Source organism: Geotrypetes seraphini, chromosome 10, assembly GCF_902459505.1.
Source record: "Geotrypetes seraphini chromosome 10, aGeoSer1.1, whole genome shotgun sequence".
In the NCBI taxonomy this organism is placed as follows: domain Eukaryota; kingdom Metazoa; phylum Chordata; class Amphibia; order Gymnophiona; family Dermophiidae; genus Geotrypetes; species Geotrypetes seraphini.
The window spans coordinates 14,767,563-14,911,741 of NC_047093.1; the positions used below are offsets into that span (position 1 = coordinate 14,767,563).

The 144,179-nt window shown below is 45.2% G+C and overlaps 1 protein-coding gene across 2 annotated transcripts; it reads left to right on the forward strand.

The window, feature by feature from the left end:
• Positions 1-330: 330 nt before the first annotated feature.
• RGS9 (regulator of G protein signaling 9) lies at positions 331-85,925 on the forward strand. Of its 2 annotated transcripts, XM_033961202.1 has the most exons (22): positions 331-411; positions 6,457-6,553; positions 9,951-10,001; positions 12,997-13,103; positions 14,114-14,165; positions 15,911-15,969; positions 20,038-20,114; positions 23,065-23,146; positions 31,525-31,587; positions 39,246-39,275; positions 40,368-40,429; positions 42,952-43,065; positions 44,790-44,905; positions 53,015-53,102; positions 53,807-53,945; positions 58,272-58,354; positions 63,389-63,394; positions 67,785-67,899; positions 73,788-73,796; positions 77,180-77,186; positions 77,712-78,195; positions 85,778-85,925. In XM_033961202.1, the coding sequence occupies exons 1-22, from the start codon at positions 349-351 to the stop codon at positions 85,923-85,925; spliced, it is 2,052 nt and encodes a 683-aa protein (XP_033817093.1). In that variant the 5' UTR covers positions 331-348. The 2 variants fall into 2 exon arrangements, with proteins under 2 accessions (XP_033817093.1, XP_033817092.1); XM_033961201.1 differs by lacking the exons at positions 63,389-63,394; positions 73,788-73,796; positions 77,180-77,186 and having other exon boundaries at positions 31,525-31,596; positions 77,696-78,195.
• The last annotated feature ends 58,254 nt before the right edge of the window (positions 85,926-144,179 follow it).

A 144,179-nucleotide genomic window follows, 5' to 3' on the forward strand; every position in this document is an offset into this window, starting at 1 on the left:
CCCCCTCCCCCTCCCCTCCCGGTATGCCATCAAGCGACATTACCGATGTTGGGAGGGGATACGGGGCACGTGAGCACTACGGTGATCTCATATGCCTTCAGCCCTTTTGCAAGGAGGCTAATCCCAGCAAAGCAAAATGAATTCGTGGCACCCGCCTTGCATGCAAATCCCCTGAAGGATGAGTTGCAGGGGCGAATTTGCTGGCTGCAACGAAACCACAGCCCCTTCTGATTGGCCACTGAGGGCAGCCCAGGGTTCCCGTCTTCAGGCTGGGCACGGTTCCTCCGGAGAGCCTCTCCCGCTCGCGGCACCTCTTTCTCCCGGCTTGGCTCGTGGCAGGGGGCCGGGATGACGGTCAAGCAACTGGATCAGGGCCAGCGTTGCAGGCCCCGGATGGCTTTCCTGAAAAAGGTACTTTTCTGTGCTTCGCTTTCGCTGGGAGGCGATTAAACTCGTGCCTTCGCCCGTTTATGGAGCGCTAACAATCGTGCATCGCGCTAGTTGCTAAATCCTGCGAACGCGCAATCTTCATTTGCTCCGGGCAGGAGAATTTTTCAGCTGCTTCGTGCCTGCTTCTCTCCCCCCCCCCCCAATAGAATAATCAGCATTTATTCGTCAAATTCTGCCTTCCACTGTTACCTATCCTTCTGATACATTTTGATTTTCAGAGTGATGTTTTTTCTCCTATTCCCTAGGGTGGGATAAATGGTGTGTTTTTCCCTAATTTTACTGTGATTCGATAAGAAAGAGCTCCGATCTGTGTGTTTTAGTGCTAACAAATCTCTACAGGTGAAACACAGGGATTTAATGAGTATTTGAGGAATGCAGAGAAGAGCTTTGGTGGCTTCTTGAAGGCTGTTTTGTAATAGAGAGATATCCCCGGGGGAGATCAGCTGTATCTGAAGAGATTTATGAAGAAACGCCTAGGCAGTAATCCGGCTTATTTCCCCCCCCCCCCCCCATGCACAGTCTAGCTCTGTCTGGTTTGTGGCTGCTTTATTCGTTTCAATGGCTGAATTCTTGGTGACAAGAGCAGCTGCTTTTTGCAAGGACAGGTTGCCATTAATTACGCAGATGGGGGGGGGGGGGGGGGGGGGGGAGAAGCCTCTTCCACAGGGTCTTGTAAGACAGCAAGTGCCAATGTTAACTTTCTCAAAGCAGCAACTAGAAAACCTCCTGCTCATGGCACCCCTAGCCAGAAATTGGATATATTTAGTAAATTTAAGAACATAAGAATAGCCTTATTAGGTCAGACCAATGATCCATCAAGCCCAGTAGTCCGCTCTCACGGTGGCCAATCCAGGTCCCTAGTACCTGGCCAAAACCCAAGGAGTAGCAACATTGCATTCAGAATCCCAAAGAATAGCAAGATTCCGGAATCCCAGAGAGTAACAAGATTCTAGAATCCCAAAGAGTTGCAACATTCCATACAGAATCTCAAAGAATAGTAAGATTCCGGAATCCCAGAGAGTAACAAGATTCTAGAATCCCCAAGAGTAGCAATATTCCACACAGAATCTCAAAGAATAGCAAGATTCCGGAATCCCAGAGAGTAACAAGATTCTAGAATCCCAAAGAGTTGCAACATTCCATACAGAATCTCAAAGAATAGCAAGATTCGGAATCCCAGAGAGTAACAAGATTCTAGAATCCCAAAGAGTAGCAACATTCCATACAGAATCTCAAAGAATAGCAAGATTCGGAATCCCAGAGAGTGACAAGATTCTAGAATCCCAAAGAGTAGCAATATTCCATACAGAATCCTAAAGAATAGCAAGATTCCGGAATCCCAGAAAGAAAAAGATTCTAGAATCCCAAAGAGTAGCAACATTCCATACAGAATCTCAAACAATAGCAAGATTCCGGAATCCCAGAGTAACAAGATTCTGGAACCCAAAAGAGTAGCAACATTCCATACAGAATCTCAAAGAATAGCAAGATTCCAGAATCCCAAAAAGTAACAAGATTCTAGAATCCCAAAGAGTAGCAACATTCCATACAGAATCCTAAAGAATAGCAAGATTCCGGAATCCCAGAAAGAAAAAGATTCTAGAATCCCAAAGAGTAGCAACATTCCATACAGAATCTCAAACAATAGCAAGATTCCGGAATCCCAGAGTAACAAGATTCTGGAACCCCAAAGAGTAGCAACATTCCATACAGAATCTCAAAGAATAGCAAGATTCCGGAATCCCAGAGAGTAACAAGATTCTAGAACAGAGGTGTCCAACCTTTTGGCTTCCCTGGGCCGCATTGGCCGAAACATTTTTTTCCGGAGCCGCACAAACGTGTAAACGCTGCAGCAAGACAGAGGAGGGAGTCAGCAAGATGGTAAACATCCGTGGGCAGCAGAGGAAAACACTGCATCATCCTCAACCGGGGCCGCACAAAATACTTCACGGGGCCACATGTGGCCCTCGGGCCGCAGGTTGGACACCCCTGTTCTAGAATCCCAAAGAGTAGTAACATTCCATGCTACTGATCCAGGGCAAGCAGTGGTTTTCCCCCATGTTTTATATAAACTTATAGAATACATGCATAGAATACAAATAAAACCCAATAAAAATATGCAAATTGCTCATCCTGCAGCTACTGCTTCCTAATTAAGCAGTGTTCCTCATCTGTTTAAAAATGCTTCTTCCTCAAATACTGCAAAACACACAAAAAAGGGACAAGCGAGATGTCTGAAAACAACCGAATGAGACACGTTTATTAGTCCAACAAAAGAACCACTCTCATCTGTAGTGATCCCAACTAGGATCCCAGTTTCGGCACCAAGCCTTCCTCAGGGGACTAGTGAGATACTTGTTAATGAGTTGTACGCAAATAGCCTTGTCGGTGTGTTGTACTCTGGAACAAAAAAAACAAATACTGCGCAAGGATGAAGGTGGGCATAACATATCATTTTGTCACTGCTGTTCTTTTGAGCAAGCTGGCAAGGGATGGCTCAGTGATACCAGCACCCAGACAAAGCACCAGGGACAAAATGGATTCTTTCTGGATGTCATAGTTACTCAAGGTATGACTGTCTTCTAGCTGTTTGCCAGAAAAAAATTAAGCTCTGCTGATCAGAAGGAAAACCTTCTTTCTCTTGGATTTTGGCTTTTATGTTCTCGAAGGTGTCAATGGACTCAACCTCAAGGGTGATGATCTTCATGATCACGAAAATCTACTTTGTAACACCAGTGGGCTACCTAGCATAGTATCATGTGGTAGAATAAATCAAGCCCCACTCTAGCTTGAAGTTTCTCACAGCATTTGCTATTGAGTTGTTCTCACTATTCTGTAAGACAGGGGTCTCCAAACTTTTCTCCACGAGGGCCACATTGGGTACTTCAGCACTTTTAAGCAGGCCGTATTAAAAGAAAAAAAGAAAAATAACTCTAGATATATGAGTTTTATTGAAAGCAGAAAATTTTAGAAACTAATTACAGAGTATGTGAGATTAACTCCCTCTTTTATGAAACTGCAATCAAATGTAGGGAGCCGCGCTGCTCCCTACGCTCATAGGAACTCATTAGTCCATCCAGATTGCCCATCCATATAGCCCAGGGGTGCCCAATAGGTCGATCGCGATCGACCGGTAGATCGCCAAGGCAAAGTGAATCAATCGTGGAGCCCATCCCGGGCTCCGTGATAGACTCACTTTGCCTTGGCGATCTACCAGATCGATCAGCCTTCCTCTCCCCGATGTCAATTCTTCCGTCGGAGAGGAAGTTCGGGCCAACCAATCGCTGCCTGGCTGGGCCGAAACTTCCTCTCTGACGGCAGAATTGACGTTGGGGAGAGGAATGCTGGTCGGCCCGACGCAGGCAGGGAGAGCTTGGGGCAGCGGCGGCTTTGGAGCCTGTTACCCGATGGCAGCAGCTTGGGGGCCTGTTCCCCGATGGTGGTAGCAGTGGCTTGGTGGAGGGCAGGGAGAAATAAAGAAAGGGGGCAGGCAGGGAGACAGAAGAAAAGAAAGGAAACAAAAAAAGAAAGGGGGCAAGAAGAGAGAAAAAAAGAAAGGGAGGCAGGGAGAAAGAAAGGGCAGGGAGAGAGGAAGAAAAAGTTGTGGGAGGGAATGAGGTCTGGAGGAGAGGAAGCATAAAAGCTGAAAGAAGGGAAGAAAGATTGAATGCACAGTCAGAAGAAGAAAGTGCAACCAGACGCTCATGAAATCACCAGACAACAAAGGTAGGAAAAATGATTTTATTTTCAATTTAGTGATCAAAATGTGTCTGAATTTATATCTGCTGTCTATATTTTGCACTATGGCCCCCTTTTGCTAAACCGCAATAGCGGTTTTTAGCACAGGGAGCCTATGAGCATCGAGAGCAGCGCTGGGCATTCAGCGCAGCTCTCTGCACTAAAAACTGCTATTGTGGTTTAGTAAAAAGGGAGGAGGGTATATTTGTCTATTTTTGTATGGTTGTTACTGAAGTGACAGTGCATAAAGTCATCTGCCTTGACCTCTTTGAAAAAAAACCCAGAATAGGAATGATAATTAACATTTTCTCAGTGTACAGTGTGCTTTGTGTTTTTTTAAAATTTTATTGTTGGTAATCATTTTGACTTGGTCATTTTTTCAGTTCAATAAAGTTTTATTGGAATTTCAATACAGAAACAGGGAAATGAAAAGCAGTCTTTACATGGATACTCGCAAGCCCAAAGAGTGTGGGCATCCCTGATATAGCCCATCCAGATCTCTCCGTTCTGCAGCTCACAACAATTTCCTTAACATTCCATCCTTAAAATATATTAATACTTTAAGATCCAATAATTTTGCCGTGACAGCACCTTCCCTTTGGAATTCCATTCCCAACTATATAAGGGAAGAAACTTCCGTTGGCTCTTTCAAGATTAAGTTGAAGACTTTCCTATTAATAGACGCTTTTGAGACATAACTGCCCTCGTTAGGGCAACAATTTCTTCGTTATTTTTCAGGTCTACCTTTTCCTTATTTGTTCTTTTCTTTACTGATTGTAATTCTCCCCTTTTTCCTCTTGTTACTTTTGTTTGTCTGGTGTATGTACGTTTGTTTTTACTGACATGTTTTCACACTTCCCCCCTCCCCCCATCCGCGGATTCGGTTATTCGCGATTTTAAACCCAAAAACCCATTTTCATTTTTCAGACTATTTTAAGCCCTGTAATCCCCCCCCCCCCCCCGTGGTGGTCTAGCGGGTTTTTGGGGCAGGAGCGATCTTCCCACACTCTTGCCCCGTGCAGATCGCTCACAGGAAATGGCTCGAGAGACTACGGGAGCTCAAGGCAGCCATTTCCTGTGAGCGATCTGCACGGGGCAGGAGCGTGGGAAGATCGCTCCTGCCCTGAAAACACGCTAGACCACCAGGTAAGGCTTAAGGGGGTGCTCACAGGGCTTAAAATAGCCAGGGGGAAGAGGGGGTTAGGGGCAGAACCGGCCCAAATATTATTTGTGATTTTTAATATTCGCGGGCTGACTCTGCCCCTAACTCCCGTGGATACAAAGGGAGAAGTGTACTGACAAATCCCCCGTTATGATATGTTCTGTTTTTAATCAATTCTTTTTATGTTATTGTATGCTGACAATGAATTTTATTGTTTTTATGTTATTATATGCTGACAATGAATTTTATTGTTTTTATGTCATTGTATGCTGACAATGAATTTTATTGTACACCCACCGCTTTGAATTTCAGATTAAGCAGTTTAACCAATTTTTAATAAACCTTAAACCTTGTAAAAGGAGGCCCAAATGATCATTTACTAATGATGATGAACGCTTCCAGCAAATATTCATATTTTCACAACTTCTAATAAAACCATTAATGTGAATGATAATTTTATTCACCAGTGTGTCTGTTTTGTATTTTCATTTTAGAAAGTTACTGAAGACGGTGGGGCAGTGCTCCCCTCCCCCGCCGTGCACGTGCCCCCTTCCCTTTCCCCATACCTTTATAACTTCTCTGGCATGAGCAGCTTTGTGTTGGCTCGCACTTTGACATCACTTCCTACGAGCGGGTCCCGGAAGTGACATCAGAGAGAGCGCCAATGCCGATGCAGGCAGCAACCTCAGACTGGGGAAATAAAAAAGGTACGGGAACGGCAAGGGAGGCTCACGCTCACGGCAAGGAGAGGAGCAGGGGAGGGGCAGAGAGGAGAAGGTGTGCCACGCCTTTAGGAAGTCCATGCTAGGGGCATTCCACCCCCCTCTTACTACGCCACTGACTTAAGACTTATTTGTTTCAAAAATATCTTGGGAAGTAATGATTACTGGTTAATATGTTTTGTTATATTGATTACGATGTTGTAGTTCTCTGTGTTTGCGCAGTTTTTCGTATTTTGTTATACGCATAGAACTGGAAAGTTTTGCGGAATAAAAATTAAGTGTTTTGTCACATTATGTTAAAAATGATCCTAAGCAAATATACTTGATTTTCTGGGTTCGTCTCCACACTATTCACACCCAGTGACGCTTTTTCTCTTTGTACAGATTGAAGCGTTGTTGGTAGAGATGCAGGACCCGGACTCAGGGATCAAAACGCAGATACAGAGGCTAATGATCACCACCATTCCCCATGCTGTGACAGGTAAACCAGTACAATATGGGACTGCGTTTTTCTGACCCAGCAAATTAATCTTATTTGACACTTTTCTCTAGTGGCATTCTGAGATAAAGGGTTTGATAGGAAATTTGGAATATCACATTTAACTATGTGGAGTCGATATTCAAAGAGATTTACCCCTCCTTTCACAAAACCACAGTTTTTTTTTCCTATTTTCTGTACTAAGGGCTATGCACTAATCTTCACATTAGTGTGTGAGTCTCTGTCACCACCCATTATATAGGCAGTAAGGCCCTGGCCCTTGTAGTAGTAGCCAGGGCAGAATCGAGACTGGCAGAGCCTATAGCTACTAGGCAAGAGGGAAGGCCCCTGAGGCTTCTGGCTTCATTATTGCCAGCTGGTTTAGTGGGACTGGGTCTGAAGGCAGGGCTGATTGCAATCAGGATGCGTTGCTGACTCCTCACTCACCCCCCCCACCCCCCGCACCCCCGTTCCCGGCAGCCGGCAAACAGCATGGGAAGAATCAGCCTCAGATGTCGTAAAAAGAAAAATGTAGGTCCCTACAAAAGGCACCTGAATCACATCTACAGAGGCGCCTAGCAGAGCCTGAGGTCAAAGTAGGCGTGGTTTGGGCTGGAGGTCAAAGTGGGCGTGGTTTGGGCTGGCTATGACCTTAGATGCAGCTATACCTGATTCTCCATCAAACATAGGTGCTGGTAACACAGGCCTTCAAAACCTTGTGTTGATGGTAGCCCCGGTTCCATTAACAGCGGCTCTGCGTGACTGACATGCGGCTGGCGCTGTTTTTGTAGGCAGCTGCTGATGTGGGTGCCATTTCCAGAATCCAGCCCTTAGTGCACACAGTTTAGGCCCCTAACCTTTGAAACTTCCTGCCCCCCCCAGTGATTGCTAAATCACATTTGTTAGGTTGCAGTGAACATGTATGGTCTAGAAAGCTTTGTTTATGCCTTGATGCAATTTCTTTTCTTCATCTCATAAGAACATAAGAATAGCCTTACTGGGCCAGACCAATGGTCCATCAAGCCCAGTAGCCCGTTCTCACGGTGGCCAATCCAGGTCACTAGTACCTGGCCAAAACCCAAAAAGTAGCAACATTCCAGCATCTCAAAGAATAGCAAGACTCCGGAATCCTAGAGAGTAACACGATTCTAGAATCCGAAAGAGTAGCAACATTCCATACAGAATCTCAAAGAATAGCAAGATTCCGGTATCCCAGAGAGTAACAAGATTCTAGAATCCCAAACATTCCATGCTACCGATTCAGGACAAGCAGTGGCTTCCCCATGTCTTTCTCAATAACAGACTATGGACTTTTCCTCCAGGAACTTGTCTAAACCTTTCTTAAAACCAGCTAGGCTTGCAATTGATTTTCTTAGATATTTAATGTAACTTAGAATGTAAACCGCTGAGGTCTGTGTAATATGGTACATTTCGGTATAAGAAATGATATGAAACATAAACATTATCGGTACACTCTATATTTGAGCAACTTGCCAAAGTATTGTAAGGCAAAGCAGCCCTTTTTGGATCCTGTCACTGGGAACCATATGTCCAGCACTGTTTACAGAGAACCACACAATGATGCATCCAAAATTCCTGCTCGCGCTACTATTTTTTAACATACTCTAGTTTTGTTTCATATTTTAATGTGTTAGTGCTTAACGAAAAGTAATTCATTTATCCAAGCGAAAAAACCTCCAGCAGATGGCGAGGCCAGGGCAGAGTAACGTTTCTGTTTATATTTATGACTAAACTTTCCATACCACAGTTCAATACGTTGTCAAAGTGGTTTACATCACAAAATCAATAAAGAAGGTGTGACTGTAATAAAGCTAGGCAACATTGTAAATGACGGCAGATAAAGGCCCGAACGGTCCATCTAGTCTTCCCATTAGTTATATGTATTACAAATACATGATTACATTAAAGTGTCCTTTGATTTTATGGGTCATAGACTGTAAAGTCCACCTGGTATTGTCCTAGGTTCCAACTGCTGAAGTTGTCATCTAATCAAGCCATTGTGACATCACTGCTGAGATTGGCTCTTAGGCATTGGTGGAATGAGGCATTATGACATCACAATATCACATCTGGAATGTTGCTACTCTTTGGGTTTCTGCCAGGTAACATAGTACATGACGGCAGATAAAGACCTGAACGGTCCATCCAGTCTGCCCATTAGTTATATCCATTACAAATACATGATTAAATTAACTTGTCTCTTCTTTGATATTTCTGGGCCGTGGACTGTAAAGTCTGGTATTGTCCTAGGTTCCAAATGCTGAAGTTGCCGTCCAAGCTCACTCCAACCTATCCAACCATCCTGTTTGCAGGATATCTACCATAAAGTCTGGCCAGTAACATCCTCATGTTCCAAATTAGTGGAGTTCCCATTGATGCCCACCCCAGCCCATCCTACACCAAATCACCAAATATGGGACACAGACCGTGCAGGTCTTTCCAGTACTGGCCTTAGTTCTTTAATTTACATCCTTTGTTTTCTAATTAGAGATCCTCTATTTTTATCTCATGCTTTTTTTAATTCCATCACCTTTTTCCTCTCCACCACTTCCCTCGGGAGGGCATTCCAGGCATCTACCACCCTCTCCATGAAGAAGAATTTCCTAACATTGCTCCTAGGTAATTAGAAAAATACACGCCTTAGTCTTTGCTTATTGTGTTCCCCCAAACACTTGGCAAAAGAGGTAGGTTTTGAGTGCAGCTTTAAATTTTGATAAGGAGGCCTCAAGACGGAGATAGTCAGGCAAGGAATTCCACAGCAGTGGTTACATGAACGTAGAATTCAGACACTCCCGTGGAAGCCCATGACGCCTGAGAAGGCGGAGGAATTGCTAGTGGCTTGCCATGATAGGAGAACAGCTGCTTAGGGGAGGCAAGAGGAATAACTGCATCAAAAGAGAGGCTGCTAAAACAACCCACGTGGTTTTATAGGCCATAAACCAGGGGTGTCCAACCTGCGGCCCCATGAAGTATTTTGTGCAGCCCCGGTCGAGGGCGATGCATTGTTTTTCTCTGCTGTCCCCGGGTGTTTACCATCTTGACGGCTCCCTCCTCTGTCTTGCTGCAGTGTTTGCGCGGCCCCAGAAACATTTTTTTTGTCCAATGCGGCCCAGGGAAGCCAAAAGGTTGGACACCCCTGCCACAAACAGTCGTTTGAATTTGATTTTATGGCTTATCAGAAGCCAGTGTCACATTAGGATAAAAACTGGCATCCTGTTTGTCTGTTGTTTAGATTGTAAGCTCACTGAAGCAGGGACTGTCTCCTTCGTGACTCTGTACAGCGATCTGATAGAGCTCTAGAAATAATTAATAGCAGTAGTAGTAGTGGTAGCAGTTGATACTATTGCATTTAATTTAAACCAAAGCTGTCTTCTTGTAGGTCATGATATTCTGGAGTGGATTATTCAGCGGCTACAAATCACTGAAGAAGGTAAGAAAAGTACGAACTCTATGGCCTTGACTATTCTGGTCCTCACTTTATCATCTGCACACTGTCAGACAGTGCGGTTTCCAGGGCTCTTATGGAGTCTTTGATCAAGGGCATCCATAATTCTTCTCGTATCTGTATTTCCAATGCTAGATTGATTGTAACGGATGCCTCCAGTTGCACGGATGTAAAAAACAGTTCAATCAGGTCGCCGAGCAAAGAAAATCAAAATTGCATTGTTATTACACCCAGACAGCGCAGGGATGTCATCAGTCTGCAGTGTGGTTTACCTGGTATCTGATAGGCATTGGACAGAGAGAGGCCTCCACAAAACTGTTCACGTACAGGAACAGGAACAGGGTGATGTGCATTCAGTAATTCTATAATAATTCTGTAAGACTGTGCCTATATAAAAAATAAACACATACTACAAGGGCTGGTCACTGCTAAGACCCCCTGGTAATTTTCCCAGCGTAGTATTGAATGCAATTGACCCTCAGAAATGCCACCAGCCACTCAAATATGTTTCATAGTGGTTGGATTTATACATTATATCCTCACCGGGCCATTTTTGTTTTGTTTTTAAATTTGTGAATATCTTAGTTTTTCATAAAGTGCAATAGTGCCAAAGTAAAACTTATTGTAGATAAGAGCTAATACTTAGCTTAGCTATACTGGTCCATTCTAAGGGATACTGAGGGTCAATTGCATTCAATACTATGCTGGGAAAATTACCAGGGGGTCTTAGCAGTGACCAGCCCTTGTATTATGTGTTGATTTCTACTTTCCCATCTTTATAGACTTTTTCAACTATATAGTTTGCACTAATTATATATAAAAAATATACGCCATTAATTTTAGTGCAATTATTTACATCAGCCGTGGAGCTACTGAAAATGCTCCTATCTAGATGCATGTAAATGTGAGTCCCAGACAAGCTCCTCCCAGACTCCACCCATGTGTTTACCTACCTATTAAATACATTCTATGTAAGATAAGCACACATTTACAAAATAGCATTTAGGTAGACTTTCGCTTATATGTGCATCTCGGTACAAATGTGCACATAACCAGGATTCTAATCATGTATGCACTCAATTGAGCATATAAATGTTAGCACCCACTTTAAAGAATTTCCCCTTATGTGCATACATTACTCCAGTTTTCAAAGGGAAAGCGGGCACATTATTTCCATCCATTCCTATGCGTATCTCTGCCATTTAGGTGTGAGCATTTGTACCAGTGTTTCAGTGTGCCTTTAATATTTCCTCAAGATAAGACTCACTGAGAGTTGCTCTTCATCTGTGAAACCTGCATTCTATTATTGTTTTGATCATTGTCTGTTATGTGTTCGTTTTATGACTTAAGTTTGTTTTCATTTTTGTTGTACTCTGCCCAGAATTGTGGATGGAGTGGATTAGAAACCTTTTAAATAAATAAATAAATAATGCAATACTACACCCATATATCCCAGTTAAGCGAGTGTTCTACAAGGGAACGTGGCACTTGTCTCCCTTTAGGCCAGGGCTACTGGCTTAAATAAATGGGAACACATCACCCCCTTCTACCATAATCTGCACTGGCTACCATTTGAATCCAGAGTCCTATTCAAGTTCGCATGCCTCTGCTACAAAACAGTATTTGGTTTATCCCCGAGCTACCTCTACCCACATTTCAATCTAAATTACAACAATAAGAACCCCCGCAGAATTCATCTGTTCGCCTTCCCCTCCCTGAAACTATGTCATTTCAAAAGGTTCCTTGACAAAACTTTCTCCTTCCAGGCGGCTAAACTGAACCCATGGCTAGCCCAAATTGTGCTCGACGCCCCCACCTACCTCGACTTCAGAAAAAACCTCAAAACACAATTATTCCAGGGACAGAATCCCTAACACACCCTCTTCTTCTCCTTCAACTCCCCTCAATGCACGTGAACCTCCACCTACTCCTTCTTATTGTACTCTCCTAACCTGTTAACTTTAATGACCTGTATTTTTCCTGTAAATAAATATTACCTTCCTATTGTACACTCTATTCACCTACCTTCAGATAACCTTCCCCCAAATTACCCACCTTAACACCTTCCAATTAAACAAATACCATAAATAGATTGTAACCTACCCTCTCTAACTGCATTCCATATATATTTTTCATACAGTTCTTCACTGTCAGTTTAATTTCCATCCTATAAGTTCACATAGAATTTTTCTTTTTTCAACCATCTTTATTTTCTCTTCTTTATTAATTTCCAGGTACTTTAGTTAGATTGTGAGCCTTCGGGACAGTAAGGGAATTTTTTAAGTACCTTCTTACTTCTCATTTATAATCTTAATGTATATTTTTTTCAAAGCGCTTAGAACCTAACGAATGTAGCGATATATAAGAAATAAATTACATTACATTACATTACTCTTGTATATGCCTGTCAACTTCAATGACCTGTACATTTCTAAACTGTTAACTCCAATGACTTTATTGTTTGTACCTTAATTAATTGATGTGAACCGCCTAGAACTCCCTGGGTATGGCGGTATACAAAATAAAGTTATTATTATTATTATTATTATTAATACTCAATTCTGGTCCTCGAGGTCCACGAGCTGGCCAGGTTTTCAGGATATCACAATGAATATTGATGATAGAGATCCACATACAGTGAGGCAGTGCATGCAAATCTCTCTTATGCGTACTCATTGTAGATATCCTGAAAACTTGGCTGCTTGGGGACCTCGAGGACCAGAATTGGGTAACTGCTTTAGGGTAATAGGCTTCTTCGCCCTTTCATAGAATTACCTTGAATGTATGTGTGTGTCTGTCACAGGAGCTGTCCAGCCCATGGTGCTGAACTGCAGTGAAAATTCAGTCTCAGGTTTGTTGGTCATGCTTGATGATCATGAAAACAGGATTCTTCTCACAGAAGTTGAAAAGTCTTTGCTAGTTCTGCATCCTAATCTTCTTTTCAGTTTATTTCCCTCTTGTTTTTTTAATTTGTTTTTAGAGGCCCAGAACCTTGGCAACTTGATAGTCAAGTTTGGTTACATTTACCCACTGCAGGAACCAAAGAACCTTGTTCTCAAGGCAGACCACAGCCTGTACAGGTTTCAGGTGCATTTTTATACAAGTTCATTAAACAATTTTGGAAATATATTTAAATGCAAGCAGTCCCCAGATTAAGGACGTGTTAACGTTTTAAAGCTGCTCTTAGTCAGATTTGTTTGCAACTCAGAACTCGTAGATTTTAAGATTCTTGCTGCTTACCTCTGCTCCCAGCTGACAAAAGGGTCAACTGTCCCTACCAGTGTTCCCTCTAAGGTACAGCATGCACAACCACACTCTGTTCTTAATGTGGGCATGCATCATTGCTAAATCTGCTGCAGGAGAAGTGTAGGAGACTATGCCACTGGAAATACTGCTCAGTGAAATCAAATGAAACTGCAACCTCATTCTTAAGTAACTCAGGGACTGCCTATAGACTGTGTTTCCACTTATCACAAATAGCTGCTAGGTTCCTTCATTCTCTGTTAGCCAAAAGGACTCTGTGGAGTACCACAATAGTAGGTGTGAATAATAATGGATTTAATGAAAAGTGATACATTTTATTATTTGCACTCACATTGTGAATTGTTGCATCCATTTACCATCATATTTTTTTTTAAAAACCTGTGGTAAAATGGCTTGTTTTTACCAAATATTGGCAGCTTGACTTCTTAGCAGTATCATGAGACTACAGCTAGGGGGCTGAGATGGTCATTTTGAATCTTGGAACTGCAAGGGAAAGAGCACCCAGGCATTTATGCTGCCACCTACTAGCTAAAAGGGAGATCATTGGTAGGTGCCAAGAAATGTACAAAGAGGTGGGAGGATCAGAGTGTTACTTCGAAAAGGGAACTGGGGGGTTAAAGGTCTGGAGGAGTAATTTGGGATGGGATTGGAGGATCAGGGTTACTTTTGAAAGGGGATTGGGTGCTCGGGGAATTTAGTTTTGAAAGTACAGACTTCTTTAAGCTGCCCATCCCTTGTAACAATACCACATAAAATAAACCAGATACTGCAGTTTGTAACAGGAGAATATATATTTTTGTGACTGATAAACTGCTTGTTTCCTGTTTCCACAGACCCCATATTTCTGGCCTACCCAGCAGTGGCCAGCAGAAGATACAGACTATGGTAAGTAGATGAATACTCTTCATGACAGGGTGATACCAGGAATTTCCAGGTTATCTGGAACTTGATGATCCACCGCTGGGTTGCCCTTGTCATTTCTGTGCATTTGCAGGTCTGCTTTTCATGAGGAAATTCAAGCAAGTTTGTGCATGTTATTTGACTTGGATTAGAGAGATTGCCTAGTGGTTAATTCAACAAGCTAAGCACCTGGGAGGTTAGGGTTCAAATCCTGCTTCTCCATCTGATATTTCAGGTGGAAAAGTTAGATTGTAAGTTCTCTGGGGCAGGGAAATGCATGCAGATACAACAGAAAACTGAGCTTGGATTTGGAAACGCATGTAATTTAGAGGGAAAAGGATCATTCAGATGTATTATTTTACCATTAACGGATTCTATTGTAGCAATGGTCCCATTATATACTAATAAACAGAGTTAACAGCAAAATAACATCTCTTAATGATAATAACTTGCCCCCTAAATTAAGCTAAATATTCATGATCTATTTCTATTGACAGTAAACCCTGCCCAAAGTGTCTCAACACATAAAAATACATTTTCATAATTCACGCATAATTGCAAAAACACATAAACAGGCCCAGCAATAGCACAATTAAAAGACGATCGTGAATTTAAGCCACTCCAGCTACTTTGGACCCCAGAACAAAACAAAACTCCCAATTAGAAAACCAAAAAACATCATCAACATTAGTTCAACGGAGGCCACAAAGATCTGGAGCCTACGATGGAATTATAGGCCTTTTGGTGAACATTTAAAGGCCGCTCAATGATTTTTAATTTAATACATAAAATGCAAGTACAGAATTTATATTAATTTTCTTTTTTTTTTTTTAATTCTTTATTGATTTTCCAAGCTTCAACAATACAATACACAAATATATAACATATAATAAGTCAATAAAGCACTTTCAGCTCACAAATATACATAACCAACCATTTTCCCCCACTCACCCACCCACCCAATATTCAATAAAACACAGAAACATAAATTTTTCCAATAATCTTACCCTATTCAAATTAATAATATCCTCTCAATCTCCCACTCACCCCAAGTGTAAATACTCAAAGGTCAAAATTAGGACAGAAATAGCCCCCCTCCCTGGATGTGTACGAAAATAATTTATATTAATTTTCTATCTAAACCTGAATTGTGAGCAAATGCACATGAAAAGAAGTTAAAATACAAACTGAGTATTTTAACAAGCTGAATATAGGCTTGTTGGCTTAGGGGTCCTTTTACTAATCGATTTAGCGTGTGCTAAATGCTAAGACGTCCATTATATAAATTGGTTAACGCGCCGTAGTTAAAAGACCCCTTAATGATTTATTATGCATTGTTCGGTGATGACTGGTAACTAATGTCATTATTCCACAGTAAATACAAAATGCTTGTTATGTGTACACGCTCAATGGTAGTTCTACGTTCAGTCAGTATTCAAAGTGTGGCTGTGGATTGGTCCTACTGGGCCAAGCAACAAGGCATAGGAGGAGCTGCTTCTGCACCTCATTCTTTGTGAGACTTGACGTCTACTGCTACATTATGGCCATTGATCTTTCGGCGGAGTCATTTGCACACATAATACCTGCATCGCGTTCTAGGTTCATCTTAGAGGTCCATGCATCCTGATCATTCTAATTATCTGTACTTTTGCAATTCATTTGCATAGAGCTATGTTTCGTTTTTAGCATTTTCTGTGATAGGTTAAATATGAAATCCTTTCTTTCCTCAGCAATTTACCTAGCAAAGAAAAATATTCGCAAGAGAGGCATTTTGGAAGAATACGAAAAGGTTTGGAAATCCAGTTTTTTTTCTTCTTTTAGTTTGTTTTCATTGAGAAACGTGGGGGGTACTACATTCCTCACCAGGACTTCACACCTTGTTGTATGATATAGTTTCATTTGGTTACAGAAGTTGGCCCCTACACACCTGGTCCAGAGCATCTTGCCGCATGAGTTGGCTCGACTGCTTCGCTCAGTTGAGCATTACGATCCGTCTGTTCCATCTGTGCGGGACTTAAGGCTTTCCTCTTCCAGAAACAGTGTCTTTCCCTGCATCGGCCCCAGGGAGTGGAACAACCTTCCAGGATACATTCACCAACAGCAAAATTTACAGAGCTTTAGGAAAATGCTGAAAAGACACCTGTTCTGTAAGATGAAATATAGGGTCTGAGTTAGGCTGAGGGAGAAGGAGTGATGACTGTTGAGTGCTGAGGGCTGGTTATGGAGGTGTTCGATGGTCTGGTCTGTTTTATCTAGCATTGTGATGTCTGCCATTGGGGCATCTTGTATGCCTTATGTAATTTTATATTTTGATGCATGTTAGGGTTTCGCCAGTTTTTGCCTTAAATCAGTGCTTCCCAACCCTGTCTTAGAGGACCCCCAGGCCAATTAGGTTGCCCTAATGAATATGCATGAGATATATTTGCATAGAATGGAAGTAACAGGCATGCAAATCTGCCCCATGCATATTCATTAGGGCTATCCTGAAAGCCCGATTGACCTGGGGGTCCTCTAGGACAGGGTTGAGAACCACTGCCTTAAATGATATTCATCGTTGATTCGACGTGTATGTCATGCAATTTTATTTTATATGTAAGTGTGTAATTTTTTATAGTGTGCTTTTGTATTGATTTGTACGACAAAATGTTAATGTCTTATTTTGTATGTTCATATGTAACTCGCCCTGGATAAGGGCGGGTGAGAAATAAGCAAACCCTGTAGCAGGTGTCAAAGGACACCAAAACAACAGTGGTTTTGAGGATGGTATCAGGTACATTTCTCCCTCAATATTCATGGGGGTTAGGGGCAGAGCCAGCCCGCAAATATTAAAAAACCGTGAATAATATTCGGGCCGGTTCTGACCCACCCCTGCCTTTGCCCGGAATCCCGGACCTTACCTTAAGGTCTCTGAGACACCCCGGAACCATACCTGGTGGTCTAGTGGGCTTTTGAGGCAGGAGCGATCTTCCTACGCTCCTGCCCCGTGCAGACCACTCATAGGAAATGGCTGCCGTGAGCTCCCGTCATAGTTTGTGCTGGGTGGGAAGGCACTCGCGCATGCGCGGTGCGGCAGACTCAAAACTTCTGAGTTTCTACAAGCAAGTCTGCTTGCGAGGCTGTCTGCATCTGGGCTCCGTGGATGATGTCACCCATATGTGAGAATAGCTGCCTGCTGTCCCTGGATAACACCTGTTACGGTAAGTAACTGTGTTACTTTATTGTGTGTAATCGGGCAGTTAGCTAGAACACTATACTGTAGAAAGTATAAGGACCCCTTAGTGAATTGATTCCTTATAAAGAGCTCATATGGACAATACTTAAAACAAGAATCCTTCAATTATCTATAGTCTGTTATTGAGAAAGACATGGGGGAAGCCACTGCTTGCCCTGGTTCAGTAGCATGGAATGTTGCTACTCTTTGGGATTCTAGAATCTTGTTATTCTTTGAGATTCTGTATGGAATGTTGCTATTACTCTCTGGGATTCCGGAATCTTGCTATTCTTTGAGATTCTGTATGGAATGTTGCTACTCTTTGGGATTCTAGAATCTTGTTACTCTCTGGGATTCCGGAATCTTGCTATTCTTTGAGGTTCTGTTTGAAATGTTGCTACTCTTTGGGATTTGGCCAGGTACTAGGGACCTGGATTGGCCACCGTGGGAATGGGCTACTGGGCTTGATGGACCATTGGTCTGACCCAGTGAGGCTATTCTTATAGAAACATAAACATAGAAACATAGAAGATGACGGCAGAAAAGGGCCACGGCCCAACATGTCTGCCCACTCTAATGACCCACCCCCTAATTTCTTCCTTGAAGTGATCCCACATGCTTATCCCATTTTCTCTTGAAATCCAGCACGCTGCTGGCCTCAATTACCTGCAGTGGAAGACTATTCCAATGATCAATCACCCTTTCGGTGAAGAAATACTTCCTGGTGTCACTATGAAATCTCCCACCCCTGAGTTTCAACAGGTGTCCTCTTGTCGCCGTAGGTCCTTTAAGAAAAAAAGATATCCTCTTCTACCTCAATACGGCCCGTGACATATTTGAACGTCTCGACCGTGTCTCCCCAGTATGTGAGTGGGTACCCTCCCCCAATTTACCTAGTTTAAAACCCTAAGAAGCAGGCGGGCTAGTCAGTGTCCAAAGACGTTCTTACCCCTTCTAGTCAGGTGGAGCCCGTCTGGTCCCTGTAGTCCTAGTAGTGCATCTCCATGGTTCAGGAACCCGAAGTTCATCTCTTTGCACCATCCGCTTAGCCACTCGTTTGCCCTCTGGATACGATCTTCCCTGGCTCTCCCCTTACCTCTCACTGGAAGGATCGAGGAGAAGACCACCTGCATTCTTATAGTACAGGCAGTGGCAACAGGTACTTTTGACCAATACATTGCCCTCCCAAAATGCCCGATTCCTGATATGGGGAGAAAGGATTCAGGGGCCATTGAGTTTCCATTCTGAACCTTTGGCTTCTGCTGACCGCCAATAGGACTGAGAGAGCCTAGGTTTAGGTTCCTGATGTACATGCATTAGGAACATAGGCGCCCACAATCCTTTATAGAATGCTAGCGTAACCGATATGTACGCATCTAGCATTAGGTTCAATCATTTACGCCTGGATTCTCTAAACAGCGCCGTTGTTGGCAGCCATCTTAAAAGTGGCTGCTGATCGTGTGTCAATCAAACGACAGCATTGTTTAGAGAATTGCGCTTCCAGCTAAGGGAGGCACCGGAAATGTAGGGCAGGGTTTTCAAGGCCTACATTTCTGGGACCTATAGCACCTTTGGTGTGAAGCGCACCTCTGGAGACAGCTACCAGAACCCGATGCCACTTCCAGCATTAGCCACGCCCACAGTGGCATTAGTCCCTAGTAGCTGCCTCCGGAGGCACGATTCCAGCGCTCTTTGTTTAGATGCTGGTAAGCACTTTGAAATTTTATATAAGCACTATTTGAAACAGCGTTTCCCTAAATTAAGGCACCGTTTATAGAATTTCCCCTTTAATGTTTACAAAGTTTTTTATATACCACTTATCAAATACATATCAAGGCGGTTTACAAATTTTCAGGAGTACAAAAGGAACTACAAATCCTTAAAAGGACGGAAGAAGGGAAAAGAGGTAGAGAGGAAAATAGAGAGAGGACAGGAAAGGGGCACAAATGGTCAAGAGAGTGGCATAAATCATCAGCCTGCATACTCAGTTCTCACCCGCCAACACCAAGGCAAACAAATGGATTTTTAGGAGGATTCAGAATTTGGGGGTAAGAGAGCTCGGGATGACGTTTCATAGGGAGGAAGTTCCAAAGTGATGGGACAATGGCGAAACAAGCTGACCGACGTATGGCCCAAGTGTAGAAGCAACCCATTTAAAGTTACGCTCGTAAGTGAGAGCCCTGCCTATGACCCACCCATGCTCCTCCCCTTGCAAATACATTCTATGTCGGATAAGCCCGTACAGAATAGCGCTTAGGTGGCTATTCTAGCATTTGTATACGAATGTAGGTCTGCACTTGGGCGTGTGTGTAAATGCTGGTGTTCTCGTTTATAAAATGTAGCATCCAGTTATAGAACAACCCTGTAGGTGTCAGTTCTGGCTTTTAAAGTGTCATAAGATCACAAATTCATTCCATATGGCTCACTGAAGAGCTTCCTGAGAGAAATGATTCTGTCACTGCTTACCTGAACTGGATTTAAGTCTTTGACCTGGAAATAAAAAGGCTTCGTAGCCCTGTGACAAATCTAGTCACTAGAAACTCAGAATAATGGGGAATAATGGTGCAGAAATGGATACTTTCAATAGTCAGCAGATATAATATTATTATACCTATTTCAGTTTTCTGTTTCTTCTTTTTTTTCCAGGAAAGCTACAATTCTCTGAATAAAAAAATCAATCATAAATGGGACTTTGTCATCATGCAGGCCAAAGAGCAGTACAAGTGAGTAAAAAGAGTCTTATTCTTTCCTGACTTTTGAAGCCCTGACGACTTCTTCATTTCATTTTGTACAAGTGTGTGCTATTTCATTTAGGGGCGTAGTCTGTTATTGAGAAAAACATGGGGGAAGCCACCGCTTGCCCTGGATCGGTAGCATGGAATGTTGCTACTCTTTGTGATTCTAGAATTTTGTTACTCTGTAAGATTCTGGAATCTTGCTATTCTTTGAGATTCTCTATGGAATATTGCTACTCTTTGGGATTCTAGAATTTTGTTACTCTGTGGGATTCCGGAATCTTGCTATTCTTTTAGATTCTCTATGGAATATTGCTACTCTTTGGGATTCTAGAATCTTCTTACTCTCTGGGATTCCGGAATCTTGCTATTCTTTGAGATTCTGTATGGAATGTTGTTACTCTTTGGGATTCTAGAATCTTCTTACTCTCTGGGATTCCGGAATCTTGCTATTCTTTGAGATTCTGTATGGAATGTTGCTACTTCTTGGGTTTTGGCCAGGTACTAGGGACCTGGATTGGCCGCCGTGAGAACGAGCTACTGGGCTTGAGGGACTTTTGGTCTGACCCAATAAGGCTATTCTTATGTTCTTATCGACGTGGGCTACCATTAAGATGTGTTATTTTGTGCTATTATATCACAAGTCTTGTGCAATGAGACCTAACCCCTCTTTTACAAACGCATAACATGGGTTTTAGTGTCGGCAGCAGTGGTAACTTCTCCGACGCTCAGAATTCTATGAGCGTCAGAAAAGTTACTGCCGCTACTGACACTAAAACCTGCGCTATGTGTTTGTAAAAGATGGGGCTAGTTACTAATTACTGAGATTAACGGTAAAATAGCACATCTTAATTGCAGTCCACATTGATAAGTACGGCCATAAATAACATGTGCTATTTGGGGATAGTATGCAGTATTATACGAGGGTCATTTCATAAGTAATGCCCACTATTTTTTTAAATTTACATGTTTTTTTTTTTTTTTTCAAGTATTTCTTTACAATCCTTCAATATAGTCTCCCTGCTTTGCAATGACTGAGTCCCAGTGTCCGGGAAGCTTCATTATTCCGTTTTTGTTCAGTTGCCAAATGGCTCGGGTACTGGCGGAAGAAAGCTCTTCCAGAGATGCAAAATGATGTCCACGCATAGGTTGTTTCAACATGTCTGGACTATAGGGAGCATGAGGTAACAACTTCCCAGCCGTATTCGCGTAGTTTTTCAAGGGCGACATTCCCTATGTCTGGGTGAACATTGTTGTGAACAGTGAGTGGCCCAGCCAAGAGCAACTGAGGTCGGGTTTTGTGCATTTTTCTGCGCATTTTTTGCAAAAACTCACAATAATACACTGCTGTGACACTTCTTCCACATGGAACTTTGTCTTTGATGATGATGCTTTCATGATCATAAGCAATAACTCATCATTTGTTTGACTTTTGATTGAGCTCATCAAAATGTTTTTGGTCGTGGGGAAGATGGAGCTTGCCACTTGTTGGACTGTGATTTCAGCTCCAGCTCAAAGTCTCTGACCCATGTTTCATTAATAGTTTCAACAGTCCAGACATGAGTCCACCAGACTTCGACCTTTTTCCAAAGTTGAAGCAATGTGCAGCGGCGGCGAAAAGGGCAAACAGAATGCTAGGAATAATAAAGAAGGGGATCACGAACAGATTGGAGAAGGTTATCATGCTGCTGTACTGGGCCATGGTGCGCCCTCACCTGGAGTACTGCATACAGCACCGGTTGCCATACATGAAGAAAGACATGGTACTACTCGACAGGGTCCAGAGAAGAGCGACTAAGATGGTTAAGGGGTTGGAGGAGCTGCCGTACAGCGAAAGATTAGAGAAACTGGGCCTCTTCTCCCTTGAACAGAGGAAATTGAGAGGGGACATGATCGAAACATTCAAGGTACTGAAGGGAATAGACTTGGTAGATAAGGACAGGTTGTTCACCCTCTCCAAGGTAGGGAGAATGAGAGGGCACTCTCTAAAGTTAAAAGGGGACAGATTCCGTACAAACGTAAGGAAGTTCTTCTTCACCCAGAGAGTGGTGGAAAACTGGATTGCTCTCCCGGAGGCTGTCATAGGGGAAAACACCCTCCAGTGATTCAAGACCAAGTTAAACAAGTTCCTACTGAACAAGGACGTACGCTGGTAGGGCTAGACTCAGTTAGGGTGCTGGTCTTTGACCAAAAGGGCTGCCGCGTGAGCAGACTGCTGGGCATGATGGACCACTGGTCTGACCCAGCAGCGGCAACTCTTATGTTCTTAACCTATGCGTGGACATCGTTTTGCATCTCTGGAAGAGCTTTCTTCCGCCATTACCCAAGCCATTCGGCAACTGAACAAAAACAGTATCCTGGATGGAATAATGAAGCTTCCCAGACATTGGGACTCGGTCATTGCAAAGCAGGGAGACTATATTGAAGGACTGTAAAGAAATAGTTAAAAAAAAAAAAGAAACATGCAAATTAAAAAAATAGCGTGCATTATTTATGAAATGACCCTCATATAACAAAAGGGAATGATGCGAATTTTTTAAAAATCTAAATGAAATAAAACACATCCCTCCTTCTTGCCACCTTCTTGTCACAGTTGATTTGCTGCCAGAGATTTTTGATGGTCTTCCTGGTTCCTTATAAAGTCCTCAAAACTCTTTTGTCACTTTCCAGGCCTTTCCCATGGTTACTGTTCTAGTGTGAGCCTTATACTGAAGTTTCCCTCCTCGTACAATCTAGCATAATTGGTCATGGTCTGAAGAAGGGACCCACATAGTTCTGAAGGCTGATAAAGAATGTCTCCCTATAATTTCCTTATTGGTCCAGCAAATGCAATGTGCTTTCTCCAAGGTTAATACAGTACAATACTACCAATATAAAGCAAATCCTGCCTGGAAAACATAATAAAAGACTGAATTCTAGCTCTTCCTTGAGTTTGCAGGGCGGGTAAAGAGCAGAAGAAGGCTGACAAGATTGTTCTGGAATCTCAAGAAAAGGCTTATTGGCTGGTTCATCGACCACCTGTAAGTATCAAGACTCCCTATTAAATATTGAATATATTACATTACATTACATTAGTGTCTTCTATCCCGCCGATACCTTTCAGTTCTAGGCAGTTTACAACAAGAAATTAGCCTGGGCATTCCCAGGGAGATTACAAGGTTGATAGCTATAGTTTGCGTCGGGATCTGGGAAGGGTCGATACGGTTTGGTTAGATCATTTGACAAATTTCTTCAATAGTAGGGTTTTCAGTTCTTTCCTGAATGTTTTGTAGTTGGGCGTCGTGGTCAGCAGATTTGAGAGGTGGTGGTCTATTTTCGCTGCTCTGGTGGCTAGTAGACCACCATGTATTTTTTTTTTTTTGCTTTAGATGCCTTTGATTGGGGGGGGTGGGTAACGTGTGCTTGAGTTCTCCTTGGTCCCGATTAGGCGGTTGTCCAGATCGCTTGGTCCATTTTAAAATACATGTAGGAGCTGATATTGAAAGGCACTGCTAACCAGGTAAGTACTGGTGAAAGAGGATATTAGGTAGTGGTTTTAACGCACGCACTGGATTAGTGTGCGCTAGCCGGAAATCTACCGCCTGCTCCAAAGGAGGCGGTAGCGGCTAGCGCGAGTGGAAATTTAGCACGGGCTATTCCGTGCGTTAAGGCCCTGGTGCGGCTTTGTAAAAGGAGCCCATTGTCTTGGCACTATCTGCAAGGGCGGAGCTTAGGTGGAATTGGAAGTTTTCCAGTTAGCGGACTATCCGGACTGCTAATCAGAAAACAAACCAGATAAAATGACCCCCCCCACCCTCCCCCTCATTTTACTAAGCTGCGGTAGAACTTTCTATCGTGGCCCAGAGCGCTCAATGCTCCGACATTCATAGAATTCCTATGAGCACTGGAGCATTTAGCGCCCTGGGCTGTGGTAGAAACCCCGCCACGGCTCAATAAAAGAGGGTTTAAGATAGCAAAAAGGCTGGCTATATTTTTCCCGATAACTCCCTAAGTGGATAGTGCTTCCGGGATGATGCTGAAACCAGATATTGTACCAGCACCGAAAATCCAGCTTCATTTTAACCACAGAGGCACCATCAAATCTTATTTTGACTCTTCTTCCTTCAGATTATCGGTGCGGTCTTTGATCCTTAGTACTCTGGATTACTGGCGGGGATGGGTGGAGCTGGGTGGAACTGAGGGGCGGGTCTAGGGGGTCCAGATCACTCTTTTTGCTTGTTTCAGCCTGCGGCAGAGGGTCAGCAACCTTTTTGAAGCAAAGAGCCATTTTGTCCTAAATGTTTGACCCAAGATTTACAAAGAGCCACAATTAGGGTTACCCTGAGTATGTCCTCTTTTTGAGGACATATCCGGGGGTCCGGACGACTTTTCTAAACCCAGCACTGGGAATGCCCTTGTAGAAGGATCTCTGCATGCTTTTAAATGGTCCAAATCTTTAGTGAACTACTATAATAAGGGGAATAGCATATTACATATATTACTCCCCTGGTCTAAAGTTGGTACGTGTATAAAATAAAAAGAGAAAGAAAAAAATAAAAATTAAATTAAGCGAACGAGTAATTGCCATACAGCGGGGGCATTTTAAGAAGTTTAAGGATGTTTGGGAGCCATTAACAAAATATTGTACAGAATGAATATTGTTTGGGGTTTTTTCCCCTTTATTTATACACGTCCAGGGTGGGGGGATAGAAGGGGGGAGGGATATGTTATGTTTCTTGTCTGAAATTCAATTCATGGTACAAGGGGGGCAATATTTTATGTATATTATTTTTTGATGGAATATTAAGTGTTGTTAAAGTGTAAAGTGATTATATCTTAAGTTGCACTTATTGAAAGTTGTAAAAATGAATAAAAAATATAAAAATAAATTAAATTAAAAAGTTATTATGATCTAATGATGATAATGGCTGAAGCACTGAGCACATGAAAATCATTGAAAGCCAGCGGAGTCAGCTGATGATCGATGAGTTAAATAAAAGATAGGCCAGGGGGGGTAATATATGCTTTTATATGGTGTCATTGCAGCACCCTGGTGGTAGGGGGGGGGGGGGGAGATATGTGACCTGGTTCAAGGATTTCTGCATGCTTTTGTAAAAAACGATGTTTTAACCCTTTAATTATAACAAAAAAGTTCCAATAGTGCCACTGTTGAACCAGCTGTGGGGGGCGCAGAAAAGAAAGGTGTAATGAAATAATATTTAATGTGTGAGAAGACCTCAGTGTGGATTAAACAGTCAGGTGAACAAATTAACGTTTAACACACCACACCATCATCGAGTTTTCACGCGTGTAAAGTGAAAGAGTGAAAATATAGTGTAATCACACTTCATAATTAACAAAAAATATATTTATGTGCACTCACCAAGCTGCGCCCACACAGTCGGCAAAATAGGAGTACCGCACAAACATAAAGAAGAAAAAAAAATCACTTATCTCAATAGGAGCTCCATAAATATCAGGACTCTCAGAGATGCTAAAGGGCAAAAAAGCGAATGGAACAGAGGTAGCTCAAAGGTACCTGGTTCAACAGTGACACTATTGGAACTTTTTTGTTATACACTTCTCCCTCCGAATCCGTGGTTTCAATATCAGCGGATTCGGTTATTCGCAATTTTTTTTTTTTTTTTTTGGAAACAGGAAACGCTGCATTCTGGACCTCCCTGCCTCCCTCCCACCTTCCCCCCAGCGTCCCGGACCTTACCTGGCGGTCTAGCTGGCTTTCGGGGCAGGAGCGATCTTCCTACGCTCCTGCCCCGTGCAGATCACCGAGACAAAATGGCTGTGGGGAGTTCCCGTCATAGTCTCGAGAGACTATTTATCGTTTTCGTCGCCCTTCTCTGTACCTTTTCGAATTCTGCTACATCTTTTTTTGAGGTACGGTGGCCAGAACTGCGCACAGTATTTGAGGTGCAGCCGTACCATAGAGCGATACAAGGGCATTATAACATTTTCATCTTTGCGTTCCTTTCCTGATAATTCCTAACATTCTATTTGCTTTCTTAGCCGCCGCCGCACATTGAGCTGAGGGTTTCAACGTATCCTCAGCGATGACACCTAGATCCTTTTCCAGGGCGGTGACTCCAAACACAGAACCCAGCATCACGTAGCTATAGTTCGGGTTCCTCCTTCCCACATGCATCACTTTGCTCTTGCTCACATTAAATGTCATCCTCCATTTTGACATCCAGTCTCTCAAGGTCCTCTTGCAATTTTTCAGAATCCTCTTGCGATTTAACAACTTTGTGTCATCAGCAAATTTAATTATCTCACTAGTTATTCCCATCTCTAGATCATTGATAAATATGTTAAAAAGCAGCGACCCCTGAGGAACCCCACTATTTACCCTTCTCCATTGAGAATATTGACCATTTAAACCCACTCTCTGTTTTCTGTCTTTCAACCAGTTCTTAATCCAGAATAGGATATTACTTCCTATCCCATGACTTTCTAATTTCCTCAAAAGTCTTTCATAGAAAGAAAACAAACTGACATTTCCTTGTTTTGGGGGGTCTTTTTGGATGGGAAAGAATGCAACCTGAAACACATGTCATTGTGACTTTCTTCTCGTTTGAAAAGGCAGCACATGTCTTGCTGATAAAGCGTAACAACCTCGCACTGGGAGAAATGATAGGTTGTCTTGGCCCCTGCCCTCCTCTCAGATTTGATCGTGTGGTGCATCTGAAGCCTCAATCTTGCTGTCATAGGCAATCCTGCTCGTGTTACTTTGAGAGTTACCCTGATGCATACAGAATTTATTTTGGGACCGTTGGTTTTGGTGATAAGTTATATTCCTTGGGAACTCACGAAGAAGGCTCTGTTGATTTCTTATGCCAACAGTTCAGTCATATACGAGTTCAATGTCAGGAAAGAAAAGGGAGGAAGAGGCAGTGATAGAAGATGAAAACAGCTCCTGCTTCGTCAAAAATAACACAGGCCAACAACAACAATAAAATAACCAGTTGATTTGTTGGTCTAAGGCAGGGGTAGGGAACTCCAGTCCTCGAGAGCTGTATTCCAGTCGGGTTTTCAGGATTTCCCCAATGAATATGCATGAGATCTATTTGCATGCACTGCTTTCAATGCATATTCATTGTGGAAATCCAGAAAACCCGACTGGAATACGGCTCTCGAGGACCAGAGTTCCCTACCCCTTGAAGTAATGCCACTTATTTTACCTCATTGGAATGACTACAAGACAGCATTGTATGTTCCAAAAACAGACAATATTTGTTTATTGTTAGTATAAAAGATTACAAAATGGCAGTAGCAAAGGCATAGTAAATATATTGTCAGTTTAGGATATGCAATGGAGAGCAGAACTAACACTCATATGCTTAGCAGGGGGCTAGCAGTTCCCTGCAGCATAAGTAAGCAAATCTCTCTGGCTCTACATAGAATACACGTGTTTTTTTTATACAGAGCAATTCTTCCTTTGTTCCAAGAAAGTCCATCCCCGAATTCTGGTTATGTAATTCCCTATTGGTACATAACATAATGTATAGCTAACTCCTCCCCTCCATCCACGCCTCTCTCACCTCCACCCCCCCCTCCCCAGTAAAAGGGGGGCCTTGCAGAAACAGAGAACTCATGGTGAACTTTCTTCTTTCAGCATTGAGACATGTAGCTGCTAATTGGTGGTTTTACAATTCTGTGCATATTCGGGATGGTGTCCTTGTAAGATGAAAAGTTGGCAAAGGTGACCCTTCAACAATTCAGCTGTCTGGTTCCCATAGCTTGGTTCAGAGACAGAGAGCAAATATTTTGGTACCAAGTTCTTTCATCTCGTTACACCCACATGAGCAGGGCTCTTTGCTCATTATAAAGGTTTTATGGCTTTCTAGGGTGTCTGGCATATGAAGTCATACAGCACTGATAACAGTTCAACAGAACCTTGAAGGGATATCCTCCCAGCAGGGAATGGAAACAAGAACATCATTGTTAGCATTGCAAAGGCTGCAGATGTTCACAGACATCAAGGTACAGGCTGGCTATGGGAAAATATATGTCTGTAGTGTCCAGTTGAATCATCTGTATGTCCAGGTTATCCAATGTCACCCTGCATACTAATGATGGTAAAGAGCAACGAGTATGGTGTGAATGGTGTGATTGTTGTATGTAGCAATTTTGCTGTATTTGATAAGATTATGATTTGATAATGTTTGTTTTTGATATTATGCAAAACTTATGTTTATCCATTGTTTGTATTATATGTTTAGTGACTAAAGGGTGACCAGGATAATATATATGTAACCAATGTGTAAACCGCATAGTTTTACGTGGTATATAAATGGTTAAATAAATAAATATTGTATAATAAACACAGTAACTTTTATGAACTGAAAGGTTAGCTTTTTGTCTAATTAGTTGAATAATTTTCATTGGCCATATGCTAATGGCAACATTAGCACATGGTCATTAATTATGGAAAATTGGTCCTTTCCTGGATGCGACAAAAATAGCCTTAATACATGGGAAAAACCCATGTAAGGACATGCTGAAGCTTACTGAAAAGACCCCCTTAGATTGGCCAACTAGGGTCAAGAAAGTACCTGCACATAGAGGTCCATTTATTAAGGCGTGCTAACTGATTTAGTGCTTGCTAAATGCTAACATGCCCATACGATATAATGGATGCCTTAGCATTTAGTGCACTCTAATTTTTAGCATGCGCTAAATTGGTTAGCGCACCTTAACAAAAAGGACCCCACAATATATAGTTATATCACAGAAAGCAGCATATCAAACCCATGACCCCTTGCCCTTCCCCCTTTATATCAGTGGTCGCCAACTCCAACCCTTTGCAGGGCCCCATTTGGGATTTGTAGGTACTTGGAGGGCCTCAGAAAAAATAGTTAATAGCTTATTAAAGAAATGACAATTTTTTCCAGCAGCTGGGCTCAAGCTTGGGAAGTCCTCTGCCATCTCCACGTCTTCACTTCTGTGGGGTTGAGGAGGGAGACTTCTCTCCTCATCTGCCTGTTTGCACTGCTGCTGGTCGTGCCTTTGCCTTGGTTCCTCAGCTTTCCCTCAGTTCCTTCTTTCCCCCCCCTGTGATTCAGGGCTCTGCTGTTACGTGTGCCATAGCCCCACCCCTCTCTCCTAGGAGCAGGGAGGTTGGGCAGGAAATCCCTAGGGAAATAACTCTGGTTTCTCCTAGGCTGATAATGTGCATACCTTGCAGGACTAGGACTCCACTTCTCAGTAAAAGTCCTATCAGGCTTTCTGGTATACTTATTATGATATGGCACTCCCTGCTGGATATTCTTAGGCTCATACCTTTCCTGCTCTACCTCACTGTCAATTTCCATATCCTTATTTTTAACCTGGTCAGCTCTCCTGACCAGGGACCATGCTATGCTTTTATCCATTACAGGGACAAAGCTGGCTACGGGTTTGTCACAATATCCACAATGGATATGCATGGGATACATTTGTATGCACTACCTCCATTGTATGCAAATTTATACTATGCATATTCTTGGTGGATATCCTGAAAACTTAGGGTTACACACGGCCACGCCCCCAGTTCCGCCTCTTTCCGACTCCCAGCTCCGCCCCTGGCCAGCATCTGCGCATGCGTGGACACGGCACAATGACATCATGCGTGCGTGTGCGTGACATCACCAAGCTACAGCCGCACATGTGCGGATGCCCCTTCCCAGCAACTATGTCGAGAAGCTTTTCAAAACCCAAAGTGACGGGTTTTGAAAAGCCGTCCGGACCCTAAAAGGAGGATGTCTGGTAAACCTATGAAAACCTGACTGGCAGGCTGTGTCCTGAGGATTGGGTTGAGATCCCATGGGCTAGAGTGAAACGCTGGCTCCCAATACAAGCAAGAATACACTTCTCCCTCCGGATTCGTGGGGGATAGGGGCAGAGCCGGACCGCGAATGGCGAAAAACCACGAATATCCGGCTCTGACCCACCCCCAACTCCCTCCCACCTTCCCGGCCTTACCTGGTGGTCTAGCGGGCTTTCGGGGCAGGAGTGATCGTCCTACGCTCCTGCCCCGTGCAGATCGCCATTAGGAAGTGGCTGCTGTGAGTTCCCGTAGTCTCTCGAGACTACGACGGGAACTCCCTACAGCTGTTTCCTAATGGCAATCTGCACGGGGCAGGAGCGTAGGAAGATCGCTCCTGCCCCGAAAGCTCGCTAGATCACTAGGTAAGGCCGGGATGCTGGGGGGAAGACTTAACGATGGTTTTATTTTTTCCCCCTCCCCCTAAAATCACGAATATGTGAAATCACGATTGCCGAAACCACGAATGGAGAGGGGGAAGTGTACACTTCAAATTCCATTGCCTACTATTTAAAGCTATAGACGGAGACAGACCAACCTACTGGAACAACCGACTAACTCAATCCACCTCAACCAGACACAGGAGAACCCACTCACTATTCACACACCCGCCAACCAAAAACATCAAATGAAGAAAACTGTATGACAACCTACTGGCCACCAGAGCAGCGAAACTGGACAGACAACTCGCCAATCTGCTGTCTTCGACCACAGACTAGAGGTCTGCACGGGAACGGGGATCGCGGGAATCCCCCTAACCCACGAGACTCCCACGGGGACCCCCCTCTGGCCCACAGGACTCCCAAGGGGACCCCCCTCTAGCCCACGGGACTCCCACGGGGATGGAAGGCTTTGGAAGCAGGGTTCGTCCATATAATATAATGGACACGTCAGCCTTAGTAAAAGAGGGGGTTTATAAGTTAATTACCTGAACAGAAAACAAAAAAGGGTTCCACCAAAGAGATTCCACAAGGAAAACAGCAGCGCAAACACAAAAGAAACTGTGGAATTGATGATCCTGTCAGAAGTAATTGCTGCTTTTTATGGGGATGGGCGGAGATGGAGGTAATTCCTTGCGGGGATGGGTGGGGACGGAGAGGATCCTGGCGGGGACGGGTGGGGACGGAGAGGATCCTGGTGGGGACGGGCGGGGATGGGTGGGATTTCTGTTCCCGCGCAACTCTCTACCAGACTACAAAACCTTCGAAACAGAAACAAAAACCCTACTCTTCAAAAAATACATAAAACCTATATAACACAACCAGATTATCTCAGCAAAAAAAAAAAGTTCAATCTACTCCTTATGTATATCCAAATATCATGACAACTCATATGTTATCCGCTTTATTTATTTAGCAATATGACAATTCTTATGTAATCCGCCTTGAACCGCAAAGTAATGGCGGAATAGAAATCACTAATGTAATGTAATGTAATATTGTATGAATCAAAAAAGGGGTTGCCTTCAAGCCTATATTGCCTTTGTCATAAGAATTCTTAAAGTTTGCCCCATCTTTTAAGGCCGTTGAGACTTCTATTAGCTGAAGATCTTTCCATTTTTAAGAATTTCCCTAGACTAATATTTCTTTTGTGGAACAGCCTGGAGCTCTGGATGTAATGGCGTATGGACTGAATCGTGCAACGGATCCTAATGCACTTAAGGTAACACAGGTGAGTTTGCACGAATTTAAATTGAATATATATATTTTTTGTAATTATTTTTAATAGATGTTAAACAATAATAGCAAGATTGGCAAACTAGGATCAAAACTACACAGAAAGTGCAAACGATACGACAACCATACAGTCAAGTCTGTTGAGTAAAATCACAGGATTATAAAAAAAAAATATTTTATTACAGGCGATGCACTAATATTGTCATTAGCCAGCAATATCTGCACAGGGTCAATGTAGGTGCACTTACCACCTTCCATTGGAGCTTGGAGCTTTGCACGTTTTTAACTGGATTGTCCCATCTCTGCCCCACATCAGCTCTCTCCCAAACTGGAAGAAGCTACTAGAGCCTGTCATGGGCCTGGATATTTCCTTTTTTTAGAGGCTGTCTGGATGTCTGTATAACTTTATCCCTTGTCTGGGGAGAAAGTGTCTAGAGCCCTAACCTGTCTGCCCTGTCCCCCACCTACCTCTGGCTCTGCTGAAATTGAATCTTTGGGCCGTCAGCAGTGAGATTGTCCTGCCCTGGAAGCCTTCACTCTGGAGCAACCTCCTGTTCTTGCGTAGGCGGGATGCTCCAGAGATGTGGTTTCCAGGGCAGGTTGATGGCAGCAGCCTCACCTTGCTGCTGCTGCCGGTCGGCCCAAAGATTCATTTTCAGTGAGGAGCTAGGCGGCAGACAAAGGAGAGCCACAGGGAGAGAAAGAAGCACCGTCCAGGGGGGAGGTTGGAGAGAGGGAGAGAGAAATGGAGGGAGAGAAAAAGAGAGTGAGAGAAGCATCCATGGGAGTTGGAGGGAGAGAGAAAAAAAGCACTCGCAGGGGAAGGAGGGAGAAGTACCGATGGGAGAGGGGTTGGAGAGAGGGAGAGAAAGAGAGTAGCACTCACAGGGGGAAGGGAAAGAAAGAAGCACTAAAAAGGTACAGAAGATGGAAAGGAGGGGGGACTAAGGAAATGGGTGAAAGATGGGGTGGGCCGGGGCAGGGGAGAGACTAGTGGGAGGTGAGTCAGGAGAGGGGTTGGGGTGGGGTGGGGTGGGGCGTAGGCAGAGTCATGTGTCCTCTTTATTGACTTCACAACTCCATTCCTCAGACAAATTGCTTTTATCTGTACCTCCATTTACAATCCCAAACTTCGTTCATCTCGCCATCCCTCATGCCTGGAATAAACGATCTGAGTCCCTCCGCCCCACCCCCTTCCCTTCCTTTGTTCAAAAACAGGCTGAATACCCACCGTTCCGAGACAGCCTTCAACTCGTAACCCTACTCCCCACCGTCCTCTGCTCACCACCCCAGCCAGCAGTTTAACCCCTGGCATCCTGTTTGTCTGCCTTGAATGTTTAGATTGTAAGCTCACTCGAGCAGGAACTGTCTCCTTTGTGACTCGGCACACTGGTAGCACTCTAGAAATAATAATAGTAGTAGTCAGTGGTGTAGTGGGAGGGGGGAGGTGGCGTCCCTCCCCCGCCCTCTCCTCCGATCCCCAATTCCATCCGCTCCTTCCCTGCCCTCTTCCGCCGTGCGCGCCCCTTCCCTTTTTAATGTTCGTGGCGCAAGCATCAACTCCCTCCCCCCCACCTGCTGCTCACACCAGTCTCGGCTCGTCCTCTGCCGTCACTTCCTAGGCATGGGTCCAGGTTGGCGTTGCCACTCGCGCCGCGAAGGTTAAAAAGGTATGGGAGAAGGGGAGTGGTGCGCGGTAGTGGGGGGCAGGGAAGGGGGGGGCGGAGAGGAGGTCGGGTGCTGATGCCCCCATCATGAGGGCACCCGAGGTGGATTGCCCCCCCCCAATCCCCCTTACTAAGCCACTGGGAGACGCAGGCTGTCAGTTAACACATTCCGCCCTGCTCCCTTCTGCCCCTTGACCCCAGCCCCGCACAAACACCGTCTCTTGGGGCCGCATCTGCACGTGCGTGTGACATCATCTCATTGCATCTGCGCATGCACAGGTGCCCTCCAGACGCGGCCCCGAACTCAATGGCTGTCAAAATCCAGACAAAGTCTGTTCGGATGCCTGGACATGTCCTCTATAAAGAGGACATGTCTGGGTAAATCCGGAAGCCTGGTAACCCTATATTTAAAGGGCTGTGGGGATTGGAGGAATCCTAGACTAGGGACTGGAGAGAGAAGGTGAGAAATGTTGGACTGAAGGGGGGGGAGCTTAAGCTTTGAGGGCAGGGGGGCACCATAATCCTTTGAGCTAGCCCTGCATTTTGGATACTTTCAGTAAATGTTCAGTCTTCCGCCCCCCCCCCCTCACCCCCACTCAGTTAAATTTCAGGCCCTTAATCTGCACACCTAAGAAATCCTGTTTGATTGCAGCTGCTGTTTGCTGCCTCCCCCCCCCCCCTCCCTCTGAAACTGCTGCCCTAGACGACTCCCTAGTCTTGCCTTATGGTTGGACCAGCCCAGAGTATCAGCATTTTGAGTAATTCTTGCTCTGTGTTTTTGACTGCTTCGGTGATTAAAATTGGCCACCTGGGGGCCTTTATGCTGGTTTTTGGGTGGTGGAATAAAGACCTCACGGCTTCTCCTTGTTCATTTGGACAGTGGAGTTGGGTGGTTTTATTACCAGCCATACCGCATATGGTTTAAGCCCAGATTTTGTCCCGATCCCGAATTTATGAGCACGAAAAAGATACTGACTCAACCCGGTGCTCGTATGCTAATTAATCCCATTCTTCATCTCCATGAAAGATCCTTTGGATTTTTGCATGTGTCAGAAACATTACAGTGCTTCGGTCTGGCTGGTTTGGTTGCCCTGGAAACGGGAAGACGAGGAAGATGCTGGGAAGTAAAGCAATTTTTCATAGTTGGAGGCAGCCGCTGGAAAATAGGTAGCAGTGACGGCTACATCAATCCCAGCCTAAAATCCTGAGGCAAATCCAGTCCTGGGTGCGGTGTTTTTATGACACAAATTAAGAGTAGAATGATTTTAACGGTGTCGGGTCAAAAGCACGCCGGGACAAAGGCGCGCGCAGACCACTGAGCGCAACGTGGAGCCGGGCGCTGAAGAAAATGACTGTTTTAAAGGGCTCCGACGGGGGTGTGTGTGTGGGGAACCCCCCACTTTACTTTATACAGATTGCGCCGCATTGTGAGGGGTTTGGGGGGTTGTAACCCCCCACATTTTACTGAAAACTTCACTTTTTCCCTAAAAAACAGGGAAACAGTTAAGTTTCAAGTATAATGAGGGATTACAACCCCCAAACCCCCCACAACACTGGCGCGATCTGTATTAAGTAAAGTGGGGGGGGGGGTTCCCCAACAAAACCACCTGTCGGAGCCCCTAAAAACACTCTTTTTCTTCGGCGCATGCTTCCGTCTTGCGCTCAGTTGTCGGCGCGCACCTTTGGTCTTTGGCGGTTTTGTCTATGAACCGATTTTAACTTAGATCTTTTGAATTACGGTTTAGGAACCCCATTTACTCGGTGCTTTGCCCAATTATGTATATGGTGTAGAGAGCAATCGATAGGTACCATCGAGTCGCGTTCGAGTCCCAGCGACTTGATGAACATCGTCGAGTTTTTGTGGCAGAAGACAGAAGCAGATTGCCGGGCCTTTCTTCTGCGCGGTATAAATTCAATGTCGTCGCATCAAACGCGATCCTCCGCCCCCAACGCTGCCCGGATGGGGAGGGGGGTACATTGTTAGTCTGACATCTCTGCTGAAACCTGTCCGCCTTGGGAGGCCCTGCTGGGAGTAAAAGTACCGACGGCATAGCTTTCAGCTTCTCAGATGTGGGCAAACTGCAGTGGCGCGACAAGCCCATGTACCGTGACTGGAGAGAGCAAATATTTATTTATTTATTCAGTTTTCTATACTGTTCTCCCAAGGGAGCTCAAAATGGTTCAAATAAATTTATTCAGGTACTCAATCATTTTTCCCCTTGTGTCTATCTAATGTACCTGGGGGATTAAGTGACTTGCCCAAGGTCACAAGGAGCAGCGAGGGTTTGAACCCACAACCTCAGGGTGCCGAGGCTGTAGCTTTAACCACTGCACCACTCTAGAAATCAGAATGTAGCAAAAGTGATCCAAGTGTAGGGCAATCCAGCCATTGTGACATCACTGATGAGGTTGGCTCTTAGGCATTGGTGGAATGAATCATTATGACATCACAATCTCAAGCTCTGGTTATCAGAGGCTGAAACTTTTCACTATTTATTCTCCCAGGGGAGCTCAGAACGGTTTACATGAATTTATTCAGGTATTCAAGCATTTTTCCCTCTCACAATCTATCTAATGGACCTGGGGCAATGGGGGGATTAAGTGACTTGCCCAGGGTCACAAGGAGCAGCGTGGGTTTGAACCCACAACCTCAGGGTGCTGAGGCTGTAGCTTTAACCAGTGTGCCACACTCTCCCCCTAATAGTAAAAAAAATTCCTAGTTTACAGAGCAGAATTGTCGTTCTACTTTTTCAACCTTCTTTTAAGCCAGTGGTCTCAAATATGCGGCCCGGGGGCCACATGCGGCCCGCCAGGTACTATTTTGAGGCCCTCAGTATGTTTATCATAATCACAAAAGTAAAATAAAACAGTTTCTTGATCATATGTATAAATGACAATATTATTATTAAGACTTAGCCAAAAGGAAAGATTTATAAACTATGAAGAGTTTTACCTCATGCAAAATTGTAATTTCTTTAATAAGACATTAACCCTTTTTTTCTGAGGCTCTCCAAGTACCTACAAATCCAAAATGTGGCCCTGCAAAGGGTTTGAGTTGGAGACCACTGTTTTAAGCCTATGCCAATGTAATATAATTTAAAAATGAGAGACACCTCAGCCCCCTGACATTGTAAAGTTAAACAGGAGACTCAGAGTGACCCTGACCTCTTTACAGTCCACTGGTCTTTTTCCTTATGGGAAGGCATCGGAGTTTCTAGGTTTGTTTGATACGTCTTAAATGGTCATTAGCATACATTGCAAAGGGCCAGGCATCGCCCCCCTAATAATTATTGCATTTCAGGAGATTGCTTTAGTTCTGGGTGGAGCCTGTCAAATTTTTTGGGGTTTTCAAACTTGAGAAGTAGCTGGTGTAGGTATCTGAGTTCAGGGGTTTCTCACTGACCTGATACAAAACAACCAACCGAACAACAGGGAAATTAGTGTAAAACAAGATTAAAGGCTCCTTTTACTAAGGTGGACTAGCGGTTTCAGCGCACGCACAAGATTAGCGCACGCTAGCTTAAAAGGAGGCGGTAGCGGCTAACGCGCGTGGCAATTTAGCGAGCGCTATTCCGCGCATTAATTCCCAAACGCACCTTTGTAAAAGGAGCCCTAATATTCCAAGGTTATCAGATAAAAAAATTGGAGGAAAAAGGCCTTAGTACATGTGTTTATCCGCCCCCCCCCAACCCCGACCAAACCTCGTCTCTTCGGGGCACTTGCGCATGCACAGATGCGATGACCTCACGCGCATGCGAGTGACATCATCGCCTCGTACCCGCACGCGCCCTCCGGACGCAGCCCCGAGCTCAGCGGTTTTCCAAACCCAGACAAACTGCCCGGTTTTGGAAAACCCTTCCTGACTCCTGGACACGTCCTCTAAAAAGAGGGCGTGCCCAGGTAAATCCGGACGTCTGGTAACCCCACAATGACATTCTCTTTGGGAAAAGTAGGGGGGGGGAGGGAGAGAATCAGGGAGAGCTGGGCGGTGGATCAGAGGGTAACAGAGCGGTACGGTTTTATGGTTTGTAATGTGACTGGAAACCCAGATCTTTGTTAAGTCCTATCTGGCAGGCAGTGGCATAGTGAGGGGGACGGTGTCAGGTCAAAAGCGCGCCGGGACAAAGGCGCGCCCAGACAATTGAGCGCAGCGCGGAGGCGCGCGCCGCTCAAAATTAATGTTTTTAGGGCTCCGAAGGGGCGGCGTGGGGGGGAACCCCCCCACTTTACTTAATAGACATTGCGCCGCGTTGTGGGGGCATTGTGGGGGGGTGGGGGGGGTTGTAACCCCCCACATTTTACTGAAAACTTCACTTTTTCCCTGTTTTCCCGGCGTGATGCCTATTAAGTAAAGTGGGGGGGGGGTTCCCCAACAAACCTCCCCCGTCGGAGCCCCTAAAAACAGTAATTTTGAGCGGCGCGCACCTCTGCGCTGCGCTCAATTGTCTGGGCGCGCCTTTGTCTTTCGCGCCGTTGTCTATGAACCGAGGGGTACTGGTGCCCCTCCCCCGCACCCCCATACCTCGTTAATTTTCCCGGCGCAAGCAGGACCACGAACCCGCTGCCCGCCTTGTATCTGATCTCCCTCTAACGTCGCTTCTACGTTGCGGAACCTCTATGCGATGTCAGGGAGAGCCGGCACCGATGCGGCCAGCAAGTACGCCACGATGCTCGCGCTGGGTAAAGTGAATGAGGCACAAGGGAAGGAGCACGTGGCAGAGGGAGGTCTAGAAGGAACGGGGGAGGGGGGGCAGAGAGGAGGTTGGGTGCCAGCGCCTCCTCCCCTCGCCCCCTGCTGGTGGGTGTGAAAATATGGTCCTGAGTAAAGTAGAATGAGCGCCTTCATGTGGGCAGTAGGAAAAGTGGAGGGAACGAGTCAGGGGCATTAACAACCCAAGCTAAAGCAGCTTGTCTGAGAGACCCCAGTCCAAATTCCCGTCCTAATAGCTACTGTTCTTACCGCGTGGCATATTTTTTTTGTTTTCAATCCATTCACACTAATTCATTTTGTTCTTCTTTTCCCAGCTTTTCTGTCTCTTTTTCTCAAATCTCATCCGGTGTCTTGATTGACTGCTTTGCAAGACGCCTGTCCCTCATGCAGTGGAAGACCCCCCCGGAACCGTTCCTTCCACCCTCACGCAAACGAGTCACGTTTTCCCCTCTTCACTTCCCACCCTGTCTTGGTTTGATTTTGCTTTTTCATGGACGTCGTTGCAGTTGCTTCGTATAGGTGTGGTTTATAGACTAGTGTTAAGTGCATTTATTTTCCCCCAGGCTGATTTTGGAGAGAATTTAGGCCGAGATAGAGGTTTCTACTGCAGCCCAGGGTGCTCAATGCTCCGACGCTTCTCCGACGTTCACGAGAATTATACGTGCATTGGAGCAGCGTCGGAGCATTTAGCGCTCCGGGCCACGGTAGAAATCACTCTTAGGGTGGGGGTGGGGAATTAGAGAATTTACCCTGATCTGTCTAACAGAGTCCAATTGACTTTCCTTCACTGCTTCACGACCAGTGGTGTAGTAGGGGTGGGTGGGTGGTCCGCTCTGGGCACGATCTTCCTCAGGGCGCTCACACCCCTCCTGCTCTCTACCCTCCTGCCGCGCGCCCCTTCCCTCCCCGTACCCTTTTATCCAGGACCCGCACCTAGAGTGCCGAAGCTGATGCAAGCAGCTACATCGTGGCTACTTGTGCCAAAGGTAAGGGGGAGGGGGGAGATGGGAAAAGGGGGGAGTCGCGGCAGAGGGGGGCGGGGGAGAGGGGCGACACTGCCCCTGGCACCGCTCACCCCCCCCGCTACGCCACTTATCCTCTGCGCTTATTCCACCCTGTTGTCAATTCTCTTCCAGCGATGCAGCTTCTTAGAATTAGCCCGAGCCGTAATCTATGGCTGGGGAAATTCTCTTTCTTTTATGTGGTTTAAAGAAAACTTTATTTGTGCATCAACTCAGATTAACAAGTTATACCTTTGTCTTGCAGAAAAAAACATTCGACTTTTACAGAAGACAGGTAATTAATCTTACCAAAGATCACATAACACACCCTATACAGTGAGTAGTAAATATTTGAATTGAACCTATAGATCTATATTTATTCACGCTGTTTTAGAGTCACTCTCTTTGTGCGCACATTCTAGTTTCCTTAAGGGACTGGAGGAGTTGCCGTACGATGAGAGGCTAGAGAAACTGGACCTCTTCTCCCTTGAAAAGAGGAGACTGAGAGGGGACATGATCGAAACATTCAAGGTACTGAAGGGGATAGATTTAGTAGATAAGGACAGGTTGTCCACCCTCTCCAAGGTAGGGAGAACGAGAGGGCACTCTCTAAAGTTGAAAGGGGATAGATTGTACGAACGTAAGGAAGTTTTTCACCCAGAGAGTGGTGGAAAACTGGAATGCTCTTCCGGAGGCTTTTATAGGGGAAAACACCCTCCAGGGATTCAAATAGGGGGAAACACCCTTCAGGGATTCAAGACAAAGTTAGACAAGTTCCTGCTGAACCAGAACGTACGCAGGTAAGGCTAGACTCAGTTAGGGCGCCGGTCTTTGACCTACGGGCTGCCGCGGGAGTGGACTGCTGGGCACAATGGACCACGGGTCTGACCCAGCAGCGGCAATGTTTATGTTCTTATGTTTTAAACATAGGAAGACATTTATTCCTGAGGCTCGAACGATAAAAGATGCATTTTTTTAAAGCAGTATTGAGGAAGGAGAATTTTGGGAATTTCTACTTGGGTAAATTACTTGCTGGCCTGACTTAAATGCCTCAAAAAATGATCCATCTGCTAAAATGCCCTATTCGGTATCTCGATATTACATTACATTACATTAGTGACTTCTATTCCGCCTATACCTTGCAGTTCAAGGCGGATTACAAAAGAGCTAACTGGACATTTCCAGTGAAGTTTAAACAGTTTTGGAGTTTGTTATTTTTCTGGTTACAAGGGAGGAGAGGTACCTGGATTAATTCCGGAAGAACTTGCTAATCACCGCGGGAGAAGACCTAAAGCCTGTTTTCCAATTGCACGTCACAGATTTTCTGAGAAATGTTTAAGCGCATTGTGTCAGTAGCTAAACCGTGTATTTAATCTTTGCGTTCTAGATTATGTACCATCGGCAGGCCCTCATGAGATCCACAGTGAAGTCCTCAGTCTCACTGGGAGGGTGAGTGCTCCAGCAGAGGGGTCAATGTGTGGAGACGTGCAATGATGGGCTTCCGTCATTCAGGGAGTCAAATATGATTGTCTCTGCTATTGGACATTGTGTTATTTGGGCAAGTTCCTGGAGGAAAAGTTCATAAACCGCTTATTAGCTAGGTAGATGGGGAAAGCTACTTATCCCAAGCAACCAGCAACAAGGAATGTTTTTTGTGAGCTGGAATCGGGGCGCTGGGATCAATAGACCTCTAGTGTGATCCTGTGTGGCACATCTTATAAGCACCCCAAAGCTAGGATTACCAGATGTCCAGATGTCCTCTTTTTGAGGACTGTGTAGGGACTCAGTCTGGGCATGCTTTTCAATTTTACAACTTTTTTATCCAGGGAAACTTGTACATGTATCCGGAGTCTTCCCTCTCCCCTCCTCGTGGAATGTGGTGCTTGCTTACCTATCGCTGCTGTAACTTTCAGCCGTCAGCAGCGTCAGTGAAGCAAACACACTGCCTTCGGCAACCTGGAAGCTTTCTCTCTGTTTCTGCTTCCTGTTCCCACATAGGTGGGAAGCAGTAGCAGAGAGAAAAGCTTCTGGGCCACCAAAGACAGTGTGTTTCCTTCACTCACTCTGCTGATGGTCAAAGATTTACAGCAGCGCCGGGTGAGCAAGCACCAGATCCTGCATGGGGGGGGGGAAGAGGGGGAGAGATAGCATAGGGAGGGTAAGAAACATGCTGGTCCTTGGGGATGGGGAGAAAAGGGAAGGAAAGATGCCAGACTTCCAAGGGAAGAAAGGGAAGGGGCAGAAAGAGATTGCAGACCATGGGAAGAGGGGAAGGAGAGAGATATCAGATCACTGGATGGGGAAGAAGAGAAAGATGCCAGACCAGGGAAAGGAAGGTAGAGGGAGAGATTCCAGACTAAGGCAGGGAAGTGAAGGGAAATACAGAGAGATGCCAGACCACAAAGGGTGGAGGAGGGAAAGGAAGGAGGAGAGAGACCATAGGAGGAGGAAGGGAGAAGACGGATGTCAGACCATAGGAGAGGGAAAGAGAGGGGGGAGATGATATACAGGGATGGAGGGGAAGGAGAGAGAGAGGGAGGGAGGACATGGTACACAGGGATAGGAGGGGTAGGGAAGGGAAAAGAGGTGGAAGAAATACTGTTTATGGATAGATGGGAATAGGGAAGAAGAAAGAGGGAGGAGATGGCATACATGGATGGTAGGGAAGGGCAGAAAGAGGGAGGAGAGAGTGCATAGGGATAGATGGGAAGGGAAGACATGGAAAAGTAGATAGACCTGAGGAGGAAGCAGAAAAATGGAAGAAAGTTGAATGTTAAAAGCTAATGCCAAAGGTGGATGCAGACGAAGTCCAACATATGCAGGAAGAAGGTATATATATACCATTCATGCAAAAAGGGGGGAGTGAAAAAATTTTTGTATTATCCAATAACACTACCCTCAATTTGACTTAAATTGTTATTCAATGAATGCTCAGAGACATGGAGGGTTTTTTTTCTGGAAGGAAAACCCCCCTATACCACCTCACCACCCAATCTTTGCTAGATCTTCCATACTTTTAAGCATAAATTAGTGTCAAATCAATACCAAATCAGTGTAAATAATTCAAAAAAGTTCAACATTTCGTAACTTAAAGCTCTAGAAACCAAGCTGATTTGGTATTGATTTGGCACGAATTTATGCTTAAAAGTATGAAAGATCTAGCAAAGATTGGGTGGTGAGGTGTTATAGGGGGGTTTACCTTCCAGAAAAAAACCCTCCAGGTCTCTGAGCATTCATTGAATAACAATTTAAGTCAAATTGAGGGTAGTGTTATTGGATAGTACAAAGATGGAGTTAGGGCAGAAATTGAAGGAGAGAAAACCAGTAAATGCATAAGAAGGCCTTGGAAACAGAGTTAAGAGCACAGACTGGGAAAAGAGTAGAAAAATTAAATCACCAGACCACAAAGTGAGCTTATTTTCAGTATAGTGATTGAAATGTGTCATTTTTCAGAATTTACATCTGCTGTCTATATTTTGTTCTGTTCAGGAAGAAACACATTTCTTTCTATTTCTCTGGTGTTGTACTGCATGTAGGTTTACCAGATTTTCCGTTTGGAAATTCCGGACACCCTAGACCCGCCCCCCAGGCCCGCCCAATTCCAACCATCCCAGTCCCGCCCCCAATCTCTTCCTAGCCCCGCCACCCTCCCTCCCCCCCGGCTGCCTGCAGTAGTAAAATCTGGTAACCCAAATTCAGGGAAGTCCTATCTGGTGTTACAACTTTTTGGGAATATTCTTTGGAATATTACATTGGTTCAATGCAATATTCATCGGAATATTACATTGGTTCAATACAGGGTATCGTAGCCTGCAGAGAAGGTAGGTTTTCCTAGGTTAATACATTCAGTAGCGTGATGCCCAGCGCCCGGTCCACACTTTCAACCACAGCAGGCCATGTGACACCTCTGATGTAAATGCTAAAGAGAAGATGAATGGAATCTCTGTTTTTTGTTTTTGTTCCTTGTTCAGCATTTTGAAGTTCAGTGAATTGTACTTTTCCCATGACCCCATCATGTCAGGATGTCTTCCCAGCAACCCCTGGATTACTGATGATGCCATGTTCTGGGAATTCAATGCTAAACTGTAAGTCTGTGTCTCGTGCATTAAGCTGAATGTATGCCCTGAGACCAGTGGCGTGGTAAGGGGGGAGGGAGGGGGGTGGACCGCCCTTGGCGCCGTCTTGGTGGGGGCGCTGGCACCTCTCTGCCCACCCACACCACATTCGCGCCCTCCCTTCCTCGCCCCCGTCCCTCTTTAAAATCTTCACCAGCGTGAGCAACTTCTCCGGCCTATGACTCGCGCCGGCCAGGCTCCCTCTGAAATCCCTTCTGGGTCGCAGGGCCGGGAAGTGACGTCAGAGGGAAAGCCAGCGCGAACTTCAGGCCGGCGAAGCTGTTCGTGCTGGCGAAGATTTGAAGAGCTGTGGGTTGGGAAGGCAGGGCAGCGAGGAGGGTGTGGGGAGTTGGCGCTGAAGGAGCGGGGTTGGGGGCAGAGAGGAGGGCGCAGTGGGCACCACCGCCCCGGGCGCCTCGTACTCTCGCTGCGCCACTGCCTGAGACCCTGAGCCTCTTCCTCTTTCTCCTCAGTTCACTGTGGCCAGAGGAAGATCAGGAAATACTTCAAAAGTATGCATTATTTCTTTAATTTAATTTAAATTGATTTATTTTAAACATTTATATACCGTTTAAAACTAAGCGGTTTACATAATTTACACACACAATATAAAAATAAACACATGATAAAATAGACCTGTGATAAAATAAACATGCAAACAGTCCCCAGAAAGATATCATAATTTCAATACTAAAAATCGTGGATAGTTCATCAATTTTACTAGAGATAGCTAGAAAAAGGCATCTACAAATAGCCACGTCTTTTAATATTTTCTAAACCTGCCCTTTCCATAGCAATTTCGTATCTGACCCACCAAGGAATTCCATAACTTAACTCCTGCACAACAGAACGTCATTTTACCAGTCTCGACAAGTCTTGGCTTCACAGACGTCCTCAGGAAAGCTAAATTTTCAGAATGCAAAGATCTTTTTGATGTATAGCTAAATATATTATTTTTAAACGATGGCAAATCATCATAAGAACATAAGAAGTTGCCTCCACTGGGTCAGACCAGAGGTCCATCGCGCCCAGCGGTCCGCTCCCGCGGCGGCCCATCAGGTCTATGACCTGTGAAGTTGTTCCTGACCATTTCTATAACCTACCTCTGCTTCTGTCTGTACCCCTCAATCCCCTTATCCTTTAGGAACCTATCTAAACCTTCCTTGAACCCCTGTACTGTGCTCTGGCCTATCACAACCTCACTGCTTTTATACTGTACTCTGAAGGTGACTGTGAGCCAGTGCAATTTTTGGCAATGTGGTGAAATATGATCATATTTAGACAATCAAATCCAACACAAGCCCCCTTGAAAAACCAATAATAATATCAAAGTGTCGGCATGCCCTATAACGTCACTTCCTAGGCGCGGGTCTCGAAAGTGACGTCATATAGCGCCAAAAAAGGTACGGGGAAGGCAAGGGGCATGCACGGCAAGGAGAGGAGCGGGCGGGTGGGCGGACGGGCAAAGCGAGCGGATGGGGGTGGAGAGGAGGAGGAGTGCCGCCACGCCCTTAGGATGACCGCACCTCCCCCTTTCTACGCCACTGCCCTTGTTCCCAACAAGTACCTCTGCCGTGGACAGCATCTGAAACCGGCATGCAGGTCTGATCGGAGCTGTTAATTAGACAAAGGGCTTCCCTTGTTGGACGGGGGGGGGGGTCATCATTTCTTTTTCTTTCTTCTGCTTCTTTCAGGGTGGAAGTGCCCACCAAGCTTCGGGTGGAGCGGTGGGCTTTCAACTTCAGCGAACTGATCCGGGACCCCAAAGGGCGGCAGAGCTTCCAGCTTTTTCTAAAGAAAGAATTCAGTGGTATGTTTGTACGTTTTCAGAACAGAGGCCCACGGATTGGCTTTTCTGGATATTCACCGTGTTTACGCAGGAGGTGGATTTCCATCTAAAGGAAGCAGAGTCTTCAAATCTGTCTCACACATATTCATTTGTAGATATCCTGAAAACCTGACTGGCTGGGTGTCCCCCCAGGACTGCGTAGAGAATTCCTATTTTAAAAATGTTTGGCTAGGAAAGAGGAGCATGACAGTGGAAAAATGTAACGGGGAGCTTCTGCTCCTGATATTAAAGCCCATTACAGAATCAATCTCTCTACTAGGTGGTTCTCTAAACCACGAATACGACCGCTATTTATCATTTCTACAGCGCTGAAAGGCATACATAGCTCTGTACATTTAAGAGTCAATAAATGGACCGTGCTCAGAAGAGCTTACAATCTAATTTGGACAAACAGAAAGGACATCTCAGGGTTGGGGAGTTTCTGGCAGAAGGAATGATACGATGGGTATCTGACAGCGAGTGGGAGTTAAGAGTTGAAAGCGGCTTCAACAAAGTGGGCTTTTAGCTTGGATTTGAGACGGAGCAGGACGTGTTGACTCTGGCAGCCTGTTCAAAGCGTATGGCGTGGCAAGAAAGGAGGGACCGAGTCTGGAGTTGGCAGTGGAGGAGAAGAGTATAGATAAGAGGGACTTACCCGACGAATGGAGTTTGACGGGGGGGGGGGGGGGGGGGGGCATAGGGGAAGATAAGTGAGGAGAAATTTTGAGGGGCTACAGAGTGAATGCACTTGTAAGTCAGTAAGTGGGGTTTGAACTGTATTCGGAAACGGACGGGGAGCCAATGAGGTTCCTAAGTCGATGGTATACCCCTTAGCCAGTCGGGGTTTTAGGATAATAATAATAACAGTTTATATACCGCAGGACCGTGAAGTTCTATGCGGTTTACAATGATTAAAAGATGCTACAAATTGAGTGGAATTAACAAAGTTAAAAGCTAGTGATTAACAGCTCTAGGGATCAGTTATTGTGGAATAAGATTGTACGGGTCAGTTGCCTAAATACTTCAGGAACAGATATGTTTTTAGGCGTTTCCTAAATTCCCCATAAGTACTAGGCATAAGCAATTGTTCCAGGTCTTTACCCCATAATGCTGCCTGATGTGAGAAAAGATGTTGATGATGTCTTTAAAATTTACATCCTCTAACCCAGGGGTGTCAAAGTCCCTCCTCGAGGGCCGCAATCCAGTCGGGTTTTCAGGATTTCCCCAATGAATATGCATGAGATCTATTTGCATGCACTGCTTTCATTGTATGCTAATAGATCTCATGCATATTCATTGGGGAAATCCTGAAAACCCGACTGGATTGCGGCCCTCGAGGAGGGACTTTGACACCCCTGGACTAGCCAGTGGGGAAACAAAAATTCAAGTGTGAGCTTCTCTTATGTCTGTCGGTTGAGAAAGAGAGATATTCCTAATGATTATGGATGAGATAGATTTGCATGCAGTGAAGGTCCAACTTGCGAATTGCTGTTAACCCTTGAAAATGTCTTTCGTTTTCAGCACTGGGATGGACTGCAGGAAATTAGAGTGCACAGAATCTGTGGCTTATTATCACAAACTCTAGATCAGTGGTTCCCAAACCCTTTCCTGGGGGACCCCCCAGCCAGTCGGGTTTTCAAGATATCCCTAATGAATATGCATGAGAGAGATTTGCATATAATGGAAGTGACAGGTATGCAAATCTCTCTCATGCATATTCATTAGGGATATCTTGAAAACCCTACTAGCTGGGGGTCCCCCAGGACAGGGTTTGGGAACCACTGCTCTAGATCAAGGCTGCTCAAGTCCAGTCCTCGAGATCTACTGGCAGGCCAGGTTTTCAGGATATCCACAATGAATATGCATGAGAAAGATTTGCCTGCACTGCCTTCTTGGTATGCAGATCTCTCTCATGCATGTTCATTGTGACTATCCTGAAAACCTGGCCTGCCAGTAGATCTCGAGGACGGGACTTGGGCAGCCCTGCTCTAGATGTATTGTTTAGCAACCGTCCTGAAGAGTGACAATGCTGTTAATAGGTGGGCTGTGCTCATTTACAGTGAATGAAAAATGCATCTGATGACCAAATATGATAGATCTGAAAGAAATCTGTGAAACAAAACATTTCTTTCAAAACTCAGCTAAGCCTTGATGTTGGATATAGTCAGATATTCCATCTGTGTACACAAGATGGGGACATTGGACAGGGCCTGTTGACCAATGATATCACTTGGCTCAATGGAGCTTTTTTTTTTCTTCTAATCTGTTCTGAGAACTTGAACACAAATCCTTATTCAAGAAAGATTTTCGTAGTCACAGAATATGAAATGGTGCTATAGTCAAGGAATTTGGCGCCACCTAGTGACAAAAGACATGAAGTACAATGTATATGAATGATTACAAAGAACATAAGAGCTGCCATACTGGGATAGACCAAAGGTCCATCAAATCCAGTATCCTGTTTTCAGCAGTGGCCAACCCAGGTCCCAAGTACCTGGCAGAAAACCAAAGAGTAGCAACATTCCAGAGCTGAGCTTGTGATGTCATGATGCCTCATTCCACCAATGCCTAAGAGGCAACCTCATCAGTGATGTCACATTGGCTTGACTGTCCTATACTTGGTCACATAAAAATTGCCATACTGGAACTGATCAAAGAGGGGAGATATGATTGAAGTCTACAGAATCCTGAGTGGAGTAGAACGGGTACAAGTGGATCGATTTTTCACTCTGTCAAAAATTACAAAGACTAGGAGACACTCGATAAAACTGCAAGGAAATACTTTTAAAACCAATAGGAGGAAATATTTTTTTTCACTCAGAGAATAGTTAAGATCTGGAACGTGTTGCCAGAGGTTGTGGCCAAAAGCGGATAGTGTAGCTGGTTTTAAGAAAGGTTTGGAGGAAAAGTCCATAGTCTGTTATTGAGAAAGACATGGGGGAAGCCACTGCTTGCCCTGGATTGGTAGCATGGAATGTTGCTACTCTTTGGGATTCTAGAATCTTGTTATTCTCTGGGATTCTGGAATCTTGCTATTCTTTGAGATTCTGTATGGAATGTTGCTACTCTTTGGGATTCTAGAATCTTGTTATTCTCTGGGATTCTGGAATCTTGCTATTCTTTGAGATTCTGTATGGAATGTTGCTACTCTTTGGGATTCTAGAATCTTGTTACTCTCTGAGATTCCAGAATCTTGCTATTCTTTGAGATTCTGTATGGGATGTTGCTACTTTTTGGGATTCTAGAATCTTGTTACTCTCTGGGATTCCGGAATCTTGTTATTCTTTGAGATTCTGTATGGAATGTTGCTACTCCTTGGGTTTTGGCCACGTACTAGTGACCTGCATTGGCCACTGTGAGAACGGGCTACTGGGCGTGATGGACCGTTGGTCTGACCCAGTAAGGCTGTTCTTATGCTCTTAAGTCTTAAGTGGTTTTCAGTGATCGCAACATCCCTCCGTTGTCCCAGGTCCTGTGCCTGACTGTGGCCTTTTCTAGTTGAATTTTTAGATCAGCTACACTACGTTGAACAATGAGATAATGGTGGACCCTACTTTTTTGCGTGTCCTATGTATTCTTTTCTTTGCGATACCCATCTCCTTTTTTCCCCCTACTCAGAAATGGGGTCAGTGCTAAAAGAGTGAACATAAGAACATAAGAACATAAGAAGTTGCCTCCACTGGGTCAGACCGAGGTCCATCTCGCCCAGCGGTCCGCTCCCGCGGCGGCCCATCAGGTCCGTGACCTGTGAAGTGGTTTCTGCCTATTTCTATAAACTACCTCTAGTTATATCTGTACCCCTCTATCTCCTTATCCTCCAGGAACCTATCCAAACCCTCCTTGAACCCCTGTACAGAGTTCTGGCCTATCACATTCTCTGGAAGCGCGTTCCATGTGTCCACCACCCTCTGGGTAAAAAAGAACTTCCTAGCATTTGTTTTAAACCTGTCCCCTTGTTATTCTTTGAGATTCTGTATGGAATGTTGCTACTCCTTGGGTTTTGGCCACGTACTAGTGACCTGCATTGGCCACTGTGAGAACGGGCTACTGGGCGTGATGGACCGTTGGTCTGACCCAGTAAGGCTGTTCTTATGCTCTTAAGTCTTAAGTGGTTTTCAGTGATCGCAACATCCCTCCGTTGTCCCAGGTCCTGTGCCTGACTGTGGCCTTTTCTAGTTGAATTTTTAGATCAGCTACACTACGTTGAACAATGAGATAATGGTGGACCCTACTTTTTTGCGTGTCCTATGTATTCTTTTCTTTGCGATACCCATCTCCTTTTTTCCCCCTACTCAGAAATGGGGTCAGTGCTAAAAGAGTGCTTCTGTGAAAAGTCCAAAAAGGTATCTGTGTTACGCTTGTTCGATAAAGGCTTTCAGTAAACATTCTGTGTTGCCTTTTTTGAAAAAAATCTAGTAATGATGATTGACCCTAGAATTGTAGTGGAAGTGAATTAGGTAGCGTTTCAAAGAATACCAATAAACTCTTTTTAATGGCATTCCTCTTTGCTTTATTGATTTGTGTTGAATCATGAAAAGTGTATTAATTTATGCCCTTTAGAAGAAGACTGATTGTATTTGGTGTGAGCATGTTCTAAAGATCCAATTCCAAGACACTATTGTTCAGATCAAATGACGAGGATAATAAGCATTCCTTCACTATAACACCTCATCTATACTCAATAAATTAGCCAAACTATGACCTGTTTCCTTGAGGGCTCAAAGAGCCAATTTCTTCATCAGTCTGAATCACTCAGTTTTTATTTATACGAATTGCTTGCAATTTCACAGTTTCCCTAAACAATTTGCTTATTTCATTTACTCATAAGAACATAAGAAGTTGCCTCCGCTGAGGCAGACCAGAGGTCCATCTTGCCCAGCGGTCCCATCTTTTAGGTCTAGAGCAGACATGAGCAACTCCGGTCCTCGAGGGCTGGAATCCAATCGGGTTTTCAGGATTTTCCCAATGAATCTGCATGAGATCTATTTGCATGCACTGTTTTCAATGCATATTCATTGAGGAAATCCTGAAAACCCGATTGGATTCTGGCCCTCGAGGACCGGAGTTGCCCATGTCTACTCTAGAGTCTCAAACGGGAATTCCCGACATGATACACTTCCCCTCCCCATTCGCAGTTTCGACACTCGCGGTTTCATTTATTTGCTATTTTTTTGGGGGGGGAGGGAACCCCCATAGTTTACCACATTCCTGCCTCTCTCCAGCCTTCCTCCCGGCATCCCGGCCTTACCTGGTGGTCTAGCGGACTTTTGGGGCAGGAGCGATCTTCCTATGCTCCTGCCCCGTGTAGATCGCCAATAGGAAATGGCTGCCATGAGCTCCCGTCGTAGTCTTGAGAGACTACGGGAACTCACGGCAATCATTTCCTATTGGCGATCTGTACGGGGCAGGAGCGTAGGAAGATCGCTCCTGCCCCTAAAGCCCGCTAGACTAGTGGTTCCCAACCCTGTCCTGGAGGACCACCAGGCCAATCGGGATTTCAAGCTAGCCCTAATGAATATGCATGAGAGAGATTTGCATATAATGGAAGTGACAGGCATGCAAATCTGCTTCATGCATATTTATTAAGGCTAGCCTGAAAACCCGACTGGCCTGGTGGTCCTCCAGTGGTTGGGAACCACTGTGCTAGACCACCAGGTAAGGCCGGAATGCTGGGGGGAAGGCGGGAGGGAGGCGGGGGTGGGTCAGAGCCGGACGAGTAGTTATTTGCGGTTTTTCTCCATTCGTGGCCGGCTCTGCCCCTATCCCCCGCGAATACCAAGGGAGAAGTGCCATATGCTGTATCAAGGTATGTTCCTTACAAGAAAAAGAAATCCCAAACAAAAAAATCCTAAATATATCCTGTGGTGTAGCAAGACATGCAGGGTGGTAGTGCCCCCACCCTTTGCCCTTCTCTCTACCCCCCTGCTCCTTCCATGCCCCCCATACTACACTCGTGCCCTCCCCCCCATACCTCTTTAAATGTTCGCCAGCAGCTTCTCTGGTCTGCTGCTGATACCGGCTTTGGCTTTCCCTTTGATGTCACTTCCTGGTCCCATGACCCGGAAGTGATTTCAAAGGGGAGCAAGCGGGTCTGAGAAGTTGCTCGCGCTGGTGAAGATTTAAAGAGATTCCAGGGAGTGGAGGCAAGGCAGGGCGCGAGCGTGACGTGGGAGTGACGGAGAGGTGCCTGCGCCCCCACCACCACCTCCCCTTACTACACCACTGAATATACCACTGACTCTACCAACCTACCTTACGATGCGCACCCACCTTCATAAGCGATTCTTCTCAGAAAATGGCGGCGACAAATTTTTATAACATTCCGTTCAATCAGACTTTCAAAGGGACCAATAACGAAGCCTATTTGTACCGATGTCATTCATTCCACATCCGCATTCAACCCTGCTTAAATACCCAATATTGCTCGCAATAATTCGACTGACACTCATAGCTCCCACCCTACCTGAATCTGATTAATAACTTGCCATCTGATGATTTTTCTCCAGCCAATGAGAGACCAATGGTGCCGATAAAGTTTTAGTAGTTATCCAACACTTGTGCTCGGTAACGTGGCGTAGTAAGGGTGAGCAGTGCCTGGGAGTGCCTCTTCCCTGCCCTCCCTGCCGCAGGCACGCTCCCTTCCCTTTCCCATGCCTTTTTAACTTCTCCGGCATGAGCAGTGTGCCCATGTCACTCCCTAGTCTCGGGTCCCAGAAGTGACATCAGAAAGAGCGCCGATGCCAACGCGGGCAGCAACCTCATGCCGGGGAATTATAAAAGGTTCAGGAAAAGGCAAGGGGCGCCCACATGTGGCAAGGAGAAGCACGGGTGGGGGACAGAGAGGAGGAAGGGTGTCACCCCTTAGCAAAATGGTTCCTGGGGCGGACTGCCCCCATCGTTCCCCGTTCTTCCTACGCCACTGCTCAGTAAGTTTCAGCCAAATTTTGACGACTGCTTCTGTCGACATATACGAAGGGCTCCTTTTACGAAGCCGCATTAGCGTTTTTAGCGCACGCAGCATTTTAGCGCATGCTAAACCCACGCTACGTGGCTAGAACTAACGCCAGCTCAATGCTTTTTAAAATAAAACTTCAAATCTTTCTGTCTACTTATCTAGGGACAGGCAACTGGCATTTTATATATCTATACAACATTCTCCAAAAGTAAAAACAGTATTTGAAATTAAGCTTTCAACAATGGTTTATCTTTAATAAAGTCTTCTAACTGGACTGGATCATAAAACACATATTTATCACTACCATATGAAATAAGGCATTTGCATGGAAATTTCAAAAAGAAAGTAGCTCCAACTGCCAAAACCTTAGGCTTTAGTTGAAGGAACTGTTTCCTTTTGAACTGAGTCTGTCTAGAGACATCCGGAAACATTATCACCCGTTGACCACAAAACATCTCTTGTTTTTTCAAAAAATATAATTTTTAAAATATCTTGTTTTTCGAGCTCTGTCTTAAAGGTCACGAGAAGAGTTGCTCGCTTATCTATTATATCTTTAGATGATTCCAAAAACTGTGACACATTCAAACTCTCAGGTGACTCTATTTTATCCATTTCACCTTCATCTGCCCTTTCCTTAGAATCTCTTGAGATGTAATAGAGATTATCAACCTCAAAGGTCTCCACTTTAGTATAATGTAATATATCTTTCAAATACATTCTCAAGAGTTCCATCGGGGACAGATAATGTGTGATTGGAAAATTTAACAAGCGAAGATTTTTACCCCTGATAGAATTTTCCATTTTTTCTAATTTAGCATGTATCATCATACTATCCTTTATATTAGATTTTTCCTTCTTTAATGTGGGAGCCTCGTTGGTTTTCAAAATATGCAACAAAGTTAAATAATGAGCACTCTAGATTTATAAGAGCAGAGTGAAAAATCCGATCCAGAAATCTTTTAGAGGGAAGGGATTCTTGAAATGCCGAGCAGCGACATTTTGGAGCTTTCCACCATGTGGTGGGATTCGGGAAATGAAAAACAGAGTGACGAGAATGTCAAAATTCGGCTGTACAAAAGGCATTTTATTTAGCCTCCTGGTTTCTTTTAAACCTCTTATCTCCTGACTCTAATTAGGTGAAAATATGGGATTCTGGGAAGCCTGTGAGGATTTGAAATACGGAGATCAATCCAAGGTCAAAGGAAAAGCTGAAGAAATTTACAAGTGAGTATTAGTGAGATGAAATCCTTTGTCAAGATCCTTGATTAGTTTTCACTCTGTGCCATCATAACCTACTGCTCTGTGAAGTAGCCACAAGTATCCTTCTAGGCTAGGTCCATGAACATTACGATGAAGCCACCCTTGTAACCCACATGAAGGCCCATTTCACATAGACTACTGAGATTGGTATTGAGACCAGGTTGGGACACGCTCAAGTCTGGCAGTATTTCACAAAAGGCTCTGTCATATGTGGGGCATTTTGTAAAATACTTAGAAGAGGGTCAGGAGTGCATATGTATTTGCCGGAACGTACAGGGGGAGCAGTCATCTTATGAATATTCAGATGGAAAAAAATGAGAGGCAAACCCTCCCCCCCCATATAGAATCAGTAATTTTGCACCATCGAGAGTTCTTGAACTCTGTCATGGGTTTAATGTTCCCAGAATCCACTTCTTCCTGTCAAGAGAACTCTACCTTCGGGTTTTCCTCCTTATGTTTAATCTTCACAGCAGAGTGGGACAAAGAAAAACGGGTACCTTTCACGGCAGAGCCAAGGGTGGAATAAGAAAGGCCTTCACTTACGTGTGGTTCCTCTGATTGATTCCGGATCGACATGGTATTAGAGAGGGCGGAGGGTCTTCCCTATGGGGTCCTCACACTGGTGTGTGTTTGCTTGACTTCAGTATTTTGATTTTTCTGGCTTTTAGACTTTTTCTAGCTCCGGGAGCCAGGCGGTGGATTAACATTGATGGTAAAACCATGGACATCACTGTGAAAGGCCTGAAGCACCCTCACCGCTATGTCTTGGACGCTGCCCAGACTCACATTTATATGCTGATGAAAAAGGTTTGTCTGTTATTTGAAGAATCCACGGCCCTAAGAGGCCAATGCAGAAAACTACCGCCAAGTTACCAGCCGAGCACTGTTGACACCAACCTTGCAGAGACTGACGAGGGTAGAGTCAGCAATTGATCACACAGGGCAGTGGGTCTCAACCCAATTCTTGGGGGGGGGCACCCTGTGCGGGTGTTAACTTGCGCCATCACGACAACCACACAAATGAATGGCAACACGGTCGTTACTAAATCTGCAACTGTGCAATTAAAAAAAAAAAAAGTTCTCGATGCGTGCACAAGGGTGCCAGGTTTGGGGGAGCATAGAAGGGTGGGTTGAAAGGAGCGGGGGGGTGTGTGTGTGTGTGTCAAGCTGCACCACGTCTCTCCCCCTCAACCTGACCACCCTGCTCCAGATAGCTTTCTCTGGGAGTCTAGCAGCCCCCTCCCACCGCTCCCATCTCTGACCCCCTGCCCCCTGAAATAGAAAAACCAAATCCCTGATCGTTTACTGCCCCCCCTCTCTCTCCTTATCTTCCTGACCTCTGATAAAATCATCCTTGCTGTCTAGTGATAACCCATACCCCCTGGCATGACCGATTCCTGTAAAATCATCCCCTGTGTCTACTGTCACCCCTTCCCAATCTAATTATATCTATTAGGTCCCTGACGGCTCTCTTAGTTTGCTGAAGGATGCACAAAGCGCAGATTATTAGTCACAGAAGGAAAGATAACCCAGGATTCATTGTCCTCCCTTTTTCTGCTACTCCCGCCTCCCCCGGGGGGGCTGACGTGACACTGGTTGATCCAGGGCCGTATGGGAAGTCGACTGGCACTAAAGGGGGAATTTATCACAGGGCGCTAATTGATTTAGTGCACGCTAAATTTCAAGAGGCCCATTATATGCCCATGTGTGCCATAAATTTGTTTGCACCCCTTGATGAACTCCCCTCCGAAGGGGGGCAGTTCAAGAACCGGGCACCCCAAATTTGGCACCTAGACTCAGCGTACTGTGCACTACTTCTGTATCGGCACTTGAGCGCCCAGATTCTCTTATGGAACACTAGTGTAAGTCGACATCTACACGCCCACATTTAAGCATGCTTTATACTTGCAAGGACCTCCCCTTGGAGGAGTGGCCTAATGGTTAGTGCAATGGGCTGAGAAGCTAAGGAACTGGGTTCATATTCCACCACAGCTCCTTGGGACTTTGAGCTTGCTCAGGGAACGCCGGCATCAACAGCCGGAAGCATGACACTGACTTCCTCGCCTGTGACACAGCTTGGGGAGGGGGGCAGCTTGAGCAGCAGACCTCTATGGGCAATGGGGCTTTAGCCTCCCCACCAGCCGTTGAATGGCTGCTGCAGTTTTGGAAGGACCTGAGCCCAAAGTAGGTGGTGCCAGATCGCCAAGGCATGCTATACCTGTTGAACACTGTCTAGGGCACAGGTGTCAAAGTCAGTCCTTGAGGGCCGGAATCCAGTCGGGTTTTCAGGATTTCCCCAATGAATATGCATTGAAAGCAGTGCATGCAAATAGATCTCATGCATATTCATTGGGGAAATCCTGAAAACCCGACTGGATTGTGGCCCTCAAGCAGGGACTTTGACACCCCTGGTCTAGGGTGAATCTCTTCATAAAGTCTGTTAAGAAATCCCAATAAAGAAATAAATGCAATACATAATATAGTGTGGGCATACAATATTCATGATTTCTTTTTATTATACAGGTGTCACGAATAACATTTGTGTGGCGTTTTTGTATCAGTGTCAAGGTTGGACTATTGCAGGGGTAGGGAACTCCGGTCCTCAAGAGCCGTATTCCAGTCGGGTTTTCAGGATTTCCCCAATGAATATGCATTGAAAGCAGTGTATGCACATAGATCTCAAACATATTCATTGGAGAAATCCTGAAAACCCGACTGGAATACGGCTCTCGAGAACCGGAATTCCCTACCCCTGGACTATTGCAACGCACTATCTTGGAATTTCCAAGACAAGAGAAAGAGCGTTACAATTGATACAAAATGCTGCGGCCAGGTTAATTTTGGTGTAGATAGGATGACACATATGACATCAATTTTGAAGAAATTACACCGGATTACTAGTTCTATTTCGAGTACAATGCAAGGTTATTTCTGCGATCCCTCAAATTGTCTACCATCAAACACCGTGGTATTTTCAACAAGTCTTGAGAACTATAAACCAGGCAGATCTTTACGATCTGAAAATAAAATTCTATTAACCTCAAGGAAGCAAAGTTGCTATGAAGACACTGGAGCACTGACATTCTGCAGAGCTGGTGTTAAGATGTGGAGCGCTTTGGTGGGTCAGTTGCGACCATGCATCGAACCAGCCATAAACCCAAACCGCTTTCTTATGACTTAACAGTTCTGTGGCAAAGAAAAAGATAGCTCTCCCCTGTTGATTCTAAGATTTTAGTTTGTCATAATTATTCTGTTTGTTTTAACTCATGTGAACCGTTCAGTTCTTAAGCGGTATCGGAAAATTTTAAATAAATAAGTGACATCGTTTCGCTTTTACTTCATTATTGTCCAGCGCTGCACTATAGTGTTTCTCAACTCGGTCCTGGAGTACCCCCTTGGACAGTCAGGTTTTCAGGATATCCCCATTGAATTTGCATAAACTTGATTTGCATATGCTGCCTCCATTATATGCACATTTCTTTCATGCATATTCATTGTGGATATCTTGAAAACCTGGCAAGGGGGGACTACAGGACCGAGTTGAGAAACACTGCTGAACTGTACCTGTCCAATAAAAAAAAAATCATGAATAAATACTGAACACCTACTTTTGGCTCACCTTGAATGTACAGATATGTGTGTGTATATATAAATATTCTATATGGTAGGTCCTTCTTGGAGGTGCCCATTTGACATAAGATGAAGGGATAGCACTAGAGCCCTAGACACAAACCCAGACCCTCTCCTGGAAACCTGCTGGATACGCATCAGGGGTAGACAAGTCCAGGTCTTGAGGTTTTGGGGATATCTGTAATGAATATGCATGAGATAGACTTAAATATCCAGAGGAGACAGCGTGAATGTGGATCTGTCACTTGCATAATCATTAGGACAGGATTGTGGGCACCTCTGAGCAGTGGCGTAGAGAGGGTGAGGGGCACCCCGCCCTTGTCTCTGCTCCTCCTGCTCTTTTCCCGCTCCCCCCGCTGCATGCGCGCTCCCTTTCCCCCATACCTCTAGTTGTTCACTGCCGTGACCAACAAGAACTTCAACATGCTCCTCGCCACCCCGTCTTTCCCGCTGGTGTTGCTTCCTACGCACGGTACCTGGAAGTGACATCAGCGGGAAAGACGACACAGTCACTGGGGAAGGGGGCACACATGGTGAGGGGAGGAGTGAGAGGAGGCGGAGAGGAAGAGTGGTTTCAACGCCCCCACCAAAATGGCATCTGGGGTGGATTGCCCCTCCCCCCTTAACTACGCCACTGCCTCGGATACACATTCTTCCTTGAAATTTCACTAAGTGGCCTCCCCCGAGGAGGTTATGTATAAGTTTCTGAGCCACAGAAACATCTAGTGCGCTTGGAAGAAAGGTGTTCCAAAAGCTGCAATAGAATTACAGTGGTACATCGGAATCCGAACTTAATCCGTTCCAGAACCCCGTTTGAGTTCCAAGACAATTTTTCTCATTGAAAATAATAGAATGGATTAATCCATTCCTTGGTCCCACAAACTCAGATTTTTCAATAAATTTAACAGTAAACACACTGGCAGAGACAGCAAGATCGGGTCCCCCTGGCAGAGACAGCAAGATCGGGTCCCCCTGGCAGAGACAGCAAGAAGGGGTCCCCTTGGCATAGACAGCAAGATCGGGTCCCCCTGGTAGAGACAGCAAGATCGGGTCCCCTTGGCATAGACAGCAAGATCGGGTCCCCCTGGCAGAGACAGCAAGATCGGGTCCCCCTGGCAGAGATAGCAAGATTGGCAACGGCAATTGCAAGCGGTACTCAGCCCAAAGCTTCCCTCCCAGGCGGAAACAAGAAGTTGCGTCAGAGGGGAAGCTTTGGGCTGAGCAGCGCTTGCAGTTGCCGTACGTTCAGCTTCCAAAGCAGCGTTCAGCTTCCAGGGCAAAATTTAATATAAAAAAAAAAAATTTGGATTCCCAGTTGTTTGAGTTCTGGGGCGTTCGGATTCCGAGGTGGCAGTGTATTCTCCTTCTGTCTTACTGAGTGATGGACATCTGTGGCCTGCTCCGTGGAGCATCCGTGAGGGTCTCCTTTGTAGAAACCGCTGTCTGTTTAGTCCTGAATTGATCTCGGTGTCTGACAACCGCTCTTTGTTTTGATCCCAGTAGGATTCTTACGCTCGCTATTTAAAGTCTCCGATATACAAGGAAATGCTATATAAGGCTATTCATCCTCAAGAGACTAAAAAAGGGTAAGTTTAAAGCTTATAATTGCAGGTTACATATTGCACCCCCCCCCACACACGCTTGTGAACTGGCAAAAAGGATGTGAATATGGTCTTTATGTAATAAAAGCATGCTTTTTGTCAGTGACAGGGGATTATTACTTATAACACGATCCCTGAAGCTCAAACTGGCTCCTTCTAAAGCAGTGGTTCTTAACCTGGGTTCGACCGAACCCCAGGGGTTCGGTGAGTCAGTCTCGCGGGTTCGGCGGAGGTCAAAACACACCTCCGACTCATATAGCGTTTCAATCATCTATCAGTTATTCAGTGATTCGTGTCCTCGGTTTCTTGATCTATCAATCTGTAACTGACGCCTTATTTACATCCATCAATTCCTGATCAAAATTTGTGATTTAACTGATAAGATGATTGAACGTGACCGAAGCGCTTATGATTCGTGATGATACGCCCCGCTTGTCCATAATTGGCTGCAGGTGATCACGCAACATCGCTTGGCCTATCTGCGCTGCGGGGGAGTTGATGCGCACAGTAGTCGAATTGTAACTGTTGTGATGGTACGCCGTGTGATCCCTATCTTAATATTTTAATCCCTTACTAACTATGTCGAGCAAAATACGAAAGTGGTCGGAACGTGATGGGAGTCAGCGTCCTGATTGCATTATTATTCGAAATATAGGAGAACTTTTTTGTTTTCAAAATTGATATTATTTTTTCCCTCACTGTATACCTATGTTTTGAATTTGTAAAAATCATATTTTATTTTTCCAATAAAGAAGGGTTCGGTGAACACGCATATGAAACTGGTGGGGTTCAGTACCTTCAACAAGGTTAAGAACCACTGTTTTAAAGCCATAGTTACTTGGTAATAATTTGGAGAGTGTTTTTTTTGCAAAGCGTTTCTGGGGATAAAATAGACCTTTATCAAAGTTGCTCTCTCGATGGGCGGGATGAGCATTCAGTGGGCATATGTACATCTTCCCAGAGATGGGGGATGGGTTGGGAAGGATTGACATTAAAGTGCAAATTTTTGGAAATACCTCTCTATGAGCTTGTTTTACTCAGCTGCGTTACATGCTGGCACGTGTTTACTGCAGCTTAAACAAGCGCAGAGGCGTCCAGCGGGAAAAGCCCAAAGTAAGTGCTGAGATTGTGATGTCATAATGCATCATTCCACCAATGCCTAAGAACCAGCCTCATCAGTGATGTCACAATGGCTTCATTATCGTATACTTCGCTCACATAAGAACATAAGAAATGCTGTACTGGGACAGATCAAAGGTCCATCAAACCCAGTATCCTGTTTCCAACAGGGGTCAACCCAGGTTCCAAGCAAGATCCCAAGAGGTTAAATAAATGTTGTGCTGCTTATCCTAGGAATAAGCAGTGGATTTCCCCAAGCCATCTCAATAATGGCCTATGGACTTCTCTTTTAGGAAATTATCCAAACCTTTTTTAAACCCCGCTAAGCTAACTGATTGCACCACGTTATTCCACACATTTCTTGACACTTTTCATTTCAAAGATATGATATGAAATGAAAAGTGTGGAATAACGTGTAAGTTTCATGGCTCCACGTCATTCTCTTCTTGGTTGGGCTGAGAACTTTTCGGCGGCCCCTCGTAGCTCTCAGACAGCAATATTCCTCAACCAGCCAAACTCCTGACAACACCCTGGAGAAGCCAAAAGGACTAAAATACACCAGTGACTCACATCAAAGTTTTGTCTATGTTTTACTGAATTTATTGTTGTTGAAACAGTTCGGTCATTAGGAAAGGAACGGAAAAAGGGAATATGGGGATGAGTCTGAAGGCTTCCACATCTGTTGCTTTGTTCACCGGAAGATTAGGAACGTCAAAGCTCTGATTTTTCCCCCCAGATTGAATCTTCGTAGTGTGAAAAGAACAGGCAAGAGGTGAATCTGGGATGGAGCAGCAAGGGTAAATTTAATACGATCCAAAAGATCATGAAAAAAAAGTCAACCTCGGGGGTCAGCGATTTAGGCAAATGCCTAGAATGTCAACATGGAGCTCATGTTCTTTGAAAGGCTGCGCAGGGGCTGCAGCTGTTGGAGACGATTAAAAGGCAACATCTGCAAATCCACTTCCCATACTTGCCGAAATTCTGGACGGAGCAAACGTTTGGAAACTCTTCAGAGGTAGCCATGTGCTTGCCCACGCAGTGTGTCAACCTAATGCCAAAAGACTGTGGGAAGTGTTAACAGATACACAGGGTCATTTGACCGAGTTTTGCTTCACTGCAAACATTTATGCCTTTGACTTTATTCCATAATTGGAATACTTTCTTCAATGCAGCTGGAACCGTTTTTCACACCAGAGGAAAACTTTGATGCATAACCAAACAGAACTTTGTTTTAAGACTAAATAAATGCCATGTTTGTTCTGGGCTTTAGGGACTTACATGAGCTGGCATTTTGGAACATATATGGGTACACTGGTAGGACATAAGAACATAAGAATAGCTTTACTGGGCCAGACCAACGGTCCATCAAGCCCAGTAGCCCATTCTCATGGTGGCCAATCCAGGTCACTAATACCTGGCCAAAACCCAAGGAGTAGCAATATTCCATGCTACCAATACAGGGCAAGCAGTGGCTTCCCCCATGTCTTTCTCAATAACAGACTATGAACGTTTCCTCCAGGAACTTGTCCAAACCTTTCTTAAAACCAGCTGTGCTAGCCGCTCTTACCACATCCTCTGGCAACACGTACCAGAGCTTAACTATTCTCTGAGTGGAAAAAAAAATTCCTCCTATTGGTTTTAAGAGTATTTCCCTTTAACTTCATCGAGTGTCCCCTAGTCTTTGTAATTTTTGATGGAGTAAAAAGTCAATCCGCTTGTACCCGTTCTGCACCACTCAGGATTTTGTAGACTTCAATCATATCTCCCCTCAGCCATCTTTTTTCCAAGCTGAAGAACATACGAGAAGAATTCCATCCCCTTTACCATCTTGGTCGCTCTTCTTTGAACCTTTTCTAGCGCCACTGTGGTATGGTGTGGGCAGTCACGGTACTGCAACTGCTAAGAGGCATTTTCAAGGACATCAAGACGGACATAGAAGCTCCTGCATAAGCCCGTTAATGAAACAACTAATAATGAACCTTTGAAGCTGGAAGCTGAGATTCCTTTGGGAATTTTCTTACAGCTGATGGTGAAGTGCCTCAGCTGTTATATGAAGTGTTTTACAAAGGGAAAAAGGGATAACTTTCCATATATATTTCACATTTCATTTGATATACCACAAATTACAAAGTAGCAAAGTCAGTGTCTCTCAAATTTTTGTTTTAGCTCCGACACACTAAATGGAGCAAATGTTTTTTTGCAGCACATTATAATTGAAATTATAAATTGCAAAACCAACAAAAAATTAAAATTTGAGAGTTAAATTAAAAATAAAAAAATAAAAAAAATTTAAATTTAAATTGAATCAGGTTGGGCAGACTGGATGGACCATTCGGGTCTTTATCTGCCGTCATCTACTATGTTACTAGGTTATAAGTTATTCATTTAAAGTTCTTTAAGCTCTGTATGGGTAATTGTAACAACGGTGAAACTAAAGTAGATAGACTAGAATTGCTAATCAATGCGATGGATGTGCTTGTTTTTGAGTGCAAATTAACTCAAAATGCGGCTTGATAGTCGACAAGCAAACACGCATTTTGTCATCCACCGTCTGCGGTCGTTCTCTTTTCGTCGATCTAATTTCTGTCAAAGCTGAAAATCAAGTTTGCAAAGATAAGAAGATCCAAACGCTCAATAACTACTGCATAACAAATAAATATAAAATTACTTGCCGTTGGTTTTCAAGGGCCAATTACTTCAAAGACATATAAAAAGGATGGAGTCGGTCCAGAGGAAGGCTACTAAAAAGGTATGTGGTCTTCATCATAAGGCATATGGGGACAGACTTAAAGATCTAAATCTGTATACTTTTGAAGAAAGGCGGGAGAGGGGAGATATGATAGTCGTTTAAATACCTACGTAATGTAAATGCGCATGAGTTGAGTCTCTTTAATTTGAAAGGAAACTCTGCAATGAGAGGGCATAGGATGAAGTTAAGAGGTGACAGGCTCCGGAGTAATGTGAGGAATTACTTTTTTACGGAAAGGGTGGAACAGTCTCCCAGAACATGGAACATGGAATAGTCTCCCGGTAGAGGTGGTGGAGACAGAGACTGTCTGAATTCAAGAGGGCCTGGGATAGGCATGTGGGATCTCACGGAAAGAGAAAAAGATAATGGTTATTGTGGATGGGCAGACTAGATGGGCCATTTAGCCTTTATCTGCCATCATGTTTCTATGTTTCTAAAGAATGATGCTTGTCTGGGCGATTATATCCTTATGCACACAGATGCTCATAACATTGACAGATTCTTGTGTCCGTGTCATCTATTCTGGTATGAAGGGAATTTTGTAAAAATAAAGTAAAATTCTGGAATCTGTCGTGGCACAACTGGAATCTCTTCGTGGCACATAGTTTGAGAGATACTGAGCTATGTGGTTTACAAGAGACAAGTTGAACTAAATAAAAGGTTAAATGGAGATAAGAACATAAGAATTGCCATCTCCGGATCAGACCCTGGGTCCATCAAGTCTGGTGATCCGCACACGTGGAGGCACCGCCAGGTGTACCCTGGCATAGTTTTAGTCCCCATATCACCATATGCTTCTCAAGGGAGATGTGCATCTAATTTACCCTTACCCGTATCACTCTATGCCACTCTTAAGGAGATGTGCATCTAGTTTACCCTTAAATCCTAGAACGGTGGATTCTGCAATTACTTCCTCTGGGAGAGCATTCCAGGTGTCCACCACTCGCTGCGTGAAACAGAACTTCCTGATATTTGTCCTGGACCTGTCCCCCCTCAGCTTCAGTCTGTGTCCTCTTGTCCGTGTCACACTGGACATTGTAAATAACTGCTTTCCCTGCTCCATTTTGTCGAATCCTTTCAGTATTTTGAAAGTCTCAATCAGATCCCCTCGCAGTCTCCTCAAGGGAGTACAACCCCAGTCTCCTAAGTAGTTCCTCGTAATCCAGGTTCTCCATACCTTTCACTAGCTTCGTTGCTCGTCTTCACCCTCTCTAGCAGTTTTATATCCTTCTTTAGGTACGGAGACCAATGCTGGACACAGTATTCCAGGTACAAAGGCACAAAGGGTTCTAGGAATTGGGAAAGGGAGGGATTTGGTTAATGGTAAAGGAAGGGAAGGAGTTAAAGAGCACAAGAGACAAGGTAAAAAAAAAAAAAAACACCCGAGAAAGGTTGCACTTGGACCATGGCGAAGCCTTTAAAATGATATTATAGCATCAGTCATAGCACTGAAGTAGTGAAAGGGAAAAAGCCCTAGAAAAGAAATGTCTTAAGTTGAATCTTGAAATTCTTAAGGGGTAACTCTAAGTGCAAATCTAGTGGAAGCGAATTCTCTGTGGTGAATATCCGCCACCCTAAAATTGGATGGTTGAGCAAAATGAGATTGTACTAGAAGGTGAGAGGAATGTTGTTGAAAGGAGTGGAGAAAATGACCTGCAGTGGCATAGCAAGGGGGAGCGGTTTGCTCTGTGCACCTTATTTGTGGGGGCGCTGACACCCCTTCTCCTCTCCGCTTCTTCCCATTCCTCCCCTCCATGCACGCCCCCCTTCCTTTCCCCCATACCTGTAGTTGAAGAAGTTGTTCGTAGTGGTCAACAACGTGCTCGTTGCAACTCCGTTGGCTCTCCCGCCGATGTCACTTCTGGGTGTCGCACATAGAAAGTGACATCAGAGGGAAAGCCGACGAGGTTGCGAGGAGCACATTGTTGACCGCCGCGACTAACAACTTCAACCTCGAGGGAAGGGGGGCAGTGTGGGAGACGCGCAGGTGGGATCAGGGAAGGAGTGGTGGGGGCACACAGGTGGGATTTGGGAAGGAGCGGCAAGGGGTCATGCATGGCATGTGAGATTGGGGAAAGAGCAGTGGGGGGGATCAGGGAAGGAGCGGTGGAGGGATGCACAGGCAGGATCGGAGAAGGAGCGGTGGGGGTGGCCACACATGGGATTCAGGATCGGGGAAGGAGCAGCGGGGGATACGCAGGCGGGATCAGGGTGTGGCAGGCGAGATCGGGGAAGGAGCAATGGGGGGACGCACAGACGAGATTGGGGAAGGAACGGTGGGGGTGTGTAGCAGGCAGGATCGGGTAAGGAGCGGTGGGGGATGCGCAGGCGGGATCGGGGTGTGGCAGGCGAGATCGGGGAAGGAGCAGTGGGGGGTGGAAGTGAGCCTGGCTGAGAGATTGTTATGCATAGATGAACTTGTATGTTACAGTTGTGAATCTTTCATGAAAATCGCTGTATCCGTTTGGAATTGTGTTTCTTTTATCTAATATTCAAAACTCACAATGTACATATGCAATCTTAATCAATTCAGCCTAATTTAAGGATCCTCGGAGTATAATACAATGCTCTTTCCTTCATTTGTTTTTTAGAAAAGACTGCTTCAATCGTCATCGATCCTTAATATATCTTATTTTTAATTATTTTTATTCATTGTGTTTGTTTATTCCAAACATTCTTCTTTTTTTTTAAAGGGAATTACATAAGAACATAAGAAGTGCCGCTGCTGGATCAGTCCAGTAGTCCATCATGCCCAGCAATCCACTTACGCAGCGGCCTTTAGGTCAAAGACCAGTGCTCTAACTGAGACTAGCCTTACCTGCATACGTTCTGGTTCAGCAGGAACTCATACAACCTTGTCTTGAATCCCTGGAGGGTGTTTTCCCCTATAACAGCCTCCGGAAGAGCGTTCCAGTTTTCTACCACTCTCTGGGTGAAGAAGAACTTCCTTACGTTTGTACGGAATCTATCCCCTTTCAACTTTAGAGAGTGCCCTCTTGTTCTCCCTACCTTGGAGAGGGTGAATAACCTGTCCTTATCTACCAAGTCTATTCCCTTCAGTACCTTGAATGTTTCGATCATGTCCCCTCTCAATCTCCTCTGTTCGAGGGAGAAGAGGCCCAGTTTCTATAATCTCTCACTGTAAGGCAACTCTTCCAGCCCTTTAACCATCTTAGTCGATGTTCTCTGGACCCTCTCGAGTAGGTCCGTGTCCTTCTTCATGTATGGCGACCAGTGCTGGACGCAGTATTCCAGGTGGGGACCTACCATGGCCCAGTACAGCGGCATGATAACCTTCTCCGATCTGTTCGTGATCCCCTGCTTAATCATTCCTAGCATTCTGTTCGCCCTTTTTGCCGCCGCCACACATTGCGCGGACGGCTTCATTGACATGTCGACCAGTACTCCCAAGTCTCTTTTCTGGGGGGGTCTTATCTTTATAGCTAAAGCTCTTGTCGGTTAGGGGCTTCCACTAACAAGAGGTTCAGCTATAAAGATAAGTGCACCAGCTCAAATCCCTTTTTTAAAAAATAATAATGGGGTCCTTTGACTAAGGCACGCTAAACGCTGATGCGTCCATTATAGTCTATGGATGTGTTAGCGTTTAGTGCGCACTAATATTTAAAGCACGCTAAAATGGCTAGCGTGCCTTAGTGAAAGAGGGGGAATGTATGGAATAAATGAAAAAAAAAAAACCCAAAACAAAAGGAATTGACCCCAAAATACCCACAAAGAAGAAAATCCAGAGAAAACCAAAAAAAACCTCTGTGGAGTGACGATGTTCCCAAATGGACTTTATTTGAAAGTATCAAAGTTCCAAAGGTCCACTGAAATCATCCACATAAAATAATTCCATCCACATAATTCCATCCACATAATCATCCACATAAGAACCTTAAAGGACCTAGTCCGCTAGGGATACAGGACCCAACACGGTCCGCGTTTCGACAAAAGTCTTCTTCAGGGGTCCCTGGGGGTCCTATAAAGGTGAATACGTGGGAAACAATTGTGTGGTGAGCCGGAAGTGAGACACTGCTTGCGTTTGCAACATTCTAGAGCTCAGATTGTGATGCCATAATGCCTCATTCCACCAATGCCTAAGCTCCGTCCTCATCTTCGCAAGCCTCAGACACTTTGAAATCATAAGTAGCAAAAAACAAAAGAAAATCCAGAGAAAACCAAAAAAACTCTGGAGTGATGATATTCCTAAATGGACTTTATTTGAAAGTGTCAAAGTTCCAAAGGTACATTGAAATCATCCACATAAAAGCCTTAAAGGACCTAGTCCGCTAGGGATACAGGACCCAACATGGTCCGCGTTTCGACAGAAAATCTTCTTCAGGGGTTCCTGGGGGTCCTATAAAGGTGAGTACGTGGGAAACAATTGTGTGGTGAGCCGGAAGTGAGACACTGCTTGCGTTTGCAATAGAAAGAGAATAAATGAACACAATGAATAAAAATAATTAAAAATAAGATCTATTAAGGATCGATGACGATTGAAGCCGTCTTTTCTAAAAACCAAATGAAGGAAAAGTCACTGCATTATACTCCGAGGATCCGTAAATTAGGCTGAATTGATTAAGCTAAGATTGCGTATATTGTAAGTTTTGAATTCAAATGATCTCTTCCTTCCAAGAAAGGGATTAAAGGAGTCAAGATTTTTAGTCAATCTCTGACTTTTAAGTTGTCTCCACTTTGGAACAATCTCCCACTCCTTTTAAGTTCATTTCAACTTTTTCGTAAATCTTTAAAAAAAACATTTCATTGGCTAAACACTTTGAAAATTCATCTTCCGAAACTTAGGGCTCCATTTACGAAGCCGCGGTGGCGGTGTAATGCGCATAATAGCGCGCGCTAAACCGCCGGCCGCGCTAGCCACTACCGCCTCCTCTTGAGCAGGTGGTAGTTTTTCGGCTAGCGCGGGGTTAGCGCGTGATCATAAGTCGTGCACATTCGTAAAAGGAGCCCTTAGTCTTATTCTTCATGGTTTTTATTTGTTAAGTTAACTATTGTAAACCGAGTCGAGCTTTCTTGGAAATCACAGGTCTTTGGAACGACCTCACCATCCCGTTGCGGAACCTGGGCTCCCTTCAATTATTCCGCAAACAACTGAAAACTTGGCTTTTCACCAAATTGTAACTCTATCCTCCCCCCCCCCTTTTTCTCCTCCCTTCTACACATAAGTTCACGTAAACCCTTTTCTTCTTCTCTACCTATTATTTAAGTTCTTGTAAACCGTGTCGAGCTTCATACTCATGGAGATGATGCGGTATATAAACTTAAGGTTTAGATTAGATTAGATGTCTCGGTATATAAAGCCAAGCCTTAGATTAGATTATATTATTAATGTAATCAAAGAATTTTGTGCCAAATTGAAGGTAACTTGTTTTGTCTAATAGACATAATTTAAACATAAGTAGAATTCACTTGGGCAAGGTATATCTCTGGGGTTAGTTTGTCCATGCCTGGATTCACCTGTGGCACCTGTCTACCTCCACTCCACCCTACACTTAACCCATTTTAAATTCTTGCGGTTTTGTCTTTCAGTAACTTCCCATTCATGCGTCGCCACCGCCGGTCCAGCCCCAGCCCTGTGATCTTGAGGCAAAAGGAGGAAGAGGCGCGGGCCAAAGAGGCTGCGAATACGGTGGACATCACCCAGGTTCTGAGCAAACTAGACCGTAGGAGTCGGCTCCAACACGAGGCCTAGAACCACCATCTGGAAAATTTCCTGGCTGTCTAGAATTTTAGTCTTAGGAATTTAGGAGTCAATATTCAGCCCACAGCGATGGATGTATTATTTTAGCTGCTGTGGGCATTATTCCCCGATATTCAATGCTGGGCTATGTCTGTGGGTAGGGCTGCATGTTTTTAGAGGCAGGATATTTGTCTGTTAATTTGGATCTCTCATTTTACATACACTCTATGGTACAGTCCCTTCTTGAAAGCACGGTGCTCATCAACACATCTGGGACTTTATTTTCGTGTCTGTGTGCACGCATAATTTATTTAGTCCATATTAGAGATCTGCACGGGAACGGGGATCACGAGAATCCCAAGGGGGAAACCCCCCTAACCCACGGGACTCTCACGGGGACCCCCTCTGGCCCACCGGACTCCCATGGGGACCCCCTTCTAGCCAACGGGACTCCCACGGGGATGGAAGGCTTTGGAAACAGGGTTCGTCCATATAATATAATGGACACGTCAGCCTTAGTAAAAGAGGGGGTTTATAAGTTAATTACCTGAACAGAAAAGAAAAAAAGGGTTCCACCAAAGAGATTCCACAAGGAAAACAGCAACGCAAACACAAAAGAAACTGTGGAATTGATGATCCTATCAGAAGTAATTGCTGCTTTTTATGGAGATGGGCGGGGATGGAGGTAATTCCTTGCGGGGATGGGTGGGGATGGAGAGGATCCTGGTGGGGACGGGTGGGGACGGAGAGGATCTTGGTGGGGACGGGTGGGGGCGGAGAGGATCTTGGCGGGGACGGGTGGGGACGGAGAGGATCCTGGTGGGGACGGGTGGGGGCGGAGAGGATCTTGGCGGGGACGGGTGGGGACGGAGAGGATCCTGGTGGGGACGGGTGGGGACGGAGATGATCCTGGTGGGGACGGGTGGGGGCGGAGAGGATCTTGGCGGGGACGGGTGGGGACGGAGAGGATCCTGGTGGGGACGGGTGGGGGCGGAGAGGATCATGGCGGGGACGGGTGGGGACGGAGAGGATCCTGGTGGGGACGGGTGGGGACGGAGAGGATCCTGGTGGGGACGGGTGGGGGCGGAGAGGATCTTGGCGGGGACGGGTGGGGACGGAGAGGATCCTGGTGGGGACGGGTGGGGGCGGAGAGGATCCTGGCGGGGACGGGTGGGGACGGAGAGGATCCTGGTGGGGACGGGTGGGGGCGGAGAGGATCTTGGCGGGGACGGGTGGGGACGGAGAGGATCCTGGTGGGGACGGGTGGGGACGGAGAGGATCTTGGCGGGGATGGGTGGGATTTCTGTCCCCGCGCAACTCTCTAGTCCATATTTCCAAAACCCACAAGGTGACCTGTGATCATGACATATTTATTAACAACACGAGCTTGTTTGAATTAAAGCTCGGCTTTGGTCTGTCTTGCGGTGTCAAACTAGGGATTACTGACCAGCCAGCTAGGTTCTTGGAAAATCCATGATGGACATGCACAAGATATATTTGCATGAACATTGTATGCAAATGTATCTCATGCATATGCATTATAGATATACTGAAAACCTGACTGATTGGATGTGCCCCGAGGATTTGGTTGATCAATCCTGGTTTGAAATTAGTAGCACAACCTGCCTTTAACTTCAGTGTAAACCAAGAAGAGGACTTCCTTATTGTATAATCATCCTACCCAGAATGACATATGGCGTAGAACAGTGGTTCCCAACCCTGTCCTGGAGGACCACCAGGCCAATCGGGTTTTCAGGCTAGCCCTAATGAATATGCATGGAGCAGATTTGCATGCCTCTCACTTCCATTATATGCAAATCTCTTCTCATACATATTCATTAGGGCTAGCCTGAAAACCTGATTGGCTTGGCGGTCCTCCAGGACAGGGTTGGGAACCACTGGCGTAGAGCAAACTGGGTCTAAAATGGATGTTTCCAAAAGACTTAAAGAATATATGAAAAGGCCTACCATAGCTTAACTTAAGCGTGTCTATCCTTAATAGCTGGGAACAGTTAATATTGAGGATAGACATGCTTAAGTTAGCCTGTGGTGGGCCTTTTCATATATTCTTTAAGTCCGTTGGAAACATCCATTTTAACTTCAGTGTATGCATGAAAATGCAATAAGAAAAAATCAAAACTACATCTCCCTGCATGCAGTGGGGCACAGTCAGGCCTGAATCAGCTACTTGACAAATGTTTCATGTCATTTTTTAAAATGTCTATGGAACTACTACCTCTTTACCACAACCAGTAATTTGGGGAGCTTGTACACAAAACGGACAGACTTGCACGGTCTGTGTCTGTATATGGGGGAGGATGGGTTGGAGAGGGCTTCAATGGGTGTAGATGGGCTGCAGTAGGTTTTAACTGAGATTTCGGCAGTTGGAACCCAAGCACAGTACCGGGTAAAGCTTTGGATTCTCGCCCAGAAATAGCTAAGAAGAAAAAAATTTAAAAATTTAAATTGAATCAGGTTGGGCAGACTGGATGGACCATTCGAGTCTTTATCTGCCGTCATCTACTATGTTACTATGACAAATCTATAATATTTACTATTTTGTTACCAATGAAAAACAACCCCCCCTCTCTTTTGTTGATAATGTGTTCCTCAGCCTCAGCATTTTACTTTTGTTTAACCTTATTTATCAAATAAACAATTCATTCACTGCCGCCATATTTGCTTCGCGTTCAGTTTCGTGTGTCTCTTTCCATGTCTGCACCGTATCACCTCCATGTATTTTAAGGCATTGTTTCTGAACCCTATTCCGTAGGCACACCTAACCAGTCAGGTTTCATGGGTTATCACTGTGAAAATGAGGAGGGAGGGGGCCTAGTGGTTCAAGCTACGATCTCAGCACCCTGTGGGTTCAAATCCCGAGCTGCTCCTTGTGACCCTGGGCAAGTCACTGCCCCAGGGACATTAGATTGTGATCCCACTGGGACAGATAAGGAAAATGCTTAAAGTACCTGTATGTAAACCGCTTTGAGTGTGGTTGTAAAATACAAAAAAGCGGAATACAAGTCCCAATCCCTTTCCCTGATGTCATAGTGCCTGGCAGAAACCCAAATAGTAGCAACATTCCAGAGCTGAGATTGTGATGTCATAATGCTTCATTCCACCAATGCCTAAGAGCCAACATCATCAATGATGTCACAATGGCTTCATTGTCCTTTACTTCGAATACTGTATTGGAGGAGTGTGTGGCACAGTGGTTAGAGCTCTAGCCTCGGCACCCTGAGGTTGTGGGTTCAAACCCCACACTGTTCCTTGTAACTCTTGGTAATTCCCTCAATCCTCTACTGCTCCAGGTACCTTAGATAGACAGGGAAAATGCTTGAGTACCTGATTGTATACCACGTAGACAACTTTGATAGGTGGAATATAAATAATTAAATTTAAATTTAAAAATGTGTAAGATCGCTTGGCAGATGCCATTGTGTGCAAATCTATCCCATGCCTATTCACGGTGGTATTTCTGAAAACCTGACTGGCAGTGACATAGCAAGGGTGAGAGGCGTCCAGGGCGGTGGCACCTCTCCCTGCCCTCATCTCTGCCTCCCCCCGCTCCTTCCTCAATACTCCCTGCCACCTTCCCTTCCCCGTCCCTTTAGTTGTTCATTGCCACAAGCACCAAGAACTTCGACATGCTCCTCACGACCACGTCGGCTCTACCAATGACGTCAGTTCCTACGTGTGGCACCTGGAAATGACATCAGTGGGAAAGATGACGCGGTCGCGAGGAGCACGTTGAAGTTGTTGCTCGCAACGGTGAATAACTAGAGGTACCGGGAAGGGAAGGGAGGGGAGGAGTGGGAAGAGGCAGGGGCAGAGAGGAGGAGGGGGGCAGGCCACCCCGCCCCCTTTACTACGTCACTGCCTCCAGGACAAGATTGAGAAGGGCCATTGTAGGAAACTGTTTTTATTTACATTAGTGATTCTCAGCCCAGTCTTCGGAGCACACCCAACCAATCAGGATATCCAAAATGAGATTTGTATGTGTTGTCTCCATTGTATCTCATGCATATTCCTTGTAGAGAGCCAGAAAACGTGACTGGCTGAATGTGCCCTGAAGACTGAATTAAGAACCTCTGCTTTTAAGGCAGGGGTGGGCAGCTACAGTCCTTGGGGGCCACTACCCAGTTGGGTTTTCAGCATTTCCACAATGAATGTGTGTGAGGTTGATATGCTTGTACTGCTTCCATTGTATGCAAATAGACCCCTACTTAAGGAACCATTGGAAACGTTTGTTTTAGACTAGGCCCTTACAGAGAAATTCTGATTCATTGATTGGATGATAGGCACTTTTCTACATAAGATAGACGCCAACTCCAAAGCAGACGTGTTTAGGGGTGAAGAAGGACTTAGGTGCCATTAGGTACAATTCTCTAAAGATCTTAGGCACTTATAATGTAGGCTTTTGAAACCCTGGCCTACATTTAAGGCACCTAGACCTGATTCTGTAATGGGCACCTACACGTGAAATAGGTGCCTGACTTTCAGCGACTATCTTTTAGGTACCCAATTATAGAATCTGTCCCATAGTCTTCACTTCCAGTCTTCAAGGGCTACCAACAGGTCAGGTTTTCAGGAAATCCCTAATGCCTAGGCATAAGAGAGATTTGAATGCCTACTCCTCCACCGTATGCAGATCTTACTCATGTATATTTATTTGGGATCTGTTGGCAGCCCTTGAAGAGCAGTCGTCAGACCAAGGGACTAGGGGGTTCTCCATCAAGTTCTTCAGACCCAGCCAGTTGAGTTTTCAGTTTATCCACAATGAATATGCATGAGATAATATTATATACTGTACAACTGTACCATCCTGCAGACCTGACTGGCTGGCCCTATCCTGAGGACTTTAGGCAGGTCTAGCAGTCCCGGATTTTGTTGAGAAGGGAATGAAGAAAGGGTGACTGCTGCCAAAATCATAGTATTACAACAAAAAACCACTCTAGATAATGCTTATAAAGTATGCAATGAAGATGATATAATTAGGTCTACAAAATTTTTTTGTGCTCAGAATCATGGAGGGGTAACTGGGGAGAACCCCAGAAAGTACCACCTCAACGCCCAATCATCGCATGTGAAAAGGTAGACAGTAGATTATATCATGTGAGAAATGTTCTCCGTTTTTCACGTGAGACAGGTGTTATTTTTGAATCTTTGATGCCCACCGCATGAGTGTTTTCTACATACTATCGTTGGTTCCTTGAGGCAGGAACGAAACGTGCTTCTTATGGGCTTCTTAGAGTTTACATCTTTAAAAGACATGATATAATCGGCTGTCTACCTTTTCACATGCGATGATTGGGCGGTGAGGTGGTACTTTCTGGGGTTCTCCCCAGTTACCCTTCCATGATTCTGAGCACAAAAAATTTTTGTAGACCTAATTATACCATCTCCATTGCATAATTTATAAGCATTATCTAGAGTGGGTTTTTGTTGTAATACTTTTCCGTATCACTCTTCTTGCTGAATTGTTTCAAATTCACCCCATTTCTTATATTTGGCCAAAATCATAGTAGCTGGCTTAGGGCTGCATATTGATAAATAAACACGCTTTTATCCTAAATCATACATTCCCCTCCTGCCGTTCCATCATCCATAATTTGTTGCGCCATCCTACACGCCCATTGCTTCCAAAGGCACCTTCCATGCCGTGTGCAGATTCCTAGATTATTATAATGTATACTCTCATAAGTATACATTCCCAGGTTATATAACGCATATAAGAGATACATCAGTTATCCCATGTTGGTGATGCAATGTGGCAAAACGATCCATCATGTGTTTTTTTTTCTATATTCCCTACATCGGGGGTAGGCAATTCCGGTCCTCGAGAGCCGGAGCCAGGTCAGGTTTTCAGGATATCCACCGTGAATATGTACGAGATGGATTTGCATGCACTGCCTCCTTGAGATGCAAATCTATCTCAGGCATATTTATTGTGGAGATCCTGAAAACCTGACCTGGCTCTCGAGGACTGGAATTACCTACCCCTACAAGATGTACCACCATCCGCTGCCATTACACCAGGGGTCCCAAAGTCTCTCCTTGAGGGCCGCAATCCAGTCGGGTTTTTAGGATTTCCCCAATGAATATGCATGAGATCTATGTGCATGCACTGCTTTCAATGCATATTCATTGGGGAAATCCTGAAAACCCGACTGGATTGCGGCCCTCAAGGAGGGACTTTGACATCCCTGCATTACACCATCCGCTGCCTATTATATAGTGTTAGCCTGGAGTTTATTCTGTTCAAAGACTGACCTGAACTTGCCTCTTCGTAAAATGGTCTTGTCTTGACTTGTAATTGGAAAAGAAAGCTGCCTTATATCTCAGCTGTCTAATATAGAGGCAGAAACCCAGCAACAAATCACAGATAATCACAAAGCTGGATAAAAAATTACAGGCAGAAGAGAAATTTAGTCAATAGATGCAAGAATCACCTGACATGGCCACATTTAGAGCTTCATTTCACTTACAGGATTTAACTGGCTGTTCCTTCTAAAGGTGTTGATCCGTTACAGTTTCAATTAATTTAATTCCATAGAATATGGGTAGGGAACTCCGGTCCTCGAGAGCCGTATTCCAGTCGGGTTTTCAGGATTTCCCCAATGAATATGCATGAGATCTATTTGCATGCACTGCGAAAATCCGACTGGAATACGGCTCTTGAGGACCAGAGTTCCCTACCCCTGCCATAGAAACATGATGGCAGATAAAGGCCAAATGGCCCATCCGCAGCATCCACTATCTCTTCCTCTCCCTATTGGCTAAGGCTCTTAACATTTGCATCTCCTCTTCCTATAGGCTAAGGCTCTTTACACCTGCATTGTGATGTCATAGAACTTTATGGTTATAGAAACATTGTGACATGATGGCAGATAAAGGCCACATGGCCCATCCAGTCCGAGAGATCCCACGTACCTGCACTGCCTTCTAGGTATGCAAATCTCTCTAATGCAAATTCATTGTGGATATCCTAAAAACCTGGCCTGCCAGTAGATCTTGAGGACCGAACTTGGGCAGCCCTGGACTCTAACCTATAGGGATTTCTGATATAATATCCTGGTTCACGGATGCTTTTATGATCAGCTAGAGCAGTGGTTCCCAACCCTGTCCTGGAGGAACACCAGGCCAATCGGGTTTTCAGGCTAGCCCTAATGAATATGCATGAAGCAAATTTGCATGCCTATCACTTCCATCATATGCAAATCTCTCTCATGCATATTCATTAGGGCTAGCCTGAAAACCCGATTGGCCTGGTGTTCCTCCAGGACAGGGTTGGGAATCACTGAGCTAGAGCAGGGGTGTCAAAGTCCCTCCTCAAGGACTGCAATCCAGTCAGGTTTTCAGGATTTCCCCAATGAATATGAATTGAAAGCAGTGCAGGCACATAGATCTCATGCATGGGGGAAATCCTGAAAACCCGACTGGATTACGACCCTCAAGGAGGGACTTCGAGACCCCTGGCCTAGAGAAATAGGAAGAGAAGAAAGAGGTGTACTGAGAATGCTATAGGCCAGTGCTGCCCAAATCTGGTCCTTGAGATCTACTGGCAGGCCAGGTTTTCAGGTTATCCACTATGAATATGCATGAGATCTCTTAGCATACAATGAAAGTAGTGCATGCAAATAGATCTCATGCATATTCATTGGGGAAATCCTGAAAACTCGACTGGATTGCGGCCCTCGAGGAGGGACTTTGACCCCCCTGAGCTAGAGAGAACAATTTCCATGTCTCCCTCATTCACCAATAACTCAGCACTTTTTAAGGGCTTTTCCACTTGTTGGTAGGTCATGTGCTAATGTTCCTCTTAGCATGCATTAGCTGCCAAATATTAACACGGGAGTCTTCTGTTTAAGCAGTGGCGTAGTAAGGGTGAGCGCTGCCCGTCCCCCGCCCTTCTCCCCGGCCCCCGTACCGCACGCGCGCCCCCTTCCCTTTCCCCATACCTTTTTAACCTCTCCGGCGTGAGCAGCGTGCCCACGTTGATGTTGGCACCCTTTGACGTCACTTCCTAGGCACGGGTCCCAGAAGTGATGTCAGAGAGGGCGCCGATGCCAACGCGGGCAGCAACCTCGTGCCAGGGAAGTAAAAAAAAGGTATGGGGCACATGGCAAGTACCTGGCCAAAACCCAAGGAGTAGCAATATTTATTGCTACCGATCCAGGGCAAGCAGTGGCTTCCCCCTTGTCTTTCTCAAAAACAGACTATGGACTTTTCCTCCAGGAACTCGTCCAAACCTTTCTTAAAACCAGCTACGCTCTCCGCTCTTACCACATCCTCTCACAACGCGTTCCAGAGCTTAACTATTCTCTGAGTGAAAAAAAATGTCCTATTGGTTTTAAAAGTATTTCCCTGTAACTTCATCGAGTGTCCCCTAGCAGGGGACAGAAAGGAAGAGGGGTGCTGCACCCTTAGGGTGACCGCGCCCGGGGCACTTTCCCCATACTATGCCACTGTGTGTAAGAGTGGTAAATATTCCTGGGTTAGCCAGTTTGCACATGATATTTATAATGTGTTAACTGGCTAACGTTCCCACTCTTTGCTCGTGCCACACCCCCGGATAGAAAAATTCTTTAAAATTTAGTAATGCATGATTTAGCATGCTTATATAGGAAAAATACTGCAAAAATGCTTTAACGTGTCTGTGCAGAAGCCTGATTTCTTGTGTTAACTGAGTATTAAGGGGTCCTTTTTATTAATTTGCACTAAGCAATTTAGCACACGCTAAAGATTGACACGTTTACAGAATATATGGATTAGAATTTTTTAACATTTGTGAAATCATTTGTAAAGAATATCTTTCTGTATAATACAGTGGTCTCAAACTCGTGGCCCGGGGGCCACATGCGGCCCGCCAGGCACTATTTTGAGGCCCTCGATATGTTTATCATAATCACAAAAGTCTTTTTCCTCCACATAAAACATTTCTCAATCATATGTCTCTTTAGCTATAAATTACAATATTATTATTAAGACTTAGCCAAAAGGAAAGATTTATAAACTATAAAGAGTTTTACCTCATGCAAAACTGTCATTTCTTTAATAAGACATTAACTATTTTTTCTGAGGCCCTCCAAGTACCTACAAATCCTAAATGTGGCCCTGCAAAGGGTTTGAGCTTGAAACCACTGGTATAATATATATGTATTTTTACTTTATTCTTTAAATAAAATATTTGAACATAAGATTAGCACGTGCTAAGTGCTAAGGAATATAACGGATGCCTTAGCACAGGGGTGTCCAATGTCGGTCCTCGAGGGCCGCGGTCCAGTCGGATTTTCAGGATTTCCCCAATGAATATACATGAGGTCTATTTGCATGCACTGCTTTCATTGTATGCTAATAGATCTCATGCATATTCATTGGGGAAATCCTGAAATCCCGACTGGATTGCGGTCCTCGAGGACTGACATTGGACACCCCTGCCTTAGCATTTAGTGCGTGCTAATCTTTAGCACGCATTAAATCGGATAGTGTACCTTAATAAAAGGACCCCCTAAATGTCTAACACATTTTAGTAAAAAGACAAGATTACCATATGGCTCCAGAAAAAGGAGGATGGATTGAGACATCCGGGTTTTACTTCCAGTGAAAGCACAATCCGGCCTCCTTTCTCTGAGCCGTTTAGTAACCCTATCAAATAGGCTCCTTATTGACCCCTTTAGACATCTCTGCCTCACGTCTCCCTTACCTGACAAGTTGTGTCATTGTGATCATTAAAGTATCTCATCTCCTTTCCCTACAGCTGTGCAGTTTTACAGCTCCTGTGCCCCACTTGGCTGTGTATACTGGTGCCAGCATTCCTCCATCTCCGTCAAGCTGCCTCCTATTCTGCCACACCCCAAACGACCTCTCTTCCCAATCGCCTGGACATGTCACCCTGCCAAACAGTGCGGCCTGCCCCTCGCCTATTAACGTGGCCATAGAAAGCACTCCTGTCACAAACAGGAAGTGGGAAGAGAATGGCGCATGTTCAAGCCAGCTCCCGCCCACTGCCAAGAGCACAGACCTCTCGATGGGATCTGACTCTAGCGCGTGCAGCCCTCTCCGCACGCCCGTTGATGCCAGACCCTCGCCAAAGTCCCGGATGGCTTTGTCTTTCAGCAAGCTCCTGAAACGAGGATGTGCCAACTCTCCAATCTTCGCCACGCTTTCGCCAAAGTGCCCTGCTGTGAACCACGGGAAGGTCCAGCCGCTGAATGACCGAGAGCAGCAACTACAGCAAATGCCCAAGAAAGTATCAAAGTAAGACTTCCCTCTCCAGCATACTGTTACAATGCATGCAGAGTGCTAATAATTGCAAAATGGGTCTCAAATTAGAGAATGACATGGGGACAAATTTTTCCCCGTCTCCGTGGGAACTCATTTTCCTGTCCCATCCCCGTGAGTTCTTTTCCTGTCCCTGCCCCATTCCTGCAAGCTCCGTCCTCATCTGAACAAGCCTCAAACACTTTAAAATCCTAAGTAGCAACATTCTAGAGCTCAGATTGTGATGTCATAATGCCTCATCTGCACAAGCCCCAAACACTTTCAAATCCTAAGTAGCAACATTCTAGAGCTCCGATTGTGATGTCATAATACCCCATTCCACCAATGCCTAAGCTCCGTCCTCATCTGCACAAGTCTCAAACGCTTTAAAATCCTAAGTAGCAACATTCTAGAGCTCAGATTGTGATGTCATAATACCTCATTCCACCAATGCCTAAGCTCCGTCCTCATCTGCACAAGCCTCAAACGCTTTAAAATCCTAAGTAGCAACATTCTAGAGCTCAGACTGTGATGTCATAATGCCTCATTCCACCAATGCCTAAGCTCCGTCCTCATCTGCACAAGCCTCAGACGCTTTAAAATCCTAAGTAGCAACATTCTAGAGCTCAGATTGTGATGTCATAAGGCCTCATTCCACCAATGCCTAAGCTCCGTCCTCATCTGCACAAGCCTCAAACACTTTAAAATCATAAGTGTCTGAGGCTTGTGCGGTTAAGGCAGAGCTTACAGGAATGGGGCAGGGGCAGGGACAGGAAAAGAACTCGTGGGGACAGGAAAATGAGTTCCCACAGGGACGGGAACAAATTTGTCTCCGTGTCATTCTCTGCCTCCAATCTCCTGCAAGATAAGTGCTTGGGTTGATCAGTTTAAAACGTTTATGGACTGTTTGAGAATTCAATCTCAGCAAGTTCTTGTTGAGATCTAGAGGAACTTTTAGTATTTTCAGAATTTCTTCCATTTAGCCCAGTGTCTCGCAAACTGTGTGTCACGACACAGTGCTGTGACCCGAAGAGATTCCAGAATTTTATTTTATTTTTTAAAAATTCCCTTCATAAGTATATACGAGAATAGATGACATGTACGTCACGTACGCAAGAGTCTGTCAATATTATGACCGTCAGTGTGCGTAAGGATGCAACTGCCCAGATAAGCATCATTCTTTGACGTGATTGGCCCTTGAAAACTAACGGCAAGTAATTTAAGTTTTATTTTTTATGCAGTCGTTATCCTAACTTGAGCAACAAAACAATCGAGGCTTTGTTACTATTTGGATCTTCTTATCTTTGCAAACTTGGATTTTCAGCTCTGACAGAAATTAAATAATAAAAAAAAGAGAACGACTGCAGATGATGGATGATGAAATGTGTGTTTGCTGGTCAACTATCGAGCTGCATTTTGAGTTAATTAAGAACATAAGAACATAAGAAGTTGCCTCCGCTGAGGCAGACCAGAGGTCCATCTCGCCCAGCGGTCCGCTCACGCGGCGGCCCATCAGGCCTACTGCCTGAGCAGTGGTCCCTGACTAGCTCTATAACCTACTCCTATTCCTATACTTACCTCTACTCCTATCCCCACAACCCATATCTACACCTATCTACACCCATACCTCTACTCCTATCCCTACAACCCATATCTACACCTATCTACACCCATACCTCTACTCCTATCCCTACAACCCATATCTACACCTATCTACACCCATACCTCTACTCCTATCCCTACAACCCATATCTACACCTATCTATACCCCTCAATCCCTTTGTCCTCTAGGAACCTATCCAAACCTTCCTTGAAGCCCTGTACAGTGCTCCTATCTACCATAGCCTCTGGAAGCACATTCCATGTATCCACCACCCTCTGGGTGAAAAAGAACTTCCTAGCGTTTGTTCTAAACTTGTCCCCTTTCAATTTCTCCGAGTGCCCCCTTGTACTTGTGGTTCCCCTTAGTTTGAAAAATCTGTCCCTGTCTACTTTCTCTATGCCTTTCAGGATCTTGAAGGTTTCTATCATGTCTCCCCTAAGTCTCCGCTTCTCCAGGGAGAACAGCCCCAGCTCCTTCAGTCTGTCAGTATATGAGAAATTTTCCATACCCTTTATCAGCTTTGTTGCTCTTCTCTGGACTCTCTCAAGCACCGCCATGTCCTTCTTGAGGTACGGCGACCAGTACTGGACACAGTATTCAAGATGCGGCCGCACCATTGCGCGATACAGTGGCAGGATGACCTCCTTCATCCTGGTCGTGATACCCTTCTTAATGATACCCAACATTTTGTTTGCTTTCCTTGAGGCTGTGGCGCACTGCGCCGACGCCTTCAGTGTTGTGTCTACCATCACTCCCAGGTCTCTTTCCAGGTTGCTCACCCCTAGTAGTGCTCCCCCCATTTTGTAGCTGAACATCGGGTTCTTTTTCCCCACATGCATGACCTTGCATTTCCCTATGTTGAAGCTCATTTGCCACTTTTTGGCCCACTCTTCCAGTGTCGTTAGATCCTTTTGGAGATCTTCGCAGTCTTCCATGGTTTTAACCCTGCTGTATAGTTTGGTGTCATCCGCAAATTTAATGACCTCACATTTTGTTCCCACCTCTAGGTCGTTTATGTAGATATTGAACAGGAGCGGTCCCAGCACTGACCCCTGCGGTACTCCGCTTGTGACCCATTTCCAGTCTGAGTAATGTCCCTTTATTCCAACCCTCTGCTTCCTGTCCGCCAGCCAATTTTTGATCCATCGGTGGACCTCCCCTTGCACCCTGTGGTTTGCCCTCAAAAACAAGCTCATCCATCGCATTGATGAGCAATTCTATTCTATCTACTTCAGTTTTACCGTTGTTACAATTACCCATAAATAGCTTAAAGAACTTTAAATAAATATCTCTCAAATTTAATTTTTTGTTGGTTTTGCAATTTTATAAGTTCAATTATAATGTACCATGAAAAACATTTGCTCCATTTATTGTGCCGGAGCTAAAAAAAATGTTTGAGAGACACTGATTTAGTCCCATGGCTCAACAGCAGTGTAGCGCCCTCTTGTGGAAGACCAGAGACTTACTTCCTTAGCTGCTTAGTCCACCTGGAAATGCCACAGAGACAGCATTCCTAGTCTCTACAGAGAAGGGAGTCCACACCTTTGTTCAGTAGCGACTCCTATTGGTGGAGCCTAGGCTGTATGCATATTAGTTTGCAAAGGGAACTATGGTCTGCGTCTCCCGGCCAAAGATCATCACCGTAATAGGTGAGCTAGGGCGAACTATAAAAAATCTGGAGCAGAATCTCAGGTAGCTGCAAACAGAGGCCCATGGCCAAAGAAAGGGCTTGTTCAACTTGAAGTGGAATGTAGGAGGAGGAAGCGACCGGGGCAAAATTACCATAAGTTTCAAGTTTATTATAAAATTTGATTAATCGCTTATTCAAAATTCTAAGTGATGAACAAATCAATAAAATTACAAAATAGGAGGGACAAACAAAAGTAACAAAAAACTGAACCTTACAAAACATACTGAAGACTAACTTAACAAACATAATAAAACGTGAGGAAAGGATGGGGACAGAAATACATTTCCCTGAATATCTTCTTTTCAAAACTTTCAGCTGTTGGATTGCTTTTTATTTTTCACCCTCCATTGTTGGTGTACTAGATATGAATTCTTGGATCTACCTGAGGGGTTCTAGCCCAGCCCTTGGGACACGCCCAGCCAGTCAGGTTTTCAGGGTACCCATGATATATATGCATGAGCAAGATCTACATATGAGTATAACGGAGGCAGTTCATGCAAACGTTGTTCATGCATATTCATTGTGGGTAGGGTTGCCAGATTTTCCAATCAGAAAATCCGGATCCCTAGATCCGCCCACAGGCCCGCCCATTTCTGCCCATCCCCATCCTGTAACACCCCTAGCCCCGCCCCCCACTGCATGCTCTTGTCGGGAGGGAGGAAGTCCACACGTGTGCGGACTTCCTCCCTGTCCGATGTAATATGAGGAGGCTTTTCAAAACCCGGACAAAGTGCTGTATATGGACATTCAGTTGAGGATGGGTTGGGGAGGGCTTCGATGGCTGGTTAAGATGGGCTGGAGTGAACTTTGACAGAGACCCCAGTAGATGGAACCTAAGCACACTACCGGGCAGGGCTCTGGGTTTCTGGCCCAGAAATATCTAAGAAAAACGACCATTTAAATTAAACGATTAATTTATGGAGCATGTATGGCTGGGCAGACTGGATGGACCACTCGGGCCTTCATCTGCCGTCATTGACTATGTTACTATGTAACCCTAATTGTGGGTATTTTGAAAAATCATAGCTGCTATACACAGTATATCCAACAGGGGGAATAAGGTTCACACCAAAAATGATATACAGTATAATCTCATAATAACGGACTCGCTTATAACGGAACCTCGTCTAAAGGTCCGCTGGTCCTGGCCGTGCGCCTTTATGAACATGCAGAAAATCACCGCATTTAGCGGACTCGCATATAATGGACTTTCGGCTATAACGGACAACCAATTTGGTCCCCCAGAGCCGCTTTTAGCTGTAGTTTTGTTTGGCTTTAACGGACATGCAGGCTCCGTCTACAAGGCGCGTGGCATACCGGTGATACAGTATCAAAATGCAGCCCAGAAGAAAATGACAGAGTATTTTTCTTTCCAGGACAGTACGACATAATGCTTTAGAACATCTTGTAGGGTTCTGGTTTTTTCAATCGTTTCGTGCCGTACCAATGTTTTGCTGAGTTTTGTTATTGATGTGGCTGATACGCTTGTGCAGTGACTGTTGTTCATTGATTGAATGTTGTTTCAAGGTGACCTAAATAAAGTTTTTAAAAAATGCAACTCTGGATATAATGGACTCTGGATATAATGGACTGTTTTTCCAGATCCCTTGAAGTCCGTTATAACGAGATTATACTGTAGTCCAATATGTGCACACTCAAAGCAGGACTCATAGAAACATAGAAACATAGAAGATGACGGCAGAAAAGGGCTACAGCCCATCAAGTCTGCCCACTCTGCTTACTCACCCCCTGTCTATGCCCTAATGACCCAATTTCCTTATCTTGACCCTCGTAGGGATCCCACATGGGTATCCCATTTATTCTTAAAGTCTGGCACGCTGTCTGCCTCGATCACCTGCACTGGAAGCTTATTCCAATGATCAACCACTCTCTCTGTGAAGAAATACTTTCTGGTGTCGCCAGACTTGACAGATCTAAAATGATTTTTCACTATGAAATTATATTATATCTCACAACAGGAGGAAAAAGACCTCGGTGAGTGGGGCAGACTGCGCCATTGAATATTACTCTGCAGCGCTGCGTACAGTGGCGAAGCAAGAGGGTGCGGTCCGATCCGGGCATGATCTTCCTAAAGGCGCAGCAACCCTCCTCCACTCCTCCCCCCACCGCACACAGGCCCCCTTCCCCGGACCTCTAGTGGTTCACCGCCACGAGCAACAAGAACTTCGACGTGCTCCTCTTGACCATGTCGCCTCTCCCATTGACGCCACTTCCGAGTGCCGCGCAGAGGAAGTGACATTAGAGGGAGGTCCATCGGGGTGGCGAGGAGCACATCAAAATTCTTGTTGCTCATGGCGGTGAACAGCTAGACTAGAGGTACGGGAAAAGAGGGTGCATGTGCAGCGGGGGGATCGTGGAAAGAGAGGGGGCGTAGATGAGGGCGGAGGAGGGGCACCACCGGCCCAGGTGCCTCTCACCCTCGCTACGATCCAGTACCCAGCATCTTCTGGAAATTCCATCCCCGAGACGCCTATTTTACGACACAACCAGAAAGAAGGTCTTTTCCGTAACAGCGCCCACAGTATGGAACTCTTTACCCTGGCATCTTCAGGAGGAACTACCTTTAGATAAATTTAAAGCCAATCGAAAGACCTTTCTCTTTAAGGACGCCTAGGACAAAGTAGATTTCAGACCTTAGGCAGAAGGAAGAGCATCTCCTCCCTCCTCATGTACTGACCATTCATAATAATAATAATAATTTTTTTTTTTTTAAACTTTATTTTTATTGAATTTAACATACTTTACAAGTATAACTGCTTGGTTTAGAAATACAGAATCATGTTCCAAAAGAAAAACATCATTAAACATTACAATATTTAAAATAAATATATATATGAAACTTAACTCTTCCTTAGACCTCAATTAGGAGGAGGAAAAAAGAAAAACAAAGATATTATAGGGAGTAATATTACAATAATACAACGAAAAAGGTAAAGACTTAAATGCTACAACCCGGCATTTCCTTTAAGCGACATTCCCTCCACTAGATAAACCTTTGAGATCTAAAAAGGAACGTAGATGATCTGGTATAAAGTACACATATTTCAGACCCCTAAACTTAATAACACATTTGCATGGATAAGCTAGCAAAAAAGTAGCACCTAGCTTCCTTGTCTCTTCTCTCATGCCCAAAATCATTTTCCGTCTTTATAATAATAATAATTTTATTCATATATACCGCCATACCGAACAAGTTCTAGGCGGTTCACAACAAGGTGATACAGATAAAATGGGATACAGATAAAATACAAATTGAATAATGGACTTAGAAACAGATAAAGACAGAAAGCATTTGCAATATAATGCAGAAAATACCGGCATGGCAGGGAAAGATCATAGATTGTATTTCTCCCTTTATCATTATGTTTCTATATGTCATTAATTTCATTTTGGTTTTAATGTTAGAGCACTCCTCTGAAATTCATGGGGGTTCCGTTCTAGGAACCCCCGCGAATTTTGAAAAACTGCAAATACGTTTTTTTTGCCTGTCAAAAGATCATAGATTGTATTTCTCCCCTTATCATTATGTTTCTATATGTCATTAATGTCTTTTTGGTTTTAATGTTAGAGTACTCCTCCGAAATTCACGGGGGTTCCGTTCTAGGAACCATCGCGAATTTTGAAAAACTGTGAATACGTTTTTTTGCCTGTCAAAAGGCAGGGGAGGCAGGAGAGGGCAGCTGGAGAGGCAGGAGAGGGCAGCTGGAGCGCTGGGCGGCTGGAGAGGGCAGCTGGGCGGGTGAAGAAAATCACTCGCGGTCTGCTCCGACCGCCTCTTCCCGTAGTAAAGTCAGGCTACACCAATCCAGAGCTGCTGTGGCATGCAGCTCCTGATTGGTGTAGCCCGAGTTTACTACAGGAAGAGGCGGTCGGAGCAGACCGCAAATGAGTGAGTCCGTGATTTGCGAACTGCGAATTCGCGGGGGAACACTGTATCCCCTTTGTTTTTAATAGTTGTAATATTGTACACTGCTTAGCCAGTTTTTTATGCGATATATCAAATTTTAAATAAAACTTGAAAACTACACCTCTGTATACTGCTCCTTGTACTCTTGGGCAAGACACTTCACCCTCCGTTGCTCAAGCGCACGTTTAAAATGTAAACGCTCTGGGGAAAGGGGAAACTGTACCTGAACGCAGCTCACCATGAACTATTGGGGGTAAGGGGTGAACTAAATCCAAAAAAATACAATATGCATGTACATCTATTTATTTACATGTCATGGTCTCACAATGTTTCATCCAGTTCTCATTTTGAAACCCAGCTTTTTCCAGATAAAAGTGGACATTCCTCTGGAGTGTCGAATCTATCCAATTGACTCGGAGGAGGAGGAGGAGGACGCTTTTAAAGACTCAGGGAAGGAAGTTATCTGCCCTTGGGAGAATCTCACCAAGGAAGGGAAGGCTGGCTAGCAACTCCGGAGATGGATGCTTTCTCGCCAAATTTACGCACCTGAAAACCATGGCCAGGGAAGTACTGGAGTCTTTTGAACTGAGGGGGAGCACAGGATGCGCTGGCAATGAAGGAATACATTTTGTGACAGCCGTGAACCGGTCTTTGCGTTGTGAATTGGCTTCTATTTCCTGGACGTCTTTGGAAAATCAGACCCAGAAAGAAACTCAGCCGTTAGGGGACTAGTTTATTGCCTTATTACGTTTGCTAAAAACAGGTCTTTGAAGTCAGTGAGATGCTGCTTGTCCTTATTTTTTGTATGTTCTTACTGTAGACTTGAAAACCATGAGCGTATCCTCACACTATAGTGTAAGTGAGATTAATAGTGGAGAATCTGTATGCTGTCCTTTGAGTAACTTCAGCCCTTTAAAGACGACTTAGTCCTCTTCAAAGTGCCCTGTTATCCCAAGAATTGTTGAAAATTCCATAAGATTCTCCATGCATTAGTTACAAATGCGTCAATTAAGATCTGTCCACTCAATACAGGATGATGGATGCTTTGTTAAGGAAGCGTTATAGAGCTGAGAAGGACAAATCGGAAAGCTCATGACACCGACATGACATAGGAGCCAACTTTTCAAACGATCAGAGCGCTAAAACTTAGAACAAATTGTCCCTCCTTGGCCACAGTGAAGGCAAAATTGGGGGTAGCTCCTATGGCTCCTATGTTAGATATGCACTTTGCTTCTCTCACCTATTCCACCCCCCACCCTGGCAGAATGTCACTGCATTGGCAGACATTTGAAGCACCAATAGCATCAACTAATATTGGTTTTTCCACTCCCGTCCTGGTTTCTGTCTGATGTGTGGCATCTACAGCCTCATAAATAAGGACATAAAGCTGTCATCCTCTCATGCATCTAAGCAGATGATAGAAAAAACAGCCATATAAGCTTGTCTCAGTGTGTTCTAATGCCCCTATAGAGGGGGTGGGACTTATATACTGCCTTTTTGTAGTTACACATTCAAAGCAGTTTATATATACAGGTAATTATTTTGTACCGGGAGCAATGGAAGATTACGTGCTGAGGCAGTGGGTCTACCACTAGGCCACACCTCACCTCCTAAGACTAAGGACTAATCCTGGGGTATCTCCCATTTGGTAATAGCCCTCTTGTAGGACCTGTGAATCTCTGTTTTTTTTTTAGAATCTGGAGGTAGACGCTGCCGAAAACCTCCTCTCGATATACAATGGTCCTACTGCAGGCTCAGACCCATTCAAGAAAATGAAGCTGAAGGGACGTGAGGCCCTCAGAATGAATCTACCCCTCTCTTCTTGGACTGAACCAACAAGAAAGACACTCAAAGAATGAACCTACACTCATGTTTGAATGTTGATCAACCCCAGCCTTGGGAACGAGAGTGTTCCATATCTATGTATCACACAAAGAAAGGGATCAAAATACACACAAAAAAGTCAATAATACCTATGAAGAAGTGACCACGCCAACAGAACCGGGACAAATAATGCTTTATTCAATGAAAGAGCCGACACTGCTAGTGTTTCGACTCTTGGCCTGCCTCAGGGGTCTTTTTAGTTGTCTGCCATTCAAATTCCTTTTATAAATGACTGTCCCGATATCAAATTAAACCGTTTGCTACGGTCGACATTCAACAGAAGCTCTTCTCTGAGAAAAAGACTTTCCTCTTTTGGGGCAGTCATTTATAAAAGGAATTCGTAGGACAGACAACTAAAAAGACCCCTGAAGCAGGCCAAGAGCCGAAACACTAGCAGTGTCGGTTCTTTCATTGAATAAAGAATGAATTGTCCCAGTTCTGTTGACGTGCACCCTTCCATGTGTTTAAGTAGACAGTAGAAAGTGCCAGCCAAGCACTATGTCACGCTATCTCCAAAGCTCTTTAACTCTCCATAGATCAGTTGATATAGCTGAAATCGTTTTAAGTATCTTGTTTTCTGTATCTGTATCATCGGTGCATTTCTCAGTGTCCCATAGTTAGCTAATGCAGTGTTTCGCAAACCTCATCAGTCTAGTTTTCATGTTGCCCTTAATATATATTCCCGGATTGGTGACACTGGGTTGTCAGTAGGAGATGCAAAGCTTTGAAATGCTTTGCCGGGAGCTCTGCGCTTATGTGCACTTAGGCTAGGTTTCAAGAAACTGTTGAAAACGCAACTGTTTTACCTGCTAATGCTTTGATGCAACAGACTTTTCTTGATTTGTACGAGATGGTTTGGAAGAGCAAAGTGTTTTCCCTTTTATTGAACCTGTATGCAATGCGCAATCTTATGTATGTTTTTATGAAAACCTATAGGTCTTATACAGTATAGCAATTTTTTAAATAAATAAAATATATGGGAATATGCCTGAAATAGATTTGCTAAACAGGGTTTCTAATGTATGCAGGGAGTTTTTAAACATATGGGAGGGTTGGAAGGGAAGATGAGGAAGATGTTGGATAGTGCAGGGAGAAGGTAAAAGAGAGAGATTAAAGGCTCCTGTTACGAAGCTGCGTTAAAACTGCCGGCCTCGCTAGCCGCAGCCGCCTCCTCTTGAGCAGGCGGTAGTTTTTCGGCCGGCGCGGGGGTTAGCGCGTGATAAAAAAGTCACGTGCGCTAAAGCCGCCAACGCGACTTAGTAAAAGGAGCCCTAAGGGCTAGATTCACTAAGTTCACCGATCGTGTCCCAGCCAGTTTGCGAGCCTTCTCCGACACTGACCCGATTCGCTAACCTTCTGCCCGATCCGATCTGCACATGCAAATGAGGGGAAATGGCATGCATAAGTAGGAAGGCAGCGATTCACTAAACAGAAGATGGAACACCGATTGCCTTGTCGATCCAAAATGAAGCGACCGCTGAGGACCGGTCGCTCACGTCCTTTCCAATTGTCCTGCTCTCTGCCGCACTGTTGAAATCTCTGAAATCTCCCTGCTCTCTGCCGCCCTGTATCTCTGTGAGCCCATGGTTTTAACCCACGGTTTTAACCAGAGAGTTGTGCGGGGACAGAAATCCCACCCATCCCTGCCAGGATCCTCACCGTCCCCACCCGTCCCCGTCAGGATCCTCTCCGTCCCCACCCGTCCCCATCAGGATCCTCTCCGTCCCCACCTGTCCCCGTCAGGATCCTCTCCGTCCCCACCCATCCCCGCAAGGAATTACCTCCATCCCCGCCCGTCCCCATAAAAAGCAGCAATTACTTCTGACAGGATCATCAATTCCACAGTTTCTTTTGTGTTTGCGCTGTTGTTTTCCTTGTGGAATCTCTTTGGTGGAAACCTTTTTTTGTTTTCTGTTCAAGTAATTAACTTATAAACCCCCTCTTTTACTAAGGCTGACGTGTCCATTATATAATATGGACGAACCCTGCTTCCAAAGCCTTCCATCCCCATGGGAGTCCTGTTGGCTAGAAGGGGGTCCCTGTGGGAGTCCCTTGGGCCAGAGAGGGGTCCCTGTGGGAGTCCCATGGGTTGGGGGGGAATTCCCTCGATCCCCGTGCAGACCTCTAATTCCTAGTTTTAACCCGTGGGTTTAACGGGGCTGCACTACTGCGTGTTCTGTTCCGTGTTGTTCCAGTCTGGCTGCAAAGCATGTTCTGTTCCGTTGAAATGATTCCTGCAGTCCACTCGTGGGGCCAGCGAGTATAGCCACCCCCTCCCTTTCGTTTTGACTTCAAGCTTGTGCCGAGAGCACGCGCATCCACGGATCACATCTACAGGCAAAGAGGATGGTCTGCGCATGCGCCTGGATCGCTCTGTAGCGATCCGTGGGTTTGCTAATGGACATGTGTCCGATTACTTCATTTGCACGAGGACTCTGTAGTGAATCGGTCGCCCAGCATGACTCGGCCACGGATCGGCCAGATTAGTGAGTTTTAGTGAATCTAGAAACATAGAAACATAGAAAGATGACGGCAGAAAAGGGCTATAGCCCATCAAGTCTGCCCACTCTACTGACCCACCCCATTAAGTCTGAGTACTAATGACCTAGTTCCTTAACTCGACCCTCGTAGGGATCCCACTAGGGCATCCCATTTATTCTTAAAGTCAAGCACGCTGGTGGCCTTGATCACCTGCTCTGGAAGTTTGTTCCAGTGATCTACAACCCTTTCTGTGAAGAAATACTTCCTTACGTCACTATCGAATTTCCCTCCTCGAAGTTTGAGCGGATGCCCCCTTGTGACCGAGGGTCCTTTGAGAAAGAAGATGTCTTCTTCCACCTCGACACGTCCCGTGATGTATTTAAATGTCTCAATCATGTCCCCCCTCTCCCTACGTTCCTCTAGAGTGTAGAGCTGCAATTTGTTTAGTCTTTCTTCGTACGAGAGACCCTTGAACCCCGAGATCATCCTAGTGGCCATCCGCTGAACCGACTCAACTCTAAGCACGTCTTTACGGTAATCTAGGCCTAAGAGGGGAGATACTGGACATGGTGGAAGAAAAGAGAGGGCTGATGCTGGACAAGAAAGGAGAGAAGGGGAACATACTGGCTATGGATGGGGCTTCATGGGGTTTCCAGGCCAGATTTTCTCCGCACATTTCTATTTCTAATTTGTGGGCTACTTATTTTGTATGTGGTGAGGCTCTGTCCATATAATTCACCTGTGACTAAGGTGGGGGTATTCTGCCGACATGTACTTTCTGTCTAGAGAATCCTGCTTGTTCCTAGTAAGTTGTGTTGGGGTTCTCAGGAATGGTATAATATGAAAATGCATATTATACATAGCCTAAAGGCCATAGGTGTACTTCCAGGATGCAGTGTTGAGCTAATATCACTATACAACATTTGTATATGCTTACGTTATTGTTATTCATTGACAGAAATATATAAACTTCTTATATTTTGTCCATTTGCACTTTGTGACTATGGATTGACTTTCATGAACTGAATATATTTAATCACGGTCATTTATAATGAGCGAGGCTCCAGTTTTATCTCCCAATTATATAAAGACTTACTGAGGTCCAAAGAACATATAGCTCTGCTTTCAGAGCGGAGGATGGAGGTCGCTAGGAGATATCCCTGGAGGTCAGTTTGATAAATAGTTCAGCAAACGGCATTCTTTCCCTGGGTGGAGGCGGGAGTGGAATCTGCACTGTTGGATTGATTTTTCCGATATAATCCTGTTCTTTGGGATTCTGGATGGAATGTTGCTACTCTTTGGGTTTTAGAAAATAAAAAAAAAAACATTTGAAGAAAGAGGCCTAAATAAATTACCTTATAGATATTGCATGATAAGGCCTTAAACATATATCAACCCTATATATCAGATAATTGTTACTAGAAAAGAGGGAAGATAATCCAATGAATGATTCAATTAATCAATAAATTTTAATGGAATTTGTAACTAATAATAGCCATTATAGCATCTAATGAATCATATCTATATAGATGAATTCATAATATATTAAAATATATATATATATAATATATATCTAGATATGATTCATAATATATGATATAATATATGATGATATATGATATGATATATATATCTAGATATGATTCATTAGATGCTATAATGGCTATTATTAGTTACAAATTCCACTAAAATTTCTTGATTAATTGTATCATTCATTGGATTATCTTCCCTCTTTTCTTGTAACAACTCTTTGGGTTTTAGACAGGTACTAGTGACCTGGATTGGCAACCATGACAACGGGCTACTGGGCTTGATGGACCATTGCTCTGACCCAGTAAGGCTATTCTTATGTTCTTATAACTCTAAGTATGTGTTTTAACGTGCATCAAACAAATGCAACAAACTCGGTCCAAATATTGCCAACACCACTGTATTTTGCATAAATATTTCTTGAAAATGAATAAACCTACTAAGTATAAATCCTTTGCAGCTTGGATGATTACTCATGAATTCTATCATATTGCAATGCCTCGGTTTTGCACCTTGAGTATTGTTTGCAGTTCTAGATCTCAAAAACGATATCACAAAATTAGAAACGGTTCAGAGGAAGGCAACAAACAGCTCTCATATGCAGAGGTTAGGGCTCGTCAATTTGGAGAAGACATGACCGAGGGGGATAGGATAGAGCAGTGCTTCTCAAGTCGGTCCTAGAGCACTCCCTTGCCAGTCAGGTTTTCAGGATATCCACAATGAATATGCATGTGATTGGTTTGCATACATTGCCTCCATTAATAATAATAATAATAATAATAATAATAATAATAACAGCTTATATACCGCAATACCGTGAAGTTCTATGCGGTTTACAAAAGATTAAGCAAAGGTACAAATTGACTGACTTCAAGAGGGGAAGAGGAAAGAGAAGTAATTAGACAGGAAATTCATTGTTGAGGAGAAAAGTGATCAAAAGGACAGTAGGTCGCTATTGAGAGGAAAGAGATAAGTGGATCAGTTGACAAAATGTTTTAGGAACAGGTGTGTTTTTAGACGTTTCCTAAATTCCTCATAAGTAGAGGGCGAAAGTAATTGTTCTAGGTCTTTACCCCATGATGCTGCTTGGTGTGAGAGAAGGAATTCATGGTGTTTTTTCAGTTTGCAACCTCTCACTGGGGGGAGAAACGAAGTTAGAATGTGAACTTCTCTTGTGTCTGTTGGTTGAGAAGGAGAAAAGGTCAGTACTCGTATATGGAAATTTCTTTCATACATATTCATTGTGAATATCCTGAAAACCTGACTGGCAAGGAGGTACTCCAGGATCGACTTGAGAAACACGGTGATGGGAGTCTACCAAATTCTGAGTGAAATGGAACGGGAAAACACGAATCAATGGTTTACTCTTTCGAAATGTAGAAAGAGTAGAGCAGTGCTTCTCAACCCAGCTCATTGGGTTTTCAGGATATCCATAATGAATAGGCATGAGAGAGATTTGCATGCACTCCCGCCTTGGAATGCAAATTTCTCTCCAGCATTTTCATTCTGGATATCCTGAACACCCAACTGGCTGGGTGCATTCCAGGCAGTGATGTAGTGAGGGTGAGAGGCGCCCCTCCCCCACCCTCGTCGACCGCCCCCCTCCTTCCCCGATCCCCCCACTGCACGCGCGCCCCTCTCCCTTCCCCCTCTAGTTGTTCACTGCCGCGAGCGGCAAGAAATTAAACGTGCTCCTCGCAACCCTGTCGTCTCTCCCGCTGACACCACTTCCTATGCGCACCACCCAGAAGCGACGTCCGCGGGAGAGATGATGCAGTCGCGGGGAGCATGTTAAAGTTGTTGCTCGTGGTGGTGAACAACGAGAGGTATGGGGGAAGGGAGGGGGCGCGGGCATGGCAAGAGGAAGAGTGGGAAGAGGCAGGGGCTGGCTCCCCCTCACCAACAAGGAGCCCGGGGCGGACTGCCCCTCCCCCTTACTATACCACTGGCTCCAGGGCTGGGTTGAGAAACCCTGGACTTGGGGATCTGCCGCAAAGTTACACAATAACACCCCTAAAATAAAAAGGAGAAAATATTTTTCCACTCAACACATACCTCCTCTTTTACTAAGATAGAAACATAGAAACATAGAAAAAAGCAGCAGAAAAGGGCTATAGCCCACCAAGTCTGCCCATTCCAAGTATCCCCTCCCCTGAATTTACTCCCTTAAAGATCCCACGTGAGTATCCCATTTTCTCTTAAAATCCGTCACGCTGCTGGCCTTTATCACCTGGAGTGGGAGTCTGTTTCTATAACCATAAAGCCCTATGACCTCACAATGCAGATGTAAAGAGCTTTAGCCAATAGGAAGAGGAGATGCAAATGTTAAGAGCCTTAGCCAATAGGGAGAGGAGGAGATAGTGGATGCTGTGGCCATTTGGCCTTTATCTGCCATCATAGAAACATAGAAAAAAGCGGCAGAAAAGGGCTATAGCCCACCAAGTCTGCCCATTCCAAGTATCCCCTCCCCTGAATTTACTCCCTTAAAGATCCCACGTGAGTATCCCATTTTCTCTTAAAATCCGTCACACTGCTGGCCTTTATCACCTGGAGTGGGAGTCTGTTTCTATAACCATAAAGCCCTATGACCTCACAATGCAGATGTAAAGAGCTTTAGCCAATAGGAAGAGGAGATGCAAATGTTAAGAGCCTTAGCCAATAGGGAGAGGAGGAGATAGTGGATGCTGTGGCCATTTGGCCTTTATCTGCCATCATAGAAACATAGAAAAAAGCAGCAGAAAAGGGCTATAGCCCACCAAGTCTGCCCATTCCAAGTATCCCCTCCCCTGAATTTACTCCCTTAAAGATCCCACGTGAGTATCCCATTTTCTCTTAAAATCCGTCACACTGCTGGCCTTTATCACCTGGAGTGGGAGTCTGTTTCTATAACCATAAAGCCCTATGACCTCACAATGCAGATGTAAAGAGCTTTAGCCAATAGGAAGAGGAGATGCAAATGTTAAGAGCCTTAGCCAATAGGGAGAGGAGGAGATAGTGGATGCTGTGGCCATTTGGCCTTTATCTGCCATCATAGAAACATAGAAAAAAGCAGCAGAAAAGGGCTGTAGCCCACCAAGTCTGCCCATTCCAAGTATCCCCTCCCCTGAATTTACTCCCTTAAAGATCCCACGTGAGTATCCCATTTTCTCTTAAAATCTGTCACGCTGCTGGCCTTTATCACCTGGAGTGGGAGTCTGTTCCAATGATCCACTACTCTTTCGGTGAAGAAGTACTTCCTGGAGTCGCCATGAAACTTCCCTCCCCTGATTTTCAGCGGATGCCCTCTGGTGGTCGAGGGTCCCATGAGCCAGAAGATATCATCTTCTGACTCGATGCGTCCCGTGATGTACTTATATGTTTCAATCATATCTCCCCGTTCTCTTCTTTCCTCAAGTAAGTACAGCCGCAATTTTTTAAATCTTTCTTCATACGTGAGATGCGCTAACCGATTAGCGTGCACTAAATGGTAACGCATCCATAGACTAACAGGCATACGCTAATGGTTAGCCCACCTTAGTAAAAGAGGGTCTATAGTTATTGGAGGATATGGTGAAAGCGGTTACTCTAACTACAAAACCTTCAAGAAAGAAACTAAAACCCTCCTCTTCAAAAAATACATAAAACCTATTTAACACGACCAATTCCTACCCAATCCCCAACTACCCATTCTATATCCTTAATATACTCTAATATGCTTCTAATTACCCAACAAATTCTAATACAAATCTAATTACCCTCATTTATCACCTTAAGATCTCGACAACTCTTTGGTAATTTCTTATGTAACTCTTAGGCTATGTCAAAATTCTTGTAACCTCTTGTAAAACCTTTATGTAATCCGCCTTGAACCGCAAGGTATTGGCGGAATGGAAATTACTAATGTAATGTAATATTTGAAAAGGTCTGGACAAATTCCTGGAGGCAAAATCCATAAACCATGATTACGATAGATCTGAGGAAAGCCACTGCTTATGCTTATAATAATAATAATAATAATATAATAATAACTTTATTTTTCTATACCGCCATAGTCAGGCGACTTCTAGGCGGTTTACATTGTAAGAGGGCTGGACATTCAGCGAATAACAAAAGGTCTTAATACAAAACAATAAGTTTACATACAATACAATACAATACAGTACAGTACAATACAGTGAGTCTAAATACAATACAATACAATAAGACTAGATACAATACCATGCAATGTGTCTAATACAATATAATAGTCTAATGGGAAACTAACGTGCTAATTGGAGTTCTATGGGTAATGAATACCTGAATACTTTAGAGCTTACATATGAGTAGGAGTTCTATGAGTAGAGGATATCTGAATAGATGAGAAGCTTCTTGAGAGGAAGAAAAGGGCGTTTACGGGGAGGGGAGTCCTAGTGAGGGAGGGTCCTAGGAAGGGGACAGTTTTAGTCAACAAATTTAGCGAATAGGGCGGTTTTGATCGATTTACGGAAGGCACTGTAAGACAGATTGGGTTCGTTTATGTAGTTTTTCAGCCAAACTTGCTGTCTGCTTGCTTGGAACTTAAAGGTTCTGTCCAGGAATGATTTATATCTGCAGCCTGTAATCTTTGGGTATGCAAAGAAGTTATTGTTTCTGGTTGCTCGTGTGGGGTTGTGCAGGATGAAGTGAGTTTGCATGTATGAAGGTGCATGGAATCTCGTTACTTTTTGGTACTTATGGATTGGCTACTGTTGGAAACAGGATTTTGGGCCAGAAGGACCTTTGGTCTGAGGCAGTATGACAATTTTGATGTTCTTACTATTACATTCAAATAGTTTGTCTCTGGAGCCATGTCTCCAATTCTAATGTGAAATACTCAATATCTCTCTATCCTGGGCTAACTGATAGTAATAGTGCATGATAACAGAAAAAGACCAAAATAGTCTTTCCATGCTAATCAGTTGTGATTTGTCCACATTGGTGCACATACAAGCTCCGATATGCAACTCTGCACGAGCACCTCTTCCATGACCTTTAAATTTTTCCCACTGCCCTCTACCTCCACCCCCACAACCATGCCCAAAATTCACTGCAGTGATGGGTTCTGCCAACTTTGCATCCACCTGGTTACAGGTTCTGTCATCTCCAAACAGTCCAATTCACCATCTTTCATCGATAAACTTCTAATTCCTTATGCTCCTTCCTGGACTCTTCGATCCAACACACAAAATCTGCTTACAGTCCCGTCTATTTGTGAGTTATATCTCGACACAACCCGAAAAACTATCTTCTGGGTCACTGCCCCCACTCTATGGAAGGCCCTTCCGTTGGACCTCCAACTAGAGACCTCTCTTGAAAAGTTCAAGTCCAAACTCAAAGACGCCTATGACTTCTGATTTCTTCTATTTCATGAGTCCATGCAGTTGGTTATACTAAATTAAAACCCTTCTTTTGAAGTTACCCCTACAGCACTCTCTTGTATCAATCCCTTCCCCTCGCATTCCTCCCTTTTGGAGTTTTTTTTTTCATCTCAATATACTTATTCACTTACCAGTTCCTGCCTCACCCTTATTGGTTCCAGTAAGTCAGTTTGTATTGTTCTCCCTTCTAAATTTATTTATTTATTTATTTAATAACATTGATAATTGCTACCCGTTTAGGTATATATTTGATAAACGGTATATCAACGATTAAATAAACTTGAAACTTGGAAACTATCCTGCTTTCCACAGATCATACCAGAAACAACAGCCAGGACTCCTTTCCGACCATATTAGATTTTATAATTATTCCCACAGCTGCCAAGGTTAAACTTGATAGAGTTTTATGCTGTCCGATTGATGCCGTCATTTTCTATGTTTCTATGTTACAGAAGAGGCAAGGGAGGAGTCCAATCAGCCAAGGAAAACTGTCTTCATACAAAGACACAAATCCCTTTTTTTGGGGGGGAAAACTGTCTTTATTCGAAAACACAAGAATCCTAGTTTCGGTGTCCAAACGACGCCTTCCTCAGGGGACACGACTGCCGTAGAATCTGCGACGCGCACTTGGGAACGAACGTGGCCCAATCAGAACAAAGCGCTCAAAGAGAGAAGACAGCTTTTTCTCCCTGAAACTGGTACATCTTTGTGGTGATCTCTATGCCACTGGTTCACTGTTCCCTCTAAGCACAGCGGGATTCCTCCAACAGCATTGGTGCCAGTGGGGGGCGCTGTTTCACAATCAACATTTTCTAACGTGAGGGGGACAGGCAAATGGAGAATGACGCAGGGGAAAAAAATTTTGTCCCCGCTCTCGGACCATCCCCGCAAGCGCAGTCCTCATCCCCGCAAAAGGTCTGATCCCATCTGCACAAACCTCAAATAGTTATGATTTTATATTGAACTTACTACCCGTACTATGCCACTGGTCCTATATTCCAAACCTGTCCTGGGGATCATCAGCCAGTCATGTTTTCAGGATATCCACAATGAATATTTATGAGAGAGATTTGCATGAACTGTCTCTATTGCATGCAGTGTCATAGCGAGGGTGACCAGCGCCCCTCTCCCGCCCTCTTCCCCACTCCGCCCTGCCGTGACATCAGAGAAAGCGCCGAAGCTGACGCGGGCAGCAACTTTGTCGGCCTTATCAATCTAAAGTCCCCAACCTAATTGTGAATGTACCTCTGTAACCTTTACTCCTATTCCACAGTATAATGCGAATGTATCCTTAATCCTGTGTCTCCAAAATATTGGGCTCCTTTTACAAAACTGCGTTAGCGGTTTTAGCGCGTGCTAAATTGCCGTGCACGCTAGACGCTAACACCAGCATTGAGCTGGCGTTAGTTCTAGCCACGTAGTGCGGGTTTAGCGCGCGCTAAAATTCGCAGCTTAGCAAAAGGAGTTCATGGTGGATGTATCGCTATAACCCGTTCTGGGCTCCTGGAGAGGATGGGTTATTTTATTTATTTACTAGTCTTATAGCCCGTTACATTAACGGGTGCTAGAATATATATGTGTATGTCTGTTTTTATTTTTTTTTCTCTCTCCTCTGTCTGTCTTTTTTTTTTTCCTTGGCTGTCCACTGCCACCCCATGCCTGCTCCCCCTGTCCATTCTCCCTTCCTTTTACCTCCCCTGTGTCTTCCACCACCCCATCACTGCTCACCTTATCCAGCAGAAGCCCTTCTCCCTTTGTTTTACCTCCCCCTGTCCATCATCACCTCCTTCCTGCTCCCCCTGTCCAGCAGTAGGCCTGTCTTCATTTTTCTGCCCCCACCCTCCCTGTTCATCAACCCCTTTTCTGCCCTCCATTTCCGTGTGTTGCAGCATTTGGGTGGGCCTGAGCCTAAAGTGATTGGGCATGAGTCCCCATCCCCTGCCCAGCATCTCTGCTTCCTCTCCTCTCCCCCCACCCAGGTGACCAAGAATCTTTCAACTCTCTGCCTTCTCGCTCATCCATACCTTTGAAAGTCTCCATTTTTTAAATTTTGATTTGATTTGAGACATCCGACTCGGGCTGCCGTGGTCGACATCCACCTCGGGGGGGGGGGAGGGAGGAAGAGAGAGAGCGGAGAGGTAGCGACGGCAATGTTACTGTAAGGGAGACGCTGCGTCTTTCAACAGGGAGCAGGACAAAGTGTAAGCCGCGCATGCGCACTTCCTATGTGTCGCTACAGCTCACGGAAAACCGGCGCACACATAGGAAGTGCGCATGCGTGGCCTAGCGTTTTATTATATTAGATTCATTTAAAAATTTATATACCGTATATTACCTATACGGTTTCCATAGTAACAAGCATAAAATGTTAAACAAGCATACACAGTTCAGTTGTTAAAAAAAAACATCGGAAATCTTCAAACCCAGTTTGAATATCAAATTTCAACTCAAAAAAGCCATCAAAAACAGTTGAGTTTTTAACATGTTCTTAAAATTCATTCTAGCAGCACTCAAACGCAGAATTCCTGGCAGGATATTCCACAGCCTTACACCCGCTACAGCTAACATCGTCACACCAATCAATCAAAGGCACTGGACAAATCAAACTGCAGAATTATAACCTCGTTCCCCTTTGATATATGAGTTCTTAAAATATCTAACATAGATCCTAGGATTGTTTCGGTACTATGACCCTTACGAAGTCCAGATTGTAAAGGGTGTAAGATATTAAACTTATCTAGATAAATATGTAATTGATTATCTGCCAAACTAGGTATTAATGCCACTAGTCTATACTTGGTTACCTGATCTAACTTTTCCTTCGGGCCTGTTTTACGAAGCTGCGCTCGCAGCTGCGCAGCGGTAACGGCACCGAAGTCCATGGAGATTTAAAGGGCTTCGGTTGCCGCGCGGCTTCTTAAAACAGGGGGTTAGTGTCTATTGACAGAGGCTGCACCATGCAACCACAAATTAACAAAACAATACAGAAATCTTTCGCAGTTATGAGAAACCCAAGACAAGTCCGATAATTCTTCGAAAAAACACAATTTCAGCTCTTAGTACAATCTCTAATCCTAAGTATCCTAGACTACTGCAACATCCTCTACCTCCCCTGCCCTGCAATAATGTAATGTAATTTATTTCTTATATACCGCTACATCCGTTAGGTTCTAAGCGGTTTACAGAAAATATACATTAAGATTAGAAATAAGAAAGGTACTTGAAAAATTCCCTTACTGTCCCGAAGGCTCACAATCTAACTAAAGTACCTGGAGGGTAATAGAGAAGTGAAAAGTAGAGTTAGAGGAAAAATAAAAATAAAATAAACATTTTAACAAGACAGCATTGATCTAAATACTTTGGAAGGTAGAAGAGAGGAGAGAAAGGAATAGAAGCAGAAGGGGGAGCCGTTGAACAGTAGAATTCTGGAGAAATTTAAATGATAGAAATAGAACAAAACAAAGACAAAAGGCAAAACAATAGATAAGATTAAAGATAAATCATAAGCTGGAAAGAAAAATAAAATAAAACTTTGTCTTCAATCCACGGTTTCAGCGTCAGTGATGAAGTGGAGCAAGTAAGTTTAGGAGGAGCGATTGACGTTTCCATAAAGGGCTTCTTCAGGGAAGAGACTTGGCAGACAGTCCCAGGATGCCTATGTCTCCTCCCCTGCGATGTTCTCCCATCCATGCATTCCCTCCCAGACAATAATGATTAAACAACTATAGACAATTCAGAATACAGCTCTGAGACTCGTCTACTCATTGAAGAAACATGACCACATTACAGAGGCATACATCGATTCACATTGGCTTCCAATCCAGGAAAGAATACAATTTAAATTCTACTGTATACTATTTAAAAGTATAAATGGAGACAGCCCAATCTACCTAAACGACCGCCTCATCCAAACCACCTCTACCAGGCATAGAAAAACACACACCCCATTCACTTACCCCCCAATCAAAGAAGCAAAACAGAAAAAACTATACGACGGCCTACTAGCCACTCAAGCAGCAAAAATAGATAACCAAATCTCCAACCTATTGATAACAACCCCAGACTACAAGATGTTCAGAAAGGAAATAAAAACAATACTCTTCAAGAAATCCCTGAATAAGGCTTAAAACCACGAATACCTTCCTTCTTACCATCTCCCTAACCCCTGATCCTACCCGACCCACTCTTGGATCTAACTTTGTAACCCTCCTCCTATAACTCTTTTTGTAATCCGCATTGAACCGCAAGGTAATGGCGGAATAGAAATCTGTAATGTAATGTCATTTTAAAACATTTATGTTCTGCATATCACAAAAATCTATGTGGATTACAAAATACATACAAGTTTCAAGTTTATTATAAAATTTGATTAATCGCCTATTCCAAATTCTAGGCGATGTACACTAGATAAAAATACAAAATATGCGAAACAAATCTAAGAAACATGAATCTAGACAAGTTAAATCGACAAACACAAACATTCCTAGACAAAATTTAAGTCTGTTAAATATAATAACTTATACAAACAATGTCAAAACAAGAGGGAAAATTATTAAGAAATTACAATCGGTGTTTAAAGGCAATACATTGTAGATACAATACAAAAGATTTAACAGGGGTGTCCAACCTTTTGGCTTCCCTGGACCGCATTGGCCGAAAAAAATGTTTCTTGGGGTCGCACAAATGTGCAAATGCTGCAGCAAGACAGAGGAGGGAACCGGCAAGACGGTAAACACCAGGGGGCAGCAGAGGGAAACATTGCATCGTCCTCAACCGGGGCCGCACAAAATACTTCATAGGGCCGCATGCATCCCTCGGGCTGCAGGTTGAATACCCCTGGATTAAAACAAACAGTCACACATTAAAATTACAAATAAAATTGCAATCAAATATTACAAATACGCTTTTCTCCCTTCATGAATTACCAAAAGCTTCCTGGAAACAATAAGCCTTCAAGGCTTTTTGAAAAGAAAGAAACAACCTCCCTCTTTTACTACTTAGTTAGCATTTAGCCTTAAGGCGTGCTAGCCGATTTAGGGCGTGCTAATTAGCGTACATTCATAGAATGTAATGGGCACGCTAGCATGTAGTAAGCGCTAAGTCGGCTAGCACGCCCTAGGGCTCCTTTTACAAAGGTGCGCTAACGGTTTTAGTGTGCGCTGAAATCCCACTTGCGCTAACCGCTACCGCCTCCTTTTAAGCAGACGGTAATTTTGGGGCTAAACTCTTTTGTAACAGGAGCCCCTAGTAAAAGGACCCCAAAGGAATCTGACATGTCACATCTGGAAGTACAGACCCATGACACCAAGTACCCTAGAGCGAATCGTAGCTTTTGTAATAATTTGCAAAGAGGAAACGTCCAAAAGATGTTGAGACATGGATCGCAAAGAAAGGGAGGGAATATACGATCTAATCAAAGAACCCAAGACTATTGGTGTTAAGATTATATCTTTCAAATCTTTTGGAAAGAGATCCCTTGACCCAGGCAGCCCACGAAAGAGCCTGCATCTGAGGGTCTTATACCTTGCTAATTCAGGCTACACCCAGAATATTTGGCATCCGCGGAACACAGAACTTTCATTGGGAGTTCGGTTCATTTCAACTCAACTTGCAAGAAAAGGATTGCGGTGTTTTGAAATGCTTCTCAGTTTGAGAATCCTGTGAAAAATAATTTGCACCAGATTCTCAAAGCTCACTGGTAAAGTTCGCTGGGTTGCTGTGGTGGCCGTAAACCTAACAATTCAGAATAGACGAGCACTTCTCACGAAACCTCGCATGCAAATGAGGTTCACCTGATTTCCATGAGACGAGTCGCTGGTGATAGTGGTTGGCACATATGCAGAATAGTTCACAGAAAGAGGCTTAAACGTGTGCATGTTCTGGGAAAAGCTACGCCCCAGGCACGCATATCACAGGCTATGGATGGCATGGGTGGACAGGAGGGGCAGAGAACTACCAGTGAACAATATATCGTTGGTCAATCATAGGTGTGCCACTGCTATTGGATGGAGGGGAGGGTCAATCGTCAGCTATCAATGAGCACACGCATAAGACGTGCCTTTAAATCATGCGCTCGAGATGCGTCTCGAATTCACACGCTAGAGAAGCGTGCTTTTGAAATTTCTCACCAGTACTATAATTTATGTTAATAGTGTGTTTTTATTTTTGTCATGAGCCACATCCAGATACACGCACCTGAGAAGCACTTTTCACAGTACTAGCACCCGTGGACCGGTCGGTGATTTGGGTTTCGTTTGGAGAATCACCTGGAGTGCTTGTTTAAATATTAATGACTTCGTTGTAATACTATTTTAATGTTAATGACCTCATTGTACTACATTTGCATGGCAGAGTCAGAGGCTGCTAGGTCAGGGGTAGGCAATTCCGGTCCTCGAGAGCCGGAGCCAGGTCAGGTTTTCAGGATCTCCATCATGAATATGTATGAGATGGATTTGCATGCACCGCCTCCTTGAGATGCAAATCTATCTCAGGCATATTTATTGTGGATATCCTGAAAACCTGACCTGGCTCTGGCTCTCGAGGACCGGAATTGTCTACTCCTGGGCTAGGTAGCTCAGAATAGACCAGTGGTAAAACACTGGCATGTTAAACGGGCTAGAACTGGTTTAGCAACCATCATTAAAGGCACAGTGAGTTTTGAGAATTAGGCCCTAAGATTCAAGATTTCCCCAAGATCAATATTGCTACTAGAATAACTTGCAGTCCTGCTATTTATGTCCTTTTGTTTCAATTAATTCATTTATATATTTGACTTGGTTTGTCTCCTGACCCATAACCTCAAGGCAACTCCTGCTTCTCCAGTGAAAGGCGCCAGGAGAGTTTCTGTGGCGTTCTGGAAATAATATTTTGCTAAAGTTTAAGCCACCATTTCAAATTATTGTTTATCTGCTGTTCCCACCCTATTAAATTCTATAATGCAAAGAAAAAAAAAAAAAAGTAGCTGGTTTCCATCAACAAGACATGAGGTGAATAAATGAATTAAAGTCTACCTACGGTTAAATAGGATTATGGAGCTACTGGATATTACTTGTGATTGAATTATAGATGGCTAGATGAGGAACTTGGTTTGGGGCAACAAGAGTTCAGAATAATTTCATGATGCATTTATTTAATGCATTTATATACTGCCTACAATCTAAGCGGTTTCCAGTATCAAACGTTCATAAAAATTTCCCTAAAATACGTACATAGTCATAAAACGACATTCATTATCTGCTGCTCCGTGGCGGCCATATACCCAAAGTAACCTGGGAATTTTTCATCCATTTTGCATATAGGCATCAACAGTTGTGTCTTTACTAACTTCTTAAACTTAACACCTGTTTATGTGTATTAAAATCTGGCATACTGCCGAAGCTCCCGACAGCTCTCAGTGGTTTATAATAAAAACATAATATAAATAGAAAAGGAACTCTATAAAATTTACTCACACACACGCTCACAAATTAAAACTGTGGATCCACCATAACCTCCCGTTGGGTGTCAAGCAGTATGAGTGCGTGACGCAGTGGGACGTCCAAGTGCTGATTTAGAATGCTTTATAGACGTCTATGTTTTTTGATTATGGGCCTCTTAGGCGCCAAAGGAGTTGGTTCCAAAGACTAGGAGCTAAGTAGAAAATGCTTTTGATCGAGTAGTCCTAGAAACTGTGGTAATACCAATCTATTATCATGTTCAATTGTTGTGAACCGCCTGGAACTTTCGGGTATGGCGGTATATAAAAATTAATTTATTATCATTATTGTAAAGATCTAATTAAAACAAGACATGCTTTATATCCTTAACTAATATCATCTTAACAAACTTATCTCCAACTCCCATTCAGTATTGCATTTCATCGGGTGATTCCTTTGTCCCAAACTGTCCTATTGTACCAAGCGTCTGCCTCTTTCAGAATAAGAGAGCTGGGATTTAATAATAATAATAATAATAATAATAACAGTTTATAAACCGCAATACCGTTAAGTTCTATGCGGTTTACAGAAGATTAGTGGGGTACAAGTTGAGTTGACGTACAAGTTGAGTTAACTTAAGGGATGTGGGAACAATGGGGAGAAAGGGCAAGAGAGGGGAAGGAGGGAAGTGGGTCAGCTGTCTAGGTATTTCAGGAATAGGTGAGTTTTGAGGCGTTTCCTGAATACCTCATAAGTGGTGGGCAATAGGAGTTGTTCTAGGTCTTTACCCCATAGAGCAGCCTGATGTGATTTAGGGCTATGCACAAACAAAAAAGCATGCAAATCATATGCATGCTATTTGTTCGGAGTAGCCCCTTAAAATAGGCTTTTATAGGTACCATCAAGCCTATATTATGCGTCAGGGTGTGTACTGGATGCTCCCTGAGCTCATGGAAAATCTCCCAGACTGGTTATGGTTGGAATGGCAACTCATGTCACCTTTGAGGTTGAGTCATATATTAAGTATTAAGATGCCTAGATTATGTGTGAATAATTTAACACCTATTTCAGTTCATAAATCAACTCATCAGACCCTATGGCTAAACTCCAAGATTCAAATCGGCGGATTTAAGGTCATCTGGAAGTATTGGATGAAGGCGGGTATACGTACTTTGGATTATGTTATTTCAGATGGTAAGCTGCTTGATTTTTCACAATTGCGACACAAATTCGGTCTTAATAAATCACAAAATTATAGATGGTTGCAGTTGAAGCAGGCTATTCAGGTTGGGTTCCCTGAATGGAAAAATCTCAGTAATCAGTATAGTTTGCCGCTCTTATGCTTTCAGGCCACTCAGTGGTATAAATTAATATCTGGATTTTCAAATAAGAAACCAAAAACTGGTCTTCAGGACATTTGGAGCATTGAGATCAAGCATCAAATTACTGCATCTCAATGGCCACTTATTTGGTCTTGGAGGATGAGATGTACAGGGTCTGCATCTATGAGACAAACTTGGTTTTTTCTGTTACATAGAGCATTTTGGATCCCAGTTCATTTACAGAAGTTAGACAGCTGTAAATCTAATAGATTCTGGCACTGTCATCTTGAACCTGGGACATTAGATCATTTGTTATTCTATTCAATGAAGGCTGATGATTCTTCTTTGGGTCTTCAAGGGCCTGATGCTAGCGTTCAAATCCTTGCGTGACATGACACCAGGCTACGTCACAGCCAAGCTTCCTCAGTACGTGCCAGGATGAAATACGCCTCAAAATGCCCCCTGGTCATGCCTTTCAATGGCAAACCGCCAAACGATGTTCCTACTCCCGAGTCACTGGAATCGACTGCCCCCGCAGATCAGATCCCTTGAAGGAGGAAAGCGATACCTCTTCACTTAACTCCCCCACCACGACCGACGGATTACAAAGAAATGTATTGTTTATTTATATACCACTTATATCCTAAGTGGCTTTACATTCAGGCACTTTATCATAGTTCTCTATCTGTCTCGGTGGGCTCAACCTCTATCTAGTGTACCTGGGGCAATGGGGGGATTTGCCCAGGGTCACAAGGAGCAGTGAGGGATTTAAACCCACAGCCTCAGGGTGCTGAGGCTGTAGTTCTAACCACTTGAACTGTAACCATAACAAATTTAAGCTGTGATCTGTATAGTATGTATATTGGTATTAGATCCCTAGTATGTTAGGATGAAACTTGTATCAAAAAAATCTTGTACATTAACTATGTCAACCTGTAACCCGTTCTGAGCTCTTTGGGGAAAATGGGGTAGAAAATTAATTAAATATATAAATTAATTAATCTGAAGGCTGGAGAGAGAGAAAGGGACAGAGGCAGAGAGAGGACGTAGGGGCAGAGAGAGGGGGGGGGGGAAGTAAACACAGAAATGTCAAATATTACACCAGATAAAGACGTCAAGGTCCATCTTGTCTGCCCAGTTCTCTTGTTTTTGGCATACTGTAAAGGGAGCTTCATCTCTGGCTACCTCTTGTAAAGTACACATACGGTAAACCCCTGCGAATTCGCGGTTCACGAATCGCGGACTCAGTAATTCACGGTATTTTCTGACCGCCACTTCCTGGTACTAAAGTCATGGTGTCTGGCGTGCCAAAGCAGGTCCTGATTGGTGTAGCCTGACTTTAGTACCAGGGAGAGGCGGTTGGAAAAATACCGCAAATGATTTTCAGCACCCACCGGAGGAGCCCCAGCTGCCCTCTCCTGCCTTCGAGCAGCCCCTTAAACCGCTTTCACGGTTTTTCAAAATTCGCAGGTGTTCCGCATCGGTACACATACATTTACTTTTACTGTGAGACCTATAGGACTGTGGGAAAATGGAAACAAAACCAGAAAACAAGGAAACAAAACCAGAAAACAAGGAAACAAAACCAGAAAAAGTTGTAGCCTCTGTGGAAGAGTTCATGAAAACTGGCTGCCTCTTAAAGCCATCACAACATGGGATTTGGCTTTTACAAAGTGGGTGAAGACCTTCACATTGCCTCCTTTTAAAACTTGAAAGTGGATGAGGGTAGCTGCAGATCTGACAAAATATCTCCCCTTTCTGCCTTTCAGAGAGCGCCAGGCAAAGATGCCTACTCCGAAAACAGCGCCTTCTCACTCTTCACCAGAAGAGGGCGCACACAACACATGGGACAAAGAACGTGACGAAATTCTACTAGTCCGTACTAGAGAGAGACAAATTTGGGGATCTATCTCCATCCAGTCCTGTTGTGAGTTCTGTCCCTGTCCCTGCAAGCTCTGCCCTCATCTGCACAAGCCTTGAACACTTATGATGGGGATGGAGATAGATCACATGGGAAAAGGCAATAAATTTGTGCCTGTGTCATTCTCTAATAATCCATACAACTATTTCTATTTTTTATTTATTTATTCCATTTTCTATACCGTTCTCCCAGGAGAGCTCAGAACGGTTTTTACATGGATTTATTCAGGTACTCAAGCATTTTCCCCTAGGTTCAGAGGTCAATGCAGAGAGCTCACACAGTTCGTGCAATGCCTACACACATTTTTCTGAGACCATAAACACAGAAAAAGTGTTCTGGCCCTGCACAAAATCTCGCATATCATTTTTAAACTCTATGGTAATGAGGCAATAAGCTATTGCACAAAACTTTAAGGCAAGCACATCACAGGAATGCCAAAACTGAGAAGGTTATTGTGTCTTGTGAGCTTCTATACTGCTACTAATGACAGGGGAGTCAATTCAGAGCATCTGCATGAGCTTCCGTAAAGATGTTACAATACATGAGCTTCTATGGAGGTGTTATACTACAGAGCTTCTGCGAGGTGTTACAATACATGGGCTCTATACAGAGTTACAGGGGCTTCTGTAGTGGGGTTACAATACAGAGTTATTAATACCAGCATGATTATGCCATAATCAGTCATCCTTCTGTGACATCACTGATGAGGTTGGCTCTTAGACATTGGTGGAATGAAGCATTATGACAGCATGATCTCAGCTCTAGAATGTTTCTGCTCTCAGGTACTTGGGACCTGGGTTGGCCACTGTTGAAAACAGGATACTGGGCTTGATGGACCTTCAGTCTGCCCCAGTGTGGCAATTCTTATGTTTTTATGTGAGCCAAGTATAGGACAGTCAAGCTATTGTGACATCACTGATGAGGATGGCTCTTAGGCATTGGTGGAATGAGGCATTATGACATCACAATCTCAGCTCTGGAATGTTGCTACTCTTTGGGTTTCTGCCAGGTACTTGGGACCTGGGTTGGCCACTGTTGGAAACAGGATACTGGGCTTGATGGACCTTTGATCTGTCCCAGTATGGGAGCTCTTATGTTCTTATGTGAGAAAAGTATAGGATAATGTTTATGTTTATTGAGAGCTTCTATACCGCCACTAATGACTGGGGATTCAATTCAGAGCAGTTTACATGAGCTTCTGTAAAGGTGTTACAATATATGGACTCTATACAGAGTTACAGGGGCTTCTGTAGTGGGGTTACAATACAGAGTTATTAAGACCAGCATGATTATGGCATAATCAGTCATCCTTCTGTGACATCACTGCTGAGGTTGGCTCTTAGGCATTGGTGGAATGAGGCATTATGACATCACAATCTGAGCTCTGGAATGTTGCTGCTCTTTGGGTTTCTCTCAGGTACTTGGGACCTCGGTTGGCCACTGTTGAAAACAGGATACTGGGCTTGATGGAACCTTCGGTCTGTCCCAATACGGCAATCCTTATGTGAGCCAAGTATAGGATAATGTTTATGTTTATTGATAGCTTCTATACCGCCACTGGGGAGTCAATTCAGAGCAGTTTACATGAGCTTCTGTAGCGGTGTTACAATACAGAGTTATTAATACCGGCAAAATTATGGCATAATCAATCAGTCATCCTACTTATGTTACCAGCACATCGATCGTCCTACTTATACGTATATGTTCATACCAAATCAATCGTCCTACCTATCTTCACCTCAGTGTCTTGCAAATTTTCCGGCCGGCGGCACACTAAGGGCTCCTTTTACTGTGCCATGTTAGGGCTTTAACGAGCAGAATAGTGCGCGCTAAATTGCCACCCGCGCTAGACCTTAACGCCCAGCATTGAGCTGGTGTTAGTTCTAGCTGCGTAGCGCACGCTAAAAACGCTAACGCAGCTTAGTAAAAATAGCCCTGAATCTAGTGTCCCGGCCGGAAGGCACCCCGAAGTGCGCGGACGTCAACGTGATGACGTCACGTTGACGTCCGCGCTTGCGCGGAGGCTCATCTGGCCATGACCCGCTTCGGTGGAGATGCGGGGAGAGAAGGAGAGACGTTGGCCAGGAGAAGAGTCGTCTGCGCCAGCTGACGTGCCTCTCGCCATGAGACTTGATAAATCGTAACTAATTGTTAGTGTAGTCCTTAGTCACTTCTCTCTAAAACAGTGTTTTTAAACCTACTACTAATATGAATTATTTCTATAGGGCTACCAGCGCTGTACAGAGTCACAAAGAAGAAGACAGTCCCTGCTCCAAAGAGCTTACAATCTAAACAGCGGATAGCGTAGCTGGTTTTAAGAAAGGTTTGGATAAACAGGATGCCATGGGTACATTTAGGGAGAATGGTCAATCTGCAGGCTGGGTTGGTGGGCCCTGGGGCGCAAAGAACATCATAACAGTGGTTTGTTTTACCACAAGCGTGGGTTTTGTTCAGAATAATCTCTACTACTACTTATCACTTCCATAGCGCTGAAAGGCGTACGCAGCGCTGTAAATTTTGACATTTATAGACGGTGCCTGCTCGGAAGAGCTTACAATCTAACTTGGACAGACAGACATGACATAGACTACAGGGTTGGGGATGCAGAGCCCAAGGTGAGAGGAATTAGGAGTCGGAAGCAGTCTCAAAGAGGTGGGCTTTTAACTGGGCCTTAAGCAATGCCAGAAACGGAGCCCGCCATAGGGATTCGGGCAGCTTGTTCCAAGCATATGGCGCGGCAAGGCAGAAGGGACGGAGTCTAGAGTTGGCAGTTGAAGAGAAGGGCACAGATAGGAGGGACTTAGCAGCTGAGCGGAGCTCACGGGGTGGGGTGGGGAAGATAAGTGAAAGTAGTGAGATAGAAGTTTTCACAAAGTCGTATTAGGCTTTTTTAATGCCAGTCGCAGCTGCATTAGCTTCAATGCTTATAGGATTCCTATAATTCTGCCACAGCCGGCGCTAAAAAAGCCTAACGCGGCTTTGTAAAAGGGGAGGTGGGGGGGGTTAATTCCCCAAGGACCTGCACTGACTGAGCTATCATTACTCCTGCCTCCCTTGTTGTGGCTTTGGAAACGGATGCCATGCAGAGTTCAGGATTAAATGTTCTGATTAGCAATGCTGTTTAGAGATAGCTTTGCTCATAAATTATAATTAATGAGTGCCAAAAGGAACATCTTAAGTTTTTCTCTCTAAATAGCAGAACATTTTTCTCCTTCTGGTCTCCTCTATAATGAAATTTGGAGCGGTGGAAGAAAAGTGGCACAGAATAAGATCTGATGTCCATCAGCGATTCTTTGATATTAACACCCTTCCGATGCACTTGCTCTAAAACAGTCTTTTTCAACCTTTTTACACCTATGGACCGGCAGAAATAAAATAATTATTCTGTGGATTGGCGGTTGAAGAACACGGGGCTAAGTCGTGGGCCAGACCCCGCCCATCTCTACCCAATCTCTACCCCAGACCCCACCCCCATAATAGTACTAATTGCACCTTGCACGTCCCGTGCCTCATCTGGAAGCCTTCCCTCTGACGTTGCAACGCCAGAGGGAAGGCTTCCGGTTCAGGCGCAGGATGCCCGTAGGAGCCGCTGCCCGTGGCTTTGTGCACTGAATCACTGAGTAAGAGGGAGCTGGCTCGAAGATAACGTCACATCGATTGCACCGTGGACCGGCGGTTGAAGAACACTGCTCTAAAAGGTCTTTCACAGGGCTTTGTGCAGAAGCTCTTCCTAATCTATTTACTAATGGGTACAAGAACCTAAGAATAGCCTTACTGGGTCAGACCAATGGTCCATAAAGCCCAGTAGCCCGTTCTCACAGTGGCCAATCCAGGCCACTAGTACCTGGCCAAAACCCAAAGAGCAGCAACAATCCATACAGAATCTCAAAGAATAGCAAGATTCCGGAATCCCAGAGAGTAACAAGATTCCTGAATCCCAGAGAGTAACATGATTCCGGAATCCCAGAGAGTAACATGATTCTAGAATCCCAAAGAGTAGTAACATTCCATACAGAATCTCAAAGAATAGCAAGATTCCGGAATCCCAGAGAGTAACAAGATTCTAGAATCCCAAAGAGTAGCAACATTCCACACAGAATCTCAAAGAATAGCAAGATTCCGGAATCCCAGAGAGTAACAAGATTCCTGAATCCCAGAGAGTAACATGATTCCGGAATCCCAGAGGGTAACATGATTCTAGAATCCCAAAGAGTAGTAACATTCCATACAGAATCTCAAAGAATAGCAAGATTCCGGAATCCCAGAGAGTAACAAGATTCTAGAATCCCAAAGAGTAGCAACATTCCACACAGAATATCAAAGAATAGCAAGATTCCGGAATCCCAGAGAGTAACAAGATTCTAGAATCCCAAAGAGTAGCAACATTCCACACAGAATCTCAAAGAATAGCAAGATTCCGGAATCCCAGAGAGTAACAAGATTCTAGAACCCCAAAGAGTATGACGATTCCATGCAGAATCTCAAAGAATAGCAAGATTCTGGAACTCCAAATAGCAACAACATTCCATGCTACTGATCCAGGGCAAGCAGTGGCTTCCCCCATGTCTTTCTCAATAACAGACTATGGACTTTTCCTCCAGGAATTTGTCCAAACCTTTCTTAAAGCCAGCTATGCTATCTGCTTTTACCACAATCTCATTATGTGGGGGAGTTGGCAGCTGAAGAGAGAGGTCCTGCTGGTGGTGGGAAAGGAAGAAGAACATATGCTACATGCCACGGGCTGGGGGTTGGGATGGCAGGGGGGGACAGATGCTCAGGGTCTTGGGAAAGACAGATGGGAGAGGGTTGGGAAGGACAGATGCATGGGCTGGGGGGTGAGGAAAAGAGAGATGCTGCACAGGTGGATTAGGTGGGAAGGGAAAGAAAGAAATGCTGCCAGTGGGGGATGGAAAAAGAATGGAGAATTGTTGGACATGGTAGTAGTGGAGAGGAAGGAGGGAAAAATATTGGATTTTGAGAGGGAAGGGTGGGATAGATGGAGAGGGATGGAAGAGGGAGCAATGTTGAACATGGTGGTGGAGGGAAGGGAGGAAGGGATGCAGCATTGGGTGATACATCAACCCCATCATTGTGGATATCCTGAAAACCAAACTGGCTTAGTGTGTCATAAGGTGTGGGTTGAGACCAGATTTTGGTATAGTAAAATCCAGACTGCTTGACCCATTCCCCCCCAGGCCCGCCCTAGCTCTGCCCCAGTCCTCTCCACCCCCACACCCCCCGCTGCCTACTCTATGACTGGTATAACTTCAGTTGCCTAAATGTGAGGCATGTTGAAATGAGTCACACTTGAGATCTACAACAGTGGTTCCCAACCCTGTCCTGGAGGACCACTAGGCCAATCGGGTTTTCAGGCTAGCCCTAATGAATATGCATGAGAGAGATTTGCATATAATGGACTTGACAGGCATGAAAATCTGCTCCATGCATATTCATTAGGGCTAGCCTGAAAACCCGATTGGCCTGATGATCCTCCAGGACAGGGTTGGGAACCACTGATCTACAATGGAATCTGGCCACCCAGATGCCATTATGGAATAGGCTTTCAGTGTGTGGCATGGGGAAGGGGGCTAAGGCAGGAGTCTCAAAGTCCCTCCTTGAGGGCCGTATTCCAGTCGGATTTTCAGGATTTCCCCAATGAATATGCATGAGATCTATGTGCATGCACTGCTTTCGATGCATATTCATTGAGGAAATCCTGAAAACCCGACTGGATTGCGGCCCTCAAGGAGGGATTTTGAGATCCTCAAGGAGTTGCCCGCTTATAGGACCACCGCAGGCAATGTGGTCTCAACATGAATAAGACAAAACCCACCTTTCCTTTTTTTTTTTTAACTCTAGGCCAGGGGTAGGCAATTCCGGTCCTCGAGAGCCGGAGCCAGGTCAGGTTTTCAGGATATCCACCATAAATATGCATGAGCTAGATTTGCATCTCAAGGAGGCAGTGCATGCAAATCCATCTCATACATATTCATGGTGGATATCCTGAAAACCTGACCTGGCTCCGGCTCTCGAGCACAGGAATTGCCTACCCCTGCTCTAGGGAGACACAAAAAAAAATTCTACCTCAAATAGAAGTGAGACCGAATTCTGCAAAGGTCAAATTCAGAATGCTTTTATTAGAACACAGAAGTCTTCCCTGGAATCACATGTCCCTTCTGTAACAACAACCCCCCCCCCCAAAAAAAAAAAGTGGGGGGGAAAAGTTGAAGAACACTTTAATTTCTAAGAAAAAAAATGGGGTGGGGGGGCTAAATAATTAATACATCCTCAGTGCCAAAGGCAATTTCAGCTGCTCCCTCCCTCCCCCCCCCCCGCCTCACAGAGACATTTAGCATTGATTGAGATCAAAGTACTAGGGACCCCTGCCGCTGAGCTGAAAGGCAAAAGTTGCAGCCGCCTTTCACGGCTTTAATAATATCGTCTTTATCTAGTTAATAAACTGAACACTTCAGTCAAACTATATCATTACGGGAGACTCAGGGAGGCTAATCATTTGAAAGCCGCGGATCGCCTCTGTTTCTTTGCTTTGAACCAAAGAGCTCTTTGTGGAATGAGAAGGGGCACATCAAAGCATTGTTACTATTACCGACGGGGTCACAGCATAAGGGCCGCATGGAGTGTGCGCGTCAGTCATCAGAGGAGGGGGGGGAAATATATATCTTAAAGTTATGGGCTTATCAGCCCGTAGGCATTGCCAGGTGTCGGTTTATCCTTTATGTATTTAATCTCAAACTGTGAACGCACCGGGCTCTGTTCATCCCTCTGCTTTTTCACTTTCAGCTTTGCTATTAATATGTCGCACTGACCCATCAAAGGCAGTAAGGTTTAATGAAAAAATAATATTCTACCCCCTCCCCCCTCAATTTGATAACGTTCTTTTTAGCTTTCCTACAAACCTCAGAAAAGTATTTGTTCCTACTACTTATACAATAAAAATGTTCAAATTATTTAGTTCAATCACTCCTATTCTTTAATCATGGATCCTAATTTTGAGGACTACATAGAAACATAGAAACATAGAAATAGACGGCAGATAAGGGCCCACGGCCCATCTAGTCTGCCCACCTTAATGTCCCTCCCCTACCTTTGCCCTGTGAATAGATCCCATGTGCCGATCCCATTTGGCCTTAAAATCAGGCACGCTGCTGGCCTCAATCACCTGTAGTGGAAGACTATTCCAGCGATCAACCACTCTTTCGGTGAAAAAGAATTTCCTGGTGTCACCTCGTAGTTTCCCGCCCCTGATTTTCAACGGATGCCCTCTTGTTGTCGTGGGACCCTTGAAAAAGAAGATATCTTCCTCCGCCTCGATGCGGCCCGTAAGATACTTGAACGTCTCGATCATGTCCCCCCTCTCTCTGCGCTCCTCGAGCGAGTATAGCTGTAATTTGTCAAGCCGTTTTTCGTACGGTAGATCCTTGAGTCCCGAGACCATCCGGGTGGCCATTCTTTGCACCGACTCCAGTCTCAGCACATCCTTGCGATAATGCGGCCTCCAGAATTGCACACAGTATTCCAGGTGGGGCCTCACCATGGATCTATACAATGGCATAATGACTTCCGCCTTACGACTGACGAAACCCCTTCGTATGCAGCCCATGATTTGTCTTGCCTTGGACGAAGCCTGCTCCACTTGATTGGCAGTGACTAGTGTGTGATTCAGTAGAGAAATAATTTCCTATTATAATTTGATTTATTTTCTGGATGGAAAGTAATTTTAATATTATGTTATCTTAATTACACTTTCTGTACAAGATGATATGCTTGTTAAATAATGTGAAAACTTATAAATTTAAAAAAAAAAAAAGTTCAAATTATGGACTCCTTTTACAAAGCCGCGCCAGCGGGTTTAACACGTGCGACTTTTCATCACGCGCTAACCCCTGCGCTGGCCGAAAAACTACCGCCTGCTCGAGAGGAGGCGATAGCGGCTGGCGCAGCTGGCGGTTTAGAGGTCGCTATTACACGCGTTAAACCGCTAGCGCGGCTTTGTAAAAGGAGCCCTATGTGTCCGCACAGGCTGGAGATTCTTTTACTAAAGATTTTGAGGGGCGTTTTCGATAGGACGTCTAACCCTGGCTTTGGACATTTTGAGAGAAACGTCCCAAAATCGGATGGAGAAAGTGTCCATTTTTGAACCTGCATATCATCTTTTATTTTTCTCCCAGTTAGACGTCTTATCTTTTAGTTGAAATCTGTTTTTTATTAAAAAGAAATTTGGGGTGTGAGAATATTCAGAGCTTTTGGGGAGGCCTTGGCTTCCTTTCTTCAGGGTCTCTTATGGGTTTCTGTTCCTGTCTCTGTATATCATATGTTGTTTGCTCATTTTTCTCTGTTTTCTGTTTATACCTCTGCTGAGAAATTGTTTTTGAGCAAATGTTATATTTTGGGGAAAAAGTGTATTCTGAATTTCTGGTTGGCTGATACTCCTCCCTCCTTCTGGTACTGGAGGAATAAATTGCATGAACTTCTCGGCTGGGAGGCCAACCTGGCTTCTTCCTCTTGTCGAAGGAGCAGAGACTTTGTTCATATCTGGTCTCCCTATTTGGACAGTTTGTCTCCCCGGGTTCGTAGTCGTATCTTGAACAGACTGCAGTTGTATTCCATTCTGCCTGTCTGATTTGGGGGAAGGGGGGTTTGGGGGTGTGGTGTTCTGGGGGGGGGTCTGTTTTGGGGGGGGGCTGGGAGTTAGGGGCTCTTTGTAACCTATGAGGACATCAGAGTCCAGTCCTCTTGGAGGGGGGGGGGGGAGCCTTGTCTTCTTTACTTGAATTCTTGTCTGTTATTTCACTTTGTTGACGTCTAATCTTTTTTTGCCATTATAGAAAAAAAAAAGATTAAAAATGTCCAAAGCAAGCCATTTGCATGTAGGAAGGGCCAGCATTTTTAATGGACTGGCCACACTGACATGCCAGCAGAGCAATGGGGCACCCTAAGGGACACTGCTGTGAACTTATTCAGGGTGCCAGGTACACATCTCATCATAACTCCTGCACATTATATGATGAGCCCCCCCCAAACCCACTGTATCTACCTGTCTACCACACCAATAGCCCTTATAGAAACAGAGAAACATGATGGCAGATAAAGGCCAAATGGCCCATCCGCAGCATCCACCATCTCCTCCTCTCTCTATTGGCTAAGGCTCTTAACATTTGCATCTCCTCTCCCTATAGGCTAAGGCTCTTTACACCTGCATTGTGAGGTCATAGAAAGCACAGTTACTTACCGTAACAGGTGTTATCCAGGGACAGCAGGCAGATATTCTTAACACATGGGTGACGTCACCGACGGAGCCCTCGGTACGGACCTTTTTAACTAGAAGTTTCTAGTTGGCCGCACCGCGCGTGCGCGAGTGCCTTCCCGCCCGACGGAGGAGTGCGTGGTCCCCAGTTAGGATAAGCCAGCTAAGAAGCCAACCCGGGGAGGTGGGTGGGACTTAAGAATATCTGCCTGCTGTCCCTGGATAACACCTGTTACGGTAAGTAACTGTGCTTTATCCCAGGACAAGCAGGCAGCATATTCTTAACACATGGGTGACCTCCAAGCTAACAAAGAGGGAGGTGGGATGGTTGGCCATTAGGAAAACAAATTTTGCAACACAGATTGGCCGAAGTGTCCATCCCGTCTGGAGAATGCATCCAGACAGTAGTGAGTAGTGAACGTGTGAACTGAGGACCAAGTGGCCGCCTTGCAGATTTCCTCGATGGGCGTGGAGCGGAGGAAAGCTACGGAAGCAGCCATAGCTCGGACTCTGTGGGCCGTGACAGTTCCTTCCAGAGAGAGACCGGCCCGAGCGTAGCAGAAAGCAATACAGGCAGCAAGCCAATTTGAAAGTGTCCGTTTGGAGACAGGACGACCCAAACGGTTGGGGTCGAAAGACAAAAAGAGCTGAGGGGATGTTCGGTGAGCTCTGGTACGATCAAGATAGTAAGCAAGGGCACGCTTACAATCCAGCGTGTGCAACGCCTGTTCCCCAGGATGCGAGTGAGGCTTAGGGAAGAAGACGGGCAGCACAATGGACTGGTTGAGGTGAAAAGCTGAGACCACCTTGGGAAGGAATTTAGGGTGGGTACGCAAAACAACCTTGTCATGGTGAAAAACAGTGAAAGGTGGGTCGGCAACCAGTGCATGTAGTTCGCTAACCCTCCTGGCAGTGGTGATGGCAATTAGGAAAAGCACCTTCCAGGTTAGAAGCCTGAGAGAAGTTGTGGCAAGAGGCTCAAACGGAGGTTTCATAAGAGCTGAGAGAACCACATTCAGGTCCCAGACGACAGGAGGAGGCTTGAGAGGCGGTTTGATGTTGAAGAGGCCTCTCATGAATCTGGAAACCAGAGGATGAGCCGTGAGAGGTTTTCCGAAAATAGGCTCATGAAACGCAGTGATGGCGCTGAGGTGGACTCTGATGGAGGTAGTTTTGAGGCCAGCGTTGGACAGAGAGAGCAAATATTCCAAGACAGTTTCCACCGCTAAGGAGGTGGGTTCCTGATGATGCCGGAGACACCAGGAGGAAAATCTGGTCCACTTCTGATGGTAACATTGGAGAGTGGCCGGTTTCCTGGACGCGTCCAAAATGAGGCGGACCGGTTGAGATAGGTTCTCCGGAGAGGTCAGCCCGAGAGAAACCAAGCTGTCAGGTGGAGCGAAGACAGATTGGGATGTAGCAGAGACTGATGCTGTTGCGTAAGTAGAGTAGGAAACACAGGAAGAGGAATGGGCTCCCTGGAGCTGAGTTGGAGCAGGAGGGAGAACCAGTGTTGGCGAGGCCACCGAGGTGCGATGAGAATCATGGTGGCGTTGTCCTTGCGGAGTTTGGACAAGGTCCGCAACATCAGAGGAAGTGGAGGGAAGGCATACAGGAACCGATCCCTCCAATCGAGCAGGAATGCATCCGGGGCCAGACGGTGGGGAGAGAAGAGTCTGGAGCAGAATAGGGGCAGCTGATGATTGTGAGGAGCTGCAAAGAGGTCCACCTGCGGAGTGCCCCATCGAGCAAAGACGGAGAGCAGAGTCGGGGGGTCCAACGTCCACTCGTGGGGTTGAAGGATGCGACTGAGATTGTCGGCCAGAGAGTTCTGTTCGCCCTGGATATAGACCGCCCTGAGAAAGAGATTGCGGTCCGTGGCCCAGGTCCAGATGCGCAGAGCCTCCAAACAGAGGGGGCGAGATCCGGTACCGCCTTGCTTGTTTATGTAGTACATGGCGACTTGATTGTCCGTGCAGAGGAGGAGGACTTGAGGGCAGAGGAGATGTTGGAAAGCCTTGAGGGCGTAGAACATGGCTCTGAGTTCCAGGAAATTGATGTGATGACGACGCTCCTGTGGGGTCCACAGACCCTGGGTGCGTAGATCTCCTAGGTGAGCTCCCCATGCGTAGGGGGACGCATCTGTGGTGATGATCATAGAGTGGGGGGGCAGATGAAAAAGCAGACCCCTGGAAAGATTTGAGGAGTTCAACCACCATTGGAGAGATTGCTGAAGAGATGATGTCACAGATATGGGATGAGAAAGAAGGTCCGTAGTCTGTGACCATTGGTTGGCGAGAGTCCACTGAGGTGTACGAAGGTGGAGGCGTGCCAGAGGAAGGACATGCACCGTCGAGGCCATGTGACCCAGCAGGACCATCATCTGTCGGGCAGGGATGGAGGGGTGCCTGAGTACCTGACGGCAGAGATGGAGCAGAGTTCGCTGGCGATCGGAGGGGAGAAAGGCCCTCATTAGCGTGGTGTCCAGAACTGCTCCAATGAATTGAAGTCGCTGGGTGGGAAGCAAGTGCGACTTGGGGTAGTTGATCTCGAACCCCAGGAGGTGGAGGAGAGAGATGGTGTGATGAGTGGCTTGTAGCACGAGTTGAGATGAAGGTGCTTTCACCAACCAATCGTCCAAGTAGGGGAACACCTGGAGGTTGTGAGACCTGAGGAAGGCCGCTACCACTATAAGGCACTTGGTGAAGACCCGGGGTGAGGAAGCGAGGCCGAACGGTAGCACCTTGTACTGATAGTGATGGTGCAGTACCTGGAAACGCAGGTAGCGGCGAGAATTTTGATTGATGGAGATGTGAGTGTAGGCCTCTTTGAGGTCCAGGGAACATAGCCAGTCGTGTTGAGAAAGAAGAGGGTAGAGCGTGGCAAGGGAGAGCATTCTGAACTTCTCCTTGACCAGACACTTGTTGAGGTCCCTGAGATCGAGAATGGGACGGAGGTCCCCCGTCTTTTTGGGTACCAGGAAGTAGCGGGAGTAGAATCCCTGCCCCCTTTGATCTGGAGGTACTTCTTCGATGGCATTGAGAAGGAGGAGGGATTGAACCTCCCTCAGGAGGAGGGGGGTTTGAGATGAGTTTGAAGCAGACTCTACGGGAAGGTTGTCCGGAGGTAGAGTCTGGAAGTTGAGAGAGTAGCCGTGGCGGATGATGTTGAGGACCCACTGGTCCGATGTAATGATTTCCCAACGGCTGGAGAAAATGGTGAGACGACCTCCGATGGGTTGTGGAAGAGGTAGCAAGGGTGGATGACTGGCTATGCCCTGGAGAGAAGAGTCAAAAGGGCTGAGTTTGTTTAGTAGGCTGAGGAGGCTTAGAGGGTTGAGAGGCCTGAGATCGAGCCTGAGCGTGATGTTGCTGTTGACGGGGCCGCCTAGATTGCTGGGGAGGCGGATTGAGTGGCCTGGCTGAGAACCTCCGTTGATAAGATGTTTGTGGCCGATAAGGTCGGGTAGGCGGTGCCTTCTTTTTCGGCTTGATCAGGGTGTCCCACCTGGTCTCATGGGCAGAGAGTTTCTGGGTGGTGGAATCCAGTGACTCTCCAAAAAGCTCATCCCCGAGACAGGGGGCGTTGGCCAGACGGTCCTGGTGGTTGATGTCCAGGTCGGAGACTCTGAGCCAGGCCAAGCGACGCATGGCTACAGCCATGGCAGAGGCCCGAGAGGTGAGCTCGAAGGAGTCGTATATTGAGCGGACCATATACTTGCGCATTTGGAGAAGGCCAGAGATGTGCTGTTGGAATAGCGGGACCTTGCGCTCAGGTAGGTACTTCTGGAGGGCAGACAGCTGTTGGACCAAGTGTTTGAGATAGAAGGAAAAATGGAAGGAATAGTTGTTTGCCCTGTTGGCAAGCATGGCATTCTGGTAAAGCCTCTTGCCAAACTTGTCCATGGTCTTACCTTCTCTGCCAGGAGGGGTAGAGGCATAGACACTGGAGCCCTGAGTCTTTTTTAAGGTGGATTCCACCAGAAGGGACTCATGGGGCAATTGAGATTTGTCGAATCCAGGAATAGGGATGACACGGTAAAGGTTGTCCAGTTTACGGGGAGCACCCGGTACCGTGAGGGGATTTTCCAAGTTTTTGTAGAATGTCTCCCGTAGGATGTCATGCACGGGAAGCTTGAGGAACTCCTTAGGAGGTTGCTCAAAGTCTAAGGCTTCTAAAAAGGCTTGGGACTTTTTGGAGTCAGATTCCAGGGGAAGGGACAGAGCAGCAGACATTTCCCTCAGAAATTTAGAAAAAGAGGACTGTTCAGGTTTAGAGGTGGCATCAGGTGCCGATGGTTCCTCATCAGATGAGGAGGGATCCTCCTCGGTACCGAGGGGAGTCTCCTCCCATAAATCAGGGTCCCTGACCTCTGGTGCATGTCGGGACACCGGGGTGGAGGGTGCGGTGTGGCGAGTCTTGGACAAAGATTTACCCGAGCGCACCGAAACGGTACCGGGGGAGGACGATCGGCGTCGTTCTCGGTCCCGAGAAGAGTGCCGTACCGCCTGGTGCCGAGGAGGATCCACTGTGGGTTGAGAATGAACCACTGGATCATCATGAAGTTGTTGGGCCGAAAGGATCGGCATAGAGGTGTTTACCGGTACCGAAGGAGTGGACACCGGGGGCTCGGTGCGGGGCTCGGGCCGGTCTGGTACCGGAAGGAGCGGTGCCAGGATAGAGGGTAGCAGTTGTTCAAGCTGTTTCTTCAACTGCTCCTGAAGCTGAGTTTGTAGAATGGCCGAAATACGGTCATCTAGGGGTGGCATCGGAACCGCTTTCTTTTTCTTCGGTTCCTTGGATGCCGCTCCACGCCCCGGCGATGAGGAGGCCGATGACGAGGCACTCACCGATATCGGGGCGGAGCGTTTACGGGACCGGTGCGATGCCGGTAGGGACGGTGTCGCCACCGTAGCAGGAGGGCGCTCGAGGGAAGAGGAAGGCTTCTTAGCCGGCTTACCTGGCGCCAGTGGCGCCGATGCGGGGTCGGTCGGTGTCGAGCTTGACGGTGCCGATTTTTGCGGTACCGCCGTTGAAGGTGAGGAATCCATCGCCGACTCGGTGCCGAAGAGAAGGGTTTGCTGGATTCTTCGGTTTTTAAGAGTTCGTTTTTGCAAAGTGGCACAGCGGGTGCAAGAGTCCGCCCGATGCTCCGGACCCAGGCACTGCAAACACCAATTGTGTGGGTCAGATACGGAGATCGGGCGTGCACACCGCTGGCACTTCTTAAAACCGACCTGCGGGGGCATGAAGGGGAAGATAGCCTCCGCAAAATCGAAGTCCGAGGCCTGTATAATGGCAACAGGCCCCGCCGGGGCAAAAACGAAAGAAAAAGGAAAAAATCAAAGTTTTTTTTTTTTTTTTTTTTGCAATTCAAATAAAAAGGAAACCCGAAGGTAGAAGGAGAAAAATTTAGAACAAAAGCGCGAGCGGGAAGGCAAAAAGTGATTTCAACGGCCGTTGAAAAAATACACGCGTCTTCTTCGCTCCGCGGAAACGAAGAAACTGGGGACCACGCACTCCTCCGTCGGGCGGGAAGGCACTCGCGCACGCGCGGTGCGGCCAACTAGAAACTTCTAGTTAAAAAGGTCCGTACCGAGGGCTCCGTCGGTGACGTCACCCATGTGTTAAGAATATGCTGCCTGCTTGTCCTGGGATAACTTTATGGTTATAGAAACACAGAAACATGAATGGCAGATAAAGGCCAAATGGCCCATCCGCAGCATCCACTATCTCCTCCTCTCCCTATTGGTTAAGGCTCTTAACATTTGCATCATCTCTTCTTATAGGCTAACGCTCTTTACACCTGCATTGTGAGGTCATAGAGTTTTATGATTATAGAAACATGATGGCAGATAAAGGCCAAATGGCCCATCCAGTCTGCCCATCCGCAGTAACTATTATCTCTTTCTCTCTCCGAATTATCTCTTGAATTCAAACACACCTCTACTGGGAGACTGTTCCACGCATCTTTCTGTAAAAAAGTATTTCCTTAGATTACTCCGGAGCTTATCACCTCTTAACTTCAGGTGCCTGCAGGTGCCACTTATGTGGCAGCACAGTAGGTGTATGGTGGGCTTACACCTTCCACCACAAGTGTACCAGTTAGGGCGGCATATGGATCTGGGTCCCCTTCCCTGCAGTTCACAGCACTGCCCACCAGGCTATGCCAGAGACCTGCTTGCAGCTCAGCTGGGACTGGCCATAGTAACTGCAGCTGTCATAGATATACTGTTTCATGCAGATATGTGGGGGTGAGTGATCACTGGGGAGGATGTAGGGGCAATATTTTCATCCCTCCAGTGGTCACCTGGTCAGTTTTGGTGCCTTTTGGCCCTTATTCGTTTTAAAAACAGGTCTAGCCCAAAACATCCAAATTGTGCCCTGTACATTTTGTAAAATGTTTGAATATTGTGTAAAACATCCAAGTGCTAGGCCCGCCCTACGCCCGCCCTACACCCATCCAAAACACACCTCTAACTTGTCCCTTATAATTTAGAAGCACAGGAGACAAAACAACCAGAAAGACATCTAGAAAGTCAGTTTCCAAAATGCCCACTTGGGCGCTTTGACTAGTAAGATATCCAAGTGCCAGTTTATGCTGTATTTTGGTTGTCTATCTTTTTTGAAAATGAGCCCCTTTGGGTCTAAAATTCCAAATATGCACATTTTTTTCCGCACTGAAGAAGAAAGAGATCCAATCCCCCCTTTCATAGGGTTACTAGATGTCCAGATTTACCAGGACATGTCCTCTTTTTAGAGGACTTGACCGGGTGTCCGGATGGCTCTTCAAATCCTGGCACTTTGTTTGGGCTTTGAAAAGCTTCCAGCTCGGGACCGTGCATGCATGCATGCATGCATGTGATGTCGTCACATCAAACCGGAAGCATGCGCAGATGCCCTCCCGACGCAGCTCTGAGCATGAGGACAGGGTGAGGGGGGGTTCGAGGCTGGGGGCAAGGCTGGGGGGAATGGAGCGTGGCCAGGTGGAACTGGGAGGGCCTGGGAGTGGGGCCATGGATTAGGATTTTACAATAGTAAAATCTGGTAACCTTACCCTTTCAAGCTGGATTCTGTATAGCTTTCAGAGTGTTTGACAATTTTTCTGCAATCAGGAACAATGAACCTGTCCTCTAAAGTACTTACATGCTCTATGCATTAAGAGCTGCTGATACAAAGATATTGAGGTTGAAATTCAAATGCCTAAGTTGGGACATATTCAAATCCAGTGGCGTTATACACAAATCTCTGCCAAACAAAGGCACCTTTGTAGGAGTGCAAATGGGAGTTGCTATTTAAAAAAAATATAGACTTTCAGTGGACATTTAAACAGCATTGCTGGATATACATTACATTACATTAGTGATTTTGATTCCGCCATTACCTTGCGGTTCAAGGCAGATTACATAAGGAGTTATTAGGACATTTAATAATAATAATAATTTTATTTTATTTACCGCCATACCCAAAAAGTTCTAGGCGGTTCACAACAATTAAATGAAATACAAACAATGCAAATCATTGAATTCAACAAGTTATATGCAAATAATATAAGAAAAATACATACATGCCATATAAAGAGCGTACAACAATCTTAAAAGAATAAAATATTATAATACTAAAATATATTAGGAACTCAGCCTGTTAAATAATTTAGTTTTTAATCTGCTTTCTAAAATCAAGATAAATTTAGTTTAGCCGCCTGGAAAGAAAAGATTCTTTCAAAGAACCTTTTATAATGACATAATTTTAATGAGGGAAAAGCAAACAAATGTATTCTTCGAGAGCTCTTATTTATAACTCAAAGTGAAGTGAGGGTTAAGATAACTCAGTGACGTACCAAATTTAGGAATACATAAGGAGTTATCTGGACATCTCCCATGGTATTATAGAGTGGAGCGGGTTGCTATTGGAGATTGAGATGATTCTTGTTGTGTTAGTTTGTCTTTAAGGATTTCTTGAATAGGCGGGTTTTTATTTCTTTTCTGAAGGTTTTCTAGTCTGTAAATTGGAAAACTGGTAGTCTAGTTTGGCTGCTTGGGTGGCCAGGAGCCCATCGTACATTTTTTTTTCATTTGACGTTTCTGATTGGAGGGTGCGTGAATGGAGTGTGGGTTCTCCTATGTCTGTTGAACAAGAACGTGCGCTGGTAGGGCTAGTCTCAGTTAGGGTGCTGGTCTTAGACCAGAGGGCTGCCGCGTGAGTGGACTGCTGGGCATGATGGACCACTGGTCTGACTCAGCAGTGGCAATTCTTATGTTCTTATGTCTGGTTGTGGTAGTTTGGATTAGTCAGTTGTTCAAGTAGAGAACATAAGAACATAACAGCTTTACTGGGTCAGACCAATGGTCCATCAAGCCCAGTAGCCTGCTCTCAGGGTGGCCAACCCAGGTCCCTAGTACCTAGCCTAAACCCAAAGAGTAGCAACATTCCACACAGAATCTCAAAGAATAGCAAGATTCCGGAATCCCAGAGAGTCACAAGATTCTAGAATCCCAAAGAGTAGCAACATTCCACACAGAATCTCAAAGAATAGCAAGATTTCGAAATCCCAGAGAGTAACAAGATTCTAGAATCCCAAAGAGTAGCAACATTCCACACAGAATCTCAAAGAATAGCAAGATTCCGGAATCCCAGAGAGTAACAAGATTCTAGAACCCCAAAGAGTAGCAACATTCCATACAGAATCTCAAAGAATAGCAAGATTCCGGAATCCCAGAGAGTAACAAGATTCTAGAACCCCAAAGAGTAGCAACATTCCATAAAGAATCTCAAAGAACAGCAAGATTCCGGAATCCCAGAGAGTAACAAGATTCTAGAACCCCAAAGAGTAGCAACATTCCATACAGAATCTCAAAGAACAGCAAGATTCCGGAATCCCAGAGAGTGACAAGATTCTAGAACCCCAAAGAGTAGCAACATTCCACACAGAATCTCAAAGAATAGCAAGATTCCAGAATCCCAGAGAGTAACAAGATTCTAGAACCCCAAAGAGTAGCAACATTCCATACAGAATCTCAAAGAACAGCAAGATTCCGGAATCCCAGAGAGTAACAAGATTCTAGAACCCCAAAGAGTAGCAACATTCCATAAAGAATCTCAAAGAACAGCAAGATTCCGGAATCCCAGAGAGTAACAAGATTCTAGAACCCCAAAGAGTAGCAACATTCCATACAGAATCTCAAAGAACAGCAAGATTCCGGAATCCCAGAGAGTGACAAGATTCTAGAACCCCAAAGAGTAGCAACATTCCACACAGAATCTCAAAGAATAGCAAGATTCCAGAATCCCAGAGAGTAACAAGATTGTAGAACCTCAAAGAGTAGCAACATTCCATACAGAATCTCAAAGAACAGCAAGATTCCGGAATCCCAGAGAGTAACAAGATTCTAGAACCCCAAAGAGTAGCAACATTCCATGCTACCGATTCAGGACAAGCAGAGGCTTCCCCCGTGTCTTTCTCGATAACAGACTATGGACTTTTCCTCCAGGAATTGTCCAAATCTTTTTTAAAACCAGCTACGCTACCTGCTCTTACCACATCCTCAGGCAATGCGTTCCAGAGCTTAACTATTCTCTGAGTCAAAAAAAAAATGTCCTCCTATTGATTTTATAAGTATTTCCCTGTAACTTCGAGTGTCCCCTAGTCTTTGTAATTTTTGACGGAGTGAAAAATCGATCCGCTTGTACCCGTTCTACTCCACTCAGGATTTTGTAGACTTCAGTCCTATCTCCCCTCAGCCGTTTTTTTCCAAGCTGAAGAGCCCTAACCTAACCAGCAATCTGTCACCACTTCCACACATAAATAAGGCCTACTACTTTGCTGGCATAATTTGTGCACAGAAGTTATATGCAAATGAGCTGAATTTCATTATTCTATATTTAACTTTACTGCCTGTCCCCCAGCATCCCTGAATGTATGTGAGAAGACAAATTTCTACCCTATGTAGGTCACATTAGCTGCCTAAGCGTGTTTAAATATCAGACCTTAAGAGCCTGATTCTGTACAGGACATTGGTATCGGTGGCAGATTAAGACGTTGCTGCCGATTGCGAGTCATCACGCCCGGACGGATGCCTTAAATGTAGGCCAGCACTTTGGAGGCCGGCATTTACGGTGTCTGATTCTCATCTACGGTCAAGGCCACTTCCAGGCAAAACCAGGCCTGCGCCTTGCCTTGGGCGTGCTTAAGCGTTCCTGTGCGTCTCCGTAGCCACACCACAGATGTTTTCCTCGCAGGCGTCCGTCCTCAGCAGCATTTTTTCTAAAAAAACGTGTGTCCGGATTGGCTGCCGGCCGGCGGTAGGACGCCCACTGCCGCCTAATACGCGCAGTTTGAGAATTGGCCCTTAAGTTCTTAGCGGAGACCACAGTGAACAGTGGTGGGACTTGAGCCCTGGTCTTCTGAAAGCAGCACCCACTGCTTTCACCATGAGGCTATTTGTTCACTCTGTTTCCCTATGGGTAAACTGTAACCATGTCCCCAATAATCCCAAAAGCAGATTTGTCATCAGACCATCCTAATATTTTCTTACATCCCTTTGTATTTCCCTACATGAGCTGCATAAATTTATTCACCATTTTTGTACAGTGTGTCTTTTATAATTAGATTGTAAGCTCTTTAGTGCAGGGACTGCCTCTTGCATGTACTGTTGCTTCTCATATGTTTTGTATTTCATCACTGAATCGTTCAGTTTTCTTATTTTGTGAACCGCCTAGAACTCTTCGGGTGTTGGCGGTATATAAAAGTAAAGTTATTATTATTAACGCACAGCACAGCGTGAGTCTGGTAGCGCTATAGCAGTGTATCACAAACTGTGTGCTGCAGGAGGTTCCAGGTGTGTCGCAAGACGCCAGTAAGGAGAGGCGCCAGCGCTGGCTAACTGCCTACAAGACGTGCTTCTCGCGGCAACAGTCAGCTGGCACCTCTTCTCGCACCCCCTCTCCTCTTGTACCCCCCTCCCCACTAGCGTAGCAATACTAAGCTCAAGGCCCCTTCTGGAGGGCCTCTGCACATGCACGGACATTGTGATGACATCACACATGCGTGTGACATCAGTGTGTCAACATCTGCACCCTCCAATACAATACCTCAATTTCTAGACCACATAACCAAATAGTTCAATGCAGTTCACAAAAGAGCAGCATAAGATGTATGGAAATGAACAATGAGATAGAACTAGTCACTAATAATAAAACCCTAAGTGCGCATGCGCACTCCTACCTGCGCGATCCCTGCCTCCGTGATCAGTAGCTCTGTGGCCAGCAGAGAAATGTTAGTGCGGGTTGGGCGGTTTACAACGAGTGCGCGCGTGGTGGTTTACTGTGTGCCGGTTGCCCGTGTTAAAAAAAGGTAGGTGGGAGAAGGTTGCACGATAAACAGAGAGACACACACTGAAAGACAGGTAGGCAGGAGTGAAAGACACACACAGAAGGGCTACTGCTGGACAGGGGGAGCAGGGAAGGGGTACTGCTGGACACGGGGGAGGTAAAAGGAAGGGAGAAGGGCTGTTGCTGGACAGGGGGAGCTGAGAAGGGGTGCTTCTGGACGGGGGGAGCATGAAAGGGGTGCTGCTAAACAGTGGGGAGGTAAAAAGAAGGGAGAAGGGCTACTGATGGGCAGGGGGAGCAGGGAAGGGGTGCTGCTGGACAGGAGGTAGGTAAAAGGAAGGGAAAAGGGCTACTGCTGGACAGGGGGAGCAGGGAAGGGGTGCTGCTGGACTTTCGGGAGCAGGAAAGTGGTAATACTGGACAGGGGGAAGTAAAATGAAGGGAGAAGGGTTATTGCTGGACAGGGGGAGCAGGGAAGAGGTTCTACTGGACAGTGGGGAGGTAAAAGGAAGGGAGTAGGGCTACTGCTGGACAGGGGGAGCAGGGAAGGGGTGCTGCTGGACGGGGGGGTGGTAAAAGGAAGGGAGAAGGGCTGCTGCTGGACAGGGGGAGCAGGGAAGGGGTGCTGATGGACACAGGGGAGGTAAAAGGAAGGGAGAAGGGCTGCTGCTGGACAGGGGAGCTGGGAAGGGGTGCTGCTAGACAGGGGGGAGCAGGAAAGGGGTGCTTGTGGACAGTAGGGAGGTAAAAGGAAGGGAGAAGGGCTACTGCTCGACAGGGGGAGCAGGGAAGGGGTGCTACTGGACAGGGAGTAGGTAAAAGGAAGGGAAAAGGGCTACTCAAATTATAAAAACACTTTATTATGCCACTCGGTCACTCTGGTGCTACCTGATGCCGGAAAGCAGCGCTGTTGCCTGTGTGGCCTCTAAAGTTTTAGCGGCTTTCCTCACTATGTCGTACACGTTACATAGAAACATAGAAAAATGATGGCAGATAAGGGCCATAGCCCATCAAGTCTGTCCACTTCACAGACCCACCCCCCTGAGTCTGCTCTCCTGGAGATCCCTCTCCTAATGACCTATCCTTAACTCCACCCTCTTAAGGATCCCACATGGGCATCCCATTTACCCTTAAAATCTGGCACGCTGTTGGCCTCGATTACCTGTATTGGAAGCTTGTTCCAATGATCAACCACTCTTTCGGTGAAGAAATACTTTCTGGTGTCCCCGTGAAATTTCCCGCCCCTGAGGTTAAGCGGATGCCCTATTGTGGCTGAGGGTCCCTGGAGAAGGAAAATATCTTCTTCCACCTCGATACATCCGGAGATGTATTTAAATGTATCAATCATGTCTCCCCTCTCCCTACGTTCCTCGAGAGAGTAGAGCCGCAGCTTGTTCAGCCTCTCTTCGTATGAGAGATCCTTGAGCCCCGAGACCATCCAGGTGGCCATCCGCTGAATCTTTACGATAATGTGGCCTACAGAATTGCACACAGTATTCCAGATGTGGTCTCACCATGGTTCTGTATAACGGCATGATGACCTCAGGCTTCCGGCTGACGAAACTTCTGCGGATACAACCTAACATTTGTCTTGCCTTAGATGAAGCCTTCTCCATTTGATTGTCAGCTTTCATATCTGCACTGATGATCACTCCCAAATCTCGTTCTGTTACAGTCCTAGCTAAGGTTTCACCATTTAAGGTGTAAGTTCTGCATGGATTCCTACTGCCGAGGTGCATGACCTTGCATTTCTTGGCGTTGAAGCCCAGCTGCCAGGTAGATGACCAACGTTCCAACAAAAAAAGGTCATGCGTCATACTATCGTGTAAATCAGAGCTATGTAGTGAGCGGCTATGATTTACACGATAGTATCATGATTTACACGTTGAGGATCATGGGCTGGTTGGCCATCCTTCTTCCCCGTGGCTCCTTGGTTCAGTGTTTAGTCCTTCTCATCGGCGGATACCTTTAGTGTTAGACAGAATGAGGGCGGGAGGGAGGAGTTGCTGCCGTGGTGTTCGCCACTTCAAACTCCGTGTCTCTGCATAAGCAGTAGAAGGAGCCAGGAAACTGCTGCACGTAAAACGCCACAGGCTCCTTCTACTGCGCATGCGGAGAAACGGAGCTACGGATCACGGATTCAGGGATCACAGAGTTTGAAGTGCGCATGCACGCTAAGGGTTTTACTATGATAGATTATTTTTGATTCTAGATCCTCTGTGTTCATCCCACACTTCTTTGAACTCCATCACCGTTTTCCTCTCCACCACCTCTCTCGGGAGCGTATTCCAGGCATCCACCACCCTCTCCATAAAGTAGAATTTCCTAACATTGCCCCTGAATCTACCACCCCTCAACCTCAAATTATGTCCTCTGGTTTTACTATTTTCCTTTCTCTGGAAAAGATTTTGTTGTACGTTAATACCCTTCAAGTATTTGAACGTCTGAATCATATCTCCCCTGTCCCTCCTTTCCTCAAGGGCAGGGATCTCAAAGTCCCTCCTTGAGGGCCGCAATCCAGTTGGATTTTCAGGATTTCCTCAATGAATATTCATGAGATCTATTAGCATACAATGAAAGCAGTGCATGCACATAGATCTCATGCATATTCATTGGGGAAATCCTGAAAACCTGACTGGATTGCGGCCCTCAAGGAGGGACTTTGAGACCCCTGCTCTAGGGTATACATATTCAGGGCTTCCAGTCTCTCCTCACACATCTTTTGGCGCAAACCTCCTACCATTTTCGTCGCCCTCCTTTGGACCGCATCAAGTCTTCTTATGTCCTTTGCCAAATACAATACTCCAAGTGGGCCCTACATTTATCCAACTTTTGACAAGCTTCTGTGGCTTGTTCTCAGGGCCAGTTTATCTTTCTAGTCACTGGTATAGTAAGGGGAATGCGGGGGAGGGGGGGAGTGGTCCACCTTGGATGTGGTCTTTGTAAAGGGCACCCCCCCTTTCAGACCCCCCTGCCGTGCGCCTGTGCCCCTTCCTTTCCCTTCCCTCGTACCTCTTTCATTTGTCCTGCGCAGGCCGCGTTACAAACTCGCTGCCCACATCAGTGGCGCCTCTCTCTGATGTCACTTCCGGGCCCCGCGCCTAAGAAACAGCATCAGAGGGATAGGCGACATGACGTGAGCGGCAAGTTCGCGCTGTTGCTCTCGCCTGGAAAATTAAAATGGTACGGGGGAAGGGCTGATTCTACCGATCAGGAGAAGATGAGAGCGAACAAGTGAATTTTGAGGTTAGCCCTGAGACAGTCCTGGTTCATAGACAACGGCGCGAAAGACAAAAGCGCGCGCCGCTCTAAATTACAGTTTTTAGGGGCTCCGATGGGGGTTTTTGTTGGGGAACCCCCCAGTTTACTTAATAGACATCGCGCCGGCGTTATGGGGGGTTTGGGGGGTTGTAACCCTTCACATTTTACTGTAAACTGAACTTTTTCCCTAAAAACAGGGAAAAAGAGAAGTTTTCAGTAAAATGTGGGGGGTTACAACCCCCCACACCCCCCACAATGCAGCACAATGTCTATTAAGTAAAATGGGGGGGGGTTTCCCCCCACGCCCCCCCCGTCAGAGCACTAAAAGCAGTAATTTAGAGCGTTGTGGCGGCGCGCACTGTGCTCAATTGTCTGGGCGCGCCTTTGTCCCGGCGTGCTTTTGACCTGACACCTTCAAGGTTAGGCTGGTCCCAGCTGAACCTCCAGAATATCTTCCACAGATGACGCCCAATCTACTTGATAGGTCAAGTACTATTTATGTATTCACTCGCTGATCACCCGGCGTTGACCGGATATTTATTTATCCCAATCTTCCGGTATCGATAGACTTGTATTCAGTGATTACGCCTGATAAAACGGCAAGTAATCGAGCGTTTATATTGTGGACATCTTCATTTTTAGCAGCAAGAATGTCCCTGTCTTTGGGGCTGAGCTAGGACTTAAGTGGCATTGGGAGTGTCAGTATTCATCTCAGCAAGCCCGAAAACTATGGATTAGCCCAGACATGGGCAACTCCGGTCCTCGAGAGCCGGAATACAATCGGGTTTTCAGGATTTCCTCAATGAATATATATTGAATGCCGTGCATGCAAATAGATCTCATGCATATTCATTGGGGGAAATCCTGAAAACCCAATTGGATTCCGGCCCTCGAGGACTGGAGTTGCCCATGTCTGGATTAATCACTAATATCTGTCTTTTTTTGATAATTTTTACGTCACCCCCACAGTATTTTTCTCCAGATAGTAAGTATACCAAGTTTGGTTGCAATATCTCCATGCATTCCAGAGTTATACTGCAAAAACTATGGATTAGACAGTAATATCTGTCATTTATGATTAATTTTACATGTCACCTCCTTCCCACCCCCACAGTATTTTTTCCCAGATAGTAAGTCATATTGATACCAAGTTTGGTTGAAATGTCTTCATGCGTTTCAGAGTTATGTTGGAACATCATCTCAGCGAGGCCAAAAACTATGGGGCAGATAGTAATATTTGTTGTTTTGGATAATTTTTACATGTCACCCCCTTCCCACCCCCACAATATTTGTCCCCAAATAGTAAGTCATATGTATACCACGTTTGGTTGAAATCTCTCCATGCGTTTCAGAGTTATGTTGGAACATACATACACACACACAGATACATCCGATTTTATATATATGGATTTGATTTTTTGGCCTGTCCTCCAAAAGGAGCTCAGAATGGGTTACAAATCAGGCACTCAAGCATTTGTCCCGGCAGGCTCACAGTCTTTCTAATATACCTGGGGCAGTGGAGGAATAAGTGACTTGCCCGTGGCTTTGATTGTCTAATGAGTTGGCAAGGATAGGACTCAGATACCAGAGCCACCCAACAGAATGAATGTGCCACGTTTCTGACTGACCTCGGGCTCCCAGTCTACTTTCAGCCTGAGCTTTCCAATGAGAGCCCGTGGAACAGTTTTACCGCTGCATTACAGGCTGTTCCAAAGAGTCTTATTTTATAATCCTTCACGATTCTTCTAAGCTCAGAGAAGAATCCATTCATAACAATTACAAACTTAACGTAGAAGCTTCTTCCAAATTATCTGTCTACATTGGCCTGCCAGAAAGGGATTCTTTTCCCAAAGAATCTGCTTATAAAATTCCAAATATGCACTGAAAACAAAAGAGACTTTTTTTCCCCCTTTCAAGCTGGATTCAGTATGACCTCTGGGTTTCAATGCATTTAGCAAAGTATTATTTGAAAACTTTCCTGCAGGCCTTGAAAGTTGTGTACATGCTCTATCTGTCTGTTAAAAGCTGCTGATATAATGATGTTTATATTCTATGTAATGTAGAAACATGATGGCAGATAAAGGCCAAAGGCCCATCCAGTCTGCCCATCCGCAATAACCATTATCTCTTCCTGTCTCTAAGAGATCCCACGTGCCAACCCAGGCTTTCTTGAAATCAGACACAGTCTCTGTCTCCAGCACCTCTTCCGGGAGACTGTTCCACGCATCTACCACCCTTTCTGTAAAAAAGTATTTCCTTAGATCATTCCTGAGCCTATCACTTCTCATTCCAGGGACTCAACTCATACGCATTTACATTATGTAGGTATTTAAACATTTCTATCATATCTCCCCTCTCCTCCTTTCCACCAAAGTATACAGATTGAGATCTTTAAGTCTATCTTATTCTTTTAAGTTTCCCTGGCAAAGTAGTTTATGTATTGGCATGTGGAAGAGTAAGGGGTTAGTTGCCACTAGTGCTACCATTCCACCTCCATACAGCAGGGGCTGCCAGCCCAAGACTGAGCGGACTACATGTCCCAGACCACACTGGGCTTTACAGCTCAGTGCTGAGCCACCTTAACAAGGTAATTCTGCTGGGTCAGGGTGCGGGACTCAGCAGGGAGGTGTTTATCTGCCACAGAGGAGAATCATGGTGGAGAGGTCCCCGTGAGAGGGAAAAATCTCCGAGGAAGGAAGGAGTCCCGGGGAGAGAGAGAAACTTCCCATTTCCTAGCTATAGGATGAGGGAGCCTTGGAAAGATTTGGGCCGTATGCAAGAACCTCCAGGGGTAACTGGGCTCTCCATACAGCACAAGACTGAGCGGACTACATGTCCCAGACCACACTGGGCTTTACAGCTCTGTGATGAGCCACCATAACAAGGTAACTCTGCTGAGTCAGAGGTCCCCATGAGAGGGAGAAATCTCTGAGGAAGGAAGGAGTCCCGGGGAGAGAGAGAAACTTCCCTTTTCCTAGCTATAGGATGAGGGAGCCTTGGAAAGATTTGGGCCGTGTGCAAGAACCTCCAGGGGTAACTGGGCTCTCCATACAGCACAAGACTGAGCGGACTACATGTCCCAGACCATACTGGGCTTTACAGCTCTGTGATGAGCCACCATAACAAGGTAACTCTGCTGAGTCAGAGGTCCCCATGAGAGGGAGAAATCTCTGAGGAAGGAAGGAGTCCCGGGGAGAGAGAGAGAAACTTCCCTTTTCCTAGCTATAGGATGAGGGAGCCTTGGAAAGATTTGGGCCGTGTGCAAGAACCTCCAGGGGTAACTGGGCTCTCCATACAGCACAAGACTGAGCGGACTACATGTCCCAGACCACACTGGGCTTTACAGCTCTGTGATGAGCCACCATAACAAGGTAACTCTGCTGAGTCAGAGGTCCCCATGAGAGGGAGAAATCTCTGAGGAAGGAAGGAGTCCCGGGGAGAGAGAGAAACTTCCCTTTTCCTAGCTATAGGATGAGGGAGCCTTGGAAAGATCTGGGACGTTTGCAAGAACCTCCAGGGGAAACTGGGCTCTACTGAAGCAGGGTAAGCCAAGCCCATAAAAAAAATTAATGTGGAAGTGACTTAAAGCTATGAAAACTAAGCAGCTGTTTCTGCCTTTCCTGAGTCTGTGAGGAAACGGATTCCGGTCTCTAGAAAAATAAAAGCTCTTTTGTAGTTGCACCTTTTTATATAAGAACATAAGAATTGCCGCTGCTGGGTCAGACCCGTGGTCCATCGTGCCCAGCAGTCCGCTCCCGCGGCAGCCCTTAGGTCAAAGACCAGTGTCCTAACTGATACTAGCCTTATCTGTGTACATTCTGGCTCAACAGGAACTTGTCTAACTTTGTCTTGAATCCCTGGAGGGTGTTTCCCTTATTTGAATCCCTGGAGGGTGTTTTCTCCTTTGACAGACTCCGGAAGAGCGTTCCAGTTTTCTACCACTCTCTGGGTGAAGAAGAACTTCCTTACGTTCATACGGAATCTATCCCCTTTCAACTTTAGAGAGTGCCCTCTCGTTCTCCCTACCTTGGAGAGAGTGAACAACCTCTCCTTATCTACTAAGTCTATCCCCTTCGGTACCTTGAATGTTTCAATCATGTCCCCTCCCAATCTCTTCTTTTCGAAGGAGAAGAGGCCCAGTTTCTCTAATCTTTCGCTGTACGGCAACTCCTCCAGCCCCTTAACCATCTTATTTGCTGTTCTCTAGACCCTTTTGAGTAGTGCTACGTCCTTCTTCGAGTACGGCGACCAGTGCTGGATGCAGTATTCCAGGTAGTGGCGTACCTTCTCCGATCTGTTCGTGATCCCCTTCTTAATCATTCCTAGCATTCTGTTTGCCCTTTTTTGCTGCCGCTGCGCATTGCACAGACGGCTTCATTGACTTGTCTACAAGTACTCCCAAGTCTCTTTCCTGGGGGGGTCTCTCCGAATACTGCACCGGACATCCTGTATTCATGTATAAGATTTTTACTGTGGTTGTTTGTGCCACATGGTATTTCTTTTGTACCTGGGGCAATAGAGGGTTAAGTAACTTGTCCAGAATCACACGGAACTACGTTGGGGATCAGTGGTGTAGCAAGGGTAGGAGACGCCCCCATACCCTCCTCTCCACTCCTTCCACACTCCTGCTCCTTCCCTGCCACCATGCCACACTCATGCCCCCCCTTCCCCCCCCATATCTCTTTAAATCTCCACCAGTGTGAGCAGCTTCTCTGGCCTGCTGCTCGCACCAGTGACGGCTTTCCCTCTGATGTCACTTCCTGGCCCCATTACCCGGAAGTGATTTCAGAGGGGAGCCAGGCTGGCGCAAGCAGCAGGCCTGAGAAGTTACTTGCGTCGGTGGAGCTTTAAAGAGGTATGGGAGGAGAGCTTGAGTGTAGCATGGGGGTCATAGAGGCGCTGGCGCCCCCAACATTATGGTGCATGGGGTACTATGCCACTGGTGGGAATTGAACCATGTTGTGCTGACTCTCGGACACAGAGAAGTGGAAAAATCCAACAAAGACTGGTGAACTCAAGATATTTCACACATTCCTTTATTTCTTCAATTGCAACATACATCGACTCGACATACAGGTTCTCGGGGCACTACAACTCACCATTTCGCTACTCCTTCACTCCATCTTCCAAGTCTTCCATTCAGGTGCTCTCAGTCATAGCAGCCATAGTCCTGTCATACCTGCGCACACCTAACAAATGTTCTGTGAGCGCCCAAGAAAAGGATCTGGGTGTCATCGTAGACAGTACGATGAAACCTTCTGCCCAATGTGCGGCGGCAGCCAAAAAAGCAAACAGGATGCTAGGAATTATTAAAAAAGGGATGGCTATCAAGACTAAGAGTGTTATCATGCCCCTGTATCGCTCCATGGTGCAACTTCATCTGGAGTATTGCGTTCAATTCTGGTCTCCTTATCTCAAGAAAGATATATTGGCGCTAGAAAAGGTTCAAAGAAGAGCGACCAAGATGGTAAAGGGGATGGAACTCCTCTCGTATGAGGAGAGACTAAAACGGTTAGGGCTCTTCAACTTGGAAAAGAGACGGCTGAGGGGAGATAGGATCGAAGTCTACAAAATCCTGAGTGGAGTAGAACGGGTACAAGTGGATCGATTTTTCACTCTGTCAGAAATTACAGAGATTAGGGGACACTCGATGAAATTGCAGGGAAATACTTTTTAAAACCAATAGGAGGAAATTTTGTTTCACTCAGAGAATAATTAAGCTCTGGAACATGTTGCCAGAGGTTGTGGTAAGAGCGGATAGCGTAGCTGGTTTTAAGAAAGGTTTGGACAATTTCTTGGAGGAAAAGTCCATAGTCTGTTATTAAGACATGGGGGAAGCCACTGCTTGCTCTGGATCGGTAGAATGGAATGTTGCTACTCTTTGGGGTTCTAGAATGTTGCTACTTCTTGGGTTTGAGCCAGGTACTAGTGACCTGGATTGGCCACTGTGAGGATGGGTTACTGAGCTTGATGGCTATTCTTATGTGAGCCAAGTATAGGACAATTGTAACATCACTGATGAGGTTGGCTCTGAGGCACTGTGGAATGAGGCATTATGACATCACAATCTCAGCTCTGGAATGTTGCTCTCATTGGAGTTCCGGAATCTTGCTATTCTTTGAAATTCTAGAATGTTGCTACTCTTTGGCTTCTGAGGCATTTCAATCCCCTCCCAAGGGATGGGGCTTGAGAAGTCTCAGCAAATCAGGGCCTTCCAGATATCCAACCCTAACAGTAGATAGGAAATGAATTTTTTAAATGTAGTGTGTGGGGGGGATGTTTTCCCTCCACCTCCTCAAAAAATAGGGTTACTTTGTAACCCTCAAAAAATCAAAAAAGTATCCTGTCGGGGCGGACCTCCCATTCAGTGTGCGCACATGTCAGGGTGCAATTGATGGGGTGCGTTTCTCCTGCGTGCATTTGACGGGTCAAGGCTGAGTGAGGCCAGAACTGACCTTCTCTGTGCTATCTTAATAGGGTTTCTGATGGGCTTTGAAAGAATACAAGACGGTGGAGAAAAGATTGGTCATACTAGACAATACGAGTTCACTGTCGGGTCTTTTTACTTAGGCACGCTAATGGATTAGTTAGTAAGGAAGCGGAGGGCTTTCTGTCTACGTCAAACTTTGATTACACGTCTCCTAGCTGTTCATGACGCAATAGTTCAGAATCACTGCTTTATCTGAAAACTGCGTTGCAGTTACCCTGTTTCCCCCCAAAATAAGTCTTATCCCGAAAATAAGCCCTAGCATGATTTTTAAAGATGCTCCTAATATAAGCCCTCCTCAAAAATAAACCCCTGTAGCCCCCCTCCCAAATGTCCCCGACACTCGCTGACATAATCCCTGACACTAGTGCTGCCTGATTTGCTGAAAAAGTTGGGATCGTCAGTTCAGCAACCCCCCACCCCTGTGGGAGGCCTCGGAGCGGAGGTATATCAGTCTCACGGTGGGAGGGTCGGTGGGGTTCTGCTGCACAAGGGGATGAGTGAGAGGGGAGGAATGATGCTGCATATGAGGGGTGGGAGGAAGGAGAGAGGAAGAATCGGGGTAGAGGAGAGGAAGGGAGAGATGATTCTTATACATGAAAAAAATAAGACATCCCCCAAAATAAGCCCTAGTGCGTTTTTTGAACCCCAAATTAATATGACACTGTCTTATTTTCAGGGAAACACGGTAGTTGCACCAAACAGACCATTATGACGTCATAGGGCCACCTAGAATTCTGGGAAACGGAAACAGAAGGTTACCTTGTACAGCAGTGTGGAATTCCAGGGACGGGGGAGCGAAGCGAGCGTCAAGTGGAGGATTCTAATCTCCTACCCTTGTCCCCTAAATCCTTCAAACTCTAATACGCGTTCTTACGAGTTTGACAGAGGAGCTTGTTGTTGGCAAAACCCCTGGAACCCAATCCATGATCATCTTGTCACAATAATTAATGGGCCTCCCTGTGGTCCCTTGTAATCCATCCCAGCCCAGCACAGCACCAGTTCTGTTTTACTTAGGTATATATAAGCCTTAGAAATCTGCTTCTAACAGTGCTCGTCTTATGAAGCCAGTCCATTCAACACCTTCTAAGACCCGTGGGCATAGGGAGGGGGCACGTTTACACAGATGCCAGTGTCCCAGGACTTGCTAGCAGGTGCCTCCTCCTTTGAAAAAGACCACCCTCACACTAAAAAGACCTCTTTGCTTTGAGCCTGTTTAAATTACATGCTTTTAGTCTATGAGTTCCTGTTTGGTGAGGTTTTATAACTCTTCTTATTGATAATGAGAGACATGCAGCCAACCAAGTGTGTGGGTTCAGACAGAGGCCCTGAACCCTTCTACATGGGGTTTGTTACTTGTGGTATATTTGATTGAACCGATCTCAAAGTCCTTCCCCCTTCTCTCTCCTTTGCATTATTCCCCTAGATCTGACCATTTCTGCTGGGATCTAGTGAGAGACCCACCTTCCTTGCTTTGCAAACACAGTTCTCGGAGTCTTTCACGTAAATGACAATAGGTTAATTATGTTTTTACAATAACACGACACACTGAGTATCGGTTGCCTAACTAGAGAAACACACGGGAGAGGGAGCAAAACTCAGCACGCGACTTCCTGCGAGGTCATTGAAAAGGTGACTCTGCCACACAGTTTGCTCAGGTGTTGTGGAAGCTGGGTTTAGTGTTTTCTAATATCTGACTTGCCCACGCACTAAGCCCAGATTCACCGTGACGTTAACCCTTTCAGGACCAAGGGACATATTTGTCCCATAACTTTAAAAATCCTATACATTTTGATTGGGATAGTCTACAGTTCTAAATTTGATATGTACGGATTCCATAGGATGCTGCCTTTATGTAAACAAACTGGTTCCGACATTCATTCATTAGCGTCGTTGCCAGATTGACGAGAAGATTCACTTGCCACACTGTCCATAAGCCAGAAGTTTGATTTTTTTAAAATAAAAATAATGATATTTCACCAAAAAAACATCAATTTTTTGGCATCTGCAAGCCCTTTTTACCACAAAAATGTCGTCAAAACCACAAAAATTGGCCTATGACCCTTATGGTCCTGAAAGGGTTAAAGTGGGCATTTTCCCTTTTTTTTTGACTGGTGATGTGCTAACGAAACATAGAATCATAGAAACATGAGTTGCGTCTGTAAAAAAAAAAGAACGCAGCGGCACTTAGGCCCTGGTTTTATAAATGGCGCCTTTCGACGCGGTTGCCGATCAACCGCTAGGCGTCTTTTATAGAATCACACCTAGCGACGCCTAACTCGCCGTAGACGCCAGTATAGGGTTTTCCTGCCCTAATTTACCGGCACCTAACACAGACTCCTGCCGATGCCTAAGTACTTCTTAGGTCTGGTGGGGTTTTCTCACCGTTGCATCTGAGGCCTTTTTCCTCCGGTTATATCAATGTGTGCTGGGGGTGGGCACAGGGCAGGATTAATTCGTCGAGGGCCCCTAGGCACACAAGTACACCGGGCCCCCCTGCCCCGCCCCACCCCACCCTGCGCCCAGGCGGAAACAGGAAGCTGCGTCAGAGGGAAGCTTTGGGCGTGCAGCACCGCTTGCACAATTACAGTTCCCGTTGCCTTTCTTACCCGCGTTGCTTGCTTGTCTTACTTTCCGTCGATGGGGGGGGGGGGGGAGGGGGGTTTGCCGATCGGGGCGGGGCCCACATTGCCAATCAGGGGGGGCCCGCGTTGCCGATCAATGCTGGAGGGGCCCATTGCCGTTTGGAAAAAAACAATGTTGATGCCCTCCTTCATCAGGCCCCCCCTGACCATTTCGGGCCCTAGGCACGTGTCTACTGGGCCTATTGGTTAATCCTGCCCTGGGTGGGCACAGAACAGTGCCATTGTTTTCAGAAGTTTTTTTTCCTGGATTGTGCGTTTCTGTTCAATATTTTTACTCCAGTCCCTCCAGGTTTAGCTGTTAGTTAATAATATTGCTTTGTCGCCACTGTAATGCTGAATTCTGCCCTTTGCCAGAGAGGATGAATGCCTGTGTTAGATGCAGCGTGGCCATTTTTAATATCTGGGGAGGGGGGTTTACTGCTAACTTTCACATTTTTCTGAATAAACTGCCTTTTTAATCCATGGCATTAGCGTTTCACATTTGATCTCTTGCACACAACAGGGAGCGCATTGTTTTCCCGTAAGTGCGTGCTTCAGGTGTGCGGTGAGGCACCAGGTCTTTGACAGGTCTGATAATAACTGTACAATGTGTGCTGTCAGGAGGCTCGATGAGAGGGGTGGCAAAGAGAGTGCAGTTTTGCCAGGACCCTGCTCAGAAGTTGAGAGGGGAGGGGGAGTGGATTAGAAGAATTTATTAGAAAATTAAATGATAAAGTGGTGAAATAATAATTGGAAGGAATGTCTGGACATATAAAGTTACCCAGGTAACCTCTTCTTTCCTTGTTTGTCCCATCATGAGTACCATATATGGATCCACCCTGTGTCCTGTGTGTCTGTCATAGCTTAGATTGTAAGCTCTTTCGAGCAGGGACCGTCTCTTGCGTGTTTAATGTACAGCGCTGCATGCTTCTGGAAGTGCTATAGAAATAATAAATAGTAATAGAATCTTAAGCATTGATTTTAAAACCTAACAGTAAAGAATAATGAATGCAAGTATGTATGTATAAATGTTTATTTTACCGTATTTGATATTCCGCCTTTCTTCACAATTATTTCCAGATCAAAACGGTTGACACTGGATGCTTAAAACTTCCCTATCTGTCCAAAAAGGCTCACAATCTAACCAAAGCACCATATTAAACATTTATTAACATACTAACATATTAACATAAAATATTAAATTGCAATAAAAGAGATATAAAAAGGGAAGGAAAAGCAGGTTGTAAGAAAAAATAAAAATGATGCAAGATGAAAGTTCAGTTCGGCTCCGTTCAGCGTAAGACGGTAGCAGGATATGATGGACGGGAGGGAAAGTAGGCCGCAGGTGATCCCTCGACGTCAATCTGTCGTTGGCCGAAGATGGCCTCAGGATCCCAACCGCAGGTGAACGGCGCACATCCGTCTCCTGGCCTACAAGGGCGGGAGCCAGTGCTCACAGCACCACAGCAGACCGCCGGTTCATAGACAACGGCGCGAAAGACAAAAGCGCGCGCTGACAATTGAGCGCAGCGCGCGCCACCGCGCCACTCTAAATGACAGTTTTTAGGGGCTCCGACGGGGGGTTTTGTTGGGGAACCCCCCCAGTTTACTTAATAGACATCGCGCCGGCGTTATGGGGGGGTTTGGGGGTTGTAACCCTCCACATTTTACTGTAAACTGAACTTTTTCCCTAAAAACAGGGAAAAAGTGAAGTTTTCAGTAAAATGTGAGGGGTTACAACCCCCCACACCCCCCACAACACCCCCACAACGCGGCGAAATGTCTATTAAGTAAAGTGGGGGGGTTCCCCCCCACACCCCCCATCGGAGCACTAAAAACAGTAATTTAGAGCGGCGCGGCGGTGCGCGGTGCACTCAATTGTCTGGGCGCGCCTTTGTCCCGGCGCGCTTTTGACCTGACACCTAGACCACCGTGCCGATATCAGAGCCCGATGACACAGCTGACAAACAGCACAGGCAAGCAGGTGGGCAGGGTCCCAGACGGGAAACAGCTGCCCTTGCACATATCTCCCCGATCGCTGCAGGGCCCTCTAGGCGAGCGGCCGGACCAAGAGGAAGAATAACTACGCCCTCCCACTAGCTAAATGGAAATGGAATCTTACAGTAAATGGACAGTGTGTCATGAGGAAGGGATGAGAAGTTCTGTAAGCCCAGGTGAAGACCCCTGAAAATTTTTCCCAATATAGCAGGAACAGGCCAATACAGCTAAGACCTAAAATGGTTGCTGAAAGAAGCAAAATGGACACTCTGACTAAAAAACAGCCAGCTCTGGAAAGACACTTCTGCTTTTCTTGAAAGCAGGGTCAAACAAAAGGCACAGTTGGAGAGAAAAACAATTCTAGTGAAAGAGAGATCTTAGCCCTATAAAGGTATGAGAAGCTTATGAAGGTTTTGCAAGAAGAAGGACGAATGCTGCGCAGGAAACAAGAAAGCTGACCACAGAGCTGGAAAACCGTTAGGCCCAGGTACTCGAGGGAGGTTCTTGATATATTAAAAGGACATTTACGGGGAAGTAAGGGAGAAGTAGATGAAAGAAGGCGTGACACAGTATCACTCAATTATGTTAACCAATCCATAGATTAATAAATGAGATGAGGAATATGATTAACCAATGAAAGTGTGAAATGTAACATGCACCAACGTGGGCCAGAGCTGTCAGAGTCATATAAAAGAAAGCTCTTTGAATCAAGGAGTCAGAACTATTTGGAAGTTCTCCATCAGTCTGGCCAGCCTGGTGCAAGATACTCTGTATGCTGTGTAGTTTGTTCTTGTAAACTATTGCTGTTTGATTATTAAACTCATATTATTTGAACCAGCATATAGAGAGTCGAGTGGTCTGTCGGTGAAGGCCGTAATAGCAGGATCTTCAGTCAGAAGGAGGGCTGTGAGGTCTAAGTATTGTCCACAGCAATTTCTAGAGTGGTGCAGTGGTTAAAGCTATAGCCACAGCCCCCTGCGGGTGTGGGTTCAAACCCACACTGCTCCTTGTGACTCTGGGCAAGTTACTTAATCCCCTCATTGCCCCAGGTACATTAGATAGATTGTGGACCCACCAGGACAGACAGGGAGAAATGCTCGAGGACCTGAATAAACTCATGTAAACCATTCTGAGCTCATATGGGAGAATGGTATAGAAAACTGAATAAATAGTGTAAAGTTTCAGCCTCTGATAACCAGAGCAGGTATTGTAATGTCATAATGCCTCATTCCACCAATAAGAACCAACTTCATCAGTGATGTCACAATGGCTGGATTGTCCTTTACTTGGCAAGTCACTTAATCCTCTTGTTGTCCCAGGTACATTAGATAGATTGGGAGCCCACCAGGACAGACAGGGAAAAATGCTTGAGGACCTGAATAAATTCATGTAAACCGTTCTGAGCTTCCCTGGGAGAACAGGGGTAGGGAACTCCGGTCCTCGAGAGCCGTATTCCAGTCGGGTTTTCAGGATTTCCCCAATGAATATGCATTGAAAGCAGTGCATGCAAATAGATCTCATGCATATTCATTGGGGAAATCCTGAAAACCCGACTGGAATACGGCTCTTGAGGACCGGAGTTCCCTACCCCTTTTATAGAAAATTGAATGAATAAACAAATAAAGCAAGATTACATTGGCTTGGCTTGATGTTTAGCAGACTTATTGAATAGGGGTGGGGTCCCAGTGACTGGGGTGCATCACGCTTTATCAGTGAACTTCTAAAACACCTAAGATGTTACTTTGAGAGTTTGGTAGCCAATGCAGTGAAACTGGCCTATTTCCAAGTTCCCTTCTGGGATCTGAACTCTGGACTTCCAGAACACATTTCTGGCACTGGCCTAGAGGCCACTTACTATGAAAATTC

Excerpts from the sequence above, each read along its gene's own strand:
- RGS9 (XM_033961201.1), top strand. The coding sequence starts at position 349 with ATGACGGTCAAGCAACTGGATCAGGGCCAGCGTTGCAGGCCCCGGATG. Across the intron at positions 10,002-12,996 it reads GCTACAAATCACTGAAGAAG|AGGCCCAGAACCTTGGCAAC; the intron begins GTAAGAAAAGTA and ends ATTTGTTTTTAG. Across the intron at positions 43,066-44,789 it reads TGGGAATTCAATGCTAAACT|GGTGGAAGTGCCCACCAAGC; the intron begins GTAAGTCTGTGT and ends TGCTTCTTTCAG.